Source organism: Odontesthes bonariensis, chromosome 4, assembly GCF_027942865.1.
Source record: "Odontesthes bonariensis isolate fOdoBon6 chromosome 4, fOdoBon6.hap1, whole genome shotgun sequence".
NCBI classification, from domain to species: Eukaryota; Metazoa; Chordata; class Actinopteri; order Atheriniformes; family Atherinopsidae; genus Odontesthes; species Odontesthes bonariensis.
The window spans coordinates 13,200,324-13,344,502 of NC_134509.1; the positions used below are offsets into that span (position 1 = coordinate 13,200,324).

The 144,179-nt window shown below is 42.3% G+C and overlaps 5 protein-coding genes across 10 annotated transcripts; 3 read left to right on the forward strand and 2 right to left on the reverse strand.

Annotated features, from left to right (window-relative positions):
• Nucleotides 1-20,657: 20,657 nt before the first annotated feature.
• Nucleotides 20,658-37,789, reverse strand: papss1 (3'-phosphoadenosine 5'-phosphosulfate synthase 1). The gene is made up of 12 exons (XM_075463048.1): nt 37,497-37,789; nt 36,706-36,820; nt 36,386-36,621; nt 36,150-36,288; nt 33,795-33,913; nt 32,442-32,555; nt 32,140-32,251; nt 29,057-29,262; nt 25,797-25,932; nt 25,154-25,422; nt 23,894-24,123; nt 20,658-21,793 (listed from the first exon to the last, which is right to left on the reverse strand). The coding sequence occupies exons 1-12, from the start codon at nt 37,554-37,556 to the stop codon at nt 21,655-21,657; spliced, it is 1,875 nt and encodes a 624-aa protein (XP_075319163.1). The 5' UTR covers nt 37,557-37,789; the 3' UTR covers nt 20,658-21,654.
• A 359-nt stretch (nt 37,790-38,148) lies between these two features.
• On the forward strand, nt 38,149-48,210 carry sgms2a (sphingomyelin synthase 2a). The gene is made up of 6 exons (XM_075463049.1): nt 38,149-38,487; nt 42,649-43,138; nt 44,487-44,604; nt 45,006-45,159; nt 45,416-45,582; nt 47,462-48,210. Exons 2-6 carry the CDS (start codon nt 42,690-42,692, stop codon nt 47,645-47,647), a joined length of 1,074 nt encoding a protein of 357 aa, XP_075319164.1. The 5' UTR covers nt 38,149-38,487; nt 42,649-42,689; the 3' UTR covers nt 47,648-48,210.
• Nucleotides 48,211-50,542: 2,332 nt separating this feature from the next.
• cyp2u1 (cytochrome P450, family 2, subfamily U, polypeptide 1) lies at nt 50,543-55,176 on the forward strand. Its single transcript, XM_075464421.1, has 5 exons — nt 50,543-51,099; nt 52,225-52,875; nt 53,499-53,660; nt 53,793-53,960; nt 54,068-55,176. The coding sequence occupies exons 1-5, from the start codon at nt 50,670-50,672 to the stop codon at nt 54,271-54,273; spliced, it is 1,617 nt and encodes a 538-aa protein (XP_075320536.1). The 5' UTR covers nt 50,543-50,669; the 3' UTR covers nt 54,274-55,176.
• Nucleotides 55,177-56,347: 1,171 nt separating this feature from the next.
• Nucleotides 56,348-60,648, forward strand: hadh (hydroxyacyl-CoA dehydrogenase). Its single transcript, XM_075463050.1, has 8 exons — nt 56,348-56,520; nt 57,479-57,607; nt 57,700-57,857; nt 58,931-59,057; nt 59,545-59,634; nt 59,956-60,028; nt 60,139-60,255; nt 60,336-60,648. Exons 1-8 carry the CDS (start codon nt 56,404-56,406, stop codon nt 60,452-60,454), a joined length of 930 nt encoding a protein of 309 aa, XP_075319165.1. The 5' UTR covers nt 56,348-56,403; the 3' UTR covers nt 60,455-60,648.
• A 1,421-nt stretch (nt 60,649-62,069) lies between these two features.
• On the reverse strand, nt 62,070-103,758 carry lef1 (lymphoid enhancer-binding factor 1). Of its 6 annotated transcripts, none has more exons than XM_075463056.1 (11): nt 102,733-103,758; nt 100,809-100,872; nt 99,457-99,584; nt 79,952-80,084; nt 77,099-77,189; nt 75,597-75,716; nt 74,645-74,807; nt 73,748-73,855; nt 71,979-72,018; nt 71,326-71,367; nt 63,513-63,602 (listed from the first exon to the last, which is right to left on the reverse strand). In XM_075463056.1, exons 1-10 carry the CDS (start codon nt 102,934-102,936, stop codon nt 71,333-71,335), a joined length of 1,086 nt encoding a protein of 361 aa, XP_075319171.1. In that variant the 5' UTR covers nt 102,937-103,758; the 3' UTR covers nt 63,513-63,602; nt 71,326-71,332. The 6 variants fall into 6 exon arrangements, with proteins under 6 accessions (XP_075319168.1, XP_075319167.1, XP_075319166.1 ...); XM_075463055.1 differs by having other exon boundaries at nt 71,979-72,021; XM_075463054.1 differs by having other exon boundaries at nt 71,979-72,027.
• Nucleotides 103,759-144,179: the final 40,421 nt, after the last annotated feature.

Sequence of the window (144,179 nt, forward strand, 5' to 3'; positions counted from 1 at the left end):
AACAATACAACCTGCTAACCCGTTTTACAGAAAAAGGGTCAGCCGAAATGCAAGGTTTCCCTGATTTATAGTACATGAACGGAAACACACAGAACCATAATAAGAGGAAGCTCCTGCAGGTTATGTCACAGTCTGTTCACAAAGTGTTGATAGTATGAAAGAAGCACAAATCAATTCCAGAGAACCCTGGAGGTGTCAGAATGAGAAAGTAAAAACTCTTTTTTTCGATTCAGTATTCCTTATACCACATTCACTGTAATACCACAAACATCTGTGACTTCTCCCGCTAATGTCAGATACTTTCTGGTTCAGTTATAGGTCATTCAGATGTGTTGGTTTAGTGTTGGAATATTTCTGGTTTGGAAGAGTGTGAATTTAATCAGTCAGAGCCCAAACACTCTGACCTTTGCACCACAGAGAGATTGCTCACGTAAGGCATCCAGGATTGTTGGTCAGAGATGAACAGACTGCCAGCCCTCAGTTGACACCAACTAACCACTCATTCAAAGCGAAAAATATTTTAACACACATTCTTCTGGCTGCAACATCCTGCTTATTGACGCGCACAGATGTTTTCGGATGCACAAGTCTTAAATCACTGACATGTGAATCTCTGTTGGACCTCAAATTATGATATTCCCACTCAGGCAAATTCAATGGGAAGAACATGTTTATAGATAATCTTGGCTGATTAAAACACTTTGTGAGAGCAGTTATTATACAGCCTTATTTTAGAAATGATATAACTCTGACAAAAAGAAGAGAAATATGATGTATTCCTCGAGATCACAAGTGCCAGAAAAGTAAAATCTCCTCAAAGTGGCAAAAAAATGAAAGTCAAGACAGAAATGCAAAGGATGTTTATTCTTAATGTAAAAACATTGATAAAGCAGGTAACAAATCTTTTTTGCCTGGTGTGACACTGGGTTTCCATGTTTGCTGAGTGTTGCTGTCCATGTACAGGGGCGTGACAATGAATTGTAAGCCCCCAAAAGGACTCTTACCTCTCCGGACACCCATTTCTCTTAATAAAACAATCCTGCTGGAATTTTTCTCCAGCTGCGGGCCCCTCAAATTGTCAGAACCTTTCATCCTTCAAGCATCAGCAATATCCTTGAGGCTTAGGGATTAACCCTATGTTCAACCTCTTGACGCCTTCTAAGCTGTAGTGGGGTGTCCAACGTCCATAAATCACTGAAGAACTAGGGGGCAAAAGTGTTTTTTATTACTGTTCTCCCAAGTCCTCGGTGCTTTTAGGGGTTTGATATGATTGGACCAGATGTATGTAGGTGTTCATTTTGAACTGGTGAAATTAATTCAGCCTTTATCCCACTTTTTAAAAAAATTGTAAAAAAAATAAGAAAAAATGAAAGTCAGATAAAAGTCAGAGAAAGTACATTCATATGCTTTGTTTTCAGCTTCTCCACAGCAAAGTTAAACCAAGGAACTAAAAATGCGTTAACAGTAATTAACCTTGGCAACTTTTGAAAGAAAAGCTTCCTTTCAGTTTTCCTCTACCAATTACTGCACACTGTAAATGCTACAAGACGTTTCCTCTCTTTCTCAAAAGAGAGGACAATGCAGTGTCTGGGCCAACCACTGCATTATCTGAAGGCTTATCATGACTGTGGATTAGTTCATCAGTCAGAAATGACACTTTGTCACGATGAAGCAGGGGGCTCCCTCCTCCACTTACCATATACAATCACTGGCTCCTTTGTTCCGCATTGACCAATGAGCAGCGCATCCTGCCCCACTTCTTCAACTACGTATCAACTAAGTAACAGTGAAAGCTGTATTCATGTGGGCAACTTATTTTCTAATTTCTGTAGTATTGACCACAAGCCTTAGATCAACAACACACTCAGCTGGTATGAATAAAAATGATAGGATTTCTTAAGTAAAGGAAGCTGCCGATACGTGATTCTGTCACTGTTTGTCTGTTGTTGAGAGTTTACACATTATTGTCTTCTTATTCGGTTTACCATTGGGAAATGCGAAACAGACGACTAACCACAGCTGTTTCTATAAAATCAATCTTCAAACTTACTTTCGTACATTTTTAGTCAGCTTTCGAGAGCAGTTTTTGTTGTTGAGATTTGTTATCTCAGCAAATGTTTTATAGAAAGTTTAGGATCTCACAAGCTAGTTTCAAGTATTCTTCAATTTCATATGAGGTTTATTATGTCAATTATAGTCCCATTTACAGTCAAACAAACAATAACACCGGGTGCACTTAGGGATAAGAATATGTCAACTTATATAACTTTTACAAGGTTTTATGAGGCTTGCCCTGATGATGTACAATGTTTGACAGTACGGAACCGGATATTTAGTGTTTTCGTCACGATAGAGCTGGGAAGCACATACCGTAGCGAGCATGACCCATTGCCAGACTGGGCACAATAATGAGAAAGCTTGGGCAGGAAAGTACAAAAATATTCATTTTCATTTTCAATGGACTCAATGGACGCAAAGAGGTTTCTGTTTTCACTTGTGAAAGTCAAAGCCAAAGCTTTTGTTGTTTCCAGCAAGCCACTGGTTCCAAACAATGTCACGAACAAAAAGGACGTACTTAAAAGCTAAATCCAAGTTAAAGATGAAAAAGCCATTGACGCCGCCTTATTTAATAAGAAGCACGTGCAAGTGGGCAACCTGTAACAACAATGACTGCACAGGCTCTGTGATTCGGTGTGTTTACCTCTGTGTCTGTGTATGAATCCAGCGTGCGCTGTAATAAATGCCAGGTGTTGCTCACAAAAGAGCAAATAAATGCAGAAGACCTGACAGTTGACCAGGACAACCGAGGCAAACTTAGACTGGTGAGGCTACACCGATGCAGGTTTGGTTGAAAATATATTGGTGGACTTGGAGCCATGTTGGGCAAATATATTTACATAACAGATGTTTGACTTCATGGAGGTCTGCTACTTGAAAAGACCATTGTTTTACACTCTAAAAGCCCAGAGTCAAACCAAATTAGGTGGCAATAGTTGGGTTGGCAGTGAGCACGAGACAGCCCAGTCGAAGAGAATCAGTTCAAATATTAATTTCCAGAGAGAATGTCATGAACACACCATAGTCGTATGAGATATTTGGTCAGCTTTCATTTGGCCTTCATTGTGGTGCAGAGCCACATTTGTCATGGTGGTTTTGACAACACTCAAATGCTTAAGAGGTCTTGTGGATTTCTGAAAGGCATGTTGACCAATTTCTTCCCTGGGGAGTTGTTGATGGCAGATGTGATGAATATGGGGCATGTTTTGTTCCTCATTCACTGTGCACATGTTGTGGACATTGATTGGAATTTGGCTTTGAGAAAGTGAACAAAGTGTCTGTGGTCAAGCACAAAGAGAAGAGCCATTCCTTGGGCAACAACGAGGGATAAAACGTCCCCTTTTCTTGCATGTGAAAGACACTCAAATCCTTTCCCAGAATTTATGTTGTAGCATAATGGCTCTGGGCCATGTGAAACAAGCACTGTTGAAATATTGCATTAAAACCTCTGACAAAAGTGTGCAAACTGTGACCATAATAAGCCACAGGGTACAGTACATTCGTAGAAGATACCAGGAAAAAGAAATTAGCAGCCACTCATAATCTTCTCTAACGAATGGATTGAAGCTTCAGAAATCTCTATTTGCAGTTTTGTATTACTGAGAGAGTTTAATTAAACAAAAGCTTGTCAGTAAAAGCATACTAAGGGCTTAATATTAAAAACTACTTTAAAACGAAAAGGAGATTATGTGTTAGTGTTAAACTGAGGATGTTGCAGATGTTCAGTGACAAGACAAGAAATTTGACTTGATACATTTCTGTCACGTTTCGCTCAGAGGAATCAAACCCATACAACCACCAGCATGGCTTTTGTTTTCAGACGGCCAGCAAGTGACGACGCTGCCTCATCAAATCTGAATGATGAATTGCTATAATACAAAATACCAACAAACTATTAATGCTGTACAAAAATGATTGTTCAAGGTCACAAGAATGCAGCACTCGTCGTAAGCTTTATTCATTGACAAAGCCACCAGTACAGGAATTTCATGTAACGTGTCCTCGTTAAAATGTAAAAAAAAAAACTATTGGACCCATAACATACTGTATACTATGTGGACTTATGTGCTACACTACACCAAATATTTCCAGCAATGTTGAAACCCAGAGTAAGTGGCTCATGACAGCCAACAAGCTGATGTGTTATAACATTAGAGCAAACCTGAATATGTTCATAAAATCATTTGAAATAGTTCAAAGGTTGATTCACACCGAAAAAAAATTGAACTCATTCACGTTCATTATTCAGCATTTCAAGTTCTTATATAAGTTAATCGTCACAAAATGAACTAGTTCACATACATCACTTTTTTTCTGACCTCTGTATTATTGTGTCTATAAGTAAAACACATATCTTTCTATGCATATATAGATAGATAAAAGTGTACATGTGGGTTTTTTTAAACTTAATTTTTTCTCAGTTTCTGTCTTGCCCTAAGACAGTCCTAATGCAGTGCCTAAATAAGTGAAGACAATTATGACATTTAAAAAAAAAAAAAAAGCTTTCTCTTTGGTTGTGTTTGGGTGTCCTGAGTGACTGCTAAAAGCAAAAGAGGAATGGAGTGGCAGTGAAGCCCACGGAGCAGATACGTGAGGGATGAATTATGATGTGTTTTTTAACTTAAGTATTGAACTGTTATTCACTCTTTTTTTTTATCTCTGGCGGTGTGTCAAGAATGCAACGTGGCTAGTGACAATATTGTCCCTAAAAGAGGGATCTGTTCCAGCTGCCTGCTTCAGGTTAGGTACTACTTTGCATTGTAGCTCAAATATGTAGGACAGATCTCAATTCAAGGGGATCGTTTTAGAAATAAAAATGTTTAGAAATTCAATTGGAAAAAAAGTAATATCTATGATTTTACATAAAAGTGCCCACATACAATGTAGATAAGATATACAGCTCGAATCCTTTACTGCATCACCACTTTGTACCACTAGATATGGCATGAGTGTCTCCTCTAGAACCATCGAAAGAAGAGGAAGCAACAGCATACAAGCAAACATACACAAACACAGAATTAAAATGGGCAAAAAATGAGTGAAATGCACAGTAATTACTACAATAGCAGAAGCTTATGAAAAGTGAACATTACCTTTGCCAGCACCCCTTCCACATAGAAACTGCATTCAGCAGCAAAGACATTCAATTGTTTACTTAATTAAAGACGAAAGAGTCAGAACAAGAGAAAATATCGGGGTTGTTTTTCTTGGCTGGAGACAGCTTTTGGGCAGTGAAACAATGAAAATTGATGTAGAACTTGTAATGTTTCTTCTCAGATGCTAAGTAAACGCTCCCTTTGTTACCACTGTGAATGCAGCTTTTGTTGTGGCTCAAACTTCTCTCAACTTATTCCATCATTCCACTTTGATGCGTGTAAGCAGACATTGATGTGGTGCTTAGCTGCCTCTGTTTGGCACATGCAAATTACCAAAGAGGAGCAGCCAGGCGTCTATTCTGCGTCCACAAGGTTTGACCCATATATGAAAAAGGCTATAGTGTTGATATGTTTGCATGCTTGTACTTGAAACCAAGCTGGTGGTAAAATGTAAACTGTTCACATCTAATGGTAGCTCTGTTATTGTGACCGGATGCACATTATCAGCAGTAAGACCACAGCTAGGGTTGTTGTTCTTTTTTTCCAGTCTTTCGGGGTAAGTTATGGATGATTTTTTTCAGTTCAAATTAAGGAGCCAGCTGTGAAGTGACAGAGCTGATGAAGAAAAGTTTACTCAGTGTCATTGAGTAGGCTGAATAGAAAATAACAACAATAAAATTAATAGGAATGGAAACATACACTTCATCTGGCAAATTTTTTAACAAAACTGCAAAAGCTACCTTTAATGTCGATTTCCAGTTCTTTCCCTTAACCCTGCTACTTGGCCCTCACCCCCTGCTTAGCAGAAGTGCAGTGCCCCTTTTCTTTTATGAGATCAAGGACTAGTGGTCATCTTGTCCTTCAACTGGAACATTAGCCGCATTCGCACTGTAGGAACCTTTGGCAGTTCCTATAACCTTTTCAGGAACGGGGCCGTTTTTTCCCGTATTCGCACATACAGGAACTCTGGACCATCGCCTTCAGTTCCTGGAACCATTTTAGCTCCTTCTCCGAGGCTGGGTCTTTTCAGGGTTCTATAGGAACACATCTGACGGAGGTGTTTGGTGGTTGGTAGCTACGCCCCATGTCATGTTGTCACGGCTGAAATGTTTACTCATACGACACAGACACAACCAACGGGTGTTTAATAAGTTAAACTTACACGTTGTCTCCTTTGTCTGCGGCGCTCTGCTCTCCTTCCTTCATGAAACGAAGAAGTATCGCCTGCGCTCGATCCTTCGTCTCCTGCCTCTCTCTGTGAGCTCTTCCAGCCTCGATGTTAGACGCCCGATGTGATCGTCCATGATTAATATCACCGTCATCCAGACCATGAACACACTGGCTTCCCTGCTCGCCATGTTAGCTTCTTTGTGGTGTTTTTTTCTTCTCTCCTTACTTTTCGCGGGTTTTGTTTTGTTTTGTTGTTGAATGTGGCGCTATCACGTCACTGTCGCAGACAGTTGCGCCGCATCAGTCCCTATCAAGGTCCCGACTCATGTGCGAATGCAAACTGAAACAGTTCCACTGGGGAAGGACAGTTATCAGAACGAAATTCATAGAACGGCGTTCTTAGAACTGCTCTGTCCGAATGCGGCTATTGATTGCCGTTTACATGGGGAAGGGCCAGATAGTAAGACCAAGGCAAGGAATTGGACTTGGGCCTCAGTAACACCCCCACGGAAGAGAGGCAGGCTGTGGAGTGTAGTTCCTTATTCCATGGCCTAAAACGAGCTGTAATGAAAACGCAGAGTGATATTTTGAACAAAGCATGTCACAGATTTTTCAATAAGATCTTAGGAAAGAGCATAATGTGTCTCTATTATGGCATTTTGCCATAATTACTTTACATTTGGTGGAGTTAGCTTCAAAGAGTTTAGCCACGACAGGACAGCAAAATGTAAAAATAGATTACTGGACGGTTACAATGAATTTTTTATATAGCATACTGATAGCTTCACTATATATTATTTGATTAAAATTGACCATGTATGCTGTGAATAAAAATGAGAACATTAATTAATCTGTGACCACATTTATGACTTTTTGCATTTGATCATTCAGATATGATTACACTGTTAGCTGTGGTGGTGAAACATTCTAATCCCATGCCATGGCACGATATCTTTTGTTATTAATCTTCCTTAGAGATCCCAAACAGAAGAAGATTACGCATGATGTATCTAACTGAACTTGAATTTACAGTTCCTAAATAGGGTGTGTGTATGGTTTGAAATAACTGTACAGTGGAAAGCCAGTTTTCACTTGAAAAACATTTCCGCTGTAGCAGATTATTAAGAGAAAGATTTGCAAACATCGAATGCTTATTGATTAAAGCATTTTTAGATCACAGTAGTGATCCCCAAATGCATACAATGCAAAAGAATCTAACAATGTAGAACAGTTTGCTGCCCACCAAACACTGAACCAATGTAAAAGTGATCAGTGAAAAAGCCCTTCTTTGTGTCTATTTGTGATGTTGCTTTTGCTTGTCATTTAACATTATAAATCCTCATGCTTTCGTGTCATTGAAGAGGTTTATAAATTTGGGCAGGAAATGTTTTCTGGACATGCACAGAAATGTCTTACTCACAAAGGATGATGTGAAAAACATTCTGTCATCAGATTAAAAACCAGTCTATTCGTCCTTATTTATGAAGAATTGACACTGTGGGCAATTTAAATCATCTTTTAGTCAGTTGTGTTTGATTACTGTGCTCACTGAATGTCTTCACTTAGAACCAATATTTCATCAAGAATGTCAACAATTCCTTGTGGTGCCTGTAACTATCATATACAAAGATTTAAAGATTTACATGCTCATTTCAGTATGTGCTGGGAAATGCAAGAGCCGGTTGTCAGATAACAGCTTAATTAATTTACTGTAGCGTTAGAATCATATAAGCACCTTAGACATGCATATTTTGTATTTACATGTGTTTGATACATTTTAATAACATTGGATTTGATCCATTTTGCTTTTGATTTGAGCCACAGAGTTGATCTACACGTTTCAAGTTTAAAAGAGTGTCACTTTACAGGAAATATGTATAATTTTCTGTGCCTTTTACTCTGCATATAATTGAAATAAAGATGCTAGCAGCTAGCAGCTGTTTCGCTTTGCTTCATATAAGGACTGGAAACAGAGCACAAAAAGTTAGCCTTGTAACTCTGTACAAAGGTTAGAATGTCTATCTGCCACATCCTTCAAAGCTTCCTAACTTTACATACTTTATACATTTAGTCCAGGCACAGAAAAAAGCTTTGATACTTGCTGTATATGATTTTAATGCACATGTATATTTATGTGACAACATGTATACATCAGCAGACAACGTGAACATCAACAGTAAGGTCCTTATCCTCAGACTAATGCAAGCGGCCCGTGGAGTCGTTCTTGGGAGGATGACAGTCTCAACAAGTTACTGCTTTGTGGAATTCAGTTGTGCCCTTGATTCTCAGTCACATCCACCACACACATGTCACGTCCAGTTAAAAACAGCCAAGAAAACTACAGCCAACATGTTTAACTCACAGCATCCTGGGGGTTGGTGGGTTAACGGTCATTCATGGTGTTTCACAGCTTCAAATGATTTCTTCTCCAGGTGTAATTTGAAATCTGGCGATAAAAAAACATTCTCCCCCCCATTACTCACAACAGACAAAAACTGACCTGTGTGCCCAACGTTAAATTCTGATCCCGGAAATATCATGACTATGTATGTGGATCAGCAGTGTTTGGTTGCAGGAGACTGTGCATCATGATTTGTATTATCACATGCTGGCATCTGAACATAACACTTCATAAAGTTATGAACTCCCTGAGGACACACACATGATACCCTTGGCGTGTGCATATTTCCCTCTCGGTGCTTTGAAGATGTTTTCAAATAAGAGATATTGTCAACAGAATCCAAGTGTTGCACAATTCACTGCAAGACTGAGGCAGATTCGTACAGAAAATTACATTCATCTTCTTCTCAGTCAAAATGAGCTCTTTTGGAGGACCTGCCAAAGATTTATTCTGTCAACAGTTGTTTTAATTTGAAGCACTGATTTTGGCCAATGTTTAGAGTTCCAGAAAACTTTATTGGACTGTTGGAGTTTATTAGATCCTCCGACAGTCCAAGAAGCACTTTTCCCTCTTGAAGCCAAGTCGACCATTTCAACTCAGGCTAATCCCTTAGGAATTTGGCTTTTAAATTCCTACAAGGAACATTCCCTAGATTACCATACCCAACTTTTGGCTCGTACTTTTTACATTAGATCAGCAAATGCCCCAGTTTTTGGCTTTGTAGTAACTTTGTGAGAAATATATAGGAAACAATTATGTTCACAGCATGCAGCAGCCGTTGTCTTTGTCTGGATATAGTTTTTTTTAATCAAGTTGTCATCACCTGTTAAAACATCCAATGAAGTTTCACACTTCTCCTCAAGCACTGCTCTCATTAAAACTGCAAAATATCGCCTCATACTCAAACTTCAAACTCAAACCCACTACCCAATTCCACTCTTTTTTTTTTTACTTTTGTTGTAAACTTTTATACTGTATTGCTTATTGTTGCATCTATACTTTCTTCATTTGTGCCAATTATGGTCTACATAAACCTTGCATTTTTAGTGGCACATGCTAGGAAGCTGCAGAAAACCACAGGAAGGATTAGATCTCGCATCATTAAAAGTTTTATGATCAGAAATAGAGAATTTTTGGAATTTCTGTCACCATATTTTTGGATAACCACACTGAGATTCCACCACAGCCAGATGTTCACTTCCCACAGACAGAGGTTCGATAGCTCCTAGGAAGATACAGTGCAGTTTGACCGGAATCATAATTACAAAACTATGTCACAGTATGCACGCAATGCTTTGGATACAAACATGTTTGTTTTCTGTTGAGAGGACGCTACAAGAAGCATTTTTACACGGCCTTGTGACAAGTGGGGGGTTAATTGTATGGACCCTCTACAATTCAGGGACCAAAATTGAGTCACGCAGCCTGTTTTTTGTTGTGATTGCTGTTGGTTTTCAGAGTCCATGATAAACAATTACTGGTAGTCACGTATCAGAAGTGGCTCACTGATTTATGTGTGAGCAGAAATGTGAGGATACGAACCAAAGGAAGGTGTAGGAGGACAGAAAGCAATCTGGTTCTGTTTAAGAGCACCCCGATTCGTTAGCACATCCGGATTTCAGCAATCCGCTGCTGAGTGGCTGCGTACTAATAGCTGTGCAGTAAAAAAAGATTTAAAGACAGGATTAACGGAGTCAGTTCATCCTTTCATTGGTGTTCCCAAAAAAAGATGTAGGCCTTTGTGTCTGTGCTAGCGTTTGCCATGACTTCTCCTGTTCCACACATTGTTTCCAGAGGGGAAGGATAAGGCTCAAAGTAATTACTGCAATTTATGATCAAAGCTAGTACAATGTCCAAGACAAATAGAACTGTGGCATCGGGTAGCAATACATCTAAAGATATGTGGGAACTTGAGATTGCCTGAGTGAGCTGCGCCAAGGAGACGCTGAAACAGCATCACTGTATTTGTTTGAGAGGAAACGCGCCTGAAAGTCAATCACAGGTACTCATTATGAGCTACTATTATCGAACTCAGGAGCTCTGAGTAAACTGCAACACATAACTTAGGATTCACAGAATACGACGGACTTAACAGTCAGGGCAGGGCAAACTTGTTGATTTATATGTTGATATATAATGTAGAAAACTGTATAGAGTAAAAATAATCACACATTGAAATAAAAATATAATATTTCTTTATATCCACAAAAGTCTTTCTGCTGATTTTTTTTATGTAAATCATTTGTATCTTATGGTATTTATGCATTGAATGATCCAGAAATAATTTTCAGAGCATTTTGATGGACTTTGATGCCTATTGTACAGAGCTGGCGGTAGAGAAAAGGCGAGAGAGAAAGATTGGGAAAACAATAACAATAAAATAAAAATAAACAATAAAAGAACCCACATGAACCCTTTCTCGTCACTTAACTGTTGTTGGTCAAAAACACAGTTGTAGGAGAAGATGATCCTTGTTGTGTTTTTTGGCATAATTTGTTTTTATATAAATCTAGAATTAAAAAACAACTTGAGATGATATAGAAAATGTTCATTTAAAACAAATTGCAAAGAAAATTGCAGTCGTTCCTCCATTTACTTCCACACAACACAAACCCAAGATATTTATGTTTTTACTTCTTTTCAACATGATTTAATTTCTTCATGTATCTAGTTTTGCTTTTCAAACCTGTAAAAAATCCCTATAAAGTGAGGATGGGGGTAATTCAGAGCTTGTAATTTTATTGTGTTATTTCAGATTGGTGACGTCAACAGGTGATTGTTAACAGGGTTTTGTACAAAAGCCAGTTACACTAATGGTTGAGCCTTTGAAGAGCGAGATGGGAAAAATATCCCCAGTTTGCCAATAAAGAAAAATCATGAAAATGTTTTTAAAAAATGCTTCTCGATGAAAGATGGGAAGGAATTTGCTTATTCCCTCCGTAGTGCGTTTCATCATTCAACTATTCAATAGATCTGAGGGAATGTCAGTGCATTAAGGAGCACAAACTTTAACTGAACACATGAATTCTGATCCCTCAGACAACACTTCATCAACAGTCATTCATCTATCGCTGATATAACTACATGGACAAGTGACTACTGTGGGAAACCTTTGTCAATCATTGCAATATGGAGTTACATAAACAAATGGCATTTCAAAATGTTCTGTGTAAAAAAACAGCCTTATGTCTTAACAAACAAGAAAAACACTGAGTTGAGTTGATATGGTGATCAGTACTTTAGAAGTGCTATCAGTGCCCTTTACCCTCTCCACGACACCTCCGCTCCGGTCAGGCAAACCTCCTCCAGATCCCAAGGACCAAGCTCCGAACCATGGGAGACAGAGCCTTTTGCCACGCCGCTCCCTGTCTTTGGAATGCTCTCCCTGACCACCTGAGAGCTCCACTGACCCTGGACACTTTTAAAAAAGGCCTAAAAACCTACCTTTTTAAAAAAGCCTTTGATTAGGCCATTTTATTATTATTATTTTTTTCTCTGGAGACGCTCGCTCTCCATGTTCATATTTTTAATGTAGCACTTTGAGACTGTTCATTCAGTGTAAAGTGCTCTACAAATAAAATTTATTATTATTATTATTATTATCAAAACGGGAGTAAATGATAAATACATAATGATTTAATCAATAATACATCTAATTCTTTTTTTTTTTTTACATGCTTATCGCCTCTCATGATATCCAAGCTGATTTACCATATCTTACCAAGTGGCAAAGTTGGACTGTGTGTATTTTATTGTTGTTGATAATATACATAATAAATCAAATAACATGTAGATAATCAGCTGCTTTTAGCACTATTTTTGTAAATATTCTCATAAGAAAAAAAAAGTAAGGTTAAGAAAGACTAAAAGTTCTTGTGTCATGTTCTAATCTGATTTAAAACTAATGATTTGATCTATGAGTAAGAAAACAATGGTGATCTACTCTCACGTGTGTTTCCCTATGTGACAGTATGGCATCTAAATTTTGGATAAGTAGCATTACAAGTAACACACAGTGATGTTTTATGTTAAAAGTTGAATTGAGCCCCTGGTTTCTGCAGCTGAGAAACACAGAATCCTGGGTTGACCACTCCTGCATCAGCAGGGCGACAACGTGGACACATTGAACCTGCTGTCGTGTCAACAGCGTTCGCTGCCAGGAGTGTGGTGGACAGGTTGTCAGCTTACATAGCACAGGGTGAAGCTGTCCACATTTCAGCACTGGCAACTACAGTGGAAACCACAACATTAGTGAGCCAACTTTTGTGATTTTATGTCCCTCATCTTTGACCTAGAATCGGTCAGTTTCCTTTATCTTTCCTCTTTAACAGCAAAGACACTTTTTTTTTTTACTGACTCGTTTTTTATACAGTTATCACAGTGTATTGCAATAATCCTTCACAACTTCAGTACTGGTTGAAAAAGTCTCTGTGAGCCTCAGTGGGTAGTGCAGCCCTCCCTGCAGTCTTTGAAGAAATCATCCACTCACTTTCAAGTCCAGATGGGGCATACACCCCCTTAATAGCACTTTGATTTATATGCTTCTGTAAGCAGCATAATGCACTCAGATTTCATTAGTGCTGCCCCGAAATCCTCCACACGAATTAAATTAAGTAATTACCTCAGCACTGTAATTTAACTCTATTCAGAGTGTGGACTTTGCTGTGTTTTAGCAAAGAGTTTTTTGTGTTTTTTTTGTCCGTAGAGCTCAGCACACTCCAAGCAAAAAATAGTGAGCAAAACATTTCCAACAATGTTACAACAAATTTTGTGCACAGAATGACAAACCACAACCAAATTCATTGCTAATCAAAACTCAGTATATGTACACAGTATGTACATAATGAATATACGGTTTAAAGTGAGGTCAGTTCATTTCTGATACCGCTGATCTGCTTTCTCCCTTCACTAGAATGAAATGTGCTCAACCCCTGGCTTTGCTCTGCTGTCTTAAAGCCCAGTGATCAGACTTGAGCTCTTTGTACACATCACGTTCAAGCCAGGACTGATGCGTCTTTGTTGAGCATCAGTGTCATGTGTGAAAGTACAGAAACTGAATGGGGTCTCAAAGTACGTCCGCCACTGATACACCTCTGAGGAGGTGGTAACAGAGGCAAAACAGTCTATGTGCATAAAGAAGAGCTGGTATTGTACAACACGCCGGTCTAAGCAGTGGCGTTATCATCACTCAGCTTGTTTCACAACTGTGGCTTGTTGTGTGCACACACTGATGCAGAGCTGAGCCTTCTCTGTTTGCTAAGTATGAATAACCAAAGACAACGTGGGTGGGTTGACAAAGAAAAAAGGTGCTGGTGTGAAGGGTGTTACAGATGTTCAGGGAAACAAGGCAGGCAGGCGGTCAGGTCAGGTAGGGTCAGGTATCATGGGTAAGGGTAATAATCTCACAAGGAACAAAAAGGACTGAGAACTTAAATAGGGAGTGAGCGTGATTGGGGACAAGGTGCAGCTGGAGGGGAGTAAACAGGTGCAGTGAGTGAACTAATTAGACATGAACCGAAAACTAAACATAGACTCAAACTCAAAAACGTGACCTAAAACATGAAACTAAAAACAAGAGTCCATGGGCGTGACAGAGCCCCCCCCCCCCCCCCCCCCCTCAAGGGGTGGATCCCAGACGCCCGTAAAAAGTCTGAGGGTGGGAGGGAGGGGCTCGAAGCCGGTCAGACGAGGGACCAGAAACAGGCATGCGGCTGTGGTACCGGCTTCGGGCAGCAGGAGGCGGTGGTCTGGCGGACGCCCAGACCTCTGACGGCGTGGCAGGAACAGGCGGTGGTCTGACGGACGCCCAGACCTCTGACGGCGTGGCAGGAACAGGCGGTGGTCTGACGGACGCCCAGACCTCTGACGGCGTGGCAGGAACAGGCGGTGGTCCGACGGACGCCCAGACCGCAGACGGCGTGGCAGGAACAGGCGGTGGTCCGGCGGACGCCCAGACCGCAGACGGCGTGGCAGGAACAGGCGGTGGTCTGGCGGACGCACGGACCCCCGACGACGTGGCAGCAGGCGGTGGTCTGGTTGGCACCCAGACCTCCGTAGGCGTGGTGGCAGGAGGCGGTGGTCTGGCGGACGCCCGGACCCCCGATGACGTGGCAGCAGGCGGTGGTCTGGTTGGCACCCAGACCTCCGTAGACGTGGTGGCAGGAGGCGGTGGTCTGGCGGACGCCCGGACCCCCGATGACGTGGCAGCAGGCGGTGGTATGGTTGGCACCCAGACACCCGTCGACGTGGCAGGAGGAGGAGAAAATACTGCAAGGCTGCTATAAAATGGGGAAACACTGCCAACTAGAGGCAAACTCGCGGTAATTACACGTTACAATGGCGCCCATTAAACAGGCTATTAAAGGCGCTAAATTCACCACATTAACTACACAAAAGACGGCAATTAACACCTTCCAAAGGACAATTAAGGTATCCGACATCACAATAAGGCACTACAGATTACAAACGAAGTCACAGGAATGTGTTACAAGGCTCTGCATAACTCTACATTTACTGTTAAGGCTGGCGAAATTGCACTCTCAAAACGGACCAAATTACCAAACATCTGTACATTAAAACGGGACAAAGAGTACTCACAGATCTTCAATGACGCATACAAGGTAAAATAAATGAGTTGAGAAGGCAAATAAAGTGTCTCTTCATGGCGAAACATCAAGCCAAATGTCCGTGGCACACAGACTGGAGGCAGCTCTCTCTACCTGAACTGCCCTTCACTGAAGACGAGTGAACACTGAACTTACCGCGAAGCGTGATGACGTAAGCGCAAGCTCACAATCTTCAGTGCAGCCAATGGCCTTTTTAACAGCCGGAGTTATTTTGTTACAATTGGCAGCTATGAATCTGAGCGAGTGGCCATGACTTGTGGAGTCCCCCAGGGGTCAATTCTTGGACCTCTTCTGTTTAACTTGTATATGCTCCCCTTGGGTCAGATATTGCAGAATTTTAACATCAATTATCACAGTTATGCAGACGATACACAACTTTATGTGTCTCTGTCACCGGACGACTGCAGCCCAGCAGACGTACTGTGTCAGTGTCTGGAGGAAGTAAACACCTGGATGAGAGATAATTTTCTACAATTAAATGAAGACAAAACTGAGATCATTCTGTTTGGTAGCAAAGAGAAGAGGGTCAGCGTTGGTAAATATCTTGAGACTCGGGACCTTACAATCACTGACCAAGTTCGGAACCTCGGAGTGTTGATAGACTCAGATCTGACTTTCAGCAGCCACATCAAAGCTGTCACCAAGGCAGCTTTTTACCATCTCAGAAACATCAACAGAACTAAAGGTTTTCTCTCCCAAAAAGACCAGGAGAAACTCATCCATGCATTCATCTCCAGTAGACTCCATCACTGTAACGCTCTTTTAACTGGACTTCCCAAAAAGAGCATTAAACATCTGCAGCTCATCCAGAACGCTGCTGCTAGAGTTTTAACCCGAACTAAGAGATCTGAACACATCACACCAGTTTTAAAATCTTTACACTGGCTTCCAGTCAGTCACAGAATAGATTTTAAAAGCCTGCTGATGGTTTACAAATCCCAGAATGGTTTAGGCCCAAAATACATCTGTGATATGTTCAGAGAATATAAACCCAGCAGAGCTCTTAGATCCAAGGACTCAGGTCAGCTGGTCCAGTCCAGAGTCCAGACTAAACATGGGGAAGCAGCATTTAGCTGTTATGCTGCAAATAAGTGGAACAAACTGCCAGCGGAGATTAAACTTTCACCAAATGTAGACATTTTTAAATCCAGGTTAAAAATATTTCTGTTCTCATGTGTCTATGCTTGAAATCTGCACGCTATCTTTGAACTCATCTAGACTGTTGCTTGTTTTTAAATTCATTTAAATTATTTTATTTGTTTCTCTTTATATTCTTTTATGTATTTTTAATGCTTCTTCCACTCCCTGCTGCAATGCTTTTATTTTATGTAAAGCACTTTGAATTGTTTTGTACATGAAATGTGCTATACAAATAAATTTGTCTTTGACTTTGATTTGATAAAGCACTTTAGAAAAGGGACAGACCGTACGGCACTCCACTTCACCATTCGATGTGGGACCAAGTTTTTCTCACGTTTTCTCATCGCTTAATTTTGGTAATGATAAAGACATCTTAAAATCATCCCTCAAGTTCCCTTGGATTCTGCAACTTATATATCTGAGATGCAGTGATAAGAGCTCTGTTTAAACTTCTCACGAGTATTAATGTCAGGGCAATACTGGACTTTTGATAGCTGAACAGAGCTGTTCCTCTTTAACTTTTAAGAATAACTTTGGCACAACATGGGGTCAAAAAAAGTAAATCCAAAAACTAGTAAGCTTGAAAATTCATCGTGGTGAAAAGTTCAAAATGTCTTGTGATTTTCATAGACTATTAAAGTGTTCATTGTGCAAAGGTTTTGCCCCACAGAATCAACAGTTCGTTGTAAGTAAAGCTGTGACCACAACTGTAGATTAATTCTCTTTGTTGTGACAAGACAAAAGATACTGTTTCCACTTTCTCTGTTACCTTTTTTTTGGGCGAGACCGTCAGTGAGAAGGGTTGTGAGGGCGCACCGGGGCTGCAGACATACTCCATGCTACACAGTTTATCTTCTGCGCCGTGCCAGGAATTCTTCTTTTTCCTCTAAGGTTGTGAAACAGATGCTTTCCTTTGATGTGTTCACGACTCATCATTTGATGCATGATCTCCCTCCATCTGTGTGATCTCTTCATTCTGGGCCTTTGGCTCCTGAGGTAATGTTCCCAAGCCTGTCCAGCCTCATCCTGACATGATGCCTTGACGGAATCGTAACGCAGACTGATTTATAAGACCCTGGTAATGTTGGAGTAATGAGTGTTGCCTGAAACCTTCTGTATTTCTGCATGTGGGAGGTAGTAGAACAAAAAGCTGTGTGTAGGTGTAGGCCTCAGACCCTTCAAAGTTTTTGACGTCTTGTCATGTTTTTGACTCATCTTCAAAACTGATTCATTGATTGTTTTTCCTTTTTTTTTTTTGTTTAACATCGGATGACGCACAGTCCTCCACAATGACACAGCTGAAGCTGGTTTTTGGAGTACTTTCCTCGCTTTTTAAAAATGAGACCCTGCTGGTTCTTAATTGTAACTGAAGTATTTATACAACAAAATACAATATCTGTCAAGTCAAATCAAGTTAAAAATAATTGGATAAAATAGATAATCCTGTCAATACGAGGTCTTGCACTTTATGGTACTCTATTAAATTAGTTTCATCCGTGAGACGAGTCTGAAACATACAATATGGAAAACTTGAAAACTCTTCAAACTTTTTTATGGTAGCGTTGCTAATAATTTATGGTTATTTTTTGGCTGCCATCTTGCTCACTACATAAACATCACCAACACTTATCTTGACATACATTTATTCCTCTGTGCCTCTGAAAACTGTAGTTATATGTCCGGTAGTATTTCACGTCAGCGGCAAACACTAAAAGTTTTGAGCACAAAATAAATAAATCACTTTTTGGTTTTGCCAAAAAAGGGCTCAAATAAATGATGTGGAAGCTGTCTCGTAATAACAGCTTAGTCCCATGTTTTTTTAATCAAATTACATATTTCAGCAAGAGAAATGAAAAGTTGTAAAGCACGTAAATGCCACCAGTGCACCATCATACGTGCATGCGTCACATATGCAGTGGCGTCATCGCTGTCACGTCGCATACCAACCGAGAGGTTCTGTTTTCACGTGGACTATAGCTGCACTTATCTCCAATTTCCTTCCATCTGGTTTGAGTTCCAGTCAAAGCCAGCGATGATAAAAACAGGCTTTACTTTGAAATGTGCAATGCAGCGACAGAGGACAGAGGAGCGAATATTCAAGGAGAGTCGTGCGTCTCGGCGATGTCTTTGAGCCTTTGTGTGCGGAGTCTGTGCTCATTAACGGGAAAGTTTTTGGCGAAACCATTTTTTTTTTTACTGTGCTGATGACACCAGGAAGAGCTGCCTCACAGCTGTTTTTAAGAAGTTCTGCCATATGGTCGATATATTATCGTTATGGTCCCAAGGGCCATCTTATTTCTGGATATTCTTGTTATGCTGCTCGTAAATGCTAAGTTAGATTAGATTGTATTTTATATACTTTAGTTTGAATATATTTGGATGACTGGCTGTTTGAAAACAGGGAAATTTAATTGAATACTCTTCAAGCTTTATTAAACCCAGCTCACAAACACTTTCTTTATTATCAAAATCCAATTTATGGTCAGTAGTTGCTGGACACGTGAAATATGGTAATTATATACACATCACCCATGGTATGGTAGCTTTTATAGTTTTATTTTTTTTATAGTTATAGTTTTAAGCAAGGCTGCTCAATTTCTCCATTGATAAAATAAATTCACAACTCTACAACATAAAAATTCAAAATCATGTAGAATATAGCATATACTTTGTTGTCTACAGTAGTAGATCAACCCTCATCTTACATTGAAGCTCCCAGATCAAGGAAGTGACGTCGACGCAGCTTTAGCAGCAGAGAAGCTATTAGGCTTGTGTTGATAATAATAAACTCCTGGACTATGTACAAACTTCCAAATGCATCGTTTTGTGAGTACAGACCATATTTGTACTACTGTAGAAGTTTGGTGTCATGGCATGTGATTTTAGTGTGGTAATTTTGGAGATACTGCCAGGCTCCATTAGCGCTTGTACTAAGCTATTCGGGATAACTCAGTAACTCGGCTGATGTTCAGCCAATACTTTGGGTGGGCTACTTGGCTGGATGTCACGGTTCAAATGACCCTAGGGTGAATCTACTCCGAACTATCACTTTAACATCGTCTTTACAATGTATTGTTCACTGTTTATTTACAAGGTGTTCAAAAAGTAGATTTTGGAATACTTATAAAAAAAATTTAAAAAGTGCTCTTCAAAAAAAGACTTTGGTTACAACACCACTAGCAAGAATAAAATCAAATACATCAGTCTAAATGACAATTATGAATGCCGTTTAAGGCTGCTTAAATTCTCTACGACCAATCACTAAGAGCCGCGGCAGTGACAAATTCTCCAAGCATCTTCCAGCTTTCTTTCTTCTTGGCTGGTTGCCACATAGTAACACACCCTCAGAGGGAGGGGAATTTTCAAAGAAAGATCTGATTATGGGGCAAACAAGCTGAAAATTGACCCAGAACTAAAACAGACTGTGCATGCTCCAACTGAGATACCATCAGGAGGTTATGGATACACGCTGTAACAGACACCTGCATTACCCAGAGAGCACTGATCTCATCCAGACAGTTAAAAGGGCAACAGAATTCATAACCCAAACCTCTCCAAAATCATTTGATCATTTGCTGCTCGTTTGAAGTTGAACTGAGGTCCCGGCGAGATTAACATTTGAGATTGAACAAGATCTAGCAAAAGGCATAAAAGGGGGGAGGGAGGGGGGGCTGCTGCTGGCTGGTCTCTTCTTTGCATCTTTGGAATTGGATTAGATGGAAGTATCCAGGGTATTTCTGACATCGCTTCTCTGCCTAGATTTTCCACTTCTACGGCATATGGGAGCCAGCTGTAGCACTTTGTATTTACTGTGCAAGTGTTCAAGTTTGATTGGGGTCACTAGAAGGTCTGTCTCATTCAATGTATGGCTGATTGACCAATTGGGAAGTCACCACGGTTCCAACGGGATGGGCTTACGAAAACAGGAGAAATGCCATCTTGAAAATTGTAAATACTCATCTCTAAATGAAGAACACCTGAAGCGGATTGGTCACAAAGGCAAAAAGATATAAAGAAAAATGTAACCACAGGAACGTTAACTGTGTTTCTAAAACTTCAGAGGGCAGACAGCCTAAAAGTATGTCACAAATTTAAGCTGCTTTGGTGTGTTTAAAAGAAAAATAATTGCAACTTGTGCAAAGATTAGATAAAGGAAAAGTAGACGAATTGTTCTTTGCTAAAAATGATTTATTAGACAAGGAAGATTACAAATCTGATCTCTTTGTAACCCTCAACCATCTGATTATACAGGCCCAACTTCTAAAAACAAATGACCACATGGAAAATATTAGCAAGTCATAGGAGGAAAAAAAACAAGTGATGAAAATGTAACAAAAATACCAAAATGTTTGAAGCGACACATACATGCACAACACTGTTAAAATGACACGGTCACATTAGGACAGAATAAATAGTCTAAATGAGAAAGCAAGTTTTCTAGAAGTTTAGGAAAGTTAGGATCACATCTCGCAAATACTGAACCGTTTCAGTGTAATGATACAACAAGTGGAACAAAAATCTTGTTTGTGTCCTAATTCATACAGGACATCGTGTGAACTGACCGTCAAGACCAAGGCACTCAACTTTTACTACAAAACACTAGTGCTCACCAGATTTTGGGTAACAGCCACAGCCACTTGCACACATACAGTATAGAGTACATGGTTCAGGGGTGCAACAAGTGGACTCCAGCCGGTGCAGTAACTTTAAATTTGGACATTTCAAATCCTCAACTCTCGCTCCTGAACATTGAAGTACTGTTCAACAGTATTTTTCTCCACACAGGTCATTATGAGCCTTCTTGGTCTTCAGATTAGTAAAAACTTGTTAACAGAATATACATTTGTAAAGTTGGTGAGAAACACAAACATCTACTTTGATAAAAAAAATGTTCATTCTCTTGAAATGCCGAGTCCGGGAGTGTGACTTGGACTGTACGTCAGAGCAACTTTAAGTGAATGACCTAAATACTGCTAAAATGTAACGACACAAAAAAAAAGCAACTGAAACCAGTTCCATGACCTACAGATAAGCAGAAATCTAACACTGATGGAAGCCAGGGTGAGGTTTTTAAGTGAAGTGAGTGGTCCCCACATTTATCGTTTCAGACAACAGCAGAGCCCACTGTGTTCCCATGTTTGTGTTTAATCGCTGACTCCACCTTTTAGGCCTTCTCCAGCGACTTATAGTATTCTTTCAACACAGCCCAGGCCTTCAGTGCCATGAAGCCATCAGGTGGGTTCTCTCCCTCTCGAGCCATCTTGCGCATGCGAGTGCCTGAGATGAAATCATAATCTTGATGGCTGCAGTTAAAAGAAAAACAGGATTGTGAGACTTATTTCAAATAAATGAAAAGATCACTATCAACAGCTCAGCCAGGAGGAGGCGAAGGGGCCAGCTGCTGTTTAAGAATTAGCTGGATCAAGAAGCAGGCCCGTTAACATTTAAGAGATAAAACCAAAAAGCCAAACACACCAGGGGCCTTGCTGTACAAGGCGGCTTCAACATATCCTGTGTATCTTTAGGTGATGTGTAATTATTTCCAAATCTTCAAGTCAGCAGGGACCAGCTTTACACTAATCAGTCTCTGTTTCAGGCTACGTAAACACTCCCTTTGGCTGACACGCTTATAAAGATGTTTCTATGCAGGAGTCGACTCCCTCAGTCGTACAGCGATTCTCTCGCTGTCAACTCACAGATGTCTTTTTTGCTTCGACTTTCTCATCTTCTAAGAGCATCAGATGGTTGGGAGGCAGTGATTTTACGTGTGTTGATCTCTTATCTCGAAACCTAACCTGCTTTCAGACCAGATTAGGTTTCCAGCATAAGTTGCCATGGTGATATGCCCCTGTATGAGGTGAAAAAGCTTTGTGATAATGAAAATTCAGAGCTGAACCTGAAGTTACCTTGCTAAGCCACTAATCCTGTTTCTTAGTACAGGCCCCGGGTGCCTTTTCTATTTGAGAGATGAGAGAAAAATAGAGGCAAATCTTCAGGAGCTCTTTTGGCTACAACTGACCCTGAATCTACTGTAGAGGCAGAAAAAGCTGCCTCGTCAAATCAGTTTGTTTGCTAAGTCACTACTGATACTATTTATTGACACTCTAATTTCTAATTTACATTAACGTGGGAAAAAATAATTAACCCTTTTGGGTAGCACAAGATACAAATTGGCAGCCTGTCTGCATGGAGAGAGAAAGCTCTAAGAATGATCTGATCTTTCAGACATCCATTGATATCTTCTCCTTCCTCTTTTTGATGAAATCACTTAACTGAAAAGCTTGCCTTTGGGGCAAATAATAAGTGTTTCCATGCAAATTCTCCCAGCGTCAAAATGGAAACAGCTAGTTCTAATATGTTCCATTAAGCTTTAAAGAAAGACTGAGGGGTGTTGTGATTAAACTGGTCATCTGCTTTCCTCTGAAAATTTGGCAAGGCCAGCGGGAGAAAATGGGATCCCATAAATCTAACCGAGTGACGGCTGCACACTGAAAATCCAGTAGTCTTTGCTTCCTGTTAGAATTTCCTCCCTTTAAGTGACGGATAAAACGGGATTACCAAAGAAAAGAGGGCGCATTTTGCATCCGTGCTCGATTCAAGCATTGTGAAATGGGAGAAGTATTTTCACTGAGGCCAACAAGATTTTTCTTGTTCTCACACAAATGAATAAATAAACCAGTAGGTATTTAACACTTTTTCTCAAGTGATTTCAATGCCGAGAAAAGATGAAAACAAACTGAAATTATTCAAGTAACATCATCCCTTCTTCTCACAGAGGAGCTAAATGTCAGAGGATCAACCGTTTGCTATGGACTTTAAATCCCAAATATGCATCATGGAAAGCAAAGCCAATCTTTTGGTTAGTCTGAACATTTCTGGCTGAACACAGCTAGAGTTGCATAATCTGATGGAGGCCGCTCCATCAGACCTGGAGGAAAAGCAAAGCAATTGCATGATTTTTGTTAGTCATCGTGTGCAGTGTCCATATACAGACTTTAATCAATGGCAGGTCTCTGTAATTTTGAGCAACATCAAAGGTCATACTAATCCCCAAAAACCTTTTAACTGTACAAGGAAGGAAAAACAATTGCTGTTATTCTTGGCTCGGCATTTCACTGCAGATAGCGAAGAGGAAAGAAAGAAAATGGATGACAGGGTTCATTTTGTAAACAAAACAAGCTTAATGAGAAATTAATTTAGAGAATAAAATGTCTGTTTAGGCTGCATGGGCTAATTGGCCAAAATGTGAGGTATTACTCTGGGACTAGAACTATAAATAAGCTCTTAAATACAATGTGACTGAACCCTGCCTGTAAACCTTTGCTGTATCACATGACCATAAGAAATAAACATAGGGACCACAAGACACAAAATGTTACTTGCTTTGATTAAGGAGTACGTACTTTTTCGGGTCATAAAAGTCCATTGCTCCTTTGGCCTTGTTGTAAGCAGCAACCTTAAAGGGTACAATCTCAAGAGTGATGAGGCCTGGAGCCATGGTGAGGACCTTGGCTCCATGAGAGGGCTCATACAGGTCCTTTCCTGTTTCAGGATGGGGCATGCCTGCAGGGTCTCGACCTACAATATAGAAATTGGCACCAGCCACCATGCGTGCTCTGCAGTGCCACTGAACCTGTGGACAAGGAGCAAATAGAAAACTAAGTATGGAACTTAAGGTTTTCTTCCTTCTTCTTTTTTTTCTCAATAATTGTCGTATTTCAAAGTTGTGGTAAGTGCAAGTATAACAACTCACAAAAAACTCTAAATATAGAAAATGAGTATAGGGTAAAATTGTATCACATTCCCCGAAATATTAAAACAGAGCCTGTTATCAACACCTTTACCATTTTTCTTTTTTTTAGCGAACCTAAATTGCCTCCACATAAGTTTGGCTAGCCTCCGACAGTTGCTTATCTCAAGGATTTGCACTCAACATAAGCGCCAGGGATTTTTTCCTCCTGCTCATTGTCAATAATTGCTAAATTTACACATTAATCCTTGGCAATTAGTAATCCTTCTGCCATCATGTCTGTGCCCAATTTGTTTTTTATATTTTATCAATGTTTTTTTTTTTTTAATGGGAAAGTGGTTTCAGCTTGACATTTTTAGTGTGTTGCCTAAAAAGCATTCTGTAAATGTGAACGCTTGAGAGGAAGTTCTATTATTTAAACGAGCATCAAGGCCAAGGGTAAGCTGTTTTAAATGGGCAAACAAGGGCAGAGATATAATACTGAGGCTGGGACTGTGTGTGGCTCTAAAAACATTCAATTCACAATTAAAAGGGGACTAAATTCACAGCCTGACATCCACCAGCCCACAGTCTGTTCTCAATGATTTGCACCATAGCTTTTCCATTATCATAAGTGAATGATTAAAAGATTCCCAGCTACACAACTACGCTCAGTCACATGGAGGTTTGCGTATGGCATGGAAGTACTCAACATAGCGCCTCAAGATGATTGCAAATCCCCTTTCCTGCCATTTGTCACTTTCAAAAATTTTTTGCAGGAAAATATGTGACAGTCGTCCTCCCAGAATGAGCCGTCATAATTCAGGGCCGCGGCCACATTTTTGTTCCGTCACTTGTGAAGGAAACATGATGCATGTGTTAAAAGAAACCTCAAACATGCAAACACAAATACAACATCTCAGATTATCATTACCTCAGTTGGCCCGGCATACATCATGGGTGAGGGAAAAATTGCAACAATGGTCGAGTCTGGGTTCAGCACCCCCTCTTCCAGCACAGCAGCGTGCTGTTTCATCCTCCACGGCAGCGGCACGTCATCGTCTTTGGTCCAACCCCCCAGTGGGTGGAGCAGCAGAACGGGCCGGCGGTAGCCGCGCTCAATGAGGCGCTTGTGAGTGTCCTGCATCAGAAGAGCGTGGCCGTTGTGGACCGGGTTACGCAGCTGGAAAGCGAACACGGCATCTAAACGTAGAGAAAGGAGAAGAGAGGGCTGCTGAATTACAACCAAACACATCTGTAGACCTCTGAACAAGACAAACAACAGACCACAATGTATCACAATGTAGAATAATCATACTGCTAGGAGCCTAACCCCTGCAACTGCTGATAAATAACCTGAGTCATACCACAGCCTTTTCTCCTGTGACACAAGTTTCTTTTCCAAAGACAAAGTGTTAAACTGAGCACAATGCCAAAAGTTATTCTCTGCTTTTGAAGAAAAAAAATGCAGGCAGTTTATAAACATTGTGGCGGTATAGTTTCTCTTCTCATCTCAAGATTTAATTTGTTATACTGTAGCTAGACAGAAAATGAAATACCCAAACCAGTCCCCATACCTGCATTCATTTCTTTAAACTTTTGCTTCAGCTCAGTGGGTGTCAGTCGGTAGTGGTCAAGCCCATCATTCCAATAAACCCTGTCCAGAACCTGCAGGTCTCCACCAACCAGCCAGTCTCCACTCTCCATCACCATCTGAAATAGGAGCCATGGTGATCATGACAATGAATGCAGCTGAAACCAAATCCAGACTTAAGTCAGTGTGATTCCTCCACATAATCTCTTCTCTAAAATCAGGCGATTAGTTGTCACCGAGCTGCGACATGACATATCAACATAAATTTGTCCCAATGTGTCGTTAAACAGCAAACAAAACTGATGTGCGTATGCTTCTGTAACTTAGCCAATTATGACCTAATGGGTCTTTTTTTTTTTTAAACCTGAAGCTAAAGCATTTTCTGAACTTTTAATGTAAAATACTGACTTTTTTATATTTGTTCCCTTTTTCATTCCAATGACAATAATTACAATGCTGTTGTATTAAGAAAATTTAAAAAAAAAAAGAAAGAAAGAAAGGGGAAAAGAAAACAATGTCTGTACAGATAGGAGTGAAAAACATTTTTGGCAAATCCACTGTTGTTATGAAAGTTAATATGTTCTACTGAGTAAGTGGGGTTTTGCATCACGCTTCAGGATAAAAAAGGTAAAGTTCTAAACGAGTTAATTTAATTGACAAAGCAGAGACTAAATCAAACATTACACCACATTAAAAACCTGGTAATGTCCTCATGACCACATAGGAGAGAAGAATTTCCCTTCGTGAGATTCATCAAACAATGTCACAGAAGTGCTCAGGATCCAGGAACAGACTGCTATTGTTTCAAGCAATCTTTTGCCTGCCTCCTGTGGTTCTTATGAGACCACAGCTAGAGTTACTGAAAACACTCGGCTGTGCGATTTTAATGTGATCCAAAGTGACAAATTCGTACATGGAAAAATCCATCTATGCGTCTTGTTTCGCTGACGCATCATTTGTCATGTGAACGGCTCTTTGATATTCATACTTTAAAAACACACTGCTGCCTCTTTGATCTCGCAAACTGTACGCAAATCAGATTGTTGTCTGCAGCGGAGGTGTCCAAGTAATGTGATCAGAAACAACTCTCCTGCGTTTGTTGAAAGACATTTTTCAGATCATGCTGCGATATGTTTTCCACAGTCTAATTGGCCCAATTTGTCCAGCGCCGGGCCTGATACGAGTCATGAAAGATGTAATGCGTTTGCACATACACATGTGCTCTGTTTAACCGTTGTAAATGCCTCAGATATTCACACGTGAAAAGGGACCTAACCAAATAAACAGCCTCTGCACCATAGCTTCCGGTGAAAGGGGGCTCTGTCTGACAGACGAGTAAACAGGAAAAAGTGGATTAACAACATGTTATGTGGAGCAGCTATCGCGGTGGGGCAGTGGTGACAGACTGGCTCCGGTGCAGGGAGTTAAACATACACTCATGTATACATACATGGACTTTAGGGAGTGAGACCCTAATCAAGACAGGCTGAACACACATGTTAGGTTAGAGTGGATTAAAAAAAGGAAAAAAAAAAAAAATCATAGCTGTGGAAAATGAGCATGCGGCATGTGTGTAATGGCTGCACTGTGGCATCAGGTGTTGACAGTGGCGAGACCAGATTTCACTATGAACAAGGTGAGGACTACCACTAACTGCCACTTGTGCTGAAATATTGAGACAGCTGTTGTTTGGTGCCTCGACTTTGAAGCCAGCCTTTTTAGCCACAAAGGACATTAAAATAAGCAAGCAGTAAGCCACTTACAGTAAGTACGACCCCAGGGAGTGAAATCACCGAATGCCACGAGGGTTAGTATTATTTTTGTTTTGAACCTTCGTCTGTTCTGAGTGGAAAAACAAATGCACTAACCCCCAAAACAATGAGAATATAAAATTAGCCAGACAGGCAACTTATAAAAATAACACTGTATTATTACCTCACAACGATGGGTCTATACAAAGGTTAACTATTTTTAGTAACACCAGACACAGTTCCATGTGTCTACAGCAACCGAGGATTTCAGGGCATCATCAGCCCACGGCGTCAACCTGAGCCCCACACCGACTGCTACCTGAGCAGTCAATATGAGACAGATGGGGAAACAAAAGCCTGGATATATTTGGAGAGCTAAAAGGTGGAAGCTGGCGGCTGAGCAGTGCACTCTCAATCTGGCTTTTTCGGCGCAGGCCGGGGCAAGAGACTCAGCATCCAAATATAACGCCTGCAAAATGAGGGTGGACCAAAAAGATCAAGTGATTACACAGAGCGCTGCGACAGGCTGTGGGAAAAGTTCCATCCCTCCACATATTCAGTCTTTCCATTGGCAATATGAAAAGTCCAGCTGGGATCTGTGTTCTATCTGTGCAGAATCCAGAGAGGCAGTCTGCTTCCACATTCTCTCAGGCAGACAGTCCGGAGCTTTACAGATTTATTTTGGTAACAGATCGATCTTTACATTTGTGCAACACGTGTCTACAGTCTTTCTTCCATTAAAGCTTCATGAAGTGATCAAAGTCTAATTAGGGGAAGCATCTTGTACTTGCAGGCCTTAAATAATTCCAAGTAGGAATAGGAACATCAGGTTTCTAATACTGGTGAACTTTTTAGATTTAAATTCAAATTTAAATGTAAAAAGACTAAAGAAATAAAGACCCCCCCCCCCAAAAAAAAAAAGTTAATAAAAACTAAAGACTAAAACCTTTCCCATGAATTCCGACAAGCACTTTAAAACTGTCCAAAAAAAATAACAAAAAAATCCACTTATGTCAGATATTTTATAGACATCTAATTTAGCATGTGAACGCACTTTGCTGTCCTTAACTTTTTCAAACAGGCTGATTGTTCTGGCCAGCTTCATGTAAAAGTCTGAACGTTGTCAGCAGCAGAGGTGTCTGCGTGATGTGATCAATGGCCTCTTGGCTCCCCTGGAAGATGTTTTCAAGATTGTGTTGTAATTTGTTTTCCACACTCTAATTAATCCAACCTGCCCAGCGCTGGCCTGCTCACAGTCTTGAAAGATGCTTCACAGTGTTTTTCTTTAGAGAGCGGATTTTCCGAACATACTTTTGAGTCTATGGGAAACACGCTGTGTAGGTGGATAAATCAAAAGAAAAGAGCACATGCGTGTTCTCTGTTTAACCGTTACACAAAAGCACCGTGACTTTACATGTGTGAAGGAGCCTTGCTGTTGGTGGTGGGCTCAAACGAGCTCTGGACAGGAGAGTGTGACATATCAAGCACTGACCTTGATGTATGGGTGGTCTTTGCAGGTGGTGCCCCACTGCCGAGCACAACGCTCTTCTTTTCTGTGCACGTAAAACTCTGGGTTACGAAGGATGGCCACCCGTCTGCCCTCGTAGACCAAAGCCATGGCGGTTACACCATCCAAACGTTCTTTATCTCCAGCTGATACTGGCAGCACCACAGGCACTGAGAGATTTATTACACCACCTGGGGGGGAGGTAGAGGGTCCATCAATTAAACAAAAACTTTTTCTTTATTTAAAATGGAACAATGCAACAAAGACTTTGATGACTGTAAGACAGCAAACACTGATGTGTAAACTGTCTTTGCAAATATCTTAATATCAGTAAGCGAACACTTTTAGTAAATTTGTAAAATTTCAGATCTATGCGTGGTCCTCGCTGATGACAAACATCACATAAACAAACCATGCAGAAAATAATCAGAGCAGTGCAGTTTTTAGTTTTTACATTATTCGTTGTATTGTAAATTCGATCTATTATACCGTATTTAGGGGAGAGTTGGGTAAGATGAGCCTTTTTTTTTTTAAATAATCAGTATTAATCTACAACAAAGAATTTAAAGAATATGTCTTCTTGTAAAAAAGCGTTCCCTGTTTCCTGGGGTGAGTCGCACCATCTGGGGTAAATGGACGCCTAATTTAATCTGAATCAAACACACGAGACACTACAGATAACTTCCCACTTCTAAAAACTCATTCAATAAGTCTATACTTGTTTTTACAAAGCGGCATACTTCTTTTCCTGAAGATAACTTAACATGTGGCCAAAGAAAAAAAGGCAGTCTTCCAAAAAAAAGAGTAAAACTGCTGACTAAAACTAGATAAATACTAAAGTAGAATGAATCGGTTTCTGCAGAAATCAATGAACATTTTAGTCAAACAGTTCTAAAAACTCCCCAAATTAACACTGGCATCTTACAGCCTATGTGTTCTTTACACTTTTGAAAACTTGAAAGCAAACAACAGCCTAAATAATAACTTTAATAAAGAAATAAAGCAAATAACTATGAAACTTTCTCTTCATCCCAGATGGCAGAGAAATAGGAATTTTTGTTTCCTCCTCGTACATCCTCCAACCTCCTAAACCTGGCTCAGTTTACCCCACAGTGTTTTGCTCACATAGCTGTTAGCTCTATATTACATAGCTCACATATACTAATAGCTACTTAGCCATTTAGGTATATTTGGATAAAATGTTTAATGTTTAAGCATTTAGCAGACGTTTTTATCCAAAGCAACTTACAATTGAAAAAAATATAACATTACAGCTAATATCAAAGCTAACAATAAGCAAAAACCCACGTAGCTTATCATCTCAGCAAAAATTAAGCGAAATTACAGCACATTTATCTTCTTCTTTTAAATGTCGACAAAATACCAGCACGCAACACAAATGTCTTTGGATAAATTGGAATTGATTTAGCAGCCATTTTACTTCTCACGTGTCAAAGTTTGACTTTGACGAGCCAAAAACCTTAATTGGTGCATGGTCACACAACAATAATAAAAAAAAGTGCATGGTTGCCAAGATATAGAGGGCGGGCCAACTTACCCCACGCTCTCCTACTCAGCTAATAAAGACAAAGTGAAAATTGCCTTTATGAACAGGTTAAAATGTAATCACTCATCAATACAGACCCCATGTTGTAGAACTGCTGCCATAGTGCACTCCTACAGCTAAATGGATACTTATGATCAGATCAGAGACTCCTGCCTGCCCAAGCTACTACAAACTATAGAATGAGTCCACCTTCATTTGTCTAATGTTTAGTAATTTATTGTTTTTCCCTTTTCTTTTAAGGGTAAAAAAAAAAAAAATGGATGATTTGGTATATACGCAACAAAATAGTCCAACCATTCTTGCAAAGAGCCCCCCCCCCCCCCCCCCCCCCTACCAGGCTACTAAGAATGTCAAGACCCACACGCTTTTCACATCATATCAGATCCCAAATAATGGAGACAGGACGGACAGGAGGAGACGCTGATTGTTGGTGCCCCTGCCTCCTGCTGGACCACCCTCTGGTCCTCTCTGTCACAGCGAAGAGCTCACAGCTGGTTGCAATAAAATGTACACACACGACTTCCAAATGTCCGAATGGGAGAGATACAAGCTTGACTTTGGATTTCTGTTTATCTTTGCTGACTTCTTGTTTAGCGAAACCCGCAGTTTATGCCTCTCAACCGGTTATAATATTATACTGTGTGTAATCAATCCATTCACTGTCAAATCCATGGAAGGAAGTGAAAACGAACAAATGGCGGTGTGCGGTGTCAATCAATAGAAAGCCTCTTCCTCCGTGTCCTTCACCCTTAGGACTAACAGGAAAGTGAATCATGACCTCACATCTAAATATATACTTATAACTCTGTCTAAGACTTCCAGATGTGAGAGTGTTATGGTTTCACTCTTAACTTGTTAAAAACCTGTCAAAACGCAAAACCTAAAAAACAGTTTTGGTCAATTTCACTGTTTGCATATCTCATTTCAGAGTGCTTGTTGCCACCAAAATGTTTAACATTGCAACACACAACAACAGTTTGTGTAGAAGCACGTGTGGTAACAGTAAAGTGCTTTTCATTCCCTCTCCTTTGAAATAATAATATTGAGATTTGAGGTTGTCTGATGGACAAAACAGACACGGTGATGGTGACACTTAGAGCTCTGGGATAGCTCTTATCAATCATATTCCTTTTGGAGTGTTTATGAATATCTTTTGTACCTCCTGTCTCAATTCAGAGGTTTCTGAAGCCTACTATAGCCACTGATGAACAACAACAAACAAGCAACCTCGCTACGTCTACTACTTTCACAATGTCGTCTCGTATTTATGTACGTTTTAGCATATCTGAAGGATATTGCTGTGTCTGTAGCACCAGAAACTAATGTACAAATGCAAAAACTGCACCAAAGTATCAGAGCTTATAGAGCAAATTCCAAACAGAAAACTATCTTCTATTTTGGCTAATCCAATCTGTATAGATATAGTGAATTTCCTCTCACAGGACACAATACGACTTTTTTTCTTATCAAAACGTCAGTTTAAAAAAAAAAAGCAACTTACCATCCAGTAGACAATCAAAATGAAGACACTGTAAATATTCCCTCTCCCTCATGAAGCCATTCAGAGGAGTGGCCCAGCCTTCAGCCAGCACCTGCACCCACTGCATGTCCACCTGAGGATTACACAGTCACATACAGAGGGTTAACTTATCATACGTGGAGTTAACATTAACAGGATATGACTTATCGTGTCAGTAAGATAAAGAAAGAAAAAAAAGATTAAGTATTGCAAATATAAACATTTTCAGTAGTTATTTAGCTTTATTAAGAATAACGTTAATCACAAAAGACCATTATAATAACCTTTCCGATCTGCACAGCAGGCAGTGTCTCTGCGTCAGCCTTAGCCAAGTCCAATTTATTCTCCTGAACATACAGCTCTTTGACTTCATATGAAGCATCAACAGGAACAATATCCTGCGAAAATAAACATCAAAATTCCCAATTAATCACTGCCAATAAATTGTGATTAAACCGCAAGCATAATAAAGGCTTTGATCGAGTTTTACAATTCACTAAAGGAGTATTGAGTCATATGATAAAAATGCAGATGCATTAGCATCAAAATCAATGAAACAATGATGCTCCCCTGCTCCCTGGTGGCCAACAAAGGAGTTGCAAGACAATTTTATTCATCAGGTCAGAACTTTAAAGGGGAACTCCGGGGCATTTGAAGCGTGTTTCCATTGCTAGAGGTTGTCAAATACTGCTAGTAGGACACAGAGAGGTCCAGATCTGTGCTCCCTGTGTGAAGATCGCTCTGTCCGCACAGCATGTCATGCGAGGCTAATACGTGGTGGCTAAGGGGCAAGCGCTAACCCTTCCACGTAAAACAACAACTTGCACACTGCAGAAACGTCACACCACTTTATAACCCATCCGACAATAAAGTCACAAGCCTTACCATCAAAACCATATGCATGGTTCTCACATTACTGGCATGGGGACGTTACAAAACAACTTTATAAACAGCATGTAACTCACCGGCTGGTTGTAGGCTCGCGCATGTGAAAGCCCAAAAGAGTCGATGGACGATAATCCCATATACAAAACAATTATCTTCTCTAGAAAAACTACGTTCAAGTATTTAAAACATTACAACAATATTACTGGGCATGTATTGTTGTAATGTTTTAAATACTTGAACGCAGTTTTTCTAGAGAATATAATTGTTTTGTATATGGGATTATTCTTCATCGACTCTTTTGGGCTTTCACATGCGCGAGCCTACAACCAGCCGGTGAGTGACATGCTGTTTATAAAGTTGTTTTGTAACGTCCCCATGCCAGTAATGTGAGAACCATGCATATGGTTTTGATGGTAAGGCTTGTGACTTTATTGTCGGATGGTTTATAAAGTGGTGTGACGTTTCTGCAGTGTGCAAGTTGTTGTTTTACGTGGAAGGGTTAGCGCTTGCCCCTTAGCCACCACGTATTAGCCTCGCATGACAGGGTGTGCGGACAGAGCGATCTTCACACAGGGAGCGCAGATACGCATCTCTCTGTGTCCTACTGGCAGTATTTGACAACCTCTAGCAATGGAAACACGCTTCAAATGCCCCGGAGTTCCCCTTTAAGGCTGCCACTTTGTCTGTAAAGGCGGAGTTAAAGAGCACACAACTCGTGAATATCAGCAGAGAATATTACTGCTCCTCACCCGCTCCTGAAGCAGGTCAATGAGCTGCTGAATGCACTCATTCACATTGCAGGAGTCTGTCTTCAACACCAGCTCTGGAGCCTCGGGCTTCTCATACTCCGAGTCAATGCCGGTGAAACCTGATAAAACACATGTACAGTTTTGGATCTCTGATTTATTTGACATATCCAACTCCTAATCAATATTTTCAGAAAGTTAATTTCCATTATTGTATAGATCCTGAATAAACAGTCTGAAACATTTGGTGTTCTGTTACGGTGCTTGTGAACAAACTCATTTTGTGCCCTTTAATTATAAATTGCACAACTGTGATTTATCACAACATCATCTGCTCTACATAAACACGCACACATGTGAGTTGCATGCAGAAATTCGCCACTGATTAGGAGACTTCCATTACATAATAATACAAAATTCAGGACATGAAGCAGAACATCAGAGCACAAGTCACCACTCAATTCCATCTCATTAACAATCAAGATTATCTGTAGTTAGTTCCAGATTATGTCCGGGAGCTGAGGTAAAAAGTTTAACCCCTCGTGGCTCGGCGGGCAAAAAAACACTGAATGGCAAGAGTTCAGTCAGTGCCTCATGACAATATAACAGTACATGTATCAGAGTGCACAGTAAACAAGCTGCACGAGGCCGGATGACGACGAAGGATGAAAATAGTAAACATTTGCTTTCACTGCAATCTCTTTTTACAAGTTTTTAGCTTTGATGTCACACTTTCAAAAGCGTCAATATTCAACACCACTTTTGATGATAAAAGATATTTCCCAGCAGAGAGTTTTATGTCTTAAGCTGTGTAAGGCTCCACACTTGCCATCTTTCTAACAACAAAACAACAATTTTGTTCAGACACGCCAGTGAGACAAATGATGGTAGCATTGTGGTCGGGAGTGAGCGGAGGCGAGGATATGTTGGTACTGAGATGTTTGTAGGGGGGAAAACAGCAAAAACTGCACTGCAGAGGAGATATGTATTGAACTGTGGCAGCAGAGCAGGAATGTATTTAAAAGTTGAAGCGATGCGTGAGTTTGTGAGCAATAACGTTCATCAATGCCTGCAAAAAAGGACTAATTCAAAGAAATAAGGGTACATATAAATAGAATACCCAAAAAGGAACAGAAATTTTTTGACTTGCCCTTCTATATCAACCATTTGGTAACCACTACAGTTAGGGTTAATACTTTGTAATGGGGCATTGTGTTAATAGTCCCTTCATAAGTTGGTTGGCTGGATAGCCTTAGAAAAGGTAGTTCTCGGAACCGCTCTTGGTCTTGAGACCACTTTTCAATCCTAGGACCAATTGTACTTATGATAAACTAAATGTAGCAAATGTATAAAAAAATGTTTTTAAAAAACAGTTAACATCAACATTAGGTAATGTCAAGTCAAACTGCTCTCAAGCTGGTCTTGACATGTCCTCGACATTCCAACGTCTTGGTGTTGCCTCGGTAACAAGACTTTCTGGCCTTGGTCTTGACTACAACACTGATTTAGGGGATCGAGGGTGTAGGCTTTCCCTTAAATTTGTAACATAACTGTACAGGTTGACATACAACTGATCACAAGTAGAAGTTGAGCTATCGACATGTTTTGTACGTCTGCTGAGTTACAGAGTAGTAAAAACAAAACAAACAGTGGTATTAAAGGGATAGTTCGCCAAAAGAGTAATACATTTGCATCACAAAATCGTCCCTCCAGAAAAAGTCAGACTTCACAATCGCTTGGCGCTATTTTTGCCTCCCTTCATATCAATGCGTTCAGCCACCTGCCGATAGCTGCACCTGTTACGGTGTTTACTGCTCGGAGGCAGGGGACTGCTCGGTCTGCACAGTTTACACAGCCCGTAGTGATACGAAGGTAGAGAGAAATAGCGCCAAGCGATTGTGAGGTCTGACTTTTTCTGGAGGGACGATTTTTTGATGCTAATGTATAACCCTTTTCAAAGCATATTGTTTTGAGAAGCAAGATGCTTTATTTTCGGGACCCTAGCAAACTAGCCGGAGTACATTCGTCAACGCCAAAACGAGGCTGGAACTCGGCTCACAGGACCCAGCAGGGGGTAAGAAAATATTCATAAATGATATAGCTAATATGGGATGTCATACAGCTTCATGTCAAAAGAGGCGAACTATCCCTTTAAACTGGTCTAACTGGACCATGACCCTGCTTTGTCTTAGCAACAACGTGTCTCGGAAGTACATTCTTTAAGATTAAATGTGTAGAGGAACGTACAACAGATGCCATTTTTATTAATCTAATGTGAAGGGTTTAAATCAAACAGTGAATCCCGGCCTTTCGTTAGGTCGAGAAACTTCACTTAAACAGAACTAAGTTATACTCCACCTCTTATCTCCCCTGCTCTGGCTCTCTTGTACAGGCCCTTCACGTCCCTCTGCTCACATACATCCAGCGGAGCATCCACAAACACCTCGAAGAACGGTAGCCCTGCTGCCTCATGGATCTTCCTGGCGTTGAGGCGATCCTGTCCAAGAAAAATGAGAAACAAATGAGATACATTTAACAAATCTAAACACACTATGTGCTTCTCTCATTCTATTACTGATGCTTTCTTTACTCACCCTGCTGTAAGGAGAAATGAAACTGGCAATGCAGACCAGTCCTGCATCGGCAAAAAGCCGAGCCACCTCAGCAATGCGCCTAATGTTCTCCTCACGGTCCTCTGGGCTGAAGCCAAGGTTTTTGTTCAGACCCTGACGAATATTGTCCCCATCCAGTGAGTAGCAGGGGATACCATGGCACACGAGGTACTCCTCCAGAGCCATGCTCACTGTGGTTTTCCCTGCACCGGACAAACCTTTGCATGGAAGGAAAGCACGGGATTATTTATAAGTAATTAAGGACACCCTGGAATTTGCTTTGGTGAAATCTTGCATCCCACCAGTCAGCCAAACGGTGCATCCCCTGAATCCTCCTCTTGTGCCCACAACCTGCCCGCGCTTGTTTCGGCTCACGTGATGAGCTTGATAGGTAACATTAGTTGCACGTTGCATACCCTGAAAAGATAAAGATTTTGTGCCATTTCACAGTCGCAGTTTATGAAAACAAATCATATCAGTTGGATTACGCATGAGAGCATCTTCAAAGCAGCCTTAAAATGTGATTCCTCTGAAATTAGTAAGCTGTTCTATATTGTGAGAAGACCTCACATGAATGCAGGTCTGCAAGGTATTAAATAAAATCCATCTAACATTGATTCTAATAGTTCTTTTTCAGTTCAACCAACATTACAAAATGCATCTAATTGATTTTGAATTCAAAATTATGAAGACTGAGTAACAAATTAGAACATTTAAGCAAACAAGACGATTTAAACTTTGAATCAAACAAGAATAAAGCATGCAGTCGTTAGTTAAGCAGTTTTGTTGACTCTAGCTGGAATAAGCAACGGTGATGTAGTAACAGATGCTTTTGCGTTAAACAAGTGGTTAAAAATTGAGTTTTTGCAATAAATACATTAACTTCTGGAACTCCATTCATCAATTTTTAGTCAAAGCAACGAATGTTTTATAGGCAGAGATAGCTTTAGTGTATAGCAGTGTAGCTAATGACAACTACGCTACGTGACTAGTTAACTCGCCGGCTAGCGTCTTAGCTCTTTTATCGTTGGTTTGCAGAGGTGGGGGGACATGACGGAATGTGTTGCATTTCCACAACTTAAAGAAAACTCACCCAGCTCTCGGCGGCGTTGCCTAGCTTCTGCTTTTTGTGCGAGTTGCAATGCGTCTCCATGGCCGGCAGCACTGAGCGGCTAATTTGGTGGACTACGTCTAAAAAACACACGCACGAGGACAAAACAGCGGACTCTATGTTTACTTGGCACAGGTATGTGCTGATATTGGGCACAGGTATGTCCTGTGGATGGAGGAGCCCGGAGCCGGGGAACCTGGCACGACAACCGGGACTACTTCGCCAACGGCCACGTCACCGGCAAAGAAGTGACGCATTTCCTCCGTCCAGGGTTGGCTCGGAAAAAACCGATCCGAAGTCAGTTTAGCTTTATTGTCATCCCCCGGCCCCAGCGGCTGTTTGAGGAAACTCAGCTGATTTGCAACCGTAAAGGAAAATTTCAGTTGAATAAGTAACGTTGAATATTTCAATTAAAAATATTTTAAAAAGGCGTTATTATTTACATTAGTGTATGTAAAACACTTAAAAACAGTGGCCAAATCGGCAAACATGAAAAAAAAAATGTTGCAAAAACATCAACATTTAACGTGTTTTTCTGGCTCTAAAATAGCAACAACAACAACAAAAAAAGATGAGAAATAAATAAATAAAATAAGAAAAATAGAATAATTCTCCTATCTATGATAACTGCGTAGCTCACAGAATGCCGCACAGCTGGAAGGCTTCAGTAAGAAGAACTACATTAATCAAGCGCAGTTACAGGAGGATCCAGGCGGTGATTACAGGGCAGTTTGACTCTTAGATTAAAGGGGACGTGAGGCAGGAGGCTGGTTCTGTACCGAGTCGGGGTCTGGGCTGGGTCTGAGAAAATGTGGGGCTGCAGGGAGGAGCGCCTCATCAAACGCGAGCGGCAGTGTCGTGCAATGTAAGAGCCCAGCCTGTGAGGTGCAGACAGCAGACCGGGTGCAGCAGCATCGGGGATTCAAGGAGCTGCAACTCCAGGAAGAGCAGCGAGGAGGCCCGAGCAAGACAGGTAAGATGCTACATTCTGTGCAACATGTGATCTAAATGCTTCTATCTTGTCATCTCGAGGCCTATAAGTCGTGTTACATATGATGAAAACTGCAGCTGTGGCAGTGACGTCAGATGCTTAATAGAATCGTGAAAACGACCTGACTGTTTTTGAACTTTTTCATCAGTCATGCTCACAAATACAGAAATACGCTATAGATGTGAATTGTGGTAAACATCTGTGAATGTTATTGTGCGGTGTGGAGTTGATGTGGGAAGTTTCATTCTCTTGTTCCTTATGGCTGAGTTGTTTGTTTATGATGGGATGGGGAAAACGATGGGGCTGTTGCAATGCAAAAGCTGAGCTTTATTTCTTAATGAAATATACTAAAAAAAAAAGAGAGAGAGAGAGAGAGAGACCGTGCATGCTCGTGGAACACCAGAATTTTGCTTTTATGCAATTAAGACGATTCAGTTGCATGCAGTTAATAGCTGTGATGGAAATTAGAGGGCTTTAATGAGAGGACATGTAATGACCTGTTGCCCCACCCTGTTGCCTCAAATATGGAACCTACTGTTTAACACTGTGTGGGGCCATTGTGCTACACCCCTAAAGTAAACTTCAAAACTGGCTGTGGTGCACGCATCACATGTGTCGGACTGCCGCCCTATAATATAAAGAGGCATCCTGCCCTGAGTCTGACTTAACTTGCCAGTTTCCACCCCACATGTGGTTAAAGGAACCCAGAAAAGTAGGGCTGGGTCCAGGCACAGCGAGACTATTTTTGCTCGTGCTGTTTGAAATTGATGTCTTTTGACGATTAGAACACACACACAAAAAAACTTTGACCTTACAGCAAAAGATTTGTTTTTATTAACAGCTCCAGATGTTAAACTAACGTTATGTCTTGAATTTAGCAGGGAACACGAACTCAGGAAAGTTTCTTTAGCAACCTGCACACAGGCAGTGATTCTACTTTGGGCTTTCATTTTGTAGCTGTGTCATTTATTGTTCTCCTGATGATGGACCCACGATCATTAATAATGACCAGTGTGAGAAAGCCCTTTAGTTTTTTCAAAGTTACTGTGTTCCTTTGTGACCTTGCAGACTTACACACACCTTGCGGTAACAGTGTTCTTTAATTTCCTTAATTTGTACTCAGACTGTCTGAATATGGATCGGTGGAGTCCATACATTTCCTCCAATGTATTGCGGACCTCAAATTTGAACAGATCCCAGTTTTGTATACAAAGCAGGGAGCCTATTTTCACACTATTGTGGTGTGCTTGACCGAGAATCCCCAACTGTAATTTCCCCTTTAAATGAACTGCTAATCTCAGAGATTCACATGCTTTTGTAACTCACAGATGTGAAATATTGGTCCAATCTCTTTATCTTCTTTTGGAATTTCCCCCAATCTTCTTTTAGGAACTCTAAGTCATGTTTATGCAGAAATATAGAAAGTTCTCAAGAGTTCTCAAAAAAAACTCTTGATTTCCAGTGCTACTAACTTAGTCGTGTTTTGGTTGGTTTATCTTTCTTTATGTTTTGTCAAATTGATCCTTTATTACACCATATCTAGACACGTAAAGGTATTTATTTTCACTCTGGAAATAAAAAAAGTTTAGATACCTCAGACGCAATAAGTTCGAGGAGCTTATTGTATTTTTTTCATATCAAACAAACATCGAAAAGTTATCACAGTTTGTTTCACAGGAACCAGGTACAACAAAGCCCTGCCCACGCATTCATTTATCATTATAATGAACTATTCATCCATATAAGATACACACTTTACAACAATAAACACTTGGACTTGTTTTTTTCTCTTTAATAAGTCATTTTACTAACGCTTAAAGATATACTCTTGAAGTACTTGAATATGCTTTTATGTTTTTTCCGAGTCCAGTCTTGACTCTTTTACTGCAGAACTGCATTGGATCCTCCTCTACCGGCCCAGTGCAACTACTATATTATTGTAGTACAATTATCATCATTAGTAGTAGTAGTCGTAGTAGAAGTATGAACACACTATATTCACGTCTATTAAAAGCCATAGAATGTTGTGTACAAGTATACAAAGTATGCAATATACAAACATATATACTTTGTAATATAATTTGTGTATAAAATGAATACAAGTATACAATTATTATCCTTAGTAGTATTAGTAGTAGGTAGTAGAATAAGTAATGTAAGAAGTATTATTATGAACACCTTCTATATAAATTATTTTTATCAAAAGCCTTAAGATGTAGTTTACGAGTATACAAACTTATGTTAACTTCCTCTTTGGTGAGGCTTGCATTTTTATCATAAATAAAACATTTAGTCATAAGAAAAAACAAACGCACAAAACCAACACCACAAAAGGAGTTATGCTGAAGAGTATAGTATCATCTTTGGCTGTTATAGTTGGTAGAGGGCGGGAACACTTCTAATGTGACTTATTTTTAAACGCTTCTTTTGATGAAGACGTGTTGCAAAGATGAAAATGAAGGGCCAATGAGGGCAACATGTTATTATGAAAGCCCCAAAGTGGAGTGAAAACCCTGGCTCTTCGAGAGTAAAATACAGCCCTGAAAGTAGCTGGTGGACTGTCTCTTGAAATAGCCTGGATGAGTGGAAGTAGCCAAGTTATCCATTACAACAGTCTGTGACCATGTTGAATAGGCTTTTCTGCCAGTTTTCCATCACCACCCATCCCTTCAGAAGGCTCGGCGCTCCGTTCGGTGGGAAAATTCTGCGCACTGTACACTAGGGAGGAGGGAAAACGAGTCTGATGGAGGCATTCTGCTAACCTCCCACAGAATTGTATATATGGGGCAATCTCGCAATGAACATTCTCATCTTCTTCCTACTGAATCCCTCACTAATCTATCACAGTGTGGACCATTAATAGGAAATATCGAACACGAATTAGAGTGGAACTTGTTCTAAAGCTTAAAATCGGAGCATAAAAAATGAAAGAGACGGTAATCAGAGAACGGACAGCAGTGATAATAAAACATTCTTAATACTATATATTTCCATTTTCTAACCAGTGTCCTCGTGTAGCTGGTTTAATAAAAGATGGTGAGCTTATACTGTAGTATAAGCACTTGATGTTGACACCAGAAACGGCTGTATTTCACTCGCTCAAAGCAAACTCCATTGTAGAATAGCAATAGTGTATCCCTTTGAATATCCTTGACATTTACAACTTGCAGTGTAACTCACCACAGAGATGTAACAGAGACCCACTGAGACATGGCATTGTAATTGGCTTATACTGTTTACTTGCTCTTGCTGATCTAATTGGCCATCATGGTCAGTATTAACATACATTATGAGCTCTTAAAGTCTGTCAGACTTTGTGTTCTGTACCCAACTATCAGTTGCATAACAGAAACTGAATCAGCTGTGTGTGAGTCAGAGTGCATTCTACTTGGATTATATCCACGCTGTTATATTTTCCCCGAAAATTGATGAAGAGAAAATCCATTCAGCAGCTTTCTTGCATCCAGGCATGCCCTATGTTGCTCTGCTAGTAAACAGCATTCTGTGCGAGTCCCAGAGGACATATATTGTGATGCATTTCAGTGTTGATATCAGAATCCCTCAATCCATTAATGGAGCTGTTAAAGGTACTAAAGTACTTTTTGATGTGAAACAATGAAAATCTCCATTGCTATTGTGCACTTTAGTGTCATTAACTGGCAATAGTTCCACAATAAACATTTCACATGCTTATGTTCGACTCTTCTCAACGCCATCAGGACCTCCAGCTTCCAACAATAGTTTCATAGATTGGTTTACAGATATCGTTTGGCCATGGAAACGGCTTGAGTGCCTATCTGCAGCTGCTGTCCTAAAGTAATGTCCTGTAAAAGGATAAAAGTATATTTCACAGAATTCATTTATACAACCACATCCAAAACAGCTGGGTGCTGTAAACACAGAAATAGCTTTTTAGTTCTGAGTGGGCCTCGTGGCCATTATTGCATCAACAAAACCTCAAATTCTTGAGTTGCTTTTCCTGAAAATAGAGTGTAAGTAAAGTAAGGATAAACCATAGTTAATCTTCTCCCTGTTTCTCATTGTGGCGATTTGACATATTCAATGCAACCAGGTCACGTGCATCTCTTTTCCACACCCTAAGAGTTTGTCTGTTTCAACCTCTTTTTTTTCCTCTCTTGACAGCTAAAAAGCTTCACTCCTGTGGGGGGACAGTGCAGGCACCCATGGCTTCACAGGAGCTTGTGAACGCCAGAGAATCGGCCGCTGATAATCAGAATCCTGGAATGGAGGGCAGTGCTGTGCCCAGCACCAGTAAATCCTGTCCGGTCCACACTCCGGGTGTTGAAGATACGAAAAGGGGTTTTCGGAAAGGCATAAGCAGGCATAATGACTATGTGAAGATCCCTGTGCCAGAGTCCAAAGTCAACCGTCTGCCCACGGAGTGGTGGAAGACAGTGATTGCTTTCTTTTATGCTGCCTTTAACTTGGTCCTTACAACGGTCGTCATCACAATTGTGCATGAGAGGGTCCCTCCCAAAGAGAACAGCCCGCCCCTTCCTGATAAGTTTTTTGACTATATTGACAGGGTCCAGTGGGCCTTTACAGTAACGGAGATCAATGGCATGGTGCTGCTGGTCATTTGGATGATCCAGTTGTTCTTCTTTAAATACAAGTAAGAACTTAACTGTGCTGTCTGCTGCATGCTGGTTTTCTGTCAGCTTTCAAGATAGGCCTAGTGATATTCTGGGATTTTTGTGGTATGAATAGCCTGGTTTTCATTGCTGTATTTGATTCACATTTGTAAGTTTACAGTAGGAGAAGATTAATGTTATGGTCAAAATGAAAAAATGCCTCCACTAATGTGCAAAAGTTTTTCATGTTTGGTTGAGGTGGCTTTTGCCTGTTTGGAAGAAGACCTGATGCACATTATTGGGAATGGAAATAACTTTGGGAATTTGTGTCTGATCTGCTGAAGATGAAGCTGACGTGACTCACCAGCTGTTTCTGGTCTGAACTGGCAAACAATAAAATCACTTGACTGACCAGCGTGACTGTCTCACATCTTCCCAGATATAATACTCCAAAGATATTCCCAGAGATTTAAGTAATTCATGAATAATAGCTTTTTCTGTTTTCTTCTTGTGGACATCCACCTCAGTTTTTTTTGTTTCCAGTTTGGTCAACTCCTTCTTTTACTGAATTACAACCACTAGCAACATAGCCTATACTTTCACCTTGTGGCAACACTCTAGAGCCTTGGTTATTCGCTTCAGATCACTCAAAGTAAACTTGACTCATTCACATTTATTTTTTGTGGCTTTTATAGAGATATCTCTTCAGGTTTGTTTTGCTAGTGAATGTAACGCTAGCCAGTTAATAACTTATTATTATGTACATGATGTATGTGTCATAGACTTGTCAACGCTCTGGTTATCCTTTCAAATAAGTTGAATATATTTAATGTGTTTATTCAACTAGTTATTTAGCAGTCAATGATGAAATCGTTCTGTCTTCTCTACACAGAGTCATGCAGAGAGGTCTTAACAGAAAAGTCAGCTCAGGCAACTTCTCTGTATGACTATTCAATATAAAACCTCTAGAGAGCAGTTTGTACTCTTTAGACCCAATGATAAAATCAGACACACACCATTTTAATATAGCTGGAAAATGATTTTTCTTTTCAACTGTTGTCATAAAGTCTTCCACATCTGGTCATTCTCAAGTCGAGTGCGATTTTGTGACAGCATGCTACAAGGGCTTTTGTCATTCTAATTGTGTGATTTGATTGATAAAACCTAATTCAGTGAACTGGCTGAAATTTGGCAACACGTTGAGCAAGTGCATCTCTTTGTAGATTTGAGATGATGTTTGCCCTTTGTGTAGATGGAGTATACCTTATAAACCACGATGGAAATCTGCCATATTAGGACTATGTGATGTAAGGATTATAGAAATACTCAAGAGGCTGCATTAACAGCCCATTTGTTACTCCACTGTGACCGTGTCCTTTCTATCTGCAGGTCAATAGCATGCAGACGTTTTCTCTTCCTCATCGGAACCCTGTACTTGTACCGATGTGTCACTATGTACATCACCACTTTGCCTGTGCCTGGCATGCACATGACGTGCGCTCCTAAGGTGAGTGGCAACAAAACATCAGAGAAGCAGTATCTTTCAGTTTCCAGGAATTGTTGGGCGCAGCCACGCAAAAGAAACCATGTCAGCTTTCACTGCCTGGGGTGCAGCGGTGATATTGATGTACAACAGTGTCTGATGAAAACATGTGTTCCTGGCAGCTGTTTGCTGGGCTGAGTCCAGATCAAAAGGATCAGGGGTCAGGTGGTTCAATAGCAAGATTTTATCTCTGCTTTTTTTTTTATATAGTATGCAGTTGAAGATGCTGCTGAAGCCTTTGTTGTCCACTAATTTCCTGCTGTCATGTCAGCACTATGAGTAACCAGCGGAGTCGGGAATGTCAAGCATCTGCTTCACTAGGCAATTGTTTTGATAATCAAATACCAACTCTTCTCATCTATCAGCTTTATGGAGACTCCCAGGCAAAAATCCAGCGAATTCTGCGGCTGATTTCAGGCGGAGGCCTTTCCATGACAAACTCCCATCTGCTGTGCGGAGACTTCCTCTACAGTGGACATACAGTGATGCTCACCCTCACCTACCTATTCATCAAGGAGTGTGAGTACTCAAAAGAATGCTTGTTTGTTTGATTGTGTGGAATAATTCATGAAATTCTGGCATGAACAATTCATGAAGTACACTGTGCGCTTCCATTGCCATTCGATATTGCCCCAATTGTCGTATTATGAAGCCACAAACAATAAAATGTTATGTTTATTTTCACTTTTCTTTTTAAATTGAAGATGTGGAAGAACAAACCACAAAACGAACGTTATAAAAACTGACAGCACTCTTTCCATCCCTCTTCCTCAAGACTCGCCGCGGTCGTTTTGGTGGTACCATCTCATGTGTTGGCTGCTGAGTGCTGTGGGTGTGGTCTGCATCTTGGTGGCACATGAGCACTACAGTGTGGACGTGGTCGTGGCTTATTTCATCACCTCCCGTCTGTTCTGGTGGTACCATACTATGGCCAACTTACAGGTCAGGAAACCGAGTGGAACACTTGGTGGCTGTTATATGGTCTGTGTGTGTGTACGTTGGTAAATGAGAGTATGCAGCGCTGAATACTCACAGTTATGTACTGTATATGAATAATTATGCATGAAAGGCTTTACTGTTTGCCTACAGACACACGGCTCATTTATTCTAGGGGTTTGAATCAAAGAGGGAGTTTAAAAATGTTTTTCTACTGGTTTAAAATAAAGTGTACCAGAAAATTACATGCTTTTTATTACCATTTATGTTGAAAGGAAAATAATTTGTAAATTGCGATTATGTACTAAATTCTTGGAGTAATTGCCTGTCATTGCCATCAAAATGTTGAATTGCCCCCTCTAGTGGGCATATTATAAATAAACAGTTTATGTGGGACTGCTTCATGTTGAAATCTAAGGTTACAGTCGGAAATTATGAAAATATCCACGTTCAGTTGACCTGTGATTTCAGCTTTATGTGCTTTCTTTTTCCTTTTTTTTCCCTCCAAAAGAACACATGCTTATTTTGAATTTGATGCCAGCAACATTAAGGGCATTTTTTTTTTTAAACCAACACTGAAAACCTTTGAGAACTGAGGAGACCAGTTGATGTGATTTTGAAAGTGAAATGTCCAGTCCATGCCTGACGAATGGTAACAGCATCTCAGTGTTATCTCAGTGTTATCAGAGTGGACATACAGTGAAAATACTCTGTTGTGTTTTAGTTTTTGTATGTTTTCAGCGGTTGATGGGGTCTGGACAGTAGGCATGTCAGTTTAGCACCTGGACTCTTGTCCTGGTGTAGTGATATGTGCAACATGTGGTTTGACATGATCTTGCTAAGCATTGCCTCTCCATTGCAATGCTAATTGCAATTAAAGATGCTAATAAAGATTAGCATCTTTAATTGCCAAGCATTAAAGATGTCTCAATAAAAGTAGACTGTAATGCAGCTCCAAAACAATTAAATATTGTTCAGGATTACAAGTGCATCGCAGATGTGCAGGTTATTCACGCCATGTGCACTATTGCACCCCCATAGCATGACTTTTACATCTTCATACCGGGACCCAGGTTACTGCTCTCCCTCCTGTGCTACCGCCACCCAAGTCCCACTCAGACTCATAGAGTTTTTCAACCTTGGCCCTTGCGTCCCAAAATTCTGTGCAACCCCACACTAAGTATATTATCCTTGAATTGCTGAAATATTTTTCATCAGCTTTACACAGAATGATGAGCCTATCCCAATCTTTGTGTCTGAAAGACTCCAAATGCGTATTAAAACATGCTTTACCGAATTAGTTGCATGTTTGTTTGTTTTATCACACAACTTTTCCAGTGATTCTGTTTTTTTTGCCCCGCTCCCAATATTTTTTAAACTTGCTGTTGGCGTTAAATCCAAAAGAGTTTTCAATTAAATGCACCGAAAGTTCACGCAGTTTTAACATTTACTAGGTTGTGTTTGTACCATCTTCATTTTCAGTTCAAGGATTCTACTCTTTTATCTTCTCTTTTGTCCTGACTGATGTCAGGACAGCTGAGTCGCTGCCCATCTTTCGCCGCAGGCTGAAAACAGGAAACACTACCCAGATCCGCCCTCTTAGGACATCACCTGTTTCGTCCTAGCTTCCTACACACTTATTTGTTTCCTAAATTGTCTTTGTTTTCTAAATTGTCTTCCCATTTGTCTAGGTACCTAACTTACTGCACTTACTCTATCACTAGTTATGCTCTTAGCTGCTTGGTTTTGGAAGGAAATGCACTTATGATTTCTTGTGACCTGAAGTTCTTTTGCCTACCGATGTGGAACACACTTATTGTAAGTCGCTTTGGATAAAAGCGTCTGCAAAATTACCGTAATGTAATGTAATCTTTTTTCTCGACAGACCCTGAAGTGTTCGCCCAATAACTACCTCACCAATACCTGGTGGAACCCTCTGTTCAACTTCTTGGAGAGGAATGTTCAAACCTCTGTGCCGTGCTCGTACAGTTTTCCCATCACCTGGCCTCCTGCCTGCCTGAAAAGCCCCTGCAAGAAGTACGCCATGGTACAAAGCACAAGAGAGGAGTGACATGACCCCGAGGCTTCAGCAGTGCTGCCGGACAATCCACTGTAGTGGTATTCATTCATTCGGTATTGTCCCCTGGGCAGGAACCAAAAGCGTACCAAATGCATAGTTGTGAAAGGAAATGTTTTAGCAAAACTAGGATAATCATTATGTCTCTGTATTTTGCCACTGTGATTTATTTATGAAAAGAAGTCCTTCAAGCTGTCACTTTTTGTGAATGAAACTTGTATGTGACACTAGTGAGTTCCACCCTTGATGGATAGATTTTTTTCATCCTCTTTATTTGTTTTGTAGAATACTTGCAGGTTTGTTGCAGTACTTGACATTGATTTTGGATGTGCGTGCATAACTCCTTCATACTATGTGTTTTGATGATGTTTCCTCGATTTGATATCAGTGTACTTAAGTCACAAGGTGCCTTAGTGTGTTAAACATCTGTAGGTTTACCAAAGCTGCCATTATCAGTCGTAGTGTATTTTTATATGTGCTTTATTATCAATCATCATTTTGTATTCATTTTCGTAGCCGTGAGTCTGTATATCCAAGCTGTAGTCTCAACATTGTACCGCTGTATTAAACTTTAGCCATACAAGGTTGAAGTGTGCCGCTTTAATTCAATTTATTTATTAATTAGACCAAATTGTTGTGTTATAAACTCACTTACCCATAGGATAAATTTTAATTCAAATTAAATTTAAGTCAGAGGTGCATATATTGAAGTACCATTACAGTAGAAATAGCAATGCAGAATGCTGTGTAATCTAGTTAAATGCTTAATGTGCATCTTTAATATAGTCCTGTTCAGGCTGTTATAGAAAAGTATGCACATTTCTCCATTTTAGGGACTTTTTGAAGTAGCTTTGCGTGAAATACTTATGAATAGCCAGTAAGCACATTTATAAAGCATTAAAACGAATCAGTGTTAGTTAGACAAAAATCGGACTTTGAAATACATGTATACATATTAGTTGGCCTGAAATATTACGTAACAAAGCTTCTACAAAATTGACTGATACACCCAAATAATGAGGTCAAATGGTCAAGGCAAGTTGTAACCGTAGCCTGACTCTACCATGCATGTACCCATGCTGAGTAAGTTACCTGCAGATTGCATTCAGAGCGTTCTCAGCTTGGAGAAACAGGAATTCTCACTGGGAAGTTAAGGTAGAAGCTACTCGAAATGGAGACCAGGGGAAGAACAAACATTTACCATCTGAAACAAACCTCATAAAATCATAGCAGCAGTGCAACATTATGGATTTTTACACAGCTTACATTAGCCTTTGATATGCATTTACAATGCAAATGCACCCAAAGAGCACCAGTGTTGCTGCTACTGTTGTAGCACATTCTGTTGTTTTGCACTTCAGGGTCACTGCACGTACATACTTCTCACAACCTCACCTGAAATAGATAAATAGATAAACAACTATCCCTTTAAGAAATATGCATAGTTATGATGTTTATACAAGCCATCCTGTTAACATTGGCAAGTGGAAAAAAAAGAAAACTATCCAAATACCAGAGCGATCACATTTTCAAGATAAAAAGGTCTTTTTATCTCAAGGAAATCTCATGCATCATGTCATCGTTTTTTCCAAAGAATCTTTTGGAAACAGCATGGCATTGTGTTTTTCTTCCTATATTGCAGTTATAAATATGGTTTGGTTTCAGAAGTGTTTCCAACTTTGAGTCATTGTAAAAAGTTACTTTCCTGCAGTTTTAAACGTTGAAAATATCACAGGTTCTGCCACGTTCATATTAACTTTATGAAATAATTTTTCCAGATATCTTGCATCTATTTGCCAGAAATGATCTAATATTAGATCGCTTCTCTCACGACATGATATTACATATATTTAGCAGATGCTTTTTTTTTTTTGCAAAGCAAGGAAAAAATTCAGGGCCAATCTACACCTCAGTATCTGAAGGACACTTCAACATGTGAACTGTGGAAGTAAGGGATTGATCCTTGTGATAGAAGGACAGCCATTCTACCTCTTGTGCTACAGCACCCTCAGTACTGTTTAATCTAAAACAGACTTGGTCTGCACACAGACTGCCGGTAGGGAGTCAGAGAGTTATATTCAAATCAAATCAAATCAAATCAAATTTATTTATATAGCACATTTCATGTACAAACAGTTCAAAGTGCTTTACATAAAATAAAAGCATTGCAGCAGGGAGTGCAAGAAGCATTAAAAATACATAAAAGAATATAAAGAGAAACAAATAAAATCATTTAAATTAATTTAAAAACAGGCAACAGTCTAGATAAGTTAAAAGATATTTCATGCATAGACACATGAGAAAAGAAATGTCTTTAACCTGGATTTAAAAATGTCTACATTTGGTGAAAGTTTAATCTCCACTGGCAGTTTGTTCCACTTGTTTGCAGCATAACAGCTAAATGCTGCTTCTCCATGTTTAGTCTGGACTGGACCAGCTGACCTGAGTCCTTGGATCTAAGAGCTCTGCTGGGTTTATATTCTCTGAACATATCACAGATTCAATGCATGAAAACCTTGCTGAAAAGACCAGCAAGAGTCACAATAAAGGATGACTTTATCAAATCTGGCAACTCAAAATTTGTTCTTATTCCTTTAATTGTTTGTGACTAATCTGTTAAGCATTTGTAATTATTGAGCTGACCATCAATAAATCAATTTATTCAATTAAAAAAAAAATCATGGTGCCTTTTCACTCAAGCCTCTCAATTCAATTTACCTGAATTACACTGTACCGAATAATAAGAGATGTAGCCTGCAAGACAAAAATGAGGGTACTAAATTTGGACTACTCCTTGTCTAAGCGCACCAATCAGAGCAGAGTAGAGCACCGTCAGCCAATAGGAAGTCAGTAACGGATATCACGTTGACTATTGCCGTTTCACAACAACACAGGAAGAGCGTGAATTCGGCTCTAAAACATAATGTCAACTAGTGCTGTCGTGGTGGTGTAGAACGAGAGATGCGTTTTCAATTTTGGCACTTGACTGAGCTCCGTTTATTTTAAATCTTGCACCATGGTTTTACTGTCATGGTTGGGACATCTGAGCAGCTTTGTACCGTCACCTTCAAACATAGTGTCTTTAATTGTGTTTTTCTTGGTGTATCATGTGGTACTCTTTTATCAGAAGCAGCGGGACGTATATAAGAATATCCCTCCAGGTCCGAGGCCATGGCCAATCTTCGGCAACTTCGGCGGCTTTCTCATCCCTTCTTTTATTAGGAGGAGATTTGGAGAGCAGTCACACAACACCAACATAAGCGTCATGGATGCGCTAACGTTTCAAGCCAAAGTCTACGGTAACATGTACAGTCTCTTCGTTGGGAGCCAGTTGATTGTGGTGCTCAATGGCTATGAAGTGGTAAGAGATGCCCTCTCAAACCATCCCGAAGTGTTCTCAGACAGACCAGATATCCCTGCCATCAGTATAATGACTAAACGTAAAGGTAAGCAGCTGTTTTGGGGGGGTTGTTGTCGTTTTTAAACTACGCCAAATTCTGCAACAGTGGAGCAGACAAGCATACATACGCTTAAGCCCGCTCAGTTTTCTCTTCATTGCGGACGCATAGGTGAAGATTTTACCATCCGTGAAGGACAAACACAACAGTCCGTGGCCTGTGGGAAGTTTAGCTGAAATTAAAGGTTTTAAAAAAAAAATGAAACAATTACACTGAAATAAAAAAAAAACATGCTTCCAAATGTTGGTAACTGAATTTTGATTTAGGACACATTTTTCAGATGTGGGGTCCTGTCCTAGTTATTGATAGGGCAAAACTTAGTACTTTTGTGAAACTTTTGAGTCCTTCAGGTTTGCTGTGTAACAGTTTAATAATCGGATTGTTACCATAAACACGCGCATGCTGTGATGGCTTTGCGAAGAGGAGATTTTTCTTTTAATGGCGAGGTTTACAGAAAATTCACGGCAGCTAACACAAATAACATTTATTTATTGAAAACACTGTTCCAACATTATGTATTTGAATTGATAGTGACAGAAGTATGTGGTCGCAGCTCGGAGGAACTTTCCTCTGTTGGTCTGCACAGCACAGTGTTAGAAGTAAGGCCAGAACGTTTCCGTGACCATTTCAAAACATTAACTTTACTCTTCTTTGAACATCCTGTGGTAAATAACTTGCTCGCTTTCTCCTGCTGCATAAACCTTTTTTTTCTCTCAGGATTTGGTCCACTGACAGATGCTCTGAAATTTTCTTTCAGTATCTGCTGGTATGATTCAGAATCCATTGTTCCATCAATGATGGCAAGCTCTTCCATCCCATATGCGGCAAACCATGATACTACCACTGCGTGTTTCACAGATAGATCAAGGTTGACAATGATAAACAAATCAAATTCTTTGTTAAAGTTGGCCTCCTGTGTAGGGAACACTGTATCAAATATTTGGGGATTGGGGACAGTAAAGGTAGCTTTGTAACAAGTCTAAGTGTGGGTATATGAGTATGGTACAGTCTGACCGAAATAAGCTTGAAAACAGCCTGATGTCGCAGGTCCACTCTCTGGCAGAATGACTGACCTGAGCCATCCTTCTTATTCTTTTTCTGGTTTAACTTCAGGGATAGTCTTTGCACCTTATGGACCAGTATGGAGAAAGCAGCGCAGGTTCTGCCACTTCACTCTCCGAAACTTTGGCCTGGGAAAGTTGAGTTTGGAGCCCTGCGTCCATCAAGGCCTGGCCACCATCAAAGCTGAGCTGCTGCGACTGAATAACGAGTGCGGCGGTGCCGGCGTGGACCTGACGCCACTGATCAGCAACGCCGTGTCAAATGTCATCTGCTCGCTGATCCTGGGTCAGCGCTTCCATCACGAGGACCGCGAGTTCCGCACCATGCTGGACCTGATGGTGCGGGGGCTGGAGATCAGCGTGAACAGCGCCGCAGTCCTCATCAATGTCATTCCACTGCTCTACTATTTGCCTTTTGGGGTCTTCAGGGAGTTGCGGCAGGTGGAGAGAGACATCACGGTGTTCCTCAAGAGGATTATTGCAAATCACCGTGAGACATTAGATCCTGACAATCCGAGGGATCTTGCAGACATGTACTTGATGGAGATGTTGGCCCAGCAGGCTGCAGGGGAGCAGGACAGCAGCTTCACAGAGGATTATCTCTTTTATATTATAGGGGACCTGTTCATTGCAGGCACTGACACCACCACTAATTCAGTTTTATGGATTCTGCTCTATATGGTTTTGCACCCCGACATCCAAGGTAAAAACAGCAGCAGTCCATTTTTTTTTTCATTTGCTTTGCTAAAGTTTTTATTGCCCTTCCACTGGGTTCCACTGGGGTTTTAGGTGACTAAATAAGATAACAACCAATGATATCCATTCCCAGTAGTATTTTTTTTGTTTTCAACGGTATCATTTCTGATGATATAATTGCAAGTATATAACGTTTCAGAGCTTCTATGTTTATTGTTGAGATGCTGGCAGGGGGAAATGTGCTGATGTAGAGGTGATTGCGACACATTTTTTAGCTCACAGACACTGTTTTCTGTATTGTTGAAAACCATATTTGTGAAAAAAGGAATTGGGAGTCTGCTGCGGGAACCCATGTCTCTTATACTTCCTAGTTTTTAGGCTTGCCCATGTCTGGCTCGCCTTTGCGTTTAACCGTTGCTTGGCAACCACAGAAACTGTCACGTCAAAGTATGCACTTATTATCGCAATTTTAAGACGTTATAATTCCTTTGAATTTAAATGTGATTTGCTCAGAGTTCCCCTGGAACCAGCATGAATGTTTGTTGTGTGTGATAAGAACAGGACTTCATTCTTCATATGAGAATGATGTATCGAATGATGCTTTTCTCCAACTTTTCTTTTTTATTCCAGACAAAGTCCAAGCAGAGATTGATGAAGTAGTGGGAAAACATCAGGCTCCATCTATGACTGATAAAGGACGTTTGCCCTTTACTGAAGCCACCATCATGGAGGTGCAGAGGCTCACTGTGGTGGTGCCACTGGCTATTCCTCACATGGCTTCAGAGACAATAGGTAGCCAAAAACTCTCCTCTGCCACTCCGCAAACCAGCAGACATCTGATTCATTTCAGGGAAATGAAACAACTCTAATAGCTTTGTTAGGCATCTATGGTGGTAATGTAAAGCCCTCCTTTTTCTTTTTCAGAGTTCAGAGGCTACACTATTCCTAAGGGAACAGTTATCTTTCCCAACCTGTGGTCTGTACATAGAGACCCCACCGTGTGGGAGGATGCAGACACTTTCAACCCCGCACGGTTCTTGGACGATGAGGGAAGGTTGGTCAGGAAAGAGTGCTTCATACCATTTGGGATTGGTAGGCCACTTCTTACTCACATGAGCAATTATACTGAATCATTAATATATGAATGAATTTACCCCCGTGCACAGAGATTGAATGATTCCACTTGTGTGTTGCGTCAGGTCGCAGGGTGTGCATGGGCGAGCAGCTGGCAAAGATGGAGCTGTTCCTGACGGTCACCAGCTTACTGCAGGCCTTCACATTCAGACTCCCAGAGGGAAAGCCCCCCCCTCCCATGCAAGGCCGTTTCGGCCTGACTCTGGCGCCCTGCCCCTACACTGTGTGTGTGAGTGCTCGCAGCGATGAAGGTGAAACAGATTCGATGTAAACTGGGTGCTCTGATATTAAGGAGCGCAAAATAATCCGAAGATGAATCTCCCGGAAAGAAACTAATTGTACAAAGATATATTTTTTGACCAGAGTTCCTCTGTATGGGTAAGATTTCATAATTTGTGGAGTCATTCTCTGATTATTCAAGCACTTACTTACAATAGGAATTTTTTTTTTAAATGATGAGTTCAAAGTAAGATGTTAATGTTTTTAATCTTTTTTTCACATTAGATTATAATAATAATTTATTCAACTTTCACACTTCTTTTCGATTTTCTTTTGTTAATCGTTCAGTTTATTTACATGGTCAGTATTATGTGAGATGGCCTCTGATTCTAAAAGATATCCAATGAATATCTGTGTTGGGCATTTCACAGTTTTATGACCTGATTTACTGTATAAAAAAGAGCAAATATATCTGTGAAGATAATTGTGGAAGTAAAGCTTATATTTTTCTGCTCAACACTGTTAAAATGTATTTCCCTAAATGCCTCAAGTTTATTGGAGACCTTTTAATGACAAGAGATTATTGTAATGAGGATTACCTTCAGTCATGTACTGTATGTCTTTAGCTTCTTTTTTTTTTGCTTTATTATTTTAGAACGATTTTCAATTTTTAGGATTTGATTGGTGCAGCTCTGCTAAGAATTGAAAGAAATGTGAAGAAGAACATTGGAAGGACTACTTAACCCAGTTCAAGAAACTTGTTAACTGCTGCTGATAAATGTTCCGTCTATGAAACAGAATGGCAGTTGTGTTTTATGAGCAAAGCCAGTGTGAGACTGAGGCACTGCTACTGAACACGAATAAACGTCTGATTCTCATTTTGAGGAAATGCACACACCGCAGAGGCGTGTTAGTTTTCACCAGCGGGGTTCATTGTTGCGCTTGCATTTAGTTTGGTTTTAATAAGCAGTTAAACACTGCCAGGTAGATTTTAAATTACTCTGCTTCATTACGGTTGGCAGTCACTCATCCTTCCATCTTCTGATATGTGACCAAAAAAAACAAAAACTTTCATTCAATCAAACAAATATTTGACGTTTTATTTATTGACAATGATTGGTGGAGTCAACCCAGAGGGTTCTTTTACACGACGTTATGTTGATTCTCCTTTATTTGGTTATTTTCACATCATTCTGTTTTATATGTATTATTCAGCTCTACGAGTAAGAGGTAAACGCTGCACCCTTCTCTCATATTCACAGTGCCGGTGAGCTTCATTGCAATTGATACAAACATGTAATCAATTACTAAAACATCCTCAATTCATGTACACTGTACCTCCTAATGTACTTTCTATAAATCAGGTAAACGCAGCTTCAGTTTCACCTTTAAACTTTAAAGGGTGATTCTGCTGCACATTGACTACTTCAATAGTCCTGACATTTAGTCAGATTCAGCAGGAGATTATCTCTCATAATGTACTTTACACTTTTACACAGTCAACTCTCAAAAAGTAAGCTATGTAGTAGGAAAAAATGGCTTTACATGGAACGCCTGCCATGACTTTTTAAGAGTAGAACAATAAGCTATGTCTGGCACCTCTCTTTATCTTTCTCCCTAAAAAGTGGCCAAAAAACCATAAACATGAAATATCCCTGTATGCTCCCATATACCTGCTACTCAGAATTAAAATACTTCTCGTTATGCTCCCATGGGTGTAATAATGAAGTTACCTGTTGACTATTCAAAATCCTTTAACCATTTTCATTGCTCAATGTGAATTAATCACATCTCAATACTCCTGTGCTTTAAAAATGGTCTTCAGTCTTTTCTTAAAAAGCCTAATTTTGACATCCATCCATCCATCCATTTTCTATACCCGCTGAATCCGTCGGTCGGGTCGGGTCGGGTCTAATTTTGACATAAATTACGCAAAACCCTACTTCCAAAAAAATATATATCATGAAAAACAAAATAACAAGAAACCCTTTAAAAAAAAAAAAAAACTCTGAGAAGCCGTCAGGGGTCTTAAACGAACAGAAGGTGGCGGTGACGCACCAATAAGCTGGACGCCTACAGCGGTAAAACGAAGACGAGAAGAGGAAGAAGTGGTGGGGGGGGTCACGTGACCGCTCACCCAGTTCAGCGTGTCCTTCACTCGGTCGGGAGGCATCTGCAGATCATGGCTTTCTACGCTCAGCAGCTCAGCAGAGGTTTCTCTTCCTCGGCTGTCAGAAATGTCGTCATTAAACACGTTACCATCATCGGAAGTGGACAGATGGGTGCGGGGATTGCACAAGTAAGCGAGCAAATACACTCAAAGAGGATCGCGTCTGGAACAACAAAGTTTACCGCAGGTTCGGTGCTGTAAGCTGCGCCTGTTGTGGTGGCCCATAACCAGTGCCTAACCTAGAACCAGACACCGAGGGTGGGGGGGGGGGGGGTGAAGAAGTCATTTGACGGATATGTTTGGAGTCAATTTAAGTTTGACATTAATCTTGCCTGTTGTAATCTTGTTGTTGAGAGAAAGCTTGCAGCCATCTATAGACAAAAGTTTTAATTTCACTAAAATGATATTGGGGGAAAAAAATTGTTAATTAATTAATTAGTTACTTAATTAGACGCAATTTGTTACACCTGTGGCAAGTAAGACTCTCCAAAGTGAGTAGATTTGCAGTTTTTGTTGATACTGTAAAATAAAAAAAGAAGTACATTTGTGCTTAATATTGAGTTAAATGATGATGGTGTATTTGGCCACTATATCCAGAAAAAAAATAGATAAATGATTGTTTATCTATTTTTTTTTGTTTATCCCCCCACGTTATTGCCACACATATAGGGGGCAGGATTCAACCAAAACAATATTACGAGTGTCACCATTTTGACAGCGCAAACATACAGAAAGCGTAGCAGGTGAAGCAGTAGGATTGTACTAAATTCAAAAGGGGGTCTTCCCTAAAGTGTGTAAATGACCTAAACGTGTGCACAGGAGAGACAATCATGTCATCGCATACGAATATAAGCTAACGTGTCCAAGGCTGTATTGATTTGAAGCATTTTCTGATGCCTGTACATTTTTCAAGCTTATGCCACCACTTTCACAGGTAGTGGGTTGTGACCATGCGAACGACGGATTAAATTGTTATTGTCGGAAAAACCGCATGTGGTTTAGGATCTGAGTCTCCTGTCAATAATCTCTAAATACGTTTCAAAGTGGGTCAGTTGTAGGTCATTTTGAACTTGTTCGCATCTGGTAGGTTGCTGCGTCAACTGGACACACGGTGACACTGGTGGACACGTCCGATGACATCCTAAAGAAGTCGGTCAAAGGAATTGAAGGAAGCCTCAAGAGGGTGGTGAAGAAGAAGTTTGCTGATAAGCCAGAGGTGAGATGCTGTACATTGACTGAGGGGAAATAAACAACCCAATCGGCAGTGGTGAAAATGTCTCAATGGAGAATGTTCTCTTTGTTTTTCAGGCAGGTGAAGAATTCATCCAGAAAGTCCTGCAGAGTGTGGCGACCTCATCAGATGCTGAGACTGCAGTTCAGACCTCAGATCTTGTGTTGGAAGCCATTGTGGAAAATGTGAAAATCAAGCAGGATCTCTTTGGTCGGCTTGACAAGCTGGCACCAGCGTAAGCAGGGCCTCTGTCGCCTTGGATGCTTCCTAGGTGTTCCGTACCAAGCAGGCGCTACTGTGATTGAAATGGGGCGTGGGTGTTCTCTCAAACGTGTTTCTTGACTGTATCAATGCGCAGTTGTGCTTTAAAGTATGCAAACCCTTTGGAGTTTTCCATATTTCTTTATAAATTTGACCTGAAACTTCATCAGATTTCCACACAAATCCTAAAAGTAGTCCCAGGTCAACTTGAAGGCCTCTCCTAACATTTATTTTTTGTAAGTCCACCGTCGGACACTGAACAACTGTGGTGGGACTCTGCTGCACGTAATTTACTAAACATCATGTGGACACACCAGATAAAATGTTTTGTGGACGAATGAGATCAAAATAGAACTTCATGGGTTTAAAGGGACATGTATTGTTTTATAGGAAACAAATGAGTGCTTTAGGATCCTTATTCTATCTGTAAAACTCAAAAATGGCAGTGGTAGTATCATGATTTGGCCCTGTTCCAATACGTCTGCATCCCATCATTGATGGAACAATGAATTTCGAACCAAGACTTGCAAATTCTTGAGTAAAATGACCGGATGACTGACTGAATTGAATCTCTAGAGGATTAGAATATCAACTGAAGAATGGTTAAAGAAGTGTCAAGTTAATGTTTAGCAAAAGCCAAGCCAAAGTCCTGACCCTAATCATCCAGAACTGTTACAAAAGCGCCAGCAGTGGATACGCAGCGACGTTCCAGAGTGGGAGCTGTCCTGTACGGAGGTACAGTCTGAAATTCTCCAACTGGAAACATTAAGTTACAAGTGATTTCTGCACAGTCACAGCACAAACTGAGAGCCAAGGGTCACATACTATCATTTATTTGGCACAAATAAAGTAGCCAGTATAAAATGTTCTCGTCAGCTTTTGTTGGGTTCTTTGGGACTGTGTAAATCTGATGTTTATACAGAAGTAAAACCTTTCTAAAAGGTTTGTCAGGCCCAGATTTATCATATGTACCAATCTCCTTAATGGGGAGGCTTAATTATTCACTTTTATCTCTTATTTACAGACTCTCTGTTCTTTCTGTTGTAGACACACCGTCTTTGCCAGCAACACATCCTCCCTGCCTATCTCCGACATCGCCAGCTCCACCAGCAGGCTGGACAGATTTGGTGGCCTTCACTTCTTCAACCCCGTCCCTATGATGAAACTGGTGGAGGTGAGGCAGAAACTACAACACAGATCAAACTGACCATGTATATGCATTTACCTTTGAATGCGTTGTACATGACGGCATATTACTCATAAATGTATTGATTGTAAGATAACTTTCTTAAATGGAGTGGTTAAAAGCTTCTGATAGTGAAGATCCAAACAGACACTGCATCCTGTATGTGAGAATTTGTTTGGTTATGCAGCCAATCACTCTGTGTTCTGTTTCTCATCTTGGTGAGAGGCATTGTTTCATGTGGTACATAGATTTGTTAGAAAGTAGGGTTGAGATAAAAGGTTCAACCTTCAGCTTTATTGCAAATCATTGGCTTTGCCCTTATGTTTGTATAAAAAAAAAAACATAAAGTATGTGTCTTGAAAATTTTAATGAGATACTCTCATCACATCTGCCTTGAAAGGTAAAACCACCCATATGTTGCTTTGAGTTTGAACGGGTTAACTGTTTGAGTTACTAAATATTTAACCCTCCACAGGTCGTCAGAACCTCTGAAACAAGCCAGGAGACGTTTGATTCCCTCCTGAACTTCAGCAAAGCACTTGGAAAAACACCTGTGTCCTGCAAGGTAAAATCTCACTGTAGCTGAACTCCTTACAAACCACACAAATGAGCCCCAGTGGTATGACCAGTGAACAACTGGCTCTTGTAGTCAAAATGTAAATGTTAAATGTAAGGAGGGAACAGCTTTGATTCAGCTTTGTGGCTGAATTTGTATGGCTTTACGGACCTTGTCGGAGCGGTTTGGAAGTCTTGACATTAGAGACGACGGGGTAGCTTAAAGAGTCTACTCGGAGCCCTTCAGGTGATTTGTGAACCCAAGCACAAAAGGGTTTTCGCATCATGTCATCACTGTTTTACTCACGGTATCCGACCTCTCTTTGTTCAGGATACACCTGGATTCATTGTAAATCGCCTGCTTGTTCCCTACATGGCGGAAGCGCTCCGGTTGTACGAGAGAGGTGTGTACACCTTATATTTTACCAGCCCCAGTTCATGTTTTCTTCAATATTATTTGCATGGTTTCAGTTCTTTTTTTTTTTTTTTTTTTTTTTTTGTTCTTCCTCCACAGGTCATGGATCCAAAGAAGACATTGATGTTGCTATGAAACTCGGTGCTGGTTATCCCATGGGACCCTTTGAGCTCTCTGATTATGTAGGACTGGACACAATGAAGTTCATCATAGATGGTGAGTAAAGCCGCAGTGGAAGTGTGAACAGAAACAGAACAACTGTGAGTGAAGTGTAAATACCCTCTCTGTATCTTTAGGTTGGAGTGCAGCAGAACCTGAAAATCCTCTGTTTGCCCCAAGTGAACTGCTGAACAAGCTGGTTGCAGAGGGAAAATATGGCAAAAAGACAGGAGAGGGATTCTACAAGTACAAGTAGTCCCGAGATCAACCAGAGCTCCAGTAACCAAGCTTTCTAACAAGAACTGAAAAGAAAGAAGTCAGAAAAGTGCCTTTCATCGACTTTTTCCCTCTCAAGTCTGTATTCTTACGTCCATTTAATCCATCCATTCATACACACTGAATAACACAAATGTCTGAAATCAAATGTCATTAAACAGATTTTACTAAAAACTGGTGTTTCATGCTCACTGCTGATGATCTATGCCGATACAGGGCAGTGCTATGGAGTAAAATGTACACTTTGCCTGTAACATCCCAACAAAACGATTGTGTAAATGACACTTGTGGAATATTTTATGTTTTATTCAATTCAAATTGGCCATATTTTCACATAAAGTTGGGTAATCTAATAAAAAAAACAATGTTTTGTTTTGTCCCCCCCCAACTGCATGTGCAGAAAGTGCTGCATTCAGAGTACTAAATGATATGCATGTCTGAGGGCAGTAAGCCTGTTTAAAAATGAGTTGGCTGGTACGCTGCGGCTTACCAGAGTAAAGGCAAACCGGAGGGAAAAAGATCCATCATATTCACAACTCGAGTAGAAAAATGCATTCGGCTGTGCTTTTAGCAGCTTCTCTTCTAGATCTTTGACTGCAGTGCATTAAGATGTTTTAGGTCTTAACTGTGCAGAAATGATAGTTATGGCTACAATAAATGCTGTGATAACAATTTAACAGCTAAGACAAGTCAAGAAACTAATGGCATCAGTTTTTGTCTGAAGAATGAAGTTCAGTACTGAAAAAGGTAAAAAAAACCCTCCAACTTGTTTTCCATTTACTTCAAGAATTCGGATGGGAAGACCGTTTTGCTTTACATGCGTAGGGTCTCTGCAGTAAAAAAGTGTGTTCAGTCAGAGGCTTTGTCAGCTTCACAGCAACGGATGGATCTGTCATGACTTTGTTTCATACTGCTGCAACAGAATGATTTCCCATTAAGGACTAAAGAATGTCACTTTCTTCCTTTCATGCCTTCTGTTTTCCAGGTTCCAATGAATCTTTCTAAAAATTTCCCAGACTACAGCCGCTCCTTCAAACTTACACTCTGTGAATATTTTCCATTACAGAGGTAAAACTTTTAGGCACCTCATGTCTCGTACACCACATAGAGGCCATTCTCTGTCCGTCTTGGGACCGTTAACTCAACATGAACACAAGGCGGTGCTGTTTTATCAGTAATAAGACAAGGCAGAACTAGGAGATGTGATGCAGACCTTCCCAGAGTTACTTCTAACAGATGGATCTTTAATCAGCACGTTGTTTGACTGGAAGCGTAATTATTACCTCATGGCTTCGTTTTTGTGTTTGGGACAGAATAGAAAGATCCATCTCAAATGGTTTCAAATCTCTAATGAGGCAAGTTTGTCTTTAGGTTATCGCAGAAATGCTGTGTCAAGACTTGTTATGCGTTTTTAGGTGTGAACTACCTGCGAGTGCCTTTAGGCTCTTTGAATTCTCTACAAAGATAATGTTCGCCCGCGTTACATCACCACCCGTCGCTGCTGCTTACAGATACCCAACCGCATTCTCCAAGGATGACACACAGGCTTTTACAACTGGCACATCGAGCTCGAGTCTTTCCATCATTACAAGCAATCAAATGAGCCAATGGTGCCTTTTTATTTTTCTTTAAAAAAACAAAACATGTCGAAACGATTCAAATATGACCACTTGGGAGGCAAAATGCCACACACCCAAGATGACAGTGACCCAAAATATGATAATTAAAAAAAAACAAAAAGGAATTCATCAAGTAATACTAAAATAGAGCATTAAAATCAAAATGTTACAGAGATGTTTGCATGGAATAAACAACATGGCTAAAGACCACACTATTAGCTACCAGAGAGAAAAGACAAAGGTCCGTTGCAATAAAAGAAAGACTGTCAAGTGCTGGGGTAAATATATATATATCTGCTTCATTTGTCATGTTTGAGAACAATAAAATATAGGCCTCTGAGCTGTCACTCGCGCCTTTGTCCTAATGTAGCCTGCAAAAATACCAAGAAAAAATTGACAAAATCCTGACAGTTTTTTTTTAAAAAGTACACATACAGAGCATTATTTTACATCTGAGCACGACTCGAGGTCACTATTTGTTACAAATAGTTATCAAAAGAAGCCTTAAGTTTCAATTTTCTGCAAGACGCTTCTACAAGAAAAATGGCTTTCCTGTGTCCAAAGCTTATTTTTCATATATACCACTATATTTAAAAAAAACAAACAAAAACAAACAAAACCGATATTTAAAAAAAACAATATACATCAAGAAGTCGAAACGAGGGTTCAAGGTACAAAAAGAAACGGATAAAAGGAAGGCAAAATAATATTCAGTCTAAGATTGAAAGCAAATCAAAAATGTTGATCCTTTTTTTTTTTTTGCACCGACTTGGTCAGCAACAAATCAAAAATGGCGTCTTGAGGACGTTTCTTAGACAAGATGAGATCCCTCCATCTTCCTTAGTGCAGTCTAAAAAGAGAGGTGTTTGGTCGGTCGGGTGAAACCCCGGGTGGTCTCAAAAATCCAGTGAGCGATAGAGAAAGGGGTGGGGGGTGTGTTGAGGGAGTGAATGTCGACCTAACGGACTATACAAAAGGAACAGGTGACAAATAACTTAGAATAACTTAGTGACAGGTGTCGGGGGTGTTTGGGCGGTGCGGGGAAGAAGTTTGTGCGCACATCACGATTGCTGCTGTTTTTCAGTGCAGTGCCTCCGATCGCAGTAAAGCTGACATTTAAAAGGAAACTGACAAAAAATACAGATGCTGAACTGATGTTTTCTGGGCGGAGAGGGCACAGTCACGTGACGGTGCACCTAGTAATCATGATTGTCTTGTTCAGTTCAGTGTCTCTACAGCAGGCGCCTTTGGGAAGGGAGTAGAGTCCGACAGTGAAGTGTTTTTTTTTTTTTGGCGATTGGGGTGGCATATGACTGTGTTGAGGGGAAAAGGAGTTAAGGTTAGGTAGGTTAGGGTGAGGGATGGGGGGGTGGGGGGTCCTCTGAGAACTGGAGGCTTCAGTTTGGAGATTTAAGGGTCTTCATGGAATCTAACAGGCCTCCATCTCGAGCAGAGGGCCCGTAGCTGCTGCCTTTGCTTTGCATGTGGAGAAACTGTTCCGTTTTCCTCCTGAGGAGAAAAAGAAAAAGGAAGAAAACGTTCAATCACGCAAAACTGAAATAAATGCATTTGCCTGCGACGAAAAAGAAAAAAAGAAACTGCTGCACTTTAAAACGGCGCACACTGTAACATCCTTTGCATTCATTTAAACCAGAAGCAGACACACATCGGTGACTCAGAGTGACTGCGAGGTGTCTCACCATGCTCCACAGAGACACAGATTATCTGTCATTACCATCTACACAATCAAGCATTAGGTTTATTTTATTTTTTTGTTCTTCGTCTCACAGCTGATTGAAGAGAAGGCTTTGCAGCAGCACTGAACTACAGCGGGGTTACAGGTCAGCGACAGGATGTGGGCCGGCCTGGCTTTGATGTGGTCCAACATGGGGGTTGCTGTGACCCAGCTGGCTGCGCTGCTCCCTTCTCGGCTCATTCCTCCTCTCACTCTCTCACCCAATTGTGTAGCTTCTGGTTGACATTTAAGCTTGTGCTGCAGGTGGGCGACGTGAAAACAACAAAAAAAGAGGAAATTCCGGGTTCGTCCAAAATACCCATTTTTCCGTCTTGAGCACTTAAGTGTGCAATTCGGAGAGTTGTAGGTGGTGGAAAAGAAAAGTCCCACGTAGGAAAATGCCACCAGGAGGCGATAGTCGCGGAACTGGCCGAGTGACCACCCGCTAGCAACTGCAGGAAAGGTGGAGATGTGGGTGGAGCAGATGAGCATATTCATGAATGTCCTCAATTCACTGAATGAGGGAAAAGTCATTTCAACAATAAGATGAGTTTTTATGGGATTAATAACTGCCTGAGTGAGGACTTTAAAGGGGCACTCTGGATCCTATGCATTGTCAGAGCTTGACGGGATCGTCGGTGGAAGTCATCATAATGTCACACGTCCTGAAAGCTACGACACAAAGAACAACCACATAAGACTATCAGTCTTCTTTTTCTGTCCGAGACCGACTTTGTGAAATGAAGTAAAAACATCTGTGTTTCTTGACAACTTAATCAATGTCTTCCACTTATATTTATATTCTTCCTTGGAACAAACTATTTGAGCTACTTCGTGCCACATGGACAATTTGTAACTTCAAGAGAGAGCAGATGCTCTTAGTAACCCACAGATGTGCCAATGAACTCTGATAAATCTCTAAAAAAAACAACTAAAAAAAACCCAACTAAAACCCTTAAACTAGCAGAGTTCAGGTAACCGGGTAGGCTCTGATCCGACCTGTTGCAGTTTGGGTTCAGGGTGACACCAAAGTGGAAAGTTTTGTCCGAATCCACCTCAGAGGACATCCGTGAAACTGGCCCTGCTCCCTCTATCATTTGTCAAACTGTTCTTTTTCCTCCCGTGATCTGAAGCTTGAGCTAACATAACAGAGTTAGCTGCAGTTATCGACAAGCCATGGAGAGCTATTTTAGATCCGAACAACATCAAATAGAATCTGTGATCAAAGTGGAGAGGCAGAGACGGAGGTGGGTAGATGCCTCCTGCGACTAAAAAAGATGGATGTTTTTTTTGAGGGCTAAAAAGAAAAAAAGAAGAAAAAAAAACAGAAAAAAGAAAGAAAGAAAGAAAAAGAAACCGTATTAGTTTGCTTCCTCCTTGTGGCAAAGCCAAGTGTGTTTTTGTGGGAGAGAAGTCAGTCGAGCCCTGCTGCTCGCTGCATCTTAACTCCTGAAAGAGTTACCACACACATAAACACACCACCCGGCAGACTGCTTTACCACATGTGGATAAAAGAGATTGGGACAGAGGTCACCTTTCCCGAGGAGAGCTGACCCCCAGAACAGCACGGAGCAGATCCAGAAAGGAACACAGCGCTCGGAGAAAAAGAGGGAGCCCCTGTCGCTTTTATTTACCTCCGCCGCCTTCCCTCTTTTCATCCCAGGATCTCAAAGCAGGCCCGCACGCCCGGCCCTGCACCCAGTTTCCTGGGGAGCATTTTTCCTTCCCCCACCACAGACATGAAAAGCACCGGGCCTTCCTGCCTGGGGAAGAGTCCTAAGGGGCTGCGGGTGAGTGTGAATGTGAGCCTGAGTTTGTGTGTACGTAAGCTTTAAAAAGAAAAAAAGAAGAAAAAAAAAAGGTGGTTGGTTGTAGGGGGCAGAAGGCCAGCGCTTCACAAGGTCCAGCCGACACAAACACAGGGATTCAGAAGCAACTTGACCCCCCCCCCCCCCCCCCCCCCCCAGCCTCCTTCTACATTTGAGCTCAGGAATGCTGGCTGGATTTTTTTTCCCCTTTTTTTTTTTTTTTTTGCAGGAAATGAAACGCTCCTCTGTTCAGAGGGTGAGCAAAGGTTTAGTCTCCCCTCCTTTCTCGCTCCCCCGATTCCTTTGCCTCTACATGGTGGTGGGAGGGAGGGAGGGAGGGAGGGAGGAAGGAGTCGGACGAGCTCTCACCCAGCTTTTGAAGTGTGGGAGGTTAAGATAACTGGCACAGCCTCGCGCCTCAATCACCGCTTTCACCTCCCAGGACAAATCAAAGCGCCCGCAGCTGGGGCCCCCGCACGCCTTCAAGCCCTCTAACCTCCATCCCAGCAACCCATCCACCTCCTCAGTTCCCCTCACTCCCTTCTTGGACCGCTGTTTTCTTTTTTTTTTTTTTTTGTGCCATTAAAAAGCAAAACACTGCTGACAAATTACACTAAAAATAAGCCAAGTGGTGCTCGAGGCAGAGGGTGAGGAGCAGACTTTACCACGGCAGAGAGATGAGGGGAGATTTGGAGGAGAAACGGGTTAGACTGCATGGCAGTGAGAGAGAAAAATGCAAGCAAAGCAATGTGTCTTCTAAAGGAGGATTCTGCTTTACAAGAACCCGGGTCGCACTTGAAATACCAACAGTGTAAATACGCAGGTGAGATCGGATCATGTTTGGTACTTCTTGCTTTTAAAATCATTCAAAACAAACGCCTTAAATCTTCCCCGATCTTCCGCAATGTCTGCCCAGCAACCGCTTCCAATTAACGTTGTTCAGTTCAGTTAGCAAAAAGAAACATTTCTGTCGGCGTCTTTCTAATCTATTCAAGACAAACGCATGAACTGTTGCCCTCCTTTACCCCAACTGGACTTCCAGCAGAAACACCAGGTTTCCCATCAACTGAGCTCATTTTCTGTCTGGCTCAGACGAAGAGTGCAGCCAGGTCTTTAGTGTCCAGCTGGCTTTGGTGACACTTTCTCAAAGAAGGCTCCGCTCTATAAAACTGCGGCAGTGCCGCTCATCAGGACAAAAGGGAAAATAAAACGGACACTTAAAGAGGAGACGCACCTGGAGGAAACGGCCATGCTTTAAACACAAGCACTGTCAGCATTTTCTTGAGCTCTGGGACTCACAACATAAAAGAAAATGCTTTGATTTTTTTTTTTACCCTTTTTTTTTTTACCTCCAATCAAAAGGAAGACTCAAGGGATGTAATGTTTTCTGCAGGGGCTATCAGAAACTAAAAAGTGAGTCAGGGAGGGCTGAGACAGAGAGAGAAAGCAGAGGGAAAAAAGTGCCTGTGTTAACTGCTGGAGAGAGGAAGGGTGGGGTCTGGTTGTGGTAAGAAAAAAATAACAATAAAGGGGGGGAATGGGGCTGGGTAAGTCACCCAAAGCCCAAACCTCAGGCATGTATGGGTGAGACTAGAGGGGGGGGAGAACAGGAGAGTGTGGGAGGAGGGGGGAGTTAAAGGAGAGCTGTCGCCCACATCTGAGGCAGCGTCGCTGGGGGCCCGGGCAGCTGAAGTCTGGCCCCGTGCCCCCGCACAGCTCAGTCTGAGCCACTGCAGGCTGGAGGATGTCAGGAGGGAGGAGTGCGGCACATTCAAAGAGCCGGCACAATGACTGTTCCCTCTGCTGCGGTCCCGCTTCAAAAGGCCTCCGCTGCCACTCATATTCGCCACCAGGACAGGGGAGTGGGGCAGGAAAAGGAGCAGCAAGGAAAAACTGGGAGCAAAGAGGCAGAAAATGAGTGGAAGAAGAGCTGAGCTTCAAGTTGAGCCTCTCTCAACAATGGCCTGACTGGCTAGAGTAGCAGAAAAATAAACACCCCTTCCTCCAGCCCCACTGTCATCTTCCTGCCTGCGCTGGGTTACCTGGGGGGCTTTTATTCAGAGATAAGAATCTCAGGAGGAGAGCGTTTTATAAGGTCACGAATCTCCGCCTCTTCCGAAAAACTGCGGCGCCTCAAGGAACCTCAGGGATGAAGCGAGGGGAGGGGGGCTACTGAGTGAAAGACAGGAAGCACAGAAGACATCACAAAAAGCTACGAGACTGGACCCTCATGCTGTTGCTGCAGCTGGTCAAACCACAACACAATAGGCCCGTGACTCAATCAAAATAGATTTCGTGCCCCAGTCTAAACAACTGGAGCACTGTGGCTTCATTTTCTCCTGCGCAAACACAGACCTGTAAGAGGGTTATAACCCCCCCACCCTTCTTTCTTTAAAAGTGTCAAATACGGTCGCCAAGCCAGAGACAAACATGTCGCTGTGAGAGATTTGGACTACTTGGAAATCAAAGCTACGGACACGTACTTTAATTCCAGGTCCTTAAACTAAGTGCTGACTGGGTTGTTTTTCCCCTCACAGAGCTAGCTTTGTGGAGGTCAGGGGAGGGGAAGAACATTTCCGATTCCATTTCCTACCTCCAGTAACATTAGCCAAGGCGTCGCTCCGATTCAAGCCCAAATATCTCTCCTCCACATCCTACCTCTATTTTCCCCCCTCTTTTAGCACAGTTTTTAAAAACATCCTCTCATCTCCCATGTGCTGCTCAGAGCAAGGACCGCAGTCATCCCCCGTCCCCCTTATTCCTTCCCCAATTATCTAAGGTCACTAATAAGGCAGGGTGTGGAGGCAGTGGCCTGTGCCGCGGTGGCCTAGAGGCTCAGAGCCAAATTGAAACGACTCGGGAAATGGAGGCAGGCGCTGAATCTTGCCTAATTGCAGCCGGGGTGTGTGGCTGGCTGCTCCGATGTGTGTGCGTCAGGCGGACAGAAAAATGTCGAGAGTGACGATGTCCTGAGAGAGAAGGGATGAGAAGCAACAAATAAAGACGGTGCAGTGGGAGGGGGAGAACCAGGGAATGGAAACAGAAGTACGGGTGGGACTGGGTAAACTCAAGTCCTGAGAAAGAGGATTTTCTTCTGACCTTTTTCTTACCCTCCCTCTCTACTAACACGCTCCTTCCCTCCATCCTCCTCTTCCCTTCTCACTCATCAAAGACTTTTGACAGCTAACTTCTGGATGCACACATCAGAGGGCTAGGGCACAACCAACAGTGACGGGGGGGGGGGGCTTTAACAACACTTTCTTTTTATCTTTCTGAGCCAAGACATTCAGTAAGAACTGACCCCTGACTTTTGTAATCATTAAGCATCTTTCTAAGAATAGAAAAAAAGAAAAAAACATCCTGAATATTCCGGATCGCGTGCTTAGAAAAATGCAAACCGGGGTGAAAACGACTGCAAACTAAAGAGTATCATTACGAAAATGGAGCAACATGACTCTCATACAGTTGCACGGCGAGTGCTTGCAACTCCACGGCCCTCGCCAGCCAGATTAAAGAGCCACCTTTGTTCAGAGTGTCTCCCCCCTGTGAAAAAAATGCGCAGCGGCTGAAACGGGAGATTGCCTCGAGGGCATGCATGTGTCTCGGGCAAGATGATTATCTCAAAGGCTGTGAATCAGCGGGCTCAGTCAGACAAAAGGCTAGCGGCACGAGAGGAAGCAAGACGGAGAGAGAGAGTTCAAAAATAAAGAGGGGTGCAGAAATGAGAATGAAGGAGAAGCAGGGTGGGCATAAGGAAAAGAGGCCGGGGCAAGGAGTGACGAGGGAGAGAGACGCAAGCTCTCATTCCACGGTGTCCGTAACAACTTCTCTGAGAGCTGTTCCTCTGTGGCGAGAACCAGCTGTGTGGCAGGCCCACTGTTTGACATGCTAAAGATAACAAAGAGAACCAAAGTCAAGTCGTAAAGCGCTGCACCGCAACTCAACGCCTGGTTTGCCTCAAAGGCGGAAAAACACAGCAGAGGCCATAAAAAACTGCTGATATGAAAATGTCATAAGTCACCCCCCCTCCCTCCCGAACAGAATCTACCCACACTGGAGTCTTTCAACTTTGTTGGGCTGAATATTCTTCATTATGAGAGCACAAGAGCTGAAAACCCAATCCAAATGCGGCCAATGTTTGAAACTTTTACTCACAAACGCTCGCTCAAAATCGACTGATTAACAAGTTTTCTCCGATTTTTTTTTTTAGGCAGGTTGGAAACAGATGGGGTGGAGGCTGGGACAGATGAAAAGGAACAGACAAACGAGTTCATTTAAAGATGTTTTTTGGCGTCTACAGCAAGCTAACCTCAATCCAGCTCTTTGGGATCTGCATAAATTGAGGGCTCGGGGAGTTGTGGCAGTATCCTTGGTATTATGCATATTAGTTTAAGGCTGTCACTGAGAATCAGCAAGGGTGTCCATCCCGCTGCGGCTAGGCGCTGCTAATTATTGGATCAGAGATAAACGCGTTTTTTGGTTTTTTTTGTGCTTGCGCTCGCTGCGCTTTGAAAACAGACTGTGTCAAAAAAAAAAAGAGAGAAAGGAAAACAAAAAAAGAAAAGAAAATCAGCCCAATTTCAGGTTCAGAGGAAGAGCCACGGGGTCAAGAATCGATCAAGCGGAAAACCCTTTGTCTGGTTGGGGCGATTTGAACGCGAGACCAGATTTGTCACATCTGCCCGGCTTTCACTGCTCCCAAAAGGGAGCGGAATAACAGGATGCTACCACACTCGCAAGGGTGGGAGAGATGGAGGGAAGCGGAGAGATGGAAGCAGGAGGATGCAGCAAAGAGTGTAAGGATGATGGAGAGGGAAAACAGAGCTGCCTTTTACCACACACTGGGGATGTTGATACTTCTCAAAACCCATTTAAAAAAAAAAAAAAAAAAAAAAAAAAAACAGGCGACACTAAGGATGACGTTTGATATGAATCAATACTTGTTAACATTTCTTTCGTGTGTCAAAAAAAAAAAAAAAAGCTTGAGTCGTGCCTTTGTCATGAGAGCATTAGAGACACCCTGAGACCTCAGATACCATGAAATCTTATCAAAAGGTAAAGGATCTCATTAAATTCCTGCCAAAAAAAAGCTGCCGGGTCCTGCTCTGCCTCACAAAGACGCAGAAGAAGACGACACGTGTAGTCCATATGGGGCCGAGCTGACATCCTATTCTCCACCGGCAGAAAGAAAAAATAAAAAAAAAACAAGGAAAAAAAAAGTGTTCTGGGCCTGTTAAAGTGTTTTCAGATGTATTATTTAACCCAAGTTAAGAAAACAAGGAGTGGACGAGCTGCCCGATTTAGTAAGCATTTATTTTTCAATACCCTTTGATTTGAACATTTTTTTTCCCCTTTCTTTTAACCCAAGGTGAGGGAGAAATAAGCTATAAACTTGTCACAACTTCTGCTCTTTCATCCAAGCAGTGCGCACACCAAAAATTGAACGGACCAGCACTGAATATACACACACATGCAAGTTTTATACACACACACACACACACACAGAAAGACACAATCCCTCTTCAGGCCTACACATTGCCGACACAATGACTATGGCGAGGTTAGGGTGGACCTGTTTAGGATTAGTCTGTAAGCACAAGCTCTCGAGTCAGGGTTTAGCAGTTTAAAAACAAACTTGACATATATTAAGAGTAAACCAGACAGGGAGGGCATAGAGGGGTTGTCTTACCATATTCTCAGATGTACGCCGTTTTCATTCTCTGGCCTGTACCTGCAGAAAATTGCATCTTTTTTTAAAAAAATGTTGAGGTATCTGGACGGTATGGATCCCAACCGTCCATCCGGCCTACACAGTGTACAGACACCCGCCAAAAAAAAAAAAAAAAAAAAGGACTGACATTTGACTTAAGATGTAATTCTCAGTGGATTACAGTAGAGCCAAGAGGAGGCTCGAAAGTGCAGCTAAACAAGGTCAGCAGAAAAAGACAAACTGTAAGTGCAGCAGGCAAACAAATAGTGCAAAGCCCAGGATCTGTAAAGAGTCGGAAGAATGGACAGACTAATCCCAAAGTAGGTTTAATGTGTAAAAGCAGGGATGGGGAATGGGTGAAAGGACAAATGGGTGAAGGGACGGCTCAGGACACAAACAAAGTCAAGTCGGACCAGAAAGCTGATTGTGGGGGATTACTTTGGTTAGTATCTGGTGGTATCTTCTCCCCTTAGTGGGAGAAGTTGCTTGTTTTACAGCTTTACTGGGCAGGCATGAGTTATTCAGAAGTATACAGTAAATGATGATGCGCACTCTACGGAAAGATGGAACTCCCAACGGCAAGATGCCACAGATGAACAGGAGAGAAAAGGCTCGCGGGGACTGCTGCTCACCTGTGGCCGATTCCTGCATCTTCTCCCTCTTCCGCTTCTTCTTCTTTCCCTAAAAATAAACAGAGGAACGCATAAAGTGTGGCTCCAGCACTCACGCTCACTAGACCACTCTGATATCCTGCTGCTGACTGCCATGTTCACTCATCCCCTGCTGGGCATCCAACCAGCATCCCCCAGACTCCAGACTCCACTGCAAACTGCGACACTGAGAGGGAGCCATCTGATGCGAGTGTGCCCCACGTGCTCGGAACTGGTTTTAAAGCACTACAACTAAAAGTTTCTACCGTGTTCAAAGTGTGTGGGGGGGGGGGGGGGTGTTCTGCTGCTGTGACCGCTCCGTGTCACCTTTAAAGACCAGCAAATGACAAATGATAAGTGCAATTGAAGAGGGTTAACTTTAATCAGGCTAGTCTAACTCAATGGCTGAGAGGAGCGCCACTCTTCTTCCAGTGAGGTGGCGGGAGTGTGTGAGGATTTATAGCTTATGCAAAATCCCCGGGGGGGAGACTATAGGTATAGATAGCAGCGTAGAGTCATCCTAGTCAAATATGAGCAGCACTTTGGTTTCCTGCTGCAAAGTCTGCTAATCCACTTATTCATGAGCTAATCTGCCTTCTACTGCTTCGGCAGACGGGGAAGAGGAGACACAGAGAGAGTGTGGGTGAGAGGAAGGGTGAGAGGGGTGGTACACGGCTGTGCGCTCTCAGTGCCAGGGTGTTACCTATTTTGGGTGCTTCCAGGCATGATGCGCTCCCTGCATACAGCTGATGATTTTGACGAGGGAGCAGTCACGGAGAAGCTCTCGCAAGGATACAAAATTATCTTCAAGGAATGTTTCGGGATGAGTCATGTCTGTATCTTTCTGGCAGGCAAAGCAGAGAGCCAGTCTTGCACCATTTTCTCTCACGAGCCATCAAACACACTCGCACTTGGAAAACTGGAAATGAACTATGGAAGGGCTAACTGTCACTGGAATGAATGAGTCTTTAACTGTGCTGTGCTTCCGTGCATCCCCGTCCCTCCCCAGCGAGGCACTTTGGCAGTGGAGGAGCGGAGGCAGAAGGAGGAGGGATGCTGTCAGTGTCCGAGGGGAGGCAGATAAACACCACAAAGCACTTTGGTGGTGGAGTGAATGTGAGTGCCGGAGCCACACTTTTGAGAAAAGCTGGTGCTCTCTCTCTCTCAGAAAGTCACACACATCACGTACTCAGGGACAGATTGTGACAGCCTCCAATCACACACACACACACACACACACACACACTCACACACACAGATGCTACATACTGCATCCTAAACCTAGCACATTGACAGACAGAATGGGCAGCTGGGGGAGCAAAGGTTGCTGCTGCTGAATGCTGCGTGAACAATCCAGCCTCCTCAGCGCCATCTAACAGTTGCTTTTACATCTGGAGCTCCACGCTGATATGGAACATCAAAGACTGGCATAACCATTACCAGACAATTTTCACTCGCAGTGGCAATAATAGTGTCCATGGCACTACAATCCATTTTAGTGTGGTGGTGCTAAAACAATGTTATGAATTACACATTAGGCCGAAACAAAGGGTTTGCAAATGGACCCCCATTAGCATGGAGAAGGCTAGTGTGAATTAGTGTGTATGTTTTTTAAGGGTTTTTTTTGTGTGTGTGAATGTGTGTGTGTGTCTTGGTTGTGTGCGATTCAAATAGTAAGTCATGCAACATGGACATAAACAACACAAATACACGCACACGCACCTCTGCCAATCTGTTCTATTGATACTTACATAATTGTCTCGAGCAGACCAGCCGGGGTAGAGCTGCATGTGGAGCTGCCGTTCCTTGCGGGCTAACTCATAATACTTAGCTTGCTCTTCCCGAGATAAAGCATGCCACTGTTTCAGTACAAAGGAGATTAGGGGGGGGGGGGGGGGAGAATAGCACACAGTCAATTACTGGCATGCACTCGCATGTTCCCTGCATAGAGATGTGTGCTGGTGTTTTGGTGGAGAGGAGAGGAGAGGGGGTGGGGGCAGGAAAAACTTTTCAACTTTTCAATGTTTGGTGTAGAACAAAAAATGGGGATAAAAGACAAAGAAGAAGAGGGAAACATGATGAAGAGATTAACATGCGCACAAGTCAGAGAGGGGAAAAAAAAGAAAAGAAACAACTTTGATTTCATATCAAAACACTGCTTCCAATTTAGCAGCGCTTTTTATTCAAACTGTGTCAGCAAGCAATTACTCTCTGCAGGCCACAAACCAGGCTTTGCTGTGGCTGGCTGCCTAGGCCTATTCGTTAAGGCTTTTTAACATGGCTCTGTGGTTCCACTCTTTTCCCAATCCTCAAAAGGGACAAATTTTGTCATTTCCAACTGTGCCATTATCCAGGCATATTTTATTGAAGTCAATTTGATTAAATGTCACTTAGATAGGCAGTCGGTATCTGTGCTGCTGAGAGGAAAGTAATTGGCTTGGGCAATCATTATGACAATCATCACTACTTCTCCATAAAAGACTATGTTAATAGAGGGGTATCTTTGCACGTTTTCCCCCAACTAATTGGGCTTGGTTAGGGCCATGAACTCTGATCTCTTGGATGATTTAAGTTAATTTGTAAAGATAAACTGCAGCACGACCGAAAATGAGCGCGATCTACGAGGCTACACCGACGATGTGACCTACCCTCCGTCCCAGGATCTGATTGATGGCGGCGCTCTCCTTCAGCGTGCACTCAGCAACCACATTCGCACGCATCTCTTTCATGTAGAGCATGAAGGCGTTTAGCGGCTTCTTGATGTGCGGCTTCTTGGGCTCGTGCTCCTTTCTCTGTTCGTGCTGGGGTTTCCTGTTTGGGTGTGGGGGGGGGCGGATGGATAGAGGCAAAGAAAAAGAAAGAAAATGGTTAGAAAATTAGAGAACAAAACAGCAGAGCAACAAGAGGAGGAAATTGCGGCTCCGCGATGGCGACAAAAGCAGCGAAGGTCTGGCTGCTCTCAGCCAATGGTGAGGAGCTGCCACGCTATGGGCCCCCTGCCTCTTTAATCATGTGCAGTTGTACGGTCGCAGTCCTTCATGCGAAGAGATTACTTCACCAGTAATGGCAACCAAACCCTTGTTGTCCACAGAACATTGGCAACCGCTTAAAACCAAATGCGAAAACTCTCTCGCTGAAAAACACTTTGCTCCCACTCCTGATTTACTTTCTGAGAACCTTTTCGTGCAGCTTTGGTCTGAGAATAGCAACTGATAACAGCAAAAAAAATAAATAATAAAAAAAATCAGCCGTAACCACTTCGGGGCTCCCACAACGCTTCCCACTGCATACTCTGCTGGATGTAAATTCAGCTCATCAGAGAACTAATCTCCGACCTGTATCTGTTGTCGGTTTTGTGATCCCTGAGGCTGAATGAAGCGCAGGCCTGTTATCAGTGGAGGACGGGCCCTCACTGCTTATCAACCCCCCCTCATCAACAGAGCAAGGCTCTGACAGGGGAGTTCGTTCAGCACTGGCCTCCTGTCGGGGGTAGAGTGCACAAATACCTGGAAGTATCAGAAAACCGCTGATAAAGCGGCGATGGCACGAGTTTTATGAAGTGTGTGTCTAAATGAGGTCATTTGTGCCCGGAGGACTCACATGTGCATGATGTCAGTTTCATGTTGAGGCTCGTGTTTGATCTGTGGGTTGACGATTGCTGGATGGGGGATCCCCGTGGCGTGGGGACCAGGAGGGCCGGGCACCATGTGGTGGGAGAACCTGCAATTGCAATTACAGTGAAAAGGAGCATTCTTTCACTTTTCCGCTTAGAATATTTTCAGAAACTTTGGAAAATAATTCAGGACACACAGCTGGGTGGATCATATCGGAAAGGAAAGCACGTGTTTGTTTCACACGCTACACCGTTGTGTCGACCATCATCCAGCTATAGTTACACCTAAAAAGTTCCATTACCTTGTAGAAAAGCAACTCAAGGGCAATCAGCATCAGGCAAGATGGAACAAAATGAGCAACATCTTACTGTTGTCTATGGTAGTCTTTAAAATTCTGTTTTATTGTGCCTGGGTTTCTTTCAGACATGCTTCATATGTCCACATTATACACATGAGACAATCTGAAGATATGCTTTTCATCCCTTGTCACATCTTAAATTCTCTTAGATTCCTTCTCAGACATAATAAATAGTGGAGCCTGTGTCTTGTCATCAGATCAGAGGGTCCGTTACGTCTCCTTCTGAATTTTCCATTTTGTTTCATTTTGCCATTTGTTTCAACACTCACGTCATCTTATTGGGGTTGTTTCAGTCATCTGGAAACGGTTTTATTTATGTTTATAAAAAAAGAAAAAGACCGAAAGCGTGACATTTACTGAACAAGGCTGTTCGCTATGCTAAAAACCCACTTCCCCCTCGGTCCAATGGACTGAAACGTGTGAACGAAAATCGAAAAAAATAACTTTGCTCGTTATGTAGAAAACATGGGAAGTTACTAGGAAAACCGTTTCTCGGGTAAAGTTCCTAAATTAAAAAGAAAATCTACTGCGAGTATTTAAATCTGAGAGGGCTTGGGGAGTCGAGAGGATTAAGAGAATGAGGAGTCTTCTTCAGAACGGCTGCCCGATGGTGCACCTTACATCTGGCTTCACTCAGCGTCCGCCTCAAACGATCACGACGACACAGAAAGAAGTGATACGGAAAAGGGAAGAGATGAAAATATGTTCGGTTCATAAAGGAAGAACAAGAGAAAAGTGAGTGACGAGGATGCTGAAAAGGAAGAAGGAGGAAAATGGAAAAGAAATACTAACAAAAGAAGGGGGGAAAAAAGTACTTAACAAACATGAAGCAAGTCGAAGACAGAGAGGAGTGCTTCCAGAGAGCTTTGGGGGAGGTTAAGCAGCCATATGGCCATGCAGGGGCACGTATGTGGTGATGTGTTTGACATGTGCTGGGCACACAGAGGAGCAGTGTGGTTGAAGCCGCAGCAGAAACAGCCAGAGGCAGACCTCCCTGTTGAGGCTGCTGCAGGCCAACATTGCTCCACTCTGCACACAAAGCTAGTACAGAGTCGGCTTCCATACGACGTGAAGATTGTTGGGGACAATCAACAACTGTGCGCGCTTTCGCCGATGCGTTGGTGACTCACCATCCCAGTGGTGGTGTGATCTGCCCCACTCCTCCAGGAGACAGGGAGTAGAAGTTGGGCATGTCTGGTCCTGGATGATGCCTGGGCATTCCTAGGCAAACAATAGTGACACAGAAGCATTAGATAAACCAGCAGCAGCAGACATCTGTGAACTGTGCTTCGAATGCTCAAAAGTACTCAAAAGTAAGGGTCCAAATTTTTTCTTTTCTTTTTTTTTAATCAAATTCATAACTTTGCAAACGTTTATTCCACTTACAATTTTCCTGTCCGGCTATTTATTTTAAGACAGCTTTTGACACAGCTGTGTTTGAAAAGTTTGACCAATTTTCTGACAAGTCAAGAGATATCAAGGAGAGGTACTGGCACCTGAACTCTACTGCTGTTACAATTTGATATGCACATAAGGTCTACAATCAGTGTCTGCTTGCAAAAGAGCTTTAATCCATGACAACTGAGTAAACTCTGGAAGAATGAGAGCAGTGGTTAAAAACATCTGAAAAATCCTCCAAGTTGACCTTCCTTCCAGTACCCCAACCCACCTTCGCCATTCCTGCTTCACCGCAAGTCAAGGGCCCACACGGCGTAAACACACAGCTCCTGATCTCACATTATTAACCAGTAGAAGAGGATAACATTTTGTCTGCTTAGCCTGATTCCTTCCTGTGTGTTTTAGCATCTTTAAGCTGGATAATTGAGGCTTCTTCTTTATGACAGAGGCTGCAGCTCTCCCCACGGACACAGGATTGAGTCAGACTAACTGTCGGGGCTAAGCTCCTCCATCTCCATCTCCTACTGGGCTCCAAGGTCAAGAGGCCTATTTTTCATGACAGAACTTGATAACAACAGAGCTGGAGGATAACAAACATCCCCGTTACATCATACTGCCCCGTCTTGTACCGATTTGTTTTTCATTCTCGAGCAGGGCCAGTAAGCATCAGGAAATGCTGTTCATGCACAGACAAGTGGAATGTGCCTACATGTGCGCTCAAACCCACACAAAAAGGGAGAAAAAAAAGGGGGAGAAAAAAAAGGGCAAATGCCTCCAGATTAGCACCATCCTCTAATCCCTGCAGGAGCCAGTCTTTTCTGCCTGCTTCCATCTCCTCTTCTCCTCCTCCTTCTCTCTCCAGGCTGTGGTCTGAAGGGGCCTTCCTCCTCCGAGAAGCAGGCCGAGTGGGAGGCTTATATCTCCAAAGCCAGTGCTGCGACGCAGGATTCGTAGCACGGATGGCACTGTTCCCTGCTCGCTAATCCACCACCTAACACTCCTTTAGGGCCCTCCTGAGGGCAGAAGGGAAGGAGGTGAGGGGTGAAGCAGCAAGGGAGGAAGAGAGGGGGCCCGGCGCGTTAACCTTGTCACTCACACCTCTGCAGTGCCTAATTGCTCACTCCCTCCGTTTCACACATGCCTGTTGACACCCAACAAAAGCTTTGCAGTGGCGCTCGTCTCGAAACTAGCCACCCAAAGCCGGAAAGTAGCCCAATCCAAAGTCCCCGTGTTAGTTTTTTTTTTTCTTCTTCAATTTAAAGGTTTATACGTAAAATGAGCAAAGCTTCTCCATCACCCCCCTCCCTCCGCTCGACCTTCCATCCCACGTAGCGGCCCTGCGCATATTAGAGCTCATAATGAGAAAATCCATGATTGTTTTTCATAATTAACGAGCAGATCAAAGTCTGAGCCCACTAAGGGGAGCCGAGCAGCAATTGGTCGATATGAGAGGCAGAGAGAGAGCGAGAGGGACAGCAAAAAGAAAACGAGAGAGATTTCGTTTTAAGCATCTTTGGCTCAGCTACTGATACACACACATAAATATGCCCGGGGAAATCATTTGCAGCTAATTCTGCAACTGGATTGCTTGGACATGGATTTCTGTTGCGCTGCGAGCGCCAACATCAAATAGTAAGGAAAACAGCCCCGAGGTGGCTCTTCATTGTCAGAAACCAACACGAGCAGTCATGGGAAGAGCACATTCTTACGAATTTGGGCCGACGCGACAACAGATTTCTGCAATCCAACGAGTGCGCGAATTGTTTCGTTACCTATCTGTTCCTTCACACTTCCATCAGAGACAAAAGTGCCCCGCCACATGTGTCAGATGCGCGACATGTGTGGAGCGCAGTTTCTTTTACACGTCCCGCTCCCTTCATCTCACAACGCCTCGCACCCTTGTGCTCAGTTCTACGTCGTTATTTATAGCTGGTCCCTCGGCGCCTCATCACCGTCTCCATCCAACATCCCGTCTGATCACCCTTCCTTTCAAACTGCCATTTGCAGGAGAAAAAAGCGGAGGAGAGCGAAAAAGGCGCGGGACAAAACTATGTTTGGCCCGCGTCTTTTTCCAGCATCAGTGAGGAGCTGCCAAAGTTTCCCGCTGAGCGAGGCTGAGGAGCTCATCCAAAACGGCAGAGGAGCTCTTCGGCGGCTGTCAGAGCTGCAGCTTGATGTTATTCCCGAGAGGCAAAGAGAGCCGAGGGAGAAGGCAGCCAAGTTCGGCGTGTCATCACACAGGCTGCGTCAAGCGAGTTCACGCTCAGAGATGATAGACGGATGACTTCGAGGTGACACGTTGTGTTGGTCTCTACTGATTTTTGACAGCGTTGACAGAGAAGGTAAAAAGAAATGAAAAATAAAACAGTAATCACCGCAGTTAAACGCAGAGTGAGTTCACTCATCTGCATGGCAGCAGTGCTTTGATCAAAAACCAACTCGAGCCCTGAAAACTTTAAACAAGGGCTTTAACAACCCCCTTTCTTTGAAAAACTTCAGGTCCCTTTAAATGCCCGACCAAACCTGAAGTTCCAGTTGACACAAACCGTCCTACATCGCTTTGCTTCGTGTCCATTTTCCCTTACCCTGCTTGTTGCTGACATCATGGGGGTGATGGCCAGAATGAGAACCTGGTGCGAAGTGCTCGTCGCTGTATGTGATCAGAGGGGTGAGTGGGTGGACTGCATGGGACGGCTGCACCACGGGGACTTTGTTGGACTGTGAAGACAAACACAACAAGATTTAAAACAATACATCCGAATGATGGAACCACTCATGGCCCTGTTATCTAATACATAACACGCAGGACCCTGCGGGTGGCCTCTTCTGCGGCACAGAATCCTCTTATTGTTGTGAGTAAAGTTTGACAGTTTGGTCAAGAAGCTATTAAAAACACGTCTTCAATTTCTACCCTTTGAGCCCAGTAGCTAAAAACTTTGTTTAGCCTAGGTCAGCGGGACTGAAAGCCTCTCCCCCTGAAGGAGAGAGGAAAAACAAGCCAAAGAGGTGCATGAGCATGTTTGAGAAACAGAAAGATGCAAACGGAGGAGGAGCGAAGAGAAGCGAGCGATGGGAGCAAAGAGAGGGGAGAGAGAAACGAGAGACTTTGCAAGGTAGAGTTAGAGCAGAGGTCTGAGGCGGGAGATCAAAGGCAGTCATTAGCTGGTGAATAAGGGGAGTTCATTACAGAGCAAGAGCCGGGGGAAGGAGAGATGAGGGCTGGAGGAGGAGGAGGAGGAGGAGGAGGAAGAGGGGAGAGGGGGGCTGACTATGAAGAGAAAGCGTGAGTGAGACAGATGTCTGCAGTGGTCCTTAATGCAGGGGTAATCATGTCAACAGTGGCTCGGCCACAGACCCCTCATCCACAGCTGACTCGGAGACCTTCCAGTGCCTCCTGACAATTAAAACAGGCTGAACCAGCCCCCCCCCCCAAAAAAAACAAATAAATTAAAAAATTAAACAAATTAAAAAAATCAGCCAAAAGGGCTTACATGCTTCAGCTGCACCAAACACATGGGAATGCTTAACCATGCTAAATCTACTATTCGCAATCCGAGCCCAGAGCCGAGCCGGAGTCAAAATATCACCTCCACAGGATATATGGCTAATCGGAGAGACGTCAGTTCACGGTTGGATGAGACACGTCTTACACCACACAGCTCCAGATTCATCCAATTTCTTACACAGAAACAGACACCTGACTAATGCTGTTAAAGATATTCATCTAAAATTTAGGAGGAACACAAAGCTGCGGAGAGACGGCATTACAAACGGCCTGCTTTTTTATCAGTTCTCACGTTTCTTTGCCCGATGATGTGCGTGCCAAATGACATTCCAGCGGCATTAAGTGGTGACTGGTGTCCCTTCTCACCCACTCCCATCACACACACACACACACACACACACACACACACACCCACACATATATGTGAACACATGCACAAAACCTCTCAAACACAGGGGAGACTGGAATGTCTGGGTTTCCCTGAACCACTCGCAGACTGGCACCAACTTTTACTTAACCCCACATGTCACCCCCTCTTTTCACACCTCTCCCCATCTTCTAGGAATGTCCTAACCAGGACCACAAAGGGCATAACATATAAATATATATAAATATATAAATATATATAGTATGTGAGTGTATCAGGCTCCTAATCAGCCCGAGAGTGTCATCTCCTCTGCCAATTTAGCAACCTTTTCCAGTTCTGATATGAGCTTAGAACACAGGACATGGTGGCCACTTTACCAAAACGAGCACTGCCTGCTTCAGGAGAGCAATAAAGCCAGGACTCTGAGCTTTTTTCACACTGGCCCAGGTGAAATGGGTTCTTTGACCTCAGTCGCCAAAGAGTCAAAGGTGACGGGATAATCTGCGAGCGAGGGAGAGCCCGGCCTCATCTTACAGAGGGGAGGGCTTGTTAATAAGGCTGCTAAACCTAAAAGAGGGACTAACCAGGGCTGAAGTGACTGGGACATGCCTACACCAGAGGCTAAATAATAGCATTCTCGCCCATATTATTTTACGCCTCTCCACTCCCATTTGTTATCCTGTGGGAATGAGATAAGAACCTGGGAGATTATCATTACAGCTGCGAGTGCTCTCCAACTTGTAGCAGAGAGGGAGAAAAAGAAACAGCGAGTGGAAACGAGTTATTTTCTTGCCCCTGTCTTTGCACCACAAACAGCAAGAACGGTGATCGACTCTTTAGCGCTTAAAGCTGCAGTCTGCAACTCTTTTTCAAGCATAATGCCTGGAACTGTCCGGGGATTCTGAAAGTAGTACACTAAATACCCCAATACAAAAAAAAAATGAGTTCTCTAGGTCCCCTATATGTCCCGCTAGGTCCCTCCAAAGCCAGCAGGTTTGTTTACAAAATTGCAGACCGGACCGGTAAAAGGTAACCAATCAGGTTACGAGCTGGGCTCTGCTGCCTGTCAATCACCGATTGTGCACGCGCGATACAAGGTAGGCTCATCCCCACGCTTATTTATCTAGACTATTGAACTTCATTACGGGCTAGTCTACTTACTGTGTCTTCCATGATCGCAAATGACAGGTGAGTTGATGAATGAGGAGTCGTGTAAGCGCATCTGGCGTGCACGTTTACGTGCACGAGTTCTCATGTGTTTTGATGGGGCGGGACAGGAAGTTGAATAACTTTTTATTTTTCGGTTAAAAAATAAGCATTTCTTGCATTTTGCGACTACGGAGGTCACCGTTTTCAACTTCAAGCGTTCTGATAGATCATGTAAACTCTTAAAATGCCAAAAATTAGGACTTTACGTATGACAACAACAAATCCTGCAGACTGCAGCTTTAATAAAGCCAGAGGTATTTATCATCACAGAGAAGCGCTCTCCTCTGCTTCTGTCAGTTTTACAGCTGTCGAATGCCATTCTTCTCAACTTCTTAATAAAACTAGTCTGTTGTGAGAAATCCACCGTGGAAAAACCTGCAGGCCTCTGTGACCAATACCGAATAGAAGGCTCTTTGGGTGCTCAATTACACCAACCGCATGGTTCATATCACCATGGTTTTGCATTCAAAAGAAAGGAGGAGCAAGCAGTTACCAAAGAGATTCGAATAGCTTTATATTGCATGTGAGATGCAATTGTGAAAACTGTTGTCCCTTTGAAAAAAATGGAAACAACATAGCGACAGCCACCATGGAGCTGTGGTTTTACCACCAGGTGGAGACTTGTTGGCTTCTCCACTTTCCAGCTCTTGGAAAAGTTCACAAAAATCCCAACACTTTTCCACCAATTTCCTGGACGAAATAGTTGGGAGACACTCAGCAGAGCGCAACCATGGAGGTCACGCCACGTTGCGGCGATTTGATTCCCTCTCATCCCCACTCTGACTCCGAACGCCCTCAGCAGCCCTGCTGCCATGGAGGGCAGCCATATTGGAGGTCCCCCTCTATTGTACAGGAGAAATAATAGGCTTAAGATCTTTCTATTCATATTTTTCAGGGAGAGCAAAAGAGGAGAGGCAGCAGGGATTGAAAGGAAAATGTTCCATTTGAATTTCATATCCAGGCCTGGCTGGCCCTTTTAAAGAACCCTTCAGATGTGGTTTTAAGCGAAATTCATTGTGCGGAACTGAAGCTGGCAGGAAACCCTCCGTGAGACGACGCACACCAGTGTGTTTCAGAGCAGAGAGCTGGTGACTTTGTGCGGCGTCTGAAAATGGGGATGGAGAAGGGAAATATATGATGTTTCAAATTTGCTGCTTCTTCTTTTTTTTCGTTGTCGCCAAACGTTTGCGAGCTTGCGTTCTGTCAGGTTCCACCAACATCCCGTCACGTTTGCCGAGCATGGATGTGGGCGTTTATATGGGTATCCATGTCATATATGAAGCAACTATCCCTACAACATTGCCATTTTTTAGCATCCCCCTCCCTGTCGTGCCTAACAGCACAGCTTTTGTACTCCACTCAATTATACCACTTCTGCGGAGTGGAGAGGAAAAAAAAGGGAAAGCAGGAATTTTATAATAATCACTTCCCACTTCTGTAATTTATATGCAATGAGGACTCTTCGTGCCTGCAGCTACAATCAAGTGTGTAAAAACCATGTGAGGTGATTCAGAAACAGCTGGGGAGATAGCAGCTAGAGCGGTGGCTACGGATTCCCATGCTGCTTATTCTATTCAGTAAGAAGCTACTCTCACGCCAAAACCTAACCTCACCCACTCATATGATTTCCTGCACTCTGGAGGGGGGGGGGGGGGGGGGGGGGGGGGCAGGATATTAACATGTGTAGACAATAAGATGAGGCAAGAAACTGAAATGGTATCAACCAAAGTTTGCGGCAGATTTAGCAGCAAAATAAAATGCCATGATTACCACTTTGGGGAAATCTTTTTAAATGACATCGGATCCCTACCAGAGAGCACACACCCAAAAATGTGTAAACACAGTTTTTGGCTACTGTTTCCACTGATGGTACACTTATAGAGAGACAAGAGTACAGAGACAAAGCGTCTGTAAATGCCAAAACGTCTGAGTATGAACCAAGGGTGTGCCCAGTACACAGTAGGAATTCCTACTCCTATTCCTATAGTCACCTCCAGACCAGGTGTTCACTCTCAGGAGTGTTTGTCTGCTGGTTGTCCAACCTTTTTCCCCAACAAAAGAGCGCAAACATTCTCCTGCAGTAGCTTTATAGCAAAGGAAAGAAAAGGCCCTGTACCTCCCCACCTCCCCTCCCTCTTAACCAAAACCAGTGGAGACCAACCAGCTTAAATAAATAACCAATTACCATCCACAGATCCGGCTGAACCTCACCAGCTCCGAGTGGGGTGCTAAAAATGGACCGTTTCACTGGCAAGATTGCCCCTTGGCCAGGGGGCTTAATGTAACGAAACCCAATTAATGCAGAAGAAAGCCAGGCTGCCAGCGTATGAAGCAGCGACACGCGCTCAGGGTAATGAGACGAACAGGCGAAACCGACCACGGGGACAGCGACAGGGGAGGCTACGAATAGCAGGAAAAGCCTGCCCTGGAGAGGCGTATACATCTCTGATGCCTCCCAATCTTTCCTTCGCTCGTTTTCCATTCCCATCAAAATACCCTTCATGCTAATAAGGGTCCAATAGCAGTGAAGGCAGCTGGTAGAAATGGCCAAAAACTTTTGGCTGACTGGAGTTAGGCCGAGATAAAATAAGCATGTACCATGTATTCAATTGAAGGGGTTTAGGGGTTGCAGCAAAAATGAATTATGCGAGGAACTTGTCACGCGGTCTTCTAAATACTAATGCTGAACGCTCACCGACACACACAGTCAACACTTCAAATCAACACCGATGACTGACACGAACATCACACACACAGAAACATCGACTCAGAAGTTACATACACATGCATTAAAATGCGTTCACGATGCAGAGATCAAAGACCACGGAGTTAATGAATTTAACACATACATTCTGCATACGAACACAAACAAGCCATTGACAGCCAAGCACCTTTTTTCCCACCACCAAGTGAATAGGACGAGACGGATTACCCATCATCCTTCAGCTGGCATGAGGAACGTGCGCTTCGAGCATCCCATCAGGTTAGCTCTGATGCTGACATTGTGAACGTACAAGGGAGATAATTTGTGTGAAATGTGCCTGCCCCAGATGAAAAGACTTTCTCCGCTTTTTAAGGGAGTTCAACTCTTAATTTCTACGTGGCGCAGTGCTATCAACAAACGGAGGGGAAAAGGAGCGGAACATTAGCAGTAATCCTGTTGCCATCTCCTTACACGTCAAGCCAGAAAAAAGTAGAAAAAAAAAACAAAAAAAGGCTGTGAAAAAAACAAAAAAAAAAAGGCTACGTGCAAGATTAAGAGGGTTTGGAAATAATTAAATAAGAATCACGACAATCAGACAACATAACTGTTACTGGAGTCTATATTACTGTTAGTCAGCAAAATGGCCATAGAGTTTTATTTGGAAAAAACAGAACACGATTTTAATCAACAATGCAAGTGTTTGCATTCCATTTTCTCCACAAAACAAATAAACAATAATCACCAAAGGACCCAAACACTCAACGTGCCTTTTGTGCCTTTTCAATTGTGTCTTTCTCCTTTGCCTTAACTTATGGAGGGTATGCTACGGGCTGAAGGCACCACTCCAGTTGTTTCCAGGATAGCCTGAAGCCCTTTAGAAAAAGGACAGCCTCGTAGCCTTAGCATGCCTTTCTTTTCTCAGGCCTTTTTGTTTTCCCGACCAACAGCCAGGAGTTCTATTTGGCAACAACAGAACAAATCAGTCAGCAGTAAATCCATGCGTTCGGACCGGAACACCAGTTTCACTATCCATTCGGGTACCTAGCGCTGCTCGCTTCCAGAAATTTACTGCCTGCCCACTAATGGCGCCATCGTCCAGTTCCGACCCAACTAACTCGCATTAGTTCTCCGCTAGCTGAATAAGTAACATGGAAACACTCAGAGCCTTTTTTTTGGGGGGGGGGGGGTTTAAACCTTCATTTGTTGATTATTTAGATCGTGCGAACACTAAAAATTAAGTAATTCAGTCATTTTTCTTTTGGAATTTTCGTTTGAAATCCCAGTTCCAACAGGCAAAAATACAGTATTCTGAGTTGTTTTCATTCGTGTCAAACCTAGGGAAAACAAGAATCCCCGGGTTTTCATTACCTCTGGTAGATCTCTTTATCTTCAAAGACGTCCCAGGTCTTGCTCCTCATCCCCTAAACTGGTTTCAGACTGGGCCACCCGCATTGCTTCAAAGTGGGGGGAGAGGTAGGTTGCATTCTTTAAGTGTAATAAAGCATTTTGTTGTTGTTCAATAGCTCTTCACGATTCATTACGCTCTTCTGGTTTGACTTTCCAATTTCCAAAGATATCCTGAACCCAATACTTACGATTCAGCTGAATCTAAATGATTCTGACCACATTTGATTATTTTCTTTGCAAGTGTGCAGGTTGACCACATCGTAATACAGCACATCCTTAAGAATCGTGATACTGATCCACATACTCTTGCCATATGGTAGGTCTTGTGCACATGAGCTCTGGTAGAGATTTTGGGCTTGAATTGTCTGCGTGACACCTTACGGATCAACATTGTGTTCTCAATCTGTGCACTGGGTGGAGGCGGATCGGACCTAAATGGAGGTCTGTTGCTCCCCTCGTAAGTTTGTGGCTAGAGTGTGTGTGCGTGCGTGTCTGCGCATGTGTGGGTTTAGCGGGGGTTGGGCCGCTGCTCTGGCAGAGCCCTGGGCGAACTGCAGGATGTTCACCTTGCGGCGGGGCACAGGGCTCATTATCACAGCAGGACCTGGTCACATCAAAGGACTAAGGAAAGGGCAAACATTCTGCTGAAGTGCCACTGTCAGCAGGCCTGCACACACGAACGCATACAGAAAAGGCAGACCGCACACACACACACACTTGAGCACCAACTCAGCATCTTCACCCCCATAAAGAACATGGCTCTGTGACGCCGTCACATGCTTTGGATCTACTGAGACATCTCAGTTAGCTCACTTATCGGACACCTGATAAAACAAAGTATCTAGTAAATCTCGGTAAAATCGTACAAAAATCTTACAAACCTGAAGCTACGACAGCCTGACATTCAGGTGACGCAGTTGGTGGTCAAATCACACCGGCACGTATATGCTGAACTGGAGTAAAAACGGCCTAAGCTCTCTGCGTGCGCTCTAAAGTTCCATGTATAGAATAACTGTGTCACATACTAGCTTATCAACTGTGACTTAAACTGACAGTAAGACAAAAGTAAAACAGAAGAAACTGGAATCTGTCAAATACTCAGAAAAAAATCCTTTAGTTTAGAGGTGTGAAGATAAACCAGTGCATATCAGAACCCAATTTTAACACTAAAGATGCAATAACATTGGTTTATAGGCCCACACAGTCTGCCAAAAACCGTCGAACTGACCGATTTTGACATTAAAATCCATTGGACTTTGCTTAACTTCAGGTCCTACGAAGAGACAAAGCAAGCCTTCCACATCAAACCCGGAGAGAAATTGGCAAGAGTGGGTCAGCACAGATAGATACTGACCAGGTTTACAGCTTTAAATCTAAAGTCTGGAAATTGTTTGAATTTTTGGAAGAAATGGGAAAACGGTTGTCCGTTTGTCTGTCAAATTTTGAGCAGGTACAGAACGGGAGACTCACCTGGTTCGGCGTCACGGTGAATCCCTCCACGCTACCACAGACAGCACCAGCAATAACAACAACCGAGGGAATTACAGCATCTATTATTTAATCTATTGCGAAAGATTTACAGTGCGGTTGAGAGAGACATCTTTGTTGACATGATCCGTGAATCTTCTTCCCTGTTCTTTTATTACATATATGTACTTAAACCCCAAGTTTATAGAAATTACTATTTAAATTTTTACTCAAATCATCTAACATGGTGTCCGACGTACCGAATAGTTTTATAAGAGATAGATACACACTCCTACTTTAGCAGCATCATTGCCTCATTTACCTGATCAGCTGTGTGCTCGAAATGATGAGGAATTCTAAATCTTGAGGACTTGTGTTTGAACTCGGCCTTTGAAACTGACCAAAAGCGGAAAATGTTTGGAAGACACATTTTTTTCCCCCTCCTGAATCAATCGACATCCCTCTCCACCAACTATTTATAGCAGCCCCGCTGCTGCATTAACACACTGCATGATTTATCATTAGAAGCCAGCTCTGGTCTGCTGAGTAGCTACATTCATGCCAGGCAGCACGATGGTGCCAACATCCACATTCAACAACACCACTCGGGGGGCCTGAGAGATGTACACAAATAAAACTGCAGCACAAGCTAACTTTGTGCGGCTAGCGCGCTAAAAACCTTAGCTGCCATACAACAACACAGAAAAAGCAGCACAGAATGAGAGGAAAAGTGCTGATGAGTTGCCTCATGCAGGAGCTTCATAGATCTGTCGAACAAGAGCGGATTTGCCTGCTACACCTAGATAGTGTCCCCCCCCTCATCTTTCGCCCAGGTATTCTGGGCATGAATGGCTGTCAGTTTGGATTTGGGAGCTCAGCGTTGAGGGGGAAAATAGAGTCTGGTGGGGGTCTTTGTGCGTCTCTACTTGTGGAGACGAGCGCTACAGACAGTACTCTTCTCGCTAAGACCCAGCTAGCTCAAATTAAAAAAAAAATGTAACAATACATCCACGGGAAAGGAAGGGGGAAATAATAAGGAAAGCAAGCTAGTGAGCAAAAGGTGGAGGAAGCAATCGGCTGTGGGGGCGCTGCTGTGTTTGCAGGGAAGGTTTTCAGCGGCACACACACACATACACACACCAGGAAAATGTGGATGGGGAGGTGATTTGAATGAGAGCTGCTTCTGCCTGAGCTGAAGAGAGTATTGACCTAGTTTTCCGTCTGTATTTCACTCAGACAGATGCACACCCACCCACTTAATGTGTAAGAATAGAACGAATAAAAATATAGATCAGTTATTTACCACTGATGACTTCACGGGAAAAAAAACCCATATGAACACAGAAAGGGAAAGGTCAGGTTTGTGTAAACAGAATCAGTTTCTTGTAATAGGGTTCAGTGAGGTTATGTAATTGTTTAACAACGGCAGGTCACGTGAAGCCCCAGTGCCTCAGGTGTCATGACACCTGTGTCCTGGCCTTGGATCTGAACACCTGGCCCCCGTCATCACACAAATCATTGCCCGTTTCCCCTCAACGCACCTTTGTTCTTCAAGCGATGCTCGTTTACGCTCAAAATGATATTCAAGCGTGCAGACAAAGCAGTTCTTTTTTCAGTATTCCAACACTGATATGACCATTTTGGTGCAGGTTCTAAAGGGACATGGTGCACACCGCAGAGCTAAGAAGCATTTATGGTTGTGGATCACTTTGCAAACCTCTCATTCATATAATGGACCAGGCAACAATACCGGCAGCCCACTGTTTGGGTGCGATTCCACGTTTTAAGGGATTAACTGGTAAAGACTACCAACAACTGCCTTTCACCGTGGAATTAGTCATTAATCAAACCACACATTTCAGGATTTCTTTCTAGGCAGGCGCACACGCCCCTGCTAAGATCTGAATGGAAAGCAAGCAGCTATTCAAATCTGATCCCCCCACGAACAAATGGCTTTTCTCCAACCCCACAGAAGCAGGGAACTCTTAAGGAACCTCTCCAAGGATCGGAGCGGTCACAAGGAAAACTCCACCCCGTCAATTAGCTTTGTGGCAGGGTTTAGTGGGCTTTAATACAAACAAAACAATGACCATGTACAACATGGCAAGGGACAACGTCTGCTTATCCCTCGATACGTCCAAAGAGATGGTAATTTTTGGAACACAAAAGGGGAGTCCTTAGACCAGGAGCATATGGTTACCGCAACACTATAGGGCGCACTTATGCACCTGATGCCACAAATCCGCATGGTTAGCCATATAATGAACACAACAAGGTTGTAATTCAGCTCTTAGCTGGATTTAATCATAATGAGCTACTGGGAGTGGTATTATTATTGGTCTATTAGGGAAGCAATGCATGACTGAGTTTGAGCTATTTGAATTGTGATCAAGATAATATGCAGTCAAATTCATCCCTGCGCAACCGCGTTCAAGCATATTTTCGATCACATGCATGGGTTGGACTAATAGTATCCATCCCGGTGCGATAACGTTTTTCACTCTTTCGTAACAAAGACAAATACAAAGTGAAGCCTAGATGCTATTGTGGACTCCAGTCAAATAACCTTTCCACTGTCTTTCCCCCCAGTATGCCGTGCTTATGGGAGAGCTGGAAGTGTGGAATCAATGTATGGGGGCGTGGTGGGCACTTACATTTCCCCCGCATCTTTCATCTTAGAAGATAGGGGTAGGGTGGGGGTGGATTGATTTGATGTTTTGATGCATTGTTTGATGACGGCCAGCTCAAAGTGGAGGATGCCTCTGTGATGTGTCTTCATTGGAGGACATGAAAAGCATCACCTGGCCCCGGCGCCAAGGGTTATGGCCGACGGTGGATTTAAGGGTTCCCGCTGAGCTGGACGGTGGCTCCATTCACATCAGATAATCCATTCAGCATGACCTTTATATTTTTAGAGTCAGTTCCCCTTTCCCTGTCCATCCTGCATTAGGCCCCTGATCAATGGCCTTCTATAATGATATATCTCATTTATTTATGGTGTACATCCAGTGAGGAAAATAAGAGCCTTCCATCACCGACTGCGCCGTCCGATGATCAAAAGAAACATGGAGCACAAGGCGAGCTCGTCAGATCAACAAACAAATTCTTGCTAGATATCTTTGTGGGTTTCATCATGCTGCATCAAGTGACTGCTGGGGAAGAAAACAAAGCCTTGTTTTCATCTCGCTGACATCAGTGCTTACAGTCAGAGAGCACGGGTAGACTCAAAAGCTTGGATGGTCATACATTTTCGATTTACTGGTCCAAAAATGTGAGTTTGCCAATTTCACAACCACCCTCAAGCCAGACCTCTAATTAACTGTTGCCAAAATACCCCAAAAATCTCTTTTAAAAAAGGGAATTCACAAAATGAAAAATAAAATGAAAAAAACGGAGAATGAAAAGAACAGAAATAAATCATCTTTAGACAGTGTTAGTCATGAGCTTTAGACTCCAGCTACGTTCGAGATTTGCTCAAACTAGGACGAAGCATAATGGGTATAAGTCTTCTCAGCAAGCCACTGAGGGTAGAAATTGTTGTGTGTTGACACAGAGAATAAGTTGCACAGATCGGACGAACTGCGGCAGCAGGGAAAGAGCAGCACCGAGCGCTGCCGTTTTCCTCTGTGACTTGAAACCACTGAGTTTTTCTCCAGCCATAGTAAATTGGGCGCCTGGGGCAAGAGCTTCGGCCAAGCTTGAATTTCGGAGCCGACTGTGGAGGGCGTGAGGGATAGAGATATGGCACTGAAGGGGGGGGGGGGCAGGGCATAGATGGTGGGGGAGGACTGGAAGCACAGCGGAGGTGACAGTATGCACATGTTTTGACACAAAAGGGACCTGACTCGTTAGCACACTAACTAGCAAGCTCCATGGCAATCAGCACGTTCCCTTCCCTGGGCTCTCTCTCTATCCACCTCGTCATAAATATGGCTACATCTGCAAGTGTAATCACTCCATTGTACTCCGATTTTCTGCTCTGCTGGGCAGCAGCATGGCAGCCTGCTTTTCAGCACCTCTCCCTCTCCCTTCAATTCCCTCCTTCCCCTCAAGTGCCCTCGCCTGTCCCTGGCTACTCTTTTGCTGGTGAGGCCGGTGTGTCTCGCAGATTACAGAGCTCCGGTCGCTCAGGTAACTAGAGTCACTAATCTGGCCGGGCTTGAATTACACATAATTGCCTCGGCACCGTGATTGATTTCAGCCTTGGAAAGGAAAAGACGATGCCTACCCACCCCGAAACACCCCCAACCTCCCTCCCTGCCTCTCTCCAGCGCTCACGAGCGGCAGCCAAGACTCTCCATCTAGTAGGAGGCAGGAGGCTTTGAAGAGATCAAAGCCAAGGCCGGGAGCAGTTGCGCGCCCTGGGAATACGGGAGAGAGGCTTTCTGTTCCTCAGCCCTATTTTCTAGCGTCATGTTGGATTGCAGCTGTATTGCATTTCGCCAGTTCTCTTAATGCTCTTGGTTTTGACTTTGACATCAGTGATCCCCCTCGGTTTCTTTCAAAACAAGGAGGGAGAAGTTTAAAAAATAAAATAAAAATCCGAAAATGAGTCCAAACCAGGAGGAAAGGAGGAGAGAAAGGGGTAAACAAAAAAAGAGAAGAGGAGAGGAGAGAAAAGAGAAGGGGGTGAAGAGATCTGCAGACTGAATTTGATTTTTTTGATTTTTTCATTTTCACAAGTCCGTAATTGGCTGGTTCAAAGGAGAGGAGGGGAGAGTGTAGCATTTGTTTTCAATTCCGCCGGCGATATGAAAGGGAGCGACAAACTTTTATGGGTTTCCCAAAAATTGAAGACAGGTTTTTTCTTCTTTTTTTTTTCACAGTCAAAGAACAGGGTGTTTTTATGGCCAGGACCACACAAAATGAACTGATAGCAAAGCCCTCCTCTTTGTCCTCCCACTGAAAACTCAGCAGTGTAGTGAACCTCTTACACAAAACTATGTATGCGTGCGCACACACACACACACACACACGCAAGTCTGCGTCTGACACCCGCTTGTGTTGGAAACTGTTTGACGAAAAGAAAGTGGTTTGATGTTTAGCACATGAACACAGAAGGAGGCATAAAGAGAGTGCAAGCTATATCCATCTATTCATTTAATGGCTTGGCTAATAAAGCCTGGTGGCAAGAAGGCACCCTTTGTACTGTAACTATGCAGGCCCTATACCAACCTCCTACACTGGGGACCATTAATATTTCAGCGCTGTCAGATACACATTGCATGTGAGCCTCTTTAGCACTTACACCCACAGCAGAAAGAAATAATGAGCTTCTGAAAAATATGAAACAGCAAAAAGAAGGAGGGAGGGCGAGAGTACGTCCAAGACTGACCAGATTCATACAACAGAGCAGCTATTGATCATAGCTCCATTTCTTAGCCGGACAAAGTGAGGGCTGTCTGAGCTTCTCTGAAGTCTGGACACAGCCGGCAGGATTTGTAGCCGTGTTTCACCCCTGTGATCCCCATTGTTCCCCTCGCTGCAGTTTACCAGTTGGAGCTCTGCTAACCTCTTTATAGACCTACAAGCTGTCGAGATGAAGTCAAAAAAAGCTTTTCATGTTTTAACTCATTTTATGGCTGTATCAGGGAACAGTGAGGCACTGTGATCGGCCTTTTGGGACTGCAGCCAAGCTTCGATCTTGGCCTAAAGACGCGGTGCCATACAAACTGTATTTTTAGATTTAAAGAAAAAAAAGAGCTAGTTTATGAGATTTGACTGTAATGCTACTAATTTCGAGCGGCCTGAAGCCGAGTCCCTGAACTCTAACCATGCCTTTCAACTTTGTGCAGTCATAACTTTACCAACAGTTGCACAACAAAAATTGACTGAGAAAAAGAAAAAAAGGAAAAAAAGCGCTGCACAAACCGCCTTCAAGTCTCCACTTCTTATCCACCCTTACAGGAAGTCCACACCCGGAACATTCAAACCAAACTGGGCATCAGGGACAACCTTGGCGAGGCCCTCCACTGACCCCTGGAGATCAGCAGCAGACTGCTGGTGAGGAGTGAAGCCCCCAGAGCAGGTGCTGAGGCCCGAGCGGCAGTCTGTCCACAGAAGCCTGGCTGGCTGGCTCCAGGCGGCGCAGCTTGATTGGTTAAGCTTCATCCAGCTCAGTGGGAGGATTGGGAACGAAGAAAGTGTCATCGTCCGTGAGTGCTCGGCTTTGAGCTGTAACACGTGCCCAAAATAAACATCAACAGGGCGTGTTGTGTGCGTGCCTGCATGTGATGCTCACAAGCGACATGTAAAAACTCTCACTGTCAGAATTTTGAGCACTGAACGTGAATCACTTCAGCTTAACCGCTGGATGTCGTTCATCTGCGAATTCTCTCACAGCGAATCCGGAGAGCAACATAAAAACGTGGAAAAAAAAAAAAAGGGGGGGGGGCAAGAGTTGCTCATCTCAACTGTTCAGCCGTTCCTTTCTAGTCCTGGTGAGGTAACATTTCTTAGAATTGTTGTTTTTATGTCCTTCAATGACACAGAAGGTACACTCAAATGAAAAAAAATAAATCCATTTTTTTTTTAAATTGAATGGCATCAAGAAGAATTTCAACAAACAGAAGTACAACTACCTTTTCACATTCTAACAAATCAGCACGCATGCCTTAACGTTGCCAAGAAAAATAAATCATCCAGAAACTGCAGTCTTGATTGTCTGCTAGCACAGAGAGATATGTGCTGTTGTTGTTTAAGATGAGAACCAAGGGGAAGACAATCACTCTGCTGAGCTCCATTTAACAAGATGAAAACACTGATAAGGCAATTGCAACCACATGGCGTCATTAGCACGGTGCATATGGAGTAAATGTGTCAACCAGCGCGGCCATACGATGGGGGGGGTGGGGGGGGGACCTTGGCGTTAATGGCGCTGTTTCTAAAAGTCCATGACACGGCGGCACCACAACAAGCCTGGGACGCAGAGTGTTTCCTCTGTGTGGGGTCCTTACTGTGCGCACACACATGGCTCGTTGTGTTAGATCTGCACAGCAGATGACACCGACGTCAGCGCGATTCTGACTTGGTGTGTACGCCATAAAACGGAGCAAATACACTTCTGCCTTTGGACAGTTGTTACGTTTGATGGATTCGTTTCGAGACTAAAAACATACGCAGCAAGCCTAAAAAAAAAAAAAGTGGATGATCTGAGGATGAGATAATCAGATGGAGTCCAGGCAGACGGGAGGCTTTAAGAAGCTACTAGAGCTGCCATCGAGAACATTATGTGTGGACATGGAGGGCTGCTGGTTGATGCAGTGTTCTCTTTAACAGGGATCTTCCACGGTAGCACTGAGGGCATGGGCTCAGGACACACATGGTACTGAGGGACACCAGAGCGGTCCTACCAAATCCCGTTAGGTAAGCCTGGGTTAGTGATTCCACGCTGCGAGACACTGGCTAGCAGATCCGTCACGTTCCCACCACATCAAAGCAAAGCTCAGTACAGCACCCCTCCTCCACCCCTTCCTTCTCGCCATGAGGATCTGCAATTGAGGGTCCAAATGGAGAAAAAAAAGGAAAAAAAAGCGCACTGCAACAGAGAGACAGCTCTCTAAACCTCCCCACCAGCAACCCCGGTAACAAGAATAAATAAATAAATGAATTGTGGGGGAAGGAAGAAAAAAAATAAAAAAATCACAGATTTTATTCCGATTCTCTCTTCAAGCCGTTACCCAAGACTCACAAGACTGTTCTTACACAGCTGGAGATCACTCCTCACAGTCAGGTGGAAACCCTTGTGCTGCGTCTCTGCACTGTCAACATTTCAACTAAACTAAGAACTGCAGCAGCATTTTCATCTAGGAGTTCAGCACACGGATACGGTAGGACGTCATGGTCTCACGCTTCTGGGGACTTGGATAAACCTATAGAGGAGCGTGCAAAACAGGGGCTTTTGGGGGTTTTAGCCAATGGCGGTCGCGGTGTTTGTGTGACAATAGCAGCACGCTCTGAGAATGGATTTTGGGTCGTTTAAAAATATGCACAGACCATCACATGCGCGGGGATCTTTTTTTAGAGGCTGACACTTCCAAATCCGGGCCTCGTCTTTGAGAGACTAAAGAAGCAGCGACTCGATGATGAGATAAAACTCCTCGAGGCAGTGAAATCATCCTCATCAACACATCAAATTCAGGGGGATGAGGTTGCTTTGAAGATTCAACTTTGCAAACAATATGGGAGACAGTGGAAGTATTCTGACCAGTATTATTTTTGATGAGTTTTCATTCACAGAGCTGCTTTCTTTATCCCATTTCCATCCGTTTTTTTTTTTTCCAATTTGAGACAGCAAAATGTCAGTAGAACACATACAGAAGCGTCCTGACGCTACCTGGCACATCGGTAAATGCTGACGGGCAGCCATCAGAGAGAGAAAAAAAACAAACAAAAAAAACATTCATGTTACAACACACCAGAAAGAAAAAGCAATGACAGCGCTTCTGCCCACTGAAACAACAGGAGCTCTGCTGGGGTTTTGCTGTTACTTAAACATAAGCAAACCAGCTCCTTCACCCGGAGTTTTCCATCTGAACACGTTAAAAAGCTCACATGCCCCGCGTGAGACATTGATCAAAGCCAAAACATCTATTTGGTGGTGTGAAATAAACAAGTATAGGTCGACTCCACAGGCAAAAACATAATTCCTAAGCCAAATGCTGTGACTAATAGCAGCTAATTTCCTGCTATAACTCCGTCCACAATGCAAAGCTTTTCTGTGTGCAGATGTTCCAGGTGTCAAGCATCACTTGCAGTAAACACAATGCCCTTCGGCTCTTTCATTGAAAGCGCCGCGTCACGTGACGCTGACCTCCAACATCATTACGCCTTTTGCTAAGAATAACCGCAGACTCCACGTCTTGAAACGACTGCAGGTTTACACAAACAGAGTATTCATGGCACACAACTGACTCTCTGAGGTAGTCGGCGTTTTTTTTCTTCTAAGTCCACATGTTCAAAGCAGCTGGCCTCTCAGGCACCTTCACACTAAAGTCTGAGCTCTTGTGGCGGAGTCAGCTCATTAAGCCAGAAGTCCTAAAATCTGCTGACAATCTGCAACTCCCAACAGCTCCATCATGAGTGGACGGCATGTGCAGGAATGTCATGGTCAATGGAAATCAATCTAAACTGCTGGGATTGGGGGTGGTGATGGGGTTGGGGGTGGAAGAGAATGAAAGAGAGAATGTGCCTTTGATCTCGGTGAAAACCGATCCCAGGCCTGCAGATCCTGTGGCTGCGGTGGCCAGCAGCAGAGGCAGCGAGCTGACATCAGTGAGAAAGCCAGAGGACTCATGTTCCGTGATCCTTCCACCAAGCCTTGGCTCATGTTATTGGATAAGTGAGAGAAACGTATATAAAAATGACTACCGTTTTATTGAAGACAGGGTGGGTGGGGGGGTGGGGGGGGGGCAACCACAGTAAATGAAATGAAAGCGGCGCTTTAGAAGTTTTGGCAGCGAGTACGCCGCCTAACTGCCTGTCCTAATACATCTGCACTGAGGGGTAGTTTCCTCTCAGCTGGTCTCCATATAGACCTTTGAGTTTTTCAGCAGCGTGGAATAATCACTGACATTAGCCAGAAAACAAGCCATAAAAAGAGATTTTTGGAAAGCATCACAACCCCACATTTCAGGAGCTATTCTATTTGTAAACAGAAGAGGGCAAAGCAAGGCGTGAGGCAATCACGATCGCATTTCGCCAAAGTGCCCCCGACTTTCACTTCTACAAGTTTGGCAAGAGGAGAAGCAACGCAATTTTAACATCATTTCATGACGGAGTTGCGTGTGAACAAAGATCCTTTACACACAGCATGTGGCATCTACCCCTGACAATCACATCTGCTTCCCAAAGCTGCATCTTACAACAACACTCAGCTCGCACTGAAGAGCTTCACCCTGCAGAGAAAACCTGGCATCTACTGCTCGAGCACAACAGGCAAGAGTTGTTGGTTGGCGTTTCCTGTGTGGAGGCACCAAAGCATGGACAGGCTGAACCCGTTTGTCTTCCTGAGTGTGATACAGAGACGTGAATGGAACGGGATTAGAGTGGACAGCTGCCGGTGTGCTCTGCATTCTGTGTCTGCCTTGAGAGGAGAAATTTGCAAATGGGACAGACACAGGAAGCCGCCAGCGAGAGACCTGCAGCTGGCCTGAAATTAATACCATTGAGGGGACGGTGTCTGAAACGCACGCCGCCCCTGGACGGCACTGGGAAGTCTCCTGCAGGGTTGCCTCAGAGATGGGATGCTGCCTTCAGGCCTCCTCAGTCATGCTGAGCTAATTAGAGGGTTTACGTGGGTCACGCAGACAGGCGTCGCTTGGGATTTTAACAGGGATATCTCATGGAAAGCATAGGAGACATTTAGCTTCCAAGGGTCACACAGAGTTCTCAAGGGGACAAGTGTCAACAACACTGGGACAAAGATCTATATGCATAGGGAACTACACAAGAAACACTGTAGAATAATAACTTTGGGAGGGGGAACAGGTCTTTTTTTACCTGAAATCATGCTGCAGCGGCAATTTGTCGGCAGATTAATTCACGATTACGTTTCACCTTTCACCGCAGGAATGGTTTTCATCGGTTTTAACGAATCATCATAATGCATCCGTCCATGTTTTTCGAAGAGAGCTCGTGACAACAGTGTTCAAAAATCAGCCTTTTCCTTTCATTGCCTCACGTAGTGCCGCAAGTAAGGAATTTATTTCAATCAGTCAAGTTAGCTTTTGATAAGCTCACGAACCGCTTGGGCAGCGATAGCTTGGAAGAACGCGTCAGTGTTATTCCAGTCACCAAAGAGACGACTCAGTTTGAAGAGGCTATAAATAGGTACACCTTATCAAACGTGCACATCTGAGAAGCTAAGAAAAATGAAAAGAGATAAATGAGTGGGTATTTTTACTTGACATAAGAGGAACAGAACAATCAGAACGCAGGTGAAAGGAGGCCTGCTTTTCATCATTTTTTTTCAGATCCAAGTCGATTGAGAAGAATTTCAATACCTGCGGTGGCTAAAAAAAAAAAAAAGTGACGTTTAATATCAAAGACTAAATACATCAATCGTTGGTTGATTTAGTCTCACAACTGACCTTATCATATTTCTTTCAGAATCCGCTGATGTGTAAAGCAAAATTCATTTTACTACCTCGCCACTTACTTCAGTTTCATTGTGAGCGGTTTATTTAGCATCTGAAATCTGATGACAACCCGTACACAGTTGTCATCCAAAATTAGGGAACGCTCACGTGCTCCTTTTGACTTCAGATGGATATTTCCAATGGTCTGACTGACAGGCCACCGATTCTCGAGTTTCAGACTCGACTTCATTGTTGAAGCAACAGTACGTCAGGACGTCATTTCAGTTATGTCATATGCCGAGTTGGGGGAAAAAAATAAATAAATAAAAATAAATAAATAAATTGCTACTCACCGTTCTGGGCATGGGTGGCGAGAGGGAGCCGTTGTTCATGTAGGAGTCGCTGTTCATGTTGCTCATCATGATGTATCCTGGGTAGCCCGTGTACGGGTGGCCTTTGCTGTACATGTCTTGATGCTTTGCTGATAATAAAAAAAAAAAAGGGCAGATAAACACAAGTCGGGCGCTGCACGTTGACGCAGCATAAAGAAGACACAAAAAGAGTGGAAATCGTCATCGTGCAAATGTCTTTAGTCGAAAAACAGAACTCTGGCCTTGGATTGGGGCTTTAAGCACGAGCTTAACTTAGAAAATGATTCATTTCAAATATGCTTTAGTGACCAAAAATGGGTAAACAACACAGCTAATCTTAAAGTTCGCCTGGTTCAATGCAGTAATGATATCGCTGTCTATCGCTTTAACCTGTGCCCCATTTTGTTTTGCCCCTTTTGTTTGTGCCCTTTCTTCCCGTCTTACAGAGTAGGGTCATATTATACAGGGGAACAATGGAGCCCCTCTGTGCCAATTAGCACCAATTAGAAGAACATACAGACTGTGTCAAAACAGGAGACACCCCAACTGTTCCTCTATGCCTTTGACCTGAGAGCTTTATACAAGAGGCCTCAATACAGCGCCACTCGCCACTCAGCTGCGCGCTGCTTAATAAGGCCAGAGGAGAGAAGGGCGGGGGGGCGGGGGTGTTTCTGCTATATAACCCCGATGGCAACATGCATCTTGTTGCTGAAGAAAGACAGTGTTTGGTTTTAAGGAGGTCTTGTTGGGGAGTGAAAGGGGAACAAAGAGGAGACACACTCCTCTTCAGGAGCCGTAATGATGACCTGTAGCAGCGGGGTCAGACTACAATGGTCAGGGAGCAATGAGTCCCAAGGGGCAGCAACATGTTGCATGTGACAGCACAACCAAGGGGCTGATGCATGGCAGGAGAGTTTCTTTGGGGGAAGCTGAATGTTTAGAAATAGCCTGACTGTGCCATAACAATCCTCCCCAACAATCCCAAATAAAAACATGTGAAATGAGGGCATTTTTATCCTTTTATTTCATTCTTTTTTTTTTCATTCTGCGGGCACCCTCATCTGTGAGGTAGGTAACGGGGAGCCATGTTTACAAAAGCATAGCATGTCCTGACTAGACTTGGATCAGAAGAATAAGGAGCTTTGTTAAGAAAATACATATTTATATATTTTTAAAAAGATGTGTTCATTTCTTTTAGGGTGAGAAAGAAATGGGTGGCTCTCTTTTCCTCCCGTTCTAAAAATCTGGGGTTTCATAACAAATAACTGGCATGCTGACTGCCGTCAAAATCAATGCAGATTTAACAAGCTCCAGCTCAAGGCTTTGTCACTTACCATCTTCAAGGTCTCTGTGTTTTTCATGATATGAATCTTGCGGTATTTGGGACTGTCTAGCTGCCTGTAAAAAAATAAAGAAAGAAGAAGAAGAAGAAACAAATAAATTAAATTATGGAGAATAAGGCCTTTAAACGCAGTTACACTCATAGATATACTGATACAGTCAGGCACGCACAAATATTGGAGGGCCAAATGCCATCCCTTTGCTTGTCACTAAAGCCAAACAGGCTTGCACACACACACACACACACACACACACACATACACAGACACACACGCCACAAACTGTAGAGGGGAGATGGAGCAGCCTGCATCAAAGCTTCAGAAGAACCACTTAATTAAGCTGCATGTCCTCAAGGAGCTTACAAATTAACTTGTTTTCAATACCATAGGTCCACTCTCATTTTCATCTCCAAGTTTAAGCCTCCTTTCACATTCAAATAAAAAAAGAGTATATTTACGTTCGAAATGTAAAAAGCTCTGCGCAAAGAGAAGTAAAATCACGCGAGGAAACAGAGAAAAAATAATGCGGACTGCTTTTGCCCTGAACCTCGAGCAGTCATTCCCCTCCTCTTCCCCAAATCAAAATTAGGAAAAGGACCTCTTCTTTTCGGAGCTCAGGGCCCTCAGGATGGCTTCAAGCTGGGCGAGGGGAGCGTCACCGGATTCCTGATTAACATACCGTTTCTGCCCGACGTTTCTCTCGAGGACATTTTTGGTGACAAATGTGCACAGGCTTTCATTAGCGGCGCGGTAAATGACAAAACAGCCAACTAAGTTTTTTGAGAGGGAAGCTGCAGCCTGCAGGGCTGAGGTCGCAGCATGGGTGGAGGGACGTGGAGAAGAAATTCAAAAACAAAACAAAACAAAAAACGAAAGTTCTTCTGTCAATGTGTGCCCATACTGCACTTACAGAACGTGAAGCCTCAAAGAAGAAGAAGAAAAAAAAAACGACACTAACGTTTATATGCATTTGCATTTACAGTTATTACAACAGATGTACACAGTCAAAATGGTTTCTTCTCTTGGAGCCATCCGTCAGTGAGGAACATTTTAAGTGGATCGGGCAAAAATAAGTGAAAACAAACGCACCCATTTACCAGACACAAAACATGCAAACATTATCAACTTGACACCATTAAACAGACGCATCGGAAATCATATCGAAAATCAGCAGCATCCTAGCAACAGCATAACTGAGGAGTGACCTTTTTATTCAGGTTGTACTCTACACACACCGTTTCCTATAGAAAATATTAAAAACATTGCTTGCCAGTAGGTTTTAAACCACATGTGCTATATGGATTCATGTGTGGAGCTTACAGCTGCTGACGGTTACTGTGTCATCACCAGCCAACTTGCAGGATGCTCACAAGGCCCGAATTCTTACATCTCTAAATATATTCTATCATCTTCTTCCCCCCCTCCCAAGGTAAATTTCATCGTGAACACGCAGGAAGATTCAACTGCTGAGGAAAGTAGAGGGGAGCATTAACATCTGTAATTATTGGATTTTGTCCAGGAGGAATCATCCTGAAGGTTTTCTGTCATTTGTCTGCATGCTGTCAGAGGGCATCAGTGACATTTTCAATTACAGGAAAGCCCACACAGACATGGAGGTGGCTTCACCTGAACTCATCTCTGACACGATTTATACTCAAAATAATAATAATAATAATAATAATAATAATAATAGCAATAATAAGTAAAGGAGGAGCAAGAGTCATTAGGCTAGAGAAAAAAAGGAAACAAACAGGGGGCCTGTTTAATGGGCACGATTAACCCAGAGTGCCCAAAGCTGATTAGAGGCCAGGTCAGGTGAGGATTAGGGGGGGAAACAACTTTGAGGACCGCTGCAGACGGACGTCAGAGAGACCCCACTCGTCTCTCCTCCACGCCAGCCGGTGTAAACACTACTCACATCGTGGTGGTTGCTGTTGGGGCTGCTCTCCGACTCGTTGACCAGAGATGACTTAATGTCCGCCAAGTCCCCCTCTTCTTCCGAGTGGCTCAGCTCGGCGAAGATCTGCTCCTTGTGAGGGTCTCCTTCGTCTTTGAACGGGATCATTTCATCCGTGGCGCAAAGCTCCGGGTCTCCGCCGCCGCCGCCCGACAACTGTGGCATGATTTTATTTATTTAAAAAAAAAAAAAAACTGAAGACAGGCACACTGCTGTCCGAAACTACGCAAGGTTAACTCCCAGTGAAATCCCCCCCTACAGAAAAACCGAGCGGGAAAAACGTGCCCCCTCTGTCCTGAACCGCAGCCTCGGAAGCGGCGCGCGGACACGCTGCCGGTGTGTCTGCACGCGGAGCAACAGGAGGCGTCTGGCTGCTGTCAGCGTCCTTACGCTTCAGTTCCAAGAGACTGAGTCTCAGAGCCAAAAAGATTTAGATGTACAGGGTCAAAATGAGAGTCCGGCGCGCCTCTTAATGTCATGGGGTGGAGGGGGGGGTAAAAAAAAAAAGGGAGGGGGGGGGGGGAGAGACAAAGCACGAGTTAAAATCTCATCACCAGTTTTTAATTCAATCAGCTGGAGACTCGGTGGTCCTGTAAAAATGACTTAACGTGAAAGTGCACATCTATGAAAATCCGACGAAAACATTTCCTCCGTGGTCCACTAAAGAGGCAGAAGGTGTCCTTCAACGTGACAAGAAGAAGAAGATGAAGAAGAAGAAGAAGAAGAAGAAGAGTAGGCTTACAAAACCAAAACACCGTCCGGAAAGGTGACTGATGGATGTGTGACACTGTTTAACACTTCGACGAGACAACGGGCGCCTCGGTCAGCCGCCGAGATGCTTAAAAATACATCCTCCGAGTTTGGCCGGATGAGTTGAGACGAAAGTAAAAGTCACGAAACAGTCAAATAACGGAAGATAGAGTGGTGGTGGAGGAAAAAAACGCAGAGGACCGACTTCCCACTGCTCGCAGCAGCGCTTCCACAGCGTAATGTAACCAGCGTGTGTATGTGTGTGTTTGTAATGTAGCTGCGCTCCCTCCTCCCCCTTCCCCCCCCCCTTCAGACATTGGAAGGAAGGAGAGATGAAAGGGAAGCCGAGGCTCTGATTGACACCGCACCGATTGACACTCCTCCTGAGAGAGAGGTCTGTACACAGCTCACAACAAATGGGCAGACAGGGGGAGAAGAAGAAGGAGAAGGAGAAGAAGAAGAAAAAGTGAGGCGTGTGAGATGGCTTAAAAACAATTAGGAGAAATCGTTTGAATTGAAATAGAGAAAAAGGCAAAAGAGGTGGAATTCAGCAGTTTGATGGTAATAGTTGTATTTGTAGGAGGAAATGCCCCCAAGCTGAGGCCCCTTTAGAAGATTTCTTTTTTTAATTTCTTTTTTTTTTTTTAAAGGGGGGAAATTATTTCCAGCTCGTTACATAAAATCAGGTGTATGTCCGACTGCAGATGAGTCCACAAAAAAAACGGACTCGTGCACTGAACATTGATTTGCGTGCAGGCTAATATAATTCAGTGACATTTAGGCCTAAGAAAAGAAAGATCGGCTCGTTTAGTTTATTTATTTATTTTTTGATTTTTAACGTTTGGTTCTTGGGTTTTTCATTGTGTTCTCCATCCGCTGAAATTTGCTTCGTTTTTGTCATTGTCGCGTGCATTTCCCTCACATTGGCGTGAACGCGAATGCGTTGGGAGGCCCAGTCTGTCCCGCAGCTGTGGAGCCAACGAAGTACATTTCGAAAATTGGCAAAAATAACAACCGAATGACGTGAAATCACGGGACAGGCCCAACGACATGCGGTGTCTGCCATACTTCCCCAATTAATGACTTGCAACGACACGTACACAAACTGAAATAAATGAGAACAACAACGAGTTAAGCCAATGGCCCTCCAAAACTGTTTTTCTACTTTTTTTTTTTTTTTTTTTTAAATCAGAAAAAAAAAAATCAAGAGACAAAAAATAGTGCGAATCGAAGAGTCTTTATTAAAAAGGGGGGGGGGGGGTACGTGAGTATTTTTTCTGTCGTATATTGTAAAATGCATGGCAAAGAAAGAACAGAAAAACACTGCATATAAAAAGCAGTGGAAGAGGCTGCTTTCTGTGCCTGTCCGGGCATTGAGAGATTGCGTGAGAATCGAAGTTGGGATAGGGAGGCAGATCTTTATAAAGCGCGGAGGTGGGGTTAGCGGGGCGGAGTCGCGGCTCCCTTTGATCTTGCGGCGGCTGGCTCTTTCATCCCCAACTCCCCCCTCCCTCCCTTCCTCCCTCCCTCCCGGTTCCCTCACCACCGCCACCTCCTTCCCTTCCTCCCGCTTCCACCCTCCTCCCTCCTCGCTCTCCTTTGCCTTTGTATGACTAAATTTGGTCCGAGTGTGGAGCCGAGCCAACATTTCCACGTGTGCGTTCATCCCAGCTGAGAGAGAGAGGGGAGAAAAAGAGAGGGTGAGAGAAGGGGTTCTCTTCCGGGTAAGGAGACGGCGAGGAAAAAAAAAAAAAAAAAAAGAAGAAGAAGAAAAAGATCAAAGGCTTTTGGGTTTTGGAAGCCGAGTGTGGATTCAAAAGCGCCGAGACTGGCTGCATTCCAGAGTGTAGCGGAAAGCGCGTGCTACACGCGCCCACTCACACGCGCGTGAATGAGGCACAAAACGACTGCGCACGCGGGAAACACACGCGCATAAATACAGCACTAGAGAAGAGAGAGAGCTAATTAGATAGATTTCACATAGGAAGACAAGAACAACCAAACCTTTTATTAAAAAAAAAAAAAAAAAAAAAAACTTCAACATTATACTTCATGTTCCGAGCCAGAAACTGCGATGAAAGGTTAAGGGAACAAAATAAAAAATTCTGGCTGTTTTCCTTCCCACCCTGTAGAAAGTGTCGTTTTTTGTTGTTTTTTTACTTCATTTCAGTAGGCTACGTGGTTAATTTAATCATCCGGCACTTTTTTTTTCTGGCACAGTCTGAAATGATGCTACCTACATTCACCGCCACCCTAAAACTACGCTAACAGGAGTAACTTCATTTCCTTTACATGCCCCCCCCCCCCCCCCCCCCCCCGCGCTAATGTTCTGAAGCATTTACTTTGGATATGGTCTTAAATCATAAAAATTGGAAGAGAGTAGAAAATCTGAGGGGAAGAGATTTTGGGTTGCAAAGGCCTATTAAGATATTAAAAAAGAAATGTGACAGGCCTGCAGGCCTGTGGAAAGAGACATATCCAAACAAGCAGATTATAGATCACAGGCCAAAATAATTCCCGTTTTTTTTTTCTTCCTTTTGTTTTTTTGGTTTATTGACATTCAAATGTATAATTAAATACACTGTTATGGATGCAGGCCTTGTTGTGTACAGGATCACTGAGACACCTAAATTAACTGTACAAAGACATATTTTGTGAAGTCATCCCTAATGTTTCCTCTTTTTTGACAGTTCATTGCACACCTTTTTAGAACGATTGAGTCCTAAACAAATGAACCTAAAATGAGATTGTAGCTGTCAAGCCGGAATAAAGACCATTTTAACGTGCCATTTGTGATTGGTTATGTCAGAGCTCAAGAAAACGGAGGGCGGAAAAAAAGTTCAATTTCAACAAGTCAACGGATTCATAAGAAATCCCTACAGCAGAGGTCTTCAACAGGGGGTCCGCGACCAGGTACTGCAGGGGGGTCGCGAAATCTTTGGTTGATTAGACGATTTTTAACATTTAAAAAAAATTTAAAAAATTATTTTTTTTTTTTTCAAACAGTTTTTTCTCACAAATTGTGTGCAAACGTGTGCCATCCACGGATGGTTTGAGGATTCATTGTCCCATCTACATGCATGTTTAAAGTTAAAATCTGTGGATTATTTGAATAGCTCAGTGTTGTATGCAAGATGTTTGTTTATAAATGGCAGTGGCACGGCCACCCTGCACCTTGCACATGTTTAAAATAAAAACATGAATATATTAACCTGTGTAATATTTGAATAGCTTATTATTGAATGTACAATAACAGAGTAGCTGTATTTATACACGGCACTAGGCCCCGTTAAATATAAAACACAATTGTATGCCATATAAATAGTAGGGGGGTCCCTGCTCCAACTCTCCATCAGTTTGGGGGTCCCTGGCCTGAAAAATGTTGAAGACCCCTGCCCTACAGGACTTTGACTGAATGACAGACTTAAAGGAACACAAATGAGATCATTAAGAAGCAAAACAGAATAATAATCATTATTGTTTTTAACGTGGTACGATTGCCTCAACTGTGACATAATGCGTCTGACTACACACAACATTATTCTCTAAAGGAACAATTAAAAAAAATAATTGTTTCCTACATGGAATTCCAACTTTATCTCCATTGGTTTATTGTGTTTCGATAGTGGAAGCCATGAGGGAGAGAGATTCATTGTTTTAATGCCCTCTGCTGCATGATGAGAGACCACGGCAGAGTCCATCTTTGTGATTAGAAAGCCCAAGAAACCCTTTGTTTCGCAGGATACACATATGACGGAGCGGTATAGATTTATTGAATGCTGTTTGTGGCCGAACAGTAAGCCCACCTGTAGCAACCCACAATAGATAAAGATAAGGCGTTTGTCTGCGGCGGTGACGAGTCAACACGGGCCAGCCTCTCTAATGAAGCTGCTGACAGAACCGCCGTGACACGCTTATGCTTGACATCAAACTGCGTTATATTCTCCAGCGAGGCTCTGTGCATCACAGCTCTGGTTGTTAAAATAACCAGGAAAGTTGAAGTAGGGAGCAAAGAGAGAAGGGGAAGGAGGGGGGAAAAAAAGCACAGCTACATTAGCATTTCTCTCCTAATGAGTTCATAAGAGTGACCCCTCTGGATCTCACATAAAAAGGAAGATTTCCTGCTGTGCTGTGACCTGAATTCAGTTGTCTCTCACTTTAGATACTCCATTTTGCATGTTATATAAAAGAAGAAATATATCTATATACACAGCATAATTTATCAGCAGTGGATTTTGATGCCTTATCTCTCTCCTTTAAGACCACTGACTGATCTCAAGGATGAAATAATGTATTAATGGTCAGCACAAGTGTTGATGAATGATATGTAATAATGCATATTTTGTTTAGTGTTCTCCTCCTCTTCTAAGTTTGGAGTAGGATAGGAGTTTGTCATACAGTAGGAGTTGTGTCAAACAAAATGCTTTTTGTTGAACAGCGCTCAGTCAAGGTCCTCTTTAGATCTATTATTGTCTCATCTTTTATCTGTTCTATTTTAATTGCAATGCATAATACTTCAAACAGAAATTAGCCTAATTATCTACCATTCGCTCATTGTGCTGTGCATGTGTGCTTCCGTGTTTGCAAGTGTGATACGAGTCTGTTAAATGGGATGGTTTGTCAACATCGGCTCCCGAAATTGCTTTCCAGAAGACTCCAGTGGTAAAATCGTTACACTGCTGTTTGTTCCACCTGCTAGTCATTCATAAAAAAACTTCCTTGATGTAAAAATTATAGCCCTTGCGCTCACAGTCATCCTCAACAAAACGACAGGAAACAAACACTAAATTATGATGAAAAGAGTGTTCAATTAAAGCTGAAAGCAGACACATTTATCACAAGTGCAAATCAAAACCGGGGGAGGTCCAAGGTGAGTGATTATTGGTGCCTCGCTTTGACTGGAGGAAGATGAGTCACCTTCTTGAAGGCGAGGAAAGTGTCTTGGGGGTGAGTTGAAGTAAGATGGGGCAGACCTGTGATCTGCTGATTTATGGCAGTGCTCGAAGGAGGGTGTCTCAGACAAACTGTTATTAAAATGAAATTAACTACTTGATGGGAGAGGAGGGGAATTTGTCAGCCTATGTACATGTTTGGTGCCGTGTGTATTGGAAAATGGACACTTTGGTGAACAAGATAAAGATTTAAATACATTTTAAAAAAGTCTCTTGCAAAAGGTATTCAGCTCAAGAGAGAGATTCCACATAAAAGCTCTTGTGATGTTGCCCATCAGAGCACTGGCTGCAGAACCAACTCAGCTTTAGGACTAAATGTATAGACGGAGACTGCGGACAGAGAGGTGCAGGTGAAAGAGAAGGGATTATGCATGCTGACAACAGATGGTGTAATCCTGGACATGTCGCTGACAGAGAGCGTCTCTGCACAAAGAGATGTTGAATTGTTGTTGACTTCCTGTCCATGCTGCCTACTGAGAGAGTTCACCTGTGTTACCTGCCAACACTGTGTGTGACATCATCAGCTAGGTTGTTGCCAAGCTACAAAAAACAAACTCCAGTCCATTCATGGTGTGTCTGAAGTCTGAAGATTTCTACCACGCTTCTCCCTGCTGCACTTCAGTTCAATTCAACTTCTAATTTAGTCAATGAATCCTGCATCTTTTTCTGTCCTTGTTATGTTTACTTTGCGATTTTACCAAAGTAATGTTTATCTGTATTAGATTTGAATGGTCTTTTGCTACTGCTCCACCTCTCCTCTGAGTTTCATTAGAAATGAGCACAGGAACCAAACGTCTCTTGATGACAGATACCCTTATGCTCACCTCATCTCCATCTTCTACCCATCAACTTATCTGTTGGTAGAACAGATAATGGCAGTAATTGGCAGGGGTATGTTATCAGTGTGTCTGTTTGTAGGATAACAGAGAAACTACCAGGGCAAATTTGATAAAGCTTGATATAAAAGTGGAGCATGGGCAAAGGAAGAACCTATTGAATTTAGTTTCAGTCCTGCAGAATTACCTTTAAAACTGCGAGAGGCAGTTTTGGCCTTGATCGAGGACTGTCCTCTCCTGGTGACTTGCAATTAAAATTTTGCCCGGTAAAAAGGATAAGTCATTGGGAATTATCATCCAGGAACCGTGTCACAATAGTTTGTGCCAATCCATCAGTTATATGTGCGTCGCTGGACAAGAGAACTAACTAGTCGGTGATGCAATAGTAAATCGGACAGAAATCAGCATACATGCTCTGAGAACTATACAACATCTGTGCAAAGTTTCACGGGTGTAGTCGTAGAGATATTCAAGTCTGCACTAAATTGGTGCACCAAGCACTAGACAATCTTCTCCTTTAAGCTCCTCTGTGATGGTGGATAAAAATGATAGCATTTCTGCGTTTGAAACTGTTCTAAAACAACAACAACAAAAAAGTTTACCCCGGAAGATCCTGTCCTGACTCCTGAACATGACTCCAGCCCTCCGTCTTCGCCATTCGGTAATGCTGACAGAACGAGAGAAGCCCTGAGCTGGAGATCACTGTTCCCCTGAGACTTGGCTCACTCTTGCACGAGACAGGGTTGAACTTAAAAAAACAGAGTGCTGGCATGCCACCATCATCACCAGACAACGTTTGACAAACATGCACAGGCAAAATCTTTATCTCTCTGGCTCTCCTCTCCGTCTCAACGCACAGCACATGTCCACACAACGCGATGAAGCTCAAAGGTGCTAACTCATCACAGCCAAAATAAAAATCCTTTGGGGTATTTAATATCATAACAGGTAGCCTGTTTTTTCTCTGCATGTACATGCAGCCCCGTCCGGCTGCCACTCCAGAAGACTAATGAGCAGATTAACACTTGGCTGACCCAGGTGCCTTTAGGGAAACTATCTGTGAGGCTGTTTACCTACAAACTTCACCCAGATGGGACAGCCACCTTCTCTGCAGAGGACCCATTGCAGCAGTTTGTAGAAATCTGCTGAGTTTTCCTACGGGCACCGTGGGCGATTAACGCTGTGTGTGCCGAACAACAATCTGAAACCACTGATACTTACAATGAAACGCAGTGAATACGGATATTCGGAAAAATCTGAGAAAAGCACCTTGCAGTTTTTCATCTTCAGAATGAAATATTCGAGGGATTTCCTTCAATTACGACGTGGGAAAGGGCAAAGTCTCAAGTGGTGTGATTGATCAGGTTGGAGAGGCATGACAAGGCTCCTTTCTATCGCGTGGGTCCTACATATGTCTCAGAGGCTGGCCAGGCCTCACCACCAGCTGTCCTCCACTGTGCGCTGCTGTGTTGTGCTACATTCTTTGGGTCCAAAGGGGAAGTGGTCCAGTGCTCAGTGCGCGCAGCCACTCCTTTCATCCCACTGTGTTATTGGAGAAAGCACTGAGCAGTGCGTCAAGGCCTGCTGTGTAGGAGTCAAGGGTCAGAGCTGACCTGCTAAGAGGTTGTGGGGCCCCCATCCAATCTGTAATCAAGCACACAGCACACCTCACTGACCCCACTCCTCTGTCTGAGCTCATCGCCCAGCCTCAGGCCCGCCTGAGCTGCCTGAGATCAAACACGGTGCGGCAGTACCTCTGGCCCTGTGTTATCAGCTTGGATGTCTCATCACATCAGCACGCAGGGCTAAACAGTAAACACAGCCAGCCTGCTTTGGCTCACTGTGTGTTTGTGTTTGTAACTGTGTGCAAGCTTGTGTTCATAACTCAGTCATTTCTGGCTTTTATAGAGAACCGGTTAGGATTTTGCCATTTCATTTAATCAAGTACCCAAAATATGCTGGAGAAAATTTTTCTTTCATTAATTGAAACAAACAATAACTGGCTACTTGGGGCAGTGGGACAAGTTGTAATCTTCCAAGAGCCCGATCCCAAAATCCATCTTCATCCAAGGATTCCACCGGCCACATGTGTATCTTGTCTACGATGCGGTTTTGTTCCATATTTTTCTAACCAAACTGGGAGCCTTTGAGAAGCTGAGAATTTGGTCTGGCTGGCTCTACAAGTTGCATGAAGTCAGGTAAAATCATGTCTACAGTAGTTTAGCATTATGTCACCCACCTTCCATCCCCAAACCTCCACGCTTTGTCCATTCTTTGGTTGTGCCTATAAAAAGGATCTGTGGTGTCATATGTATGATACCATGAGTTTTTTTTTTTTTTAAACAAACCTCTTATTTATGGTGAAAATCCTCTGACCAATTGAATTGTGGATCTGGCCTGTTGCCACCATATATGTTGAGATCAACGATTGGGAGTCTGCCCAAGCTGTTTAATTTAGAAAACTCCCAGATTCTCTTTGCCTTGAATATCTCCGACTTTCTGGAATTTATCTTTACGTCATCATAAAACAAACAATTGAATGCTGTGTTGGCAATTTATCACCAACAAGCTATGTATTTATGCTTACATGTAAGATTTTGTTGTAACTTTAGCGTTGATTGCTGTTTCCAGGCTTGTTTTCTTTACTTTAGCACTTCCAGGCCTCTGCTGGTAAACCTGCATTTAACATCACATGCAATGAACTATAGGTATTTCCCCAAGGCAAAGTCTGCAGACACGTTGACTTAGAATAGAGTACATAAGGGGCTCAAAATGTCTCATTGGACAGTCCTAAGCTGTCATGGACTTAGTGAGTCTGGACACTGGGATTGGACCAAAGTGGCATCATCCCATTATGAGGTTTATGGTGAATTAAATGGCTTTTATGCCCATAACACAAAATGAGTTTAGCATTTGAAATCATGTTTCAGGCAATTTGACAACTACAAATCCACCAGTCATTCCTCTTTGTTTCCTATCTCCACCAAAGCTTGAGGGAGATAACTTTTCATAACTACACTGTTGTGCTGAGTAGGTGGCCCAGGCTTTCAATGCTGCAGTGACTGGAGATGGCGCCGAAGACTGTGATAAGACTGAATCATAGCAAAAGCAATGGGCTTTAAACCAACACATTGAGCTCAAAAGAAGTTAAAAAGCACCTTAGAATTGGGTGGTGATGCTCAGTAGGTTGCGACCCTGTCTAAACACCCACTTAATTTTTCCGTTGGTTAAGAGGCGACTAGAGAAAGAGTGTTGTGCACATGTTTTATCCTCGCTGTTGACACCAATTACCTTTTGAAGAAACCCACAAGCAATACATAAGTATTTTCTGTTGAACATGGAGGTGAAAAAGGACAAAAAAAACTCACCATATTTAAATTAAACCTTACATACTGTTTATCTCGCGTGTCATACTTTTGGGACAATGAAAATGCAGGCCACACCTCAAATAGTAAGTGAAAACAAATATATATATATATATATATATAGAGAGAGAGAGAGAGAGAGAGAGAGAGAGAGAGAGAGAGAGAGAGAGAGAGAGAGATAGTGTGATAGTAGCCTGTGGTGGTTCCAAGGGCTCACAGCTATTGAGGGCGATGTGTAAAGAGCCCAAACAGATATATTTAACCAGGCTCGTAGCTGATTTCCTGTGCACAGCATCTGGATATTAACTGTTAAAACCACTGGAGTGTGGTACTTACTCATACAGATTGATTTCTTCTAGTCTCACAGAATAAAAGTCCATAATTCCCAGGAGTTGTTACTAGATAGGGAGGCATTTCCAGGCACAGACACATGCTGCCAATTTGACAGGTTTAGTTGGGCACCTTGGCTCTGCTCTCTTGTTGTATTCAAGAACCATTAAATGAGATTTTTTTTCTCTCATAGGCAAGCAGTGTTTCACTCTTATAAATGAGGAAAGCAAACCGAGGAAAGCAACCCCCCCCCTTTGTCTGAGGACTTTCCCCTAACATCTCCAAACATGAAGGAATAGTTGCAAATGAGTCATTTCTTCTTGGCAGGCCTCAGGCAAAGGAGAAATAAGAAAAGTCATAATCTTTAGCAGGATAACCTAAATTACTTAGCTTCTCGCCATTTTAATTACCTCTAAGAAAAGCAGTGATAGCTCATTTTATTGGAAATCTATCTGCAGTAAAAAGAACATTTTGAAAATCTCTGACATGCTGCTTGTCTTGTTTCACACAAAAGTTTAGTCTGGGACTGAGTTTGTCTGTGTGGAAAAGGGTTTTGTTGAGGTTTATGTTTGTGTGCATGTATGACTACACGCAGTAGTAAATTAGTGTGTTATTGCTCTTGTCGGTCTAGCAGGGAGGATCAAAGGCAGGCCTCGTCTCTCAGTAACTGGGCTTAATTTCTGGGCTGACTCTGAACTGGACGTGTCATATTTTCCCCTTCCAGTTTCTTTGAGCTCCAACATGTGGTTGCAGGTAAAATATCTGAAATTAAATATATACTTTGTGTGGGGCCTGAGAAGAACAGTCAACTGAATCTCCACTTCATTTGTTGTTGCTAACTGTATCAGAGCTGAAATATGACCAGTTGAATTTTGGCTCAGACTGGGTAAAAATTCATGTTGTTGCCCAAACTGAGCCAAATTTCAAACATAGAATTTCAGAGGATGAATAGTTAAGTGACTGCGCCAAGCAATTTCCTGCCCAGTCATAAAGTTTAGTCACGAAAAGACTGCAAGACTGGATTTGGTAAAGCAAGTAAAGCATAACCAACTGTTGTATAAACATTCATTTCTCCTGATTTTCTTCCGTAAAATTGAAATGTATTTTCATCATGAAAAATGTTTAGTTTTTCGCCTTTTTTTTAAGGCAAAAAAATTGTCAGATGCCAAGACAAAGACAAAAATGGACGTCGGGGAGATAGTTCGGATGTTGATTTAGGAGATGCCAATCCAATGGAGACTACACTCAAAATGTTCACACGTTTCTGTGGGCAGAACTCCTTCCTACTTCAAATAAAACGTGAATGTTTCCTCCCTTTGTAGAATGCGACTGGTTGATACTTAAAAGACATTCCCAACCTTTACGCGAGCCCTTGAGCCTCGTTTTTATATCATCCTTTGCTTTAATCCGACACAGTCAAAGAGTGTTCTCATGTCATGAGAATTCCCCAGGTCAACAATAAATGTGCATTTAATCTCAGTTATAGCAGTGACTGTCGGTGTAGACAAGTGCTTACTGCACAGCTACTTGAAAACTAAATGTATTTGTCCTGGTGATTAAAGGAACACAACCTTTTGAGAGCATTTACTTTGCTTTTAGTGGAGGGTTACAATGGAAAATCAATACCAGTAATACCAGCAGCCGTTCTTTTACCAAAAAAACAAGCTCAACAACAAAAAAACTATAGCACACAGCTCCCATAAAGATATTAAATGCAACTTGGATTAAATTCCTTCCTTTAGACAGAACCAGTGCAGCTGTTTCCTTTGTTTCCAGTCTGTGCGCTAAGGTGAGCTAACCGATTGCTGCCTGTAGCATTATACGGTTTATAGCTGACAGTAAAAGTTTCTCATTTACCGTTCCACCAGAGAGCTAATACACATATTGCCCAACATGTCACAGTGTTCATTTAAGTCTCAGTTGACTAAGAGTAACTTTAACATCCAGTCAGGAAGATATTTTACTCAGATTTTAAAGCATTCTTGAGACCATGGACATGGTCATCTATCTATCTATCTAGATAGATACTTTATTGATCCCGAAGAAAATAGTGTCAAAGAAGGCTTTCATGCATCAGGATGATTTTGGGTGATTTTCATAATCAGTTGATCTTTTCATAACAAGCGGGGAAAATTTGTGACTGCACTGACCGTACATGCTGCAAGAGCACTTTGTGTATGAGCTGAGGAGAAAAAAGGTTACAGTATGTGGTATGATCTAAGGACAAACTGTTTGAAGGACGTGTGAATACAGAAACCATGAATTGGAACCTAACAAATTCCAAATGCAGAGAAATGGGGAAACGTCATGTTTCTTTGAATGTGATAAAGCAAAACACTCCCTCCAAATGGTCAAACTGCATGAATGGACACATTCTTAAAGTCTTCATCCAGCTATTGGCAGCTTGGCAGTTTGGGTTGCACAGCATGAATGTCGCCACAGAGAATATACATTTTAGCCACCCTGAGCTCTATTTGACTTAGATGAAGTAGCAGATCTAGCCAGATGCTCAGTGTGATCTTTCATAGGGGATCAGGATGGATCACAGTGGGTGAAAATGAAATTCCGTTTGCTCCAACACAACATTGCTCAACTGTTTCTTCTCAATGATACAATGAATAATTAAATAAGTAGAACAAACAAAAAGGAAACTATGTGCATTGCGATTGTTTTATAGTGTGAGAGTAATGGGACGGGAGTTCTTTGTTCTTGGATAATCTAATGATTTCTCAGACAAAAACATTTTTCTGTAGTTGCTGTCATCAAGACCAGCAGAGAAATTCTCCTGGAAAGTCCAATTAAAACTCACCTTTTGATGCATAATTAAAATCACTTAATATTCAACATAACCTTCCATTTGAGCATTATAGTTTTATGAGGCCTACATTTAATCTGCTAACAAAAACCATGAGTTTTTGTAAAGGAACTCGTGTTACTTGAACTGATGCGTAGGAGGTATGATTGCTCTAAAGCAACTAAAAGTCACCAAATCTTTATCGCTACAGCATGCAGAAACCAGAAACCTTGAGACAGGAGACAAGCACTGAGAGTTGGCACGATTCTTAAAAAATAAGTTCATTTTCGTAAAAAAATGCCCGTTAGAAAGAAAGCCCCTCGACAGTACCTACCGTTCCAATTTTAAGCAGATGACACTGCTTTAGCATACATTACCCATGCATATCATCTTCACTAATCAGGCTATTTGTGGGCCGTATTGCGGTGTTGCTTAAGACGGAGTGAGGAGGAGGCTCCTTTGTGTCGCAGCTAATGATGTCCCTTTGTGAAAGGGTTGGGCGTGAGGGTTGAGGACACTGGTGTAGACTCTGAAGAGTTGTTGTATGGGTCTTAGTGTGACTGGCAGCTGCAGTAATCCGCTCTTTGTGTCTTCAACCGGGCCCCACTGAGCTCCCCTGACAGGGACCGATGTTCCAAACTCCACCAGACAGCCCAGATGGGCTGAGTGACACAGTGGGAGAAGGAGGGAGGGCTACTGAGAGCATCTTGATCGGGAGGGAATGAGAAAGTTAATAAAAGAAAAGAAAAGGGAAAGACAGAGAGGAAAGGCAAAAAGGATAGAGTAAGGGTTAAAGGAAAATCCTGGGCAGAAAATCTTAAGGAGCATGGAGGAATAGGGGTCTGCTCCTAAAAGCCCTGTGACAGCTCTGTTGCAGCTAAAACATGCCAGGCTTAGTTGCCTCGCATCACGGCTGGTTTGTTTGCCCAGATTTTGTTTTTTGTTCCTTTGCGGTCACCCTGAAGTGTGCCAGAGTAATCCCTCTGATTGGTGGAAGAGCTCTGGGTGCAGCACAATTAAAATTTACGGTCGCACAGGATTATACCAATATACACACTCTCTTCCCCTCTTTCTGTCAAATGTTGCTGTCAAGGGTTTATTTACAATAAGTGGCCTTCATGACACCTCACATGCTCCCCCAGCTACGAGTGGCTCGTGTTTGTCTCATTTCATTACTTTCAGTAATATGATCTGTGGTGTTTCTTCGCCTAGTTTACATTTGTAATTTAAGTAAAGGTATTCTTAGTAAGGCCACGAAACACGTGCAATGGGTTCCACTGCGTCATGAGAGGTCATGGACAGAACTTTCTTGTTGTTCTCATTGTTCCTGTCACTTGATAATGAATAAATTAAAAGAATACGGTGGGGTCCATAATTTTGAGAGTATGTGAAATTCTGTCATGTTACATTCTCTGGTTCGCAACTTGCAGAAAAATTCACACTGAAGCAAAATGAGCCCAAACCTCAAAGTAGGAACTGCTTGAAGCAGGGGAAGACAAAAGCGTTCTGACAGTGCACCCATTGTCCAACCCACCTTAACTGGTCTAGCCACACAAGTTAAAAAAAATGTAATAAGAGCATTTACATAAAACTCTGAAAAAAATTAATTTTGTGTTAGTCTGACCTAAATCAGAATTTTAAAATTAACGTAAACAGAGGTTTGCGACTCAGAGGGACGCTAAAATCTGAAAATCTTGGTCATGCTTTCATTGTTAAAACTACAAAACGTACTTGCACTTTTCTAAAGGTAGAGACAGACAATAAAAAGCAAGTGGCTAAGATTTTTTATTCTTTTTATTCTAGACTGGTTTTGGGAAGAATTGAGTGAAGCCAGTCAGTCTGTTTCATCATATTGGCTGAGACTCATCAGCAAAAAAAAGACCTTGTTAAAGGTAGGGTAGGAGATCCTGGATTTTGAGTCCAGCGAAGCTGCATTTTGAAAATACACAGGTCAAAAGTCCCAACCTCTTTCTTCAGAATTCCCCCCGAAGCCACGCCTCTAGACTACATGAACGCGCAATGCTTGTCCACGAGCACGAAGGTGCACGAGCGCTGTTCTGACAGCAAGCATCGATCGTTGCCGTATTTAGTATTTAGTATTTAGTATATGCTAACTATACGTTTAATAATGCTAGGTTCTAGCCAAGCTGGCTCTAGTTTAGCTTCTTGCCAAGCTTCTGGACACGCGTAATTCGTTCACGAAGAAGGGTACGCGCACGGGGAAGGAGGGGGAGGGAGGAGCAGATTGTAGTTTGATAGACGGCATCAGAATCCAATCATTGTTAACGGTCCGTTCAGTATGATTGGATAGTGTTTTTCCAGGATTGTTCGTTCTAGAGGCCACTAAAACTTTTCATTTTTGTGTCAAAACTTTTAATTAATTAGTTGCAATGGGGGTGTGAAGAGTATTTCAAGCAATATGTAAAAAAATGCTCCAGAAAAAGAACCCCTACCCCACCTTTAACTAGTCAGTGTTCCTCTTTGGTAATTCACACATTAAGATTAAGATTAAGATCTGATTTATTGGTCATGCATACATGCATACACACAAAATTTGTCCTCCGCTTTTAACCCATCCAGGTTGGCACCTGTTGACACACACATGCACATGCACAGGGTCACACACTCAGAGACAGATGCCAACCTGGAGCAGTGGGCAGCCATGCCAGGCGGCTATGGCCCACAATGTTGTGTGCTTGCGCAAATCAAGCTGGTGTCGTGGAATCAGCAGAGTGACAACACTGGTAAGTGGTGTGTTCCACGATGCCGCTTGCCCTTGCGCACAAATGTTTATACACCTGTTTCACTTAAGTTACCACCTTTCTTATTAGTTCAGAGGAGCATCAGTGGCGGATCACTTTCCAGCCCCCATACGGTTTCTCTACTTTTACACATGACACCGCTGCATAATGAGGGCACATCGGTCCCAGCTTGAGAGGCATAAATGAAAAGGCCTAGTGTCTCAGCAGCAGTAGAGAGCAGTCAGGTGGGTCTCAGTTTGGAGAATAAGAAGCAAATCCTGACGGATGAGCCAAGCTAAAAGCTACTCAGCCACAAGGAGAGCATATTTTCAGCATCTAAAATAACTTATCCCTTAAAAATTCCATATATTTGTCACTATTTTGTCACTACATTTTCTCAACATCAGAACATCCTTGTTGTTATCATTGTTAAATGGTCCGTGTTGCAGCACTGCGCGGCGAGACGGACCTCGTCGGACAGACCAAATTCATGTAGTGGACTGATAATGCTCACTGCATTTGTCATAGCGCGAGTGAACAAATTCCATTTGCGGCCGCTAGGGGCGTCTAGATTTCTAGGCTACGAGTGAACGACATCAGAACAGAACCATTACCATTTAGGCCCCATCCACACGTAGCCGGGTATCTGCTAAAACGAATATATTTTTCTACGTTTGGACCTGTCATCCACATGAAAACGCATAAAAACGCATCGTAAACGAATGTTTTTAAAAACTCCGGGCAAAGTGAAGATTTTTGAAAACTCCGTTTATGCAGCTGCGTGTAGACAGAGATAACCGGAGTTTTGCGTTTTCGAACGTCACAATATGCGCCAAAACAACAACAAATCTGCTTTAAAGTCTAAAGTGCGACCTTTGTTTACTGAATAAGCATGGATGCCTTGAGAACTGTGGTGGTTATTATTGTGCAGGCGCTGTTTATTGCCTTGATTTTACACGCCCAAGTCGTACTCCCAGAGGAATGGCGTGACAATTTCGCATGTCCCGGTCCTCACTCCTGTCGCTGTCGGAATTATTACGTCCTCATATCGAGGGGCAGTCCACTGTCATGCGATCGCCTGTCAGTGTGCTCAAAAAAGTTGTGTGCACACTTTATTATTTAGCTGACGAGGGCAGATTGCACAAAACAGAAAATGCATTTGGGTTGTCAAGACAGGTGAAAACGCAGATGTTCGGTTATGTGTGGAAGGTGTTTTTTTCGAAAACGAGGTAATGTGGATACAAATTATTTTATAAACGGAGGGGGGAAAACATTCGGTTTTAAAAATACCCGGCTACATGTGTACATAGCCTTAGTCTTCTATCTTAACCGTCGCATGGTCTGTGCGAAGTGTGCCACCGCACAGGGCGCCATGCTTCACCGGGCCTCGCAGTTGACAGCTCTACCCAACATATGTCTTTCATGAGTCAACAATACATGAAGAGCTTATTCCAAGGGGAGCAATGACTGCTTCAGGCACTTTTTTTACCCAAAAGAGCTGAGGGAATCTTCCCCAACTGTGAGATTACACTCAAGTTCTGTGCCATTTGTAGCAATTGTATCATGAAGCTTCTCAAAGCTAAAACATTTTGAAATATCTCCATGTAATGGAGGTGCAGGGATATTAATTTGACAGAAGGGTGATCCCACCTTTTTGTCAAATTAAAAGGGAAAACAATAGTATCCAAATAGACTTAAGGCACTGTAGTAATATGTTTGAGTTAAAGGTCAACCACAGCGTAAAAGTTCCTGTGGAATAACAATGTGAGCATCCACACTGCTAAGTGATAAAACTCTTTAAACAGTGATGCCAAGCACACTCTGTGGGATCCAGCTCTACCCACGCTCCAATATGAATTTTGACAGGAGGAGACTTTACCACTGTTTTGAGAACAATCTGCTTTTTTTATCTAGGGCGAATTTATTGAATACTTTTGTGAGCTTTAACATCTGTTTGATGATATCCTGCTACCCTCAAGAGGACTTCTGTAAAGAGTAAACTTCATACACCCCTTCAGCACAGAAGACAACATGACAGTAGACTGTATCACATGTAATTTGACTCTTGCTTATGCATAATTTTTGGCCTGACATGTTAAACCAACACTGGATGAGTGATAGCTAAGACTGGGTGATTTCACAGGAGTCAATTAGCTCGCATAAAAATAGAAACCGCACACACAATCTTAATAAAACTTTTCATAATTCACAATCAACTTTTGTTTAACTTATTATAGCACATGTACAACTTCAGTATGTATTGTGCTTGAAGAGCAAATTTTACATGGATAGAGTCCATGGGCGCAAAGATGAAAGTGTACCGGCATTTCCTCGTGACAGAAATACACTTCCTCTGCATTTTCGTTTAGGTTTTGTCAGATAACTATACAGTGTAATATGTTATGTGTTGTTCCTCATTTGAGTTTTTGTTTACCCAATTCCAGAACCTGTTAATGAGCATATGATTTTATCTTATTATTGAGAGGATATATTTCCTTTTTCATGTGACTGTGACCTCGCTTTGTAAAAGGTGCATTTAGAAAAAAAAAAGAAAAAAAAGCTCTACTCTTAGTCTAGATTTCAATGTGTGCTTTTCATCATATAATTCATGTTTTTATAAGAAAATGTATCAAAGTCTGAGGATTCAAAAATTGTACCAAATTCCACCTTATTGTATACTAATTTCAAACGGACGTGCAGCTCATGTTTGGTCTAAATTACCACGAGGATGTTCACTGGTCCCCAGAGACAATTAGTAAGAGGTGCAAATGTGCTGGTCAGTAAGCAGCTAGGAATAAAGTAAAAAACAATCCCAAGTAAACCTCCCAGTGGAACCAACAATTTCCTTAAGGCTTAAAAATCCCGTACACCCAAAGTCCCGCACCATGATATTATCTGCTCTTACTGCAACCAAGATGACAGGTCTTTGATTTTAGTGTGAATGAGCTCTTCACATGATACATCAAACAGATCATAAAGCAATAGGGATTTAAGAGTGATAAAAAGCCCATTGATCTTCCGCTTTCTTCTTAATTTATATTTAACCATTGGCTTGGAACCAAATAAAGACTGTGTTTATGGCCTTCTAAAATCCATCATTAATTTCTTACTGCTAAACCCAGGCCAAACAATGTCATAAATAATGTTAATCACAGATGAAACTGCATGATTTCCCGATCAACATTTTCTCAAACAACACTGCACTTACCAACGATCCCACTGCAGGCGGTTGAGCCTTAAAGTCTCGGTACGAGGCAGCAAGAAGAAGTAATTGTCGACACACAATTGAAGTACAAATGGGAACTTGCACAGATGTGTTGAAAACTAACTGGAAGACATGCACAACAAACTGCTTTGGGTCAAAGTAAATTGTAACGCAAAATGCATGTACATGAGTGTTTATGTGTATGTGTGCACCATGGGAACTTAATGTTAGGTTAAATTAACAATTAAATGTGGAGAGAATTTGACTTCTTTCACGTATCTGCTGCTAAAACGTAGAAGTAGAATATGATGTGTAGATTATTGTACCAGTCGTGGGATAGTTTTGAATACGAAATATCTGTGTTGGTTTGGGTTTCGAGTTGACAGAAGAATAAAATTTGCAAATTGCACACCTGAACAAAGAGGATGTGTACGGCTCCGTCGTCAGTTAAGAAAATATGCGTCAGCTTCATAACATATCTTCCAACCAAATTTTGAAACACAGCTGCATCCATCCACTGCCTCCATCCCAACATGCAACATGCCATCTCACAGTTTCACATCCTGTATAAACCAAAAGTGACATGAGCATTCAGCATAATGCTGATATATATACCAATCAGCCATAACATTAAAACTATTAAAACAGGTAAACTGGAATAAGATTGCTCCAATGCAGTGTTCTGCCGGGATAATTCTCATCGTGGCATTCACATAGATATAACTTTGACATTTGCAGTCTACCCAAACATTCTGACTGGTCAGATTTCTTTTGGTGGCAAGATGAGTGGTTACTTGATGTTAGGTGGGTTGTCATAAAGTTTTGGCTGATCAGAGGAAAAACCACACCCTGGGCTGCCTCTAACAGTTTCTGCAATCCACATTTGACAGTTTGATGTTCTACCATCCTGCATGCAGTGAATGGCTGCATATGTGGAGATGAGGATGTGTGAGTGATCTCAACTTTTTCATTCTCTTCTTATTTTACACAATCATATCTGTTACTTTTACAGCCTTGTCATCCCGCTATTCGGAACAGCTACAAACAATTTAGTCTTTAAATGCTGACAGATGACAGATGCCTTAACAGTGTGTTATGTATGTGTGCATGTGCCCATCCTGGAGCATTTGTGCTTGTGTGGGATGACAGATATATGAGCTTGAGGGTGGTGAGTGAGGCAAATTTATCTGTGGACTTCCAAGTTGGGAATTAGAAAGTGGAGAACTGCATATTTATCCTCTCGATCCCTGTCTAACTAGCATGTCATAAAAACAAAAAAAACTTTGCAAAGCCCAGCAAAGTCTGGACAGTGAACGCCTAGAAGTACGTGTCTTTGCAGTTCAAAACTCTGCAGCTCTGGTGGAGACTTTTCGTGTTTGTGGTGTGCAGTTTGATGCCTGAAAGCATTACATAGTTTATTTTTCCTTTTCCTTGAAACCTAGTTCAAGAACTAACATGAAGCTCTGAAGAAAACTGACTCCAGGACTACAAACAGCCACCATGAGTGGATCTCCACAACCCAAAAAGTGGTGTATAACTGTAAAGGATGCATCAAAACTTTCCAGAGAGTTTATGCTAGTTTCACATAAGTCATATTTGAGCTTGGTCTCAAGTGCTGCTCCATGAACATGATGAAATGGCCTTTTAAAGTATTCTCAGAGGACCCAATACTTCAAGGGCTTCTTAGAACCCGCACCACTGCCTTGTATCACCCCGGGAGAGGGAAAGAAAAGAGGGCCAAAGAGAACGTTAGAGACAGCAAGAAAAAGGGAGAAGACTCTAAAATCAAAATGCAAAAGAGTTATATGGGCTGGGATGAGCAGAGAAACCCTCACAGAGAAAAAGAAACTAGAAATGAAAGCAAACCCACTAATACATTTTTTTTTTTTAAATTAAAAAAACGAAAGAAACTTTTACTGTGAACTGATTCTCAGATCAGATGAGATAAGAGCACTGTGAGTTCACTCTCTGCTTGCAGCTGAGTTCAGGCATTTCTTTTCCAACTTCCTGAATGTAGGACTAAAAGGAGGACCAGAGGAAGAAGGCAAGAGCAGCATGAGCATGCCCACTAGCTTTTAGTCAGGAAGCCTAATGAGCTCCTGTGGGATGAGGGCTGGCTGTCAATCAGCCTCATTCTTCAACACTATACTGTGTCGTCCCGTACATGCAGAACCAAGGGGCATGAAATAATTAGAAGTGGCCAGCCAGCCACAGTGTGACTTGATTGTCTCGCAGAGAAAGGAAGTCACAGTGAGTGTCGCTCATGTTAGGCGACATCTTAATTTGTTGGATCTACTGTACCCACCTTCACCACAATGCTAAAATGTGACAATGAGGTAATAGTGTTTCAGCATGTTGCGTAATGTCGCCAGGATCCCTTACTTATTGTTAGGGCGATGAAAGAAAAAAATGGTGAGCAATGGATTCAGCATGATGAAAGGGAGCCCCTGCTGATAGGGCAGCTGTGAGTCTTTTATTAAAGATGTGATAGCAGAAAAAGGAGAAGGAGGGGGAAATTGTGAAAAATATCAGGCTTACTGTTGCGTTTCGCTAGAGCACAATAGGGATGGCACGGGACACAGAAGATATAGTAAATCAACCTTCATGCCCACAATTGAATGTCTGTCATCATCTGTACATTGAAGTGTGCATTGGTTATCGAATAGATCGTGTGGCTGGTTAACATTTCTGTGCCAGCCACATTTGGGCTTAACCTCCTTTTCTTGGCAATTGAGTAACACGTAAACAGGAGGAGACAGAGTTGTGGGAGTTGGAAGCCACGGCAAAATGAGCCATCCCCAAAACAAAAAAAGAAAAGGGTTTAACAGAATCTGCATGTGAATGGATCGAGCCTAACATCGGCCACAGCTTTATGTAACTGCTATGAGCGATGTCACAAAAATGACAGATTAGGAGAGAGAAAACTAAGAAGGTCGTGTACTGTGAATATATATATATATATATATATATATATATATACACACACACACATATATAAAATAAATGTGCTTGTGGGGAACATTTACATTGTAGAAAAAACAACAACTAATTATTCTGTTGGCCCAACCAAAGCCGCCTTTAATAAACACACACACAATCACACACATAGTTATTAATTATAGACTTTGAACAGGAATGTTTTAAGTCTAGTTTTGAATGTATTTTTTTTTATTTCCCCCACGGGGGAAGAATCAAGTATTTTCTATTAAATCCTATTCAATGTTGTAGACACAGCTGTAATGGACCTCAGATTAGCAGGTAGAGCTGGACTGCAGTAACTGAAAGACCTGGTATAGGGTTATATGTAATGAGCAGGTGGGAGAAGTTCTGAAGGGCCTAAATGTTAAGTGCTTTATGGATTAGCAAGAGGATTTAAAAGGGGATTCTGCATTGAACGGGGAGCCAGTGGAGGGACTTTAGTAATGGAATATGTTCAAATTTTCATGTTTGTGTAAGAACTCTGGCCGCTGCATTCGTAATAAGTTGAAGTCCATTGAGTTGATAATCCTGCAAATAAAGCGTTACAGTAGTCCAACGTGCTTGATATGAGTTCATTAATCAATTTTTCGGAGTAAGATATAAAAAATATTCTAACTTTAGATGCATTTTTTTGAGTGGTAAGAAGCAGGGCTAATAATGTTGGTCATATAATTATTAATACTGAGATCAGTGTTCAAAATAATGCCAAGGTCTCTGACTTGCTCATCGTGTTTTAGAGACAGTGAAGACATGTTAGAACATATTTTCTGCCTCTGACTATTTGGACCAACAACAAGAATTTCAGTTTTGTCTCCATTCAGACCTAAAAGGTTTCCAGACGTAGAGCCATTATATCATCACTACAGTTGAGCAGTTTGTGATAAGAAGTCAGATGAAAAAGATAAGTATAAGTGTATATCATCAGCAAATGAATGATAAGCTATGTCAGGGTTCTTTGTGATATTACCAAGATGTAACCAGAGAAATGGACCAAGAACTGACCCTTGTGGAACCCCTGATAGAGGAACAGGGAAATTGCCCGTCTATAGAAAGTTTATGATATTTTCTAAGTAATTTATAAAGCAATGAAATACAGATTTTGTTTGGTGGGGATAGGATGAAGCGATTCAGATCTCTGGAATTTATGAGCGAGAACACAACTTTATTGTGAATTCAGCTGTATTACTATTCACCTATTCTTTAATTTTTCTACAAGATGTACAATGTCCCTTGTGGTTATTCTTTGTTGTTACTGGCTTCTTGTTCTGAGTACTGCACGGTAAGCATGTGTAGAGCATCAAGGCCAATTTGAGTCCAGTTGTGTATACATGAAGGAGTCATTTGAGTAATGTGTTAGTCTGGCTGGAAGAAGTTTGATTTTGTATGATTTTGGTCAGACAAACGTGTTTGCATGGATTTCAAAAGTCTGGTCTTGGTCAAACTAATACAATTCTTTTTGCTAGTGTCATATAAACATACTCACCGAGATTGTGTTGACTACATTAATTCAGTACTGTGGACCTCGATATGCCTAGGGCTCCTCTGAAGGACCCTTCACTCAACTGACATGTGTCCTGACGGTGAAAAACAATGGATTTTGCCGGAGTCCAGTCAAAGCACTTCAAAGTACGTAACTCCATAGCCTATGTGGTTACTTTGGGGTTGGATGGCAGAACTCATTAATGACCTGGGTCAGATTGGATTTGAATTGGGGATTATTGTGGATAACTCTGACATTTGATCTTGCAAACAGAAATAGTGCAGAATTTTTTTGTGTGTAGAGGGACAATGGGTTGTATCTGATCACTGTAAACATATGTGGAGATACATTCTTATGCCAGGTGTGAAATGACATATTAAGAGCTATCCCCAAGGCTTATGTTAAAGAGTAAAGTGAGGAGACGGCCAAAAATTTCAAGGAGTTGACTTAAGGCTGAGTTATACTTCTTTTAACTGCCCTTGCGCTTTCTTCTTGCGCGTATGTTAATGGCTCGAGACGTTTATACTTCATTTAGCTTTGCCGGCGCTTGCGTGTGCTGCATGGCGATTCACTGCCAGGAGAGTAGGTGGAGTACCGGGTTTTTTCAATGACAAGCCTACTATGATGAAAGGAAATTCACCACCAGGACCTCTTCGAGTGATTCATGCTTCTTCTTCTTGTAAATAGCCGGTATTTTGTCAGATTTTCAACACCTTGGGGGTCTAAACGACTACTTTCTCGCCTGAAAATGTTTCAAATGTTGCTAAAGTTATATATTTACAGAGTTTATAGCTTAAGCGAAATCAGCTTTTCAGGCTGGCTGATTTCGGCTCGGGCAGGAGTGAAGTGCACTGTGTGTAAACGCTCTGCATGCTGTCTGATCGATGAGTATGTCGTTTTCAAGTAGTAGGCTTGCGTCTTTTCTTGCGTGAAGTTTAAAAAATTGAGGTGACACACGCAAGCTCGCAATGGGGGGCTTGCAACCGCGCAAGGGCTTGCGTTTCTTCTTGCGTCTTGCTTTGCGTCTTGCGTTACCGACTGTAAACCAGGCTTTAATTTTTCAGATGTCAATCCAACTGAGCACCTGTGGGATGAGCTTGAGAAGTCCAAGGCCTGAAACTTAAAGGACTTGAAGTATCTGCCACAAACATCTTGGTTGCCTTATATTACACAACACCTTAAAAGGTAGCTGTAGTCTGGGGCCCATGATTCAATGAGGCAGAGTTGTTTTACAGTACAAAGGGGACCCACACATTGTTAGGGAGGTGCTTTTTATATCGTTAGAGATTGATGTACAAGTGCAAGGTATAATTATTTATTAAGTTTTTTATTATAATTTCTTTTGACACTGCAGAGTGTTATCTGGGAATCAAACAGATGCTGTGTACACGTGCAGTGTTTGGGCGAGATCTCCATCCATCACAGCCTCTTATCTCTGTGCTATCGAGCTCTGTAACAACACAACACTGCTTCCTTTTTTTGCTTTTGAAGAATCCCTGTTACCACTCAAGGGGTTACAAGATCAGTGTAAGCAAATGTCCTTATGGGATATTTCCTGAAATAACTGATGCTCTTGATTTTCCTTGAGAGCAGGTGACTTTTTCTTCTTTCGTCCAAACAGCAGTGTAAAACCATCGTAAATTAAAGAGTAATGGAGCAAGTCTCACAATTCCCAAGTTGGAACAATAGGGCATATTTGCCACTTCGGACATAAAAATAACTTGGTGTATTAATCAAAATACTCCCCAAATAATTTCAATAAATGGCACAGTTACTGCTACTCAAAGTATAAACACACACGACTGTAATTCTGCTGTCTGCCGTTACCGATGTTGTGATCCATCCAGAAGCCCTGGCTGAGTTAGTAGTCTGTGGGCCTCAAAGGTTAATTGATGACTTTCCCATAATTCAGCTCCCCTTAGACGCCACTAACATTCCTTATTGCTTGCAAACCTGCTTTCCATACTTCTCTAGGCGCCTTGACACAGAGTGAAAACACCCATAATCCAAGGTTAATTATATGTCCATCTCCCAACAAAAACACTGCATTGCATCCTCTTTGGTGTTTGAAAAAGCTGGCTGGGAAAGACAAGAGTTTTCTGTGCCAGGGGTGATGGGATGGGCACGAGCTCCTGGGAGGGAGTGTGAGGCTGTAGAGAACAGCCAAGGTTGACCTTTGAGGCAGTTCAGGAGAATTGGCCCGGGATCTGAGGCAATAGTGCAGGGACACTGGGGAGCAGCTCTATCTATGGGCATCAAGCCAGCTGTGATCTACTGTATTTCCCTGTCAGACAGACCAGTGATGCTCTGATGCCAAGAGGAGAGGAAAGAATTTCAACCCTACAGACACAGGAAAAGGAAAGGGGTGATCATCATGCACACAGGCAAAGAACAAGCATGACAAAAATTAAATGTATAGTGGACATGTAATTAGTTAATGTGTCCCATTTATTTTTTCCATTACAGTGAAAACAAAACTGCATTTTTTTCAGCTTTTCCCACTTTCATTAGTTTTTAATGTGGATGCTTTTCACAATTCTTTTTAAAAAAAATATCAAAGAAAGATGGTAGCTGTATTCAAAAAGTGCACGTTATATACACGTTAGTGTACCAATACCTAAAAAAGAAAGTGCTCAAGAACAGCTTCACGGACACAACAAAGAGTCAAGAGGTACCAACACAGCCTCCAAACTCTCCATATTTCAATATGATCCAATATCTGGAGGATGCATCGGAACAAGTTCCTCATAAAGAGCTATCGATACCTGTGTGTTGGTTGACGGTGAAAAAAGACAAATTGATTTGTGCAAAAGCCTAACTTATTGTTGGACATTGACAGAGTAAGCTATTTTCTTTGATCAAATATTTTGGCCATGATTTGCAGTCTGTTATTATCTGAAGCTGCCAGATTCTGTGCACATTATTTTGCTCCCGGTGAGGTCACCTGGGCTCATATGTATGAAATCTGTTTTATATATTCCTCCAACTTTTGTTTTTGAAAACTGGGGCTGAAAACTAGATCTTATACTGGACGAGACCCAAGTTGGGTTTCCATTCACCATTAAGGCAAATCTGAAGTGATCTTCGCAAAAAAGAAATGTGAACGAGACATGTTTCTATGATTGGTTTGGTAGCAAATGAACTAAGTGGTATCTGAGAGTGGTGATATAGGATACTTTGCCTGTATCCTCCACCAACAGTGCGCCAGTAGAAGTAGTTGTTTTAACCGGAAACAAACTTATGGGAAGAAAATACAACAACTACTGCAGTGGACATCCACACAAGGAAATTGCTTTTCCTGAGGAATTACTCTCTGATGTCAGGGAGTATATGAGATATTTTATCATATACACATCAGTAAGTTGTGTCAATTCATTATTTGCCAGCTAACATCAAGTTTTCATTGAAAGCAACCTCAAATGAGTCCATACTTCTTCTTTTTTTTTTTTTTTGGACATTACCGGAAGATTTTCCTTTATTTTGCTTTTTCATTCACCTTTTCTTATTCACATCTGAAAAATGAGAAACAGGAATGGAAAAGATCACATAAATACATACAGGACAAAATTATTGATTGTGTCTCTTTGCAATACAAGTAGCATTCAAACAAGCGAGAGATATATCGCATGTGCATTGATTGTATCCTTGTCTCAGTCATCCAAAGTGGTCGCTCTTAAATGTAGTTGAACTTAATGCAGTTCACTTTATCTCTTTCCCTTCAACCGCCATCTCACTTTTACTTCTCTCCCTTTTTCAATTTCCCCTCTCGGCTCTTTTGCCTCTGCTTCTCCCGTCATATTCCCCATTTCTCCATTTCTCTCCTCTTTCTCCTCGGCCTCTGCTGTCCCCAGGGGGTATGAGACAGGCAGGGAGATTCTCTGTATGTGCCGCTGTCATGGCCTGAGCTCCCTAGTTGAGGAGCCTTTGATGGTGTTGGGGATTATTCATCCTGTTCGTTGGCCCGTGTTCCACTGTCACACAGTAGCAGCAGCATCACATGCATGTACAGACATACACATAAAAGCACACTCAGTTAATATAACTGCACCAATATTTCATACGCAGGAAGTTTGACTTTTTCCAATGCACCACTTTGATGTCGAAACTGCTGTTATCAAGATTTTGTTATATTATTATGTACTGCTGGCTCTTAGCTCGTCAAATGGTGCAATCATCATTAAATTGATATTATACTTATATGATGCAAGCAAATGGATTTATGCTCTCATGAGTATTTATGTCCTTTTTGTGTGCTACACAGCAAATGTCTTAGAGCATTGGGAACAACTGCCAATAATTTGTGCTATGATGAAAAAAAAAGCCTTATGTATATGTTAGACCTGATCTTTTGAAATGAGTTTGCTTTATTCTTATTCATGTTGTAAAAATGTGTGTTAAAAATTAGAAAAAGGTTCAAATTTCTACTGGGACCTCTCTGTGTGGAGTTTGCTTATTCTCCCTTAGCATGCGTGGGTTCTGTCTGGATATTGTGGCTTCCTCTCACAGTCCAAAAACTCGATCATAGTGATTCTTAAATTGTGCGTGGTTGATTGTCTTTGTGATGGACTGGTGACCTGTCAAGGGTGTACCCTGCTTCTCGGCTCCAAAAATTGTATAAAGCAGGTTTGGAAAGCTGACGGGTGGATGTTTCACTGCTGATGGAAACTTGCGGCCGTTGGATTCAAAGACCACAGTACAAAATTAACTTTTTTTTATTTTTTAAAACATCTGTTTTAATGATGAGGCAACCATTTGATTGTTGATTAAACCGATTAATCTTTCAAAATCATCCATTTCCAGCTGTCTGAACTATTACAGGTTGCTGCAATGCCGTGATGCAATGAGAAATAAGATGAGTGTCATCCAAATACATTTGTTCCCAGACTTCCCCCCTCGCTGCTTTCACTTTGTCGTCCATGAGGAAATCATTTGGACAAGCTAATACTCAGAAACATTTTAAGTAATAAAAAAAAAGAAGAAAAAAGGCACAATGAATGTCATGTATGGTGCAACATTAAGTGCAGATGTAAGCTTGATTTGCTTAAATAAAGCAGTGCCCTACCCAGTCTCTATTCCCAGTACAAAATATGGGGCGATATGTGCCATGCTCTGCTCATCGTTGCATGTTGGTCAAAGATTTGTCTGCTGCGTGCGAATGTGTGTGCGGGTTGAGGGATGTGGCTGCTGGCATTTGGAGAATGGTTCTTACCTCACTCAAACTCTTGCCAGCCAATCTGGAAGACTGTTATTTTTTTTTACCCCCTTTCTTTCAGGGTCCCCAGAGGAATTTGGGTGCATCTCCTTAATGATCCTGAACAGTGCAGCAGTGGCAGTATGTGGGCTGTTGGTGTGTAGGCGATAGGAGATGGAACAGAAGAGCTCCACAGCACCTCATTAGGGCCCAAGTCTCCCAAGCTGGAGCCACATTAAAGAGCAGCCATGCCTTTCAACATGTGCCGGCTGGTCCCCCTAACAATTTTCCCCACTGCTGCAGCACCCCCTCATATTGAAGATGCACCCATACGTACACGAACGGTAAAGGGTGGGGGGGAAAGGGAGCGATCTGGTGCAGGTTGGGGAACAAGAAGGGAGATATCAAGGCATCAAAAGGAGGCAGGCTGCAATGTTTGCTTTTGTATCTTTTTTTTTTTTTTTAACTATGCAAAAACATATTCAGCGTATTGAGACCAGTGACGCCAACGTGCAAGTTCAAATCCAATAAAAAGTGACAAGAGGAAAACAATGTTGGTGATAGATTCTCCTTAGACGCAGACTTCCATTGCAAATGCTCCCCTTTCTTGTGCCAGCCAGGCAGGGATCACCATAATCCACTAAAGCCCTGCACCTCTTCACACTCTCGACAGAAGTGGAGGGAGCTCCTCTTCCCACTGTGAAGTTTGGCTTTGGAGGCTTCACGAGGTCAGACCCATTGTTATCGTTGTCATATTGATGAAGCACCCAGTTTGCAACTGGTCTGCAGCCCTGCCCAGACTTCAGCTGAAAACCCAGAGTGCCTCTAAGAAGGGAAAGATTAAGTTGCTGCGTCTGCAAGTGCATAAAGGGACCAAAAAAGGACGATTTGCAGGGGATGAGATTTAAACTGCTGTGGGAATTTTTGCACCCATATGTTTGTTATCCATGTTTACGATTTAGAAGGGTTTAGTTGTAAACAAGCCACCACGTGAGAGATGTTTGGAAGATGTGATAAAATGCGCATCTTTTTCAAGTGCTGAAATCAATATCTCCGTATAATCACAAACATGAGGGCATTAGAGAGTGATTTTCTTCTTTTCTTGTAAGGACATACAGTATGTCATATATTAATGCAGTTTATTTCAATTAGCGCCTTGCTGGGCGGGCCATGGAAGCCCAGAGGGATATTTTGTTGATGGTGTGCAGCGAGCAGAAAGTGAGCCGAGAGAGGATTGCCAGTTAATTTGATGGTATGATGAGACCGTTTGGTGCCATAACAAGCAACAAACTGCAAAGTTTTAATTAGAGGCAAAACAAGCCTGCGATCTCTCACACGCAAACTTGGCAACCGTGGAGCTATAAGAGACCCAAAGGTTTCATAATGGACTGAAAAATCGTTTTTTGATGGAAATAATAATTCAAATCAGATCTGTAGTTCCTCTGCGTCTTTTTTCTCTGACTTTCAAAAACAACTCATTCTTGAAATAAAAACCCTGTGCTGGCACATTTAAGAAAAGAACAAGGATCGTCACTGTGCTGAACAATATTATAAAGTAAAACACAACACAAAGGAGAGCCTGGAGGTTTTCCCTCTCCAGTGAGTCCCTGTCACAGGAGACGCAAGCCGTTATTTTTCTATTTTCGCTGTGGTTCATTTAAATTTCCATTCTGTGTCTTAGGAATGAATATTTGATCTTTCCCCTCTGAACCTGTCACTGATGGGCCTTTGAAGCTGTGAGACACTGCATTGTGTTTGTGACACTGCGGGATATACAGGAGGAAAAGATCAAACTCTTCTGCACAGAGAGAACACAAAAAGGTAAACACTATGTCCTGGCGGTTTACCTGTTTAGAGGCACTATTTGTTTCAAATGTTCTGACCACAAAAGTTTGGGGGCAACAGTCTTGTCCGATGTTTGCTTTTTTGGAAATGACTGTCGGCTTTAATGTTTTTCCTTCTTTTTTTTTCTCTCTTTTTGGTCTTTCTTGAATTGTGTTCGCTCAAATGAGTGCTGCTGTACTTTGCAGAAAAAACTTTCTGAGATCTGTGCTGTTCTCTTGTATTCAGTTCACTTTCCCAAGTGTGATTTTTGTGTTGTTGATTGCACACACACGCTTGCATATTTGTGTGATTTTATGTGTGTCCGGGGGGCAGGAAAAGCTGCACTAGAGGTCTGTGCAGTAGCAACTTGCGGAATTCCCCTACCTGTGATCAAATGAAAAAAAAAGAAAAAAGAAAGATACATGGACTGTTAATATAATTAACTGCTTTCCATTTTATACATAACCTACACGTGTGATCAGATGCAAAGAGATGGGGCCAGCTGGAGGTTAAAGAGATTTTATGGAATTTGGAAATCTTATATTTGCTCTCATGCTGATCAGCAACACTCCAACATGACAAGTGTGGAGAAAAATATACTTAAAATGTGAAATGAAAATACAGATTCTACGCTCCTAATTATAAGCCGATGTAAAAAAAAATAGAGAAAAACATGATAAACACGCTCTAATAAAAAGTGAAAATTGAGCACCCTAGTTAGTCATAATTGGCTAATTTTGTTTGTAAGGTCATGATAGCACTTAAAGCCTCTCTGGATCTCTTCCCGCAGAAATGCAACATGCAACACAGGCAGCCCTTTTGTGTGCCAGCGAGCACTGATGTGCTTTCTGTTTCCATGCCAACTCACTTTCATCTTTCATCTTTCTTACCAGCTCATCCTACGCTTCAGATGAATTAGGTTTGTTACAAATTCTTTTGAAGTGCACACACATCCCCCCTTATACCACCCCACTTCAGCGAAACAAAACAAAAACACTGAGGAGCTACAAATGTAAGCCAGTAATCTTGCTCGTTTCGGCTCCTTGGCTAACCAATGGCACCACGGACAGGATATTTCCACTTCATTTCAATTTGGAATACGTCCCTTGCTCCCTCTACCTCTTGGCTTCCATTTTCTGCTGTTGTGTGCTGCTCTGCACCACACAATTCATTTCCATTATGGAGACGGTCACTGAGAGGGTTGCATTGTGGGTTTGTAATGATCTTCAATTACACTGATGCCAGTACCTAAAGGGTAAAAGAAAGGTGGGGGTCTCTTAAGGATCAAAGGTTTAGACCTGAAGAGGACTTCTGAGTCTTTGCAGATGCATTTTCTCAAAATGCTCATATGAATTCTGCCTTTTGGACACAGAAAGGCAATTTCCAGGCCCCGGGCTGTGTGTGTCTGTAACAGTGATGGGATATCTGATATAGGCTAGAACCTTTGCCTTTCAGATATTAATGTAATATTACTTATCAACTTTCCTTTCCTCCACCTCTTCATTTGAGTTCAGAGTTGATTAAATAAAGTCTGAGTGAAATGAAAGACAGCACAAAGCTTCATGCAGCGTTTGAACGTATTTTAACTAATTGCTTTTGTTTGCAGATGAAAAGCATTTGACCTCACAGATTCTGAAATTTCTTAAACGTTTTCTTTTGATTGATAACTGAGCTAAAATGAAAATAATTTTCAGCTTTTAAAGGACTAAGTATAAGAATGTAAAAACATTTCTGATATTCGCAGTTGCTGCCATTTTACTCAATGGAAAAACTGAGCATGGTAGTACATTTCAAATATTTTATAAAAAACGTTAAACCTCATGTTTGCCAAATTGCATATTTGCTTCCAAATTCCAAAAAGGACAAAGACTGGACCGGGGGGGTGTTAAAGGGGAACTCCGGGGCATTTGAAGCGCAATCCCATTGCTAGAGGTTGTCAAATACAATTATAGCAATTATCTTCACAACAATACATGCCCAGTAATATTGTTGTAATGTTATAAATACTTGAACGCAGTTTTTCTAGAGAAGATAATTGCTTTGGATCTGGGAGTATCGTCCATTGACTGTTTTGGGCTTTCACATGCGCGCGCATACCAACAACCGGTAAGTGACATGCTGTTTATAAAGTTGTTTTGTAACGTCCCCATGCCAGTAATGTGAGAACCATGCATATGGTTTTGATGGTAAGAACTTGTGACTTTATTGTCGGATGGTTTATAAAGTGGTGTGACGTTTCTGCAGTGTGCAAGTTGTTGTTTTACGTGGAAGGTTTAGAATTTGCCCCTTGGCCATCACGTATTTGGCTAGCATGACAGGCTGCGCAAACAGCGCAATCGCCGCACAGGGAGCGCCGATTTGCACCAGTCTGTGTCCTACCGTCAGTATTTGACAACCTCTAGCAATGGGATTGCGCTTCAAATGCCCCGGAGTTCCCCTTTAAGTAACAGTCAACTGGGATTGTTTGGTTTCTTTGAGGTGACTTCTTAATACCTAAACCTAACCACATAGTTTTGATGTCTTAACCCAATGAATGAGATTCCTAAAGTTTTGTGACTAAAACTATACAGAGGGGCAGAAATGTGCATAACTAGTCTTTCGCACCTAGTTAACATAGTTACTTTCTAGAGATATCGTTCATAAGATGCGCACATGCACAAATCGGATTTCCACTCCCATTTTTTGCCATGAATGTAAGTAGACACGTCCCCAAATAAGTAATTTGCATATAGAAAAATAACTTGTACCATAACTATATAAAAATGTGTCACGGCAGTCTGTATGATTGGACACACAAGTTCAGACACAAACCAAGAACTCAGAGGTGGTGGTGATAAACCGGTTTATTGCCAATGACACAGGAAACAGGTGGGAACAGAGGCGCAGGATGATGGAGATGGACCAGAAACCGGTTGGTGGGGAATCCAGGGAAAGCATGGACAGATCTGCTGTGAGGGAGGCTGGTGGCCTGGTGGAGCAGAAAGAGGATTCCAGGGAAGCCACGGCAGAGCAGGTGAGTAGTTGAGACCAGTATCTGAAGACAGGGAAACAACAATCAGAAAATGCTGTGGGGAAAAAAAAAAGAAAAACTGCAGAAGAGCCCAGAACCAAAGCACAATACCACTGTAGGTAAGCAGACAATCTGGCGACGAATGGAGGACTGAACCAGGACTTTATGGACGAGGTGAGTAGGTGCAGACGAGGCTGATTGATTGCAGGTGTGCAGGTAAGTGGTTCCAGCTCCGCCCAGCTCCTGACCAACCTCCAGTCGGAACACACACACTGGAAATCCTGACAAAATGAAAGCAGCAGCCAATTTGATTGGCAATTTTACCAAATGTGAAACTGAGACACTTAGTTTAGATTAGATCTGTTTTATTTGAAGGTGTAAAGTTCTGCAATCACATACACCTTTCTTCTGTTACAGGCTAAGGAATCTGCAAAGGTAAAAAAAAAAAAAAAGGCTGGATAACAAACGAGAGAAAACGTACATCAACCTCACACAGGAAATTATAAGAGCAACCAGCAGACGACCAGCAACTTATGGTTAGTCTGCAACTGAGAGACACAGCCTGTAAGATTTAAAGCCTTGCATGGAGATAATCAGGAGTCACAGATGTACTGATGGATCATGGTATGTTGGCTGTTTTCTTAAACAGTCATTGGAAACTTAAAGCAGCGGTTAGCCATTCTTAAAAGTTTGTGTGGGTTTTTGAAGTAGGGTTGTGTGAAGTACTTGTGAGTAGTTACTACCTTACCTGCAGCAGGCAGCGGTCAGAGCACTCTCTGTTTGTAGGAGCAAGGCAGAATTCTCCTGGAGGAGCAAAAGCTAAGAGCTACCAAGAGCAGAAACAAAAGAAGATCAAAGTTTTGCAATCTGAAGCAACTCAACCTCAAAAATGTTATTCAGCAAAAACTACATTGTTGATGTCTGTTTTCTTTTTTACAACACTTCATATTCCATCAGAAGGTTGTTTACTTCTCAACTGAACAATGTCCATGTTGCTCCACGACAAAGTCGAGCCTTCAAGATTATGGTTAACACTGCAACAGACAACTGATTTCAGTGATTAAGCTCTTAAAATCTGTTAAAATGTGCTTCCTGTTTGGCACCAAACAGTACACCATCTTTACAATCTAATCAATTTTGCGTTTACAGCCCCGAAGCAACCACAAAAATAAATTAAATACTTTGATAGAGCATTAAAGTTACCTTAAAAGATTTAACAGTAAAATGCGCACCTGATCATCTCTTAATTATCTAAGACCTTTTGGGGGTAATTGGAAGACTTATGATTGATTTTTTTTTTTTTTTTTTTTTTATGGCTTTTTTATGACAGAACTACAATACAGTTGCAAAATCAGTCAAAGGATCACAATATGATACTCCAGTGCTTTAAACTGATCAACACTCCTGTTAAAGCCTGCAGATAGAAGTCATAAGAGAATATAACACCAACAAGGAAAAGCTACGTAGTCAACAATTGCGTTTAACAGTATGATTTTTCAAACAGAAAACCCAAAACAATCTCACAATGTACTTTCCCACAGTCATCACTTTGATGCAAGTCCTTACTGCAAATATTCATCTCATATCAAACTGTAGCAGTTTACACCATGACGGAAATATCTAGAAAAAACAAACTCTTACTTGAGGATCAATTAAAAGAGATGATTCCAAACACAGAGCTATTTGGTTTGCTTCCCCAATGTAGCAAGCATTTTTGTTTCTTTCTCCTTCATATTGAGTTTTTTCCGCTTCTCCATGACCAAACTTTACATCATCTTCCGATGTAATATTTGTCCCTGTGCGTGAGGATGTTGGATAAAAAAAAAGAAAAAAAATGTGAACTAGCTAGCAAACTGCTAGTTTATAGTCAAACCGATCACTACACATGTTCAAGTTAAAATGTTATACTCGTTGTCAACCAACATTGGTAATTAAATTATGGTAAGCTATGTTACGTACAGAATGCATGCAGTGATTCATACATCGCTAAACTGAACACACACCAGGAAGACCAAGCTCCCAATTAGCTTATCCTCTTATTATTAGCCTTTTTTCATTGTGGTAATTCCATTAGCATTGTCCAGAAAACTGGATGAAAAAAAATTAAATTACACGTTGTTTTAAAATCAACCTTTCTGCAATTGCTGAAGTGAAGTTTCCTTCCATCTGCTAAATGTAAGAGATGCATTTCTTCCAGATGAACAATGGGGTGGAGACCTTGTCCATGTATCACATGGAATTACAGATTGAACACAATTATGTGGAAAAGTCATGATGTTTAGGAGCTGTACGAGAAACACAAATGTCAGACCGAACATTGCTAGGATTGCAGCTCCCATGTATAAGTCTGTGTAATGTCTGTTCCAACCCACATGTGAGTACAGCAGGTAATTAACCAGAGAAATCATGAGAGCTAGAATCGGATGCTGATGATGTTTCCTGCTTCAAAGTCTTTTTACTTTTTTGTCAAAACTGCGCATACATCCAAATACATGCACTGTTGATATTAACATGAACAAGCCTGAAGGCTGCTCCTTCAGACTCGATAGTTTTCCATTGTGTCCTGCCTCCTGTGCACTCGGCCCAGATACCACATGGAAGTATTTCCAGAGGTTAGAATGCATCTGTCATTGACAATCGTCTGTTGTTTAGTGTGTATGTGTAAGGGAGACTATGGAGAATGTATGCACCCATTCTCTGGTCATTGCCTGAAGTTCATGTGTAAATACAAACCTGTTTCACCACAGTGAAACATTTTCACTTTTCCGTTTACAGAAAGCACAAACAATTGCAATCTCAAAAGTTTCAGAAATTTCTCAGCAAAAGGCATTGGAAAACCTCTGGTGGAAACAGTGAGAAAGAAAAGTCTTCGCATTTGTTTAGCCACAATGAAGACTGGCTGAATGAGCCAACGAACACTCCTGAAAAACATTTTAAAAACAATTATTGTCACATAGCAAGAGAAACTCCATAAATGTTTATGCCTACATTGACTGAAATTTTATCTTGGTTGCAGTTATTTGACCTGCATACATTACTGTGACTTATTTTACCCAAAATGCTCAGCATTTAAGCCACTTAAAGGGTTTCCTATTTGCTTTAAAGCACTGAAAACATATGGACACAAGGATTAACCATGAACACAAGAAAGGATAGATAACAAAAAGCTACATTGTCGCCACCACCAAATTACATAAAAACACACACAAAGGAGATTTGTGTAAACCACGCAAAATGCATGCAGACCACAAGCAAGATCAGCTCATTTAACGCCTCATTATGCTTGGTAGTTTGTGAGGAGAATTACAGACACTGAAATTCTTTGGTCAGCCTTTCAAACTGGGATGCTGTGGTAATTTATTTGATTGGAATACAATTTTGTGGTTCAATTAAATCCAAGCTGATTTGGAATACATTATAGGAAGACTGATTTATTTAGGTTAAGCTGCCATTGGTGCCTTGCAAAAAAAGTAACAAAGCTTTAACTGAATGATATTTCATAGCACTGAAGTGAAAAATATTCAAGCCTCTTGAAAAGGCATTTAAGTAGCATGAAAGGAGCCATGGGTGATACTATACCCCTACAACATTTGGTTAATTGGAGATTGGTCACGGGCTGTAATATTTGACTGTAATCTGAAAGGCCTGTGAAAGCAGGAGTGTGCAGTGAGAGCGGGAGATCAGTGCAAGCTGTGAGGAGCAGTCAGTGATAAGATTAAACCCATACACATCATATAATGAAAAATGGGCAAACCTAGTTCCTTTTCATCTGACTCATTTCTTATGTCGTCTCTCCCCATGGCTGTTCTCATGTAAATAACTAAATAAGGGACTGAACGACAGATCTGTGTAACTTCGTATGACATACGGCAACATGCGTGCAAAAAGGTGCTGGATACCGGGAGGAACCAGAGGTGGAAAAATGAGAGCAAAAATATCAGCTCTGGCCTTATTTTCGCCCTGTTCCTCTGCACAACCAAACTGACTCATTACGAACTTCAAAGACACCGATAGGAGTTTTAATTAAGAGAAATGCTTGGGAGCAGTGGAGATAAGTAACATTCCCCTTCCACCACCCTCCATCCCCTCCTCCTCTGTGCACCCCACATATCCCCACCTCTCAGTGCTCAGACAACATCATTAGGACAGTACAGAGGCTGTCAGTGCGCAGCAGCCAGCCATCGTCCCGCCACACGAAACCAAAAGCACCGTGTGGCTTCTGTGTGGTAATCCTCACATCACAGGTCCTTTGTACTGATGTGGAGTGACACTGTGCATGTTTCGGTACACACATGCAAACATAAACACGGGATTATCTGGCACCAGCAGAAGCATCGGCACCACTGCTTCCTTGGTGTTAAAGAACCAGTCAGCTGTACGTTATACTGAACTGAGAGGCTGGCAGAGAAGGAAGGCACAGTGTTTCCAGGAGCATAACACTTTGTTATTATTATGTAACACAAAAACGTTCTTCACTTATTTGTAAGATCAGCACAATGCCTTTAACCATAAAGGAACGATAAGGTTAGATCACTTCAAGTCAGTGTAAATGTGCAAAAACTGTTGGTCAGTTGATTGGTGGATGTCCTTCCAAGTTTTTTACTGTTTATGTTTCAGATTTTTTTGCCCAAATGAGTTTTTCCACATCGGCTACCAATCAACAAATCTCAAAGATGCTGGAGCGAAAAAACTACTTTTTAAATCCATCCATCCATCCATCCATCCATCCATCCATCCATCCATTTTCTATACCGCTGAATCCGTCGGTCGGGTCGCGAGGGGGCTGGAGCCTATCCCAGCAGTCATCGGGCGAGAGGCAGGGTACACCCTGGACAGGCCGCCAGTCCATCACAGGGTCACACAGAGACAAACGAGACAAACAACCACACACGCGCTCACACTCACTCCTAAGGACAATTTTAGAGACACCAATTAACCTTACATGCATGTTTTTGGACAGTGGGAGGAAGTCGGAGTACCCGGAGAGAACCCACGCATACACGGGGAGAACATGCAAACTCCACACAGAAAGGCAACTTTTTAAATCGTTATTAAAAATATTACTGGAATCTAGTGTATTCTACTTTCATTGGCATTTCTTCTACTGTTTTTCATAAATCCTCTTACGCATGCTGAATCAAATTTATTGGACTTAAAGGTGGGGTCTGAGATCTTGGAAAAACGGTTCCTGCAAGCTATATTTTGGAAAATACACAACCTTGCCTCTCCCTTCAGCCCACCCCTCGAAACCACGCCTTCAAAACACGTGAACGAGTCACGAGTCTGTGAACGCGCAGGGGGGATGGGTGAGGGGGGCTGACGGTTGATTGGCGTGTCAGAATCCAATAGAAGTAACTCTCATCATTACTTCTATTGGTCAGACATTTCCTCTTGCTACACCCTCTACAATGGACTAAAATATATTTATTTTTTTCCAAACTAAAATTCTATTTTAGTGGGTGCAATGGGGTTGCGAGGAGGTTTTCAGACAATATGATAAAAAATGCTCCAGAAAACATCACAGACCCCACCTTTAAATATGACAGGCATTCACTTCGTAATAGGGTATCTAGAGGGACAACCCAGCTATTGGGTAGACAGAATTGTCTGTGGCCAACATTCTCAAATTAAACAAGTTTGGATCAACCGGTAGACTTCCTTTATCTGGCTGCCCAACCAAAATGGGCAATCTTGTTAATTATGACAAGTTAATTATGAAAATCATTTATTTTAGCAGATGTAGAAACTTTACAGAGGGACAACCTTCAGCACTGCACCAACAAGGGCTTTGTGATAGTGTCCAGACAGAAGAGTCTATTTAACACTACTGCATTAAAAATGTTGATTTTTTTTTTCCATTGTAGGTAGTACAGGCTATCCAATATCTTTTCTGTTACTATGTGAGCTGAGGTATAAGCAGGGGGTGACAGGAAAACGCAAGAGAGTATGGGCTTGTCAGAGAAAATCTTCACTTGTGAGCATAACAACATAATCTCTTAAATCCTTCACACACTAAAGTCAAAGATTATTCTAACTTTATTTCACACATCCCCATACATATACGATGGCCTATATAAATCATGGCTACCTCACTAATGCCAAGTTTATTATAAGCCTTGTATGTGAGCGTCTTCAGGAATTAACTCTACACATATGCAAAATACAAGTGAAAACTAAAAGCAGAGTATGGTAATATGTCAGCAGACATCCAACGTCCTTGATTACCCATCCATCCATCATCTTCCGCTGGTCCGGGGATCGGGTCGCGGGGGCAGCAGCTTGAGCAAAGAGACCCAGACGTCCCTGTCCCCGGCCACTTCCTCCAGCTCTTCTGGGGGGACCCCGAGGCGTTCCCAGGCCAGCCGAGAAACATAGTCTCTCCAACGTGTCCTGGGTCTTCCCCGGGGCCTCCTCCCTTTGGGACGGGCCCGGAACACCTCACCAGGGAGGCGTCCAGGAGGCATTCTCACTAGATGCCCGAGCCACCTCATCTGACTCCTCTCGATGCGGAGGAGCAGCGGTTCTACTCCGAGCCCCTCCCGGATGACCGAGCTTCTCACCCTATCTCTAAGGGAGAGCCCAGACACCCTGCGGAGGAAACTCATTTCGGCCGCTTGTATTCGCGATCTCGTTCTTTCGGTCACTACCCACAGCTCGTGACCATAGGTGAGGATAGGAACATAGATTGACCGGTAAATCGAGAGCTTCGCCTTCTGGCTCAGCTCCTTCTTCACCACGACTGGCCGGTGCAGAGCCCGCATCACTGCAGACGCCGCACCGATCCGTCTGTCAATCTCCTGCTCCATTCGTCCCTCACTCGTGAACAAGACCCCGAGATACTTGAACTCCTCCACTTGGGGAAGGATCTCATTCCCGACCCGGAGAGAGCATTCCACCCTTTTCCGGCCGAGGACCATGGTCTCGGATTTGGAGGTGCTGATTCTCATCCCAGCCGCTTCACACTCGGCTGCAAACCGCTCCAGTGAGAGCTGAAGGTCACGGCCTGATTACAGGTCTCAGTATATTTATAATTACACTGACAATGGATTCAGTTGCTGAAGTGAGCGATAGGTTAAAAATCAAGTATATTCTCAGCCTTGAACAGACAGTGTGCAAACAACTTGCATATCCATGAGTATTAATTAGAAATTCATGAGCATGGTCATGAACCAATAGTAAAGACCTACAGATGGTTCAAGTTTCTTTCCTTTCCCTATTATGCTCACTCTGAAAAGATATTAAGTGCCTTTCTATTCTTAGCCAATCACACACTTGCACACTGTGAATACTACTCAACACATAGTTTTGTGGGAAGTTCTGTGTCCTGTCTCTGTGTCACTGAGATTCTATCTGCAGGAATCCTATCTGCAGAGGAAAGCTTTATAAAGAAAAGTGAAGTTGAGCAGAGTAGAGATCCACCAAACAATGGAAAAACAAATTAAAAGGCCCAAAACAGCTTACAGGGAATTTACTGAACAATCATGATTGAAAACCTTTTCCAGAGCCCTCAGGATCTCAGGCTGGACCTAAAAAAAAACCCAACAAGACCTAAAAACCTTGAATTTTTATGTAAATCGGGATATTTCAGTCTGTTAATTAAAAGAAAAAGAACCCTAACTGTTGTGTTGTTTGTAGACTGGTGGGAAGAAACTATTGCATTTCAGACATTTCATTCAATTTTGGTGACTGCCGTGACAAGGCTTAGAGTTAGGACACCATCAAACATTGAAGGGGCTTACAAAAGCCATTTTATAACCCAGTGGATCAAAGTAAAATCCAGGTGGTCTGAATGAGATAAACCTTAAATAAATGTCCTTTTAAAGAAACATGTTCCAAACACTGGGATTTTTCCTTAACCAAGAAGGTCACTTAAAAAGACAGTTTGCGTGCAGAAAAGAGCACTAAGAGGAGAAGTCAGGAGTCAGGAAATCAGACTTGTCATAACATTACT

Excerpts from the sequence above, each read along its gene's own strand:
- lef1 (XM_075463051.1), bottom strand. The coding sequence starts at position 102,936 with ATGCCACAGTTGTCGGGCGGCGGCGGCGGAGACCCGGAGCTTTGCGCC. Across the intron at positions 100,873-102,732 it reads CCAACAGCAACCACCACGAT|GCAGCTAGACAGTCCCAAAT; the intron begins GTGAGTAGTGTT and ends ATTTTTTTACAG. Across the intron at positions 75,717-77,098 it reads ATCACACCACCACTGGGATG|GTTCTCCCACCACATGGTGC; the intron begins GTGAGTCACCAA and ends TTGCAATTGCAG.
- cyp2u1 (XM_075464421.1), top strand. The coding sequence starts at position 50,670 with ATGGTTTTACTGTCATGGTTGGGACATCTGAGCAGCTTTGTACCGTCA. Across the intron at positions 51,100-52,224 it reads TATAATGACTAAACGTAAAG|GGATAGTCTTTGCACCTTAT; the intron begins GTAAGCAGCTGT and ends GTTTAACTTCAG. Across the intron at positions 53,961-54,067 it reads CTTCATACCATTTGGGATTG|GTCGCAGGGTGTGCATGGGC; the intron begins GTAGGCCACTTC and ends GTGTTGCGTCAG.
- hadh (XM_075463050.1), top strand. The coding sequence starts at position 56,404 with ATGGCTTTCTACGCTCAGCAGCTCAGCAGAGGTTTCTCTTCCTCGGCT. Across the intron at positions 59,635-59,955 it reads AAACACCTGTGTCCTGCAAG|GATACACCTGGATTCATTGT; the intron begins GTAAAATCTCAC and ends CTCTTTGTTCAG. Across the intron at positions 60,029-60,138 it reads GCTCCGGTTGTACGAGAGAG|GTCATGGATCCAAAGAAGAC; the intron begins GTGTGTACACCT and ends CTTCCTCCACAG.
- sgms2a (XM_075463049.1), top strand. The coding sequence starts at position 42,690 with ATGGCTTCACAGGAGCTTGTGAACGCCAGAGAATCGGCCGCTGATAAT. Across the intron at positions 44,605-45,005 it reads ACATGACGTGCGCTCCTAAG|CTTTATGGAGACTCCCAGGC; the intron begins GTGAGTGGCAAC and ends CTCATCTATCAG. Across the intron at positions 45,583-47,461 it reads ATACTATGGCCAACTTACAG|ACCCTGAAGTGTTCGCCCAA; the intron begins GTCAGGAAACCG and ends TTTTCTCGACAG.
- papss1 (XM_075463048.1), bottom strand. The coding sequence starts at position 37,556 with ATGGAGACGCATTGCAACTCGCACAAAAAGCAGAAGCTAGGCAACGCC. Across the intron at positions 32,252-32,441 it reads CTGCTGTGCAGATCGGAAAG|GTGGACATGCAGTGGGTGCA; the intron begins GTTATTATAATG and ends TGTAATCCTCAG. Across the intron at positions 25,423-25,796 it reads GTTTAAAGAAATGAATGCAG|ATGCCGTGTTCGCTTTCCAG; the intron begins GTATGGGGACTG and ends CTCTACGTTTAG.